Source organism: Mchenga conophoros, linkage group LG15 (assembly GCF_057382185.1).
Source record: "Mchenga conophoros isolate Kocher_MC1m ecotype Shallow Benthic linkage group LG15, M_conophoros_male_GT1.1, whole genome shotgun sequence".
Taxonomy (NCBI): Eukaryota; Metazoa; Chordata; class Actinopteri; order Cichliformes; family Cichlidae; genus Mchenga; species Mchenga conophoros.
Genome location: NC_140540.1, coordinates 32,020,431 through 32,164,609, shown reverse-complemented (window position 1 = coordinate 32,164,609; position 144,179 = coordinate 32,020,431). Strand labels below are relative to the sequence as shown.

Here is a 144,179-nt window from a genome sequence, read left to right as displayed (position 1 = left end):
CAGGTCATTTCCTAAAAAAAGGAAAATGTACTATTAATCATTCTATTTCATGTATTTGATTATTTCAGATGTAATTCATATTTTAGAGTGGTAATAGTAAATTACTTCGTGTAATCAAGATGAGACCACGGCTATAAAAGCGAAGGTGGATTTGGGAAGTCTGTCGCAGCCATGTCCTGTCTGTTTGTACGCGAGCCACCCATTGCGGAAGGTGCAAGATTGATAAGGAGAGTTTTCAGAATTCAGCGTATATTGCGGGATAGACAGGATCCTTTAGCTCAGCGCGACAATGTTCTCATAGAGAGATATCGATTTTCCCGTGAGGGTATTATTTACTTAACCAACTTGTTGGATCCCTATGTTAAGAGTTCCACTCACCGTAGTCGGGCATTAACAACTGCACAAACTGTGTGCTTTGCCTTGCGTTTCTTTGCGAGTGGCACGTTTCTGTACGCTGTTGGAGACGCATAGAACATCGGCAAAAGTGTTGTCTGCCGTTCCATTCGCAAAGTATACCTGGCACTCAAGCATTTCCTGGGTGTGTTTGTGGTTTTTCCAAGCCATTTAAGACCACAGGTTGTCAAACAGGGCTTTTTTTCTATTGCAGGTACATTAAATTCGATAATGAATGTGATGCAATCATGTCTGTAACTATAGCTCGATTGTCCGCAGGCTTCCCTAATGTGATTGGTACCATAGACTGCACACACATTGCGATCAAGGCCCCCCCAGGCCCCAATGAAGGGGATCGAAAGGGGGTTCACAGTATAAATGTGCAGGTGAGTAATACTAATATTTTAGATGGTAATATATAATGAAAAGGAGTGTGTTCACATATAATGAAATCTCTTAGATGGTGTGTGACTCTATGTGCCATATCACAAATGTGGAAGCTAAATGGCCCGGATCAGTGCATGACTCAAGAATTTTCAGAGAATCAGGGTTATGCACATTATTTGAGCATGGTAAGAAAAAGAGACTTGTTTTGATATTTCATACTTATTTTGGGCCTAACATAACAGCATCTCTCCATTACACAGGGGCCTACGATGGGATTCTCCTTGGAGACAGGGGTTATGCATGCATGCAGTACTTCATGACACCGTTCCCTGACCCCAACCCTGGGCCACAAACCCGCTACAATGCAGCTCTAGCCAGGACAAGGGCACGCATTGAAATGAGCTTTGGGCAAATAAAGGGAAGATTTCAGTGTCTGAAAAGTCTGAGGGTTGCACCTGACAGGGCATGTGACATTATTGTTGCATGTGCCGTACTGCATAACATTGCCACCATCAGAAAAGAGAGGACTCCTGTGGTGGAGGTGCAGCCTGATGATGACCTCCAGCCAGTGCACTTGGACCAACCTAGTGGCAGAGCTGCACGGGACAGAATTGTGCAACACAATTTCGAATATAAAAAACATGACAAAACATATTTTTCATTGAAATTTATTTGAGCATCTTTTTCTGTCTCATCAAAAAAAAGCCAGTCATCATTTGCCAGGAAAAAAATCATATATACTGTATCACGCAAGGTCATCAGTAGTGCTCTGTATGAAAGTGTATATTTACTTACTCTGAAGTTCCTTTTGAAGCAACTCGATTTCTAGTTGAACTTTTTGCCTCATTAGAGCTTGAAGTTCGATTTCACCAAGAAGCTTTTGTTTCTTTAGCTCAGTATACTCCATTTTTTGCTGGAGACTTCTCTTATAGAGAAAACGAATGTCACCCTGTTTCAATTGTAGAGACAACATTTAACGGTCAATGCATGTCATATAGGAAGTAAAATTAATTACAAGACTGCCTACCTCTGTATCAGGCCTCTCTGCTGGCCTCTTTGCCTGCAAATCATACTGCAGTCAGAAACACATAGAAGTACACAAGTAGATACAAATTCAGGCCAAATTATACATGCACTTACAGGGACTTCCTCCAAACCACAGTCATCTGACAGGGTTGCTTCACTGTCCTGTGCAATGGAAACAAAATGGTGTTACAAAGGGATGTGGTACAGCCTATTGGTCTAAATAATTAAAAAAAAAAGATTTATATATATATATATATATATATATATATATATATATATCTATCTCCCAACTTATTGTGCATGCTTCAGTCACCCCTTGCATGGGAACAGGTAAAAGTGATGGAGTGTTATGTAAAACTACACACAAAAAAACCCACAATGTCAATAAATGTCAAAGTACAAAAAGCATTTTAATTAAGGCAACAACCAAATATTTTACATTGTACAAATAGAATTATGAGCTCATTTACCAGTTATGAGGGTGCTGCTGCAACTGCACCCCGGCTGCTGGTCTAAGGAAGAGCTGCCCCCAGGGATGCCCTCAACAATGGCTCTGATGGCATTCAACCCTAGGGCCAGCTCCTCTGCCGGGGTGTGACGAGGGGGTGCAGGACCACCACCTGTCTTTTTTTGCTCTGCCCTTTTCTTGGTTGCTGTTATAAACAAACAAACAGATTATTTCAGGGTCTCTTTTCAAGAAACTAAAAGTAATATAATTGATAAATATTACCATTCTGTAGAATATTCTTATATTTCACTTTTACTTGTTCCCATGTTCTAGTGGGTCCTGTTGTGGCTCTAATGTGAAAGAGGATATAATGTAACATAATATAATATAATAAATTACTTACGAGTTTAATTTGCCAGCAACTTTCTGCCAGCCCTCTCCTTGCTTTTGCAGCCTTTGTAGTGTTCCCTTGCGTTTTAATTAAACTCTGAAACTCCTGAAATCCCTCAATCAAGAGTTCTTGCTCTGCTGCCGAAAAATACTGAGCGCGCTCCTTCGACATTTTCCCCGACCAATCAGCGGGTTGCCGATCAATGTTTCTACTATCGATGCATAGCCCCTTTTAAGCCACCCAGTGATCTCACATTACTTCATCCAGCTGTACTAATCGTCAACAACAGGTGTGTTCGGAGAACCGGAATAGCGAGCTCAAAGTTGGCGCGATGATTTGATCTTGGATGTAGTAAGCGAGGTACGAAGAACGGACCCCTGGACCAACATTATTATGATATGATATTATGCAAAAACAAGTCCAACACGGGGATATCAGATACACCGCCAAAAAAGAGGTGGTGTATCTGGGTCTCTGATCCAGCATTTTGTGCTTTATTTTGTATTTTTGAGACCCTTATGTTAAGGTTGTGATGATAAGTTCCTTTGTTATTCTTATTTAGGGTTTAGTTGAGTTTTGATTTATCATTATTATTATCTGTCTCATATGTTTTGGTGTTTTGTTTCTTGTCTAGTTTGTTATGTGTTTCAGGTCCGTGTGTTACCTATTGTCAAGCTTCTGTTGTCATTTCTATGTCTCATGTTTCCTGTTTTATTTTGGAGGAGTCTATTGTGCCGTTGTCATTGTATTTAGTTTCTCTTCCCAGTAGCGTCATTAGGTTCATGTGTATCAGCTGTTTCCTGATGTGTTTTCTCTTCCCCTAATCACCCCTTGTGTGTATTTAGTCTGTGTGTTTCTGTTCACTCCTTGTTAGGTCGCCTGTTATGCTCGTCACAGTTTTCAGAGGCAGATAGTTTTTTCATAGTTTTGTCATATTGTTCATAGTTTTTAATAGTTTGTTCATAGTTTCATGTAACTACCTTCAGCCCAAATAAAGGCTTGCTTTTTGTTGAAACCAGCTATACTTTTCTGCATCTGTGTTGGTGTCTTGTGCCAAACACATTGGTGAATCCTGCTGTGACAGTTTGTTCTGATTTATTCTCAAAAATTGTGCAGAAAAGCACACTTTTTGAGAAATAAAAATGTTATATGGCAAGACACACAGATCATGAATTTAAAAGCTTTCTCGGGATTGTAAATGTTTGCAACGTCTTTTAGATGAGGACTTCTACAGTTAAAAAATTTCTATTCTTCACTAAAATGTGTAGTTGTTAGTCTGAAGGTTGTGAATATTTCTGACACATGCTTTTGGGCAATGGTCACTGATGTCTGCAGGGAAGACTGTAGTAGTAGTAAATTATTAGTTTTAAAATGAGATCTATTAAGGTGGATTTAAAAGCAATGTGTTTGTGTGGTCTAACAGGGCTAGAAATCAATTAATGTAAGTTAAGCTCTAAGATCTGTCAGTGTGGCCGAGCTTTTAGAAATCTAATTTAGCCTCAACCAACCAACCTCAAAACTAACAGATGAGGAAATTAATATAGCATTTGTTTCCAGTGCATCACAATTTGCAGGAGGAGGATGATAAATTGCAATTACAGTAAAGTGATCATTACCTCCAGGACTGACATCAATAACAATAATATTCAAATTTTTTTGGTAGACATGCTGCAGTGACTAAAGAAGCCTGAAATTAATCTTTATTATAGATCAGCACTCCACATGCACAAGGTGCAATAATAATATGCAATAATATCAATGTGCAATAAACATACACTTATTCTTCTTTTTATTACTTAAGTTACTCTGTTGTGTTGTGTTGTACATAGTGCCGATGTGAGACAGTTTTTCAGTTTCATTGTACTATTGTACTGTGTATGACTGTGCAATGACAATAAAGAGTTATCTTCTGAGATGTGAATCTAATAATCCAAGACTTTGTTTTTGAAATTGTGTAGAGAGGTCATTTCAGTAGGAATGATTGCAGTGAAGGTATCAGTTGTCTCAGGAGGCTGTGTATTAATCTCTACTGGATTATCTGAAATGGAATCATTTGGTCTATAATATGATCGAGGCAGACAAGCAAATGGCCTGTTATTGGCAGTGAGTTTATCTGTATATTTTACATGTGTATATGTGTGTGTTCTATGCTGAACACTATTAAGAAAACCTATATTAGAGAGAGTAAATATAGAAATAGTGAATTTCTTGGAGAGGTGGCACCAGTCTTAGTTGGAGCAGTATTGTTGTGTGATGTAAAGTATCAATGCCTGTAGAGGTCATCTGGGTAAGTGTAACCAAATCAGGCAAATCTGGAGAAGAAAAGAGGGTAGTGATTAGTGTAGTGACATGGCAAGAGGAGGACAAAAGTAATGTGAGTTAAGAGAATTGGAGAGCTTACTTGTCACAAGTTTGTTTAAAGGCTCGGGCGGGGGTGTGAGTAGCTGGTGGCTGTGGTGAGATAAGTGCGGGTTGGGTGCAATGCGGGCGGACGGGGAGACGGATGTCCAGAGGGAGACGAACTCTGAGAGGTGAACTAGCAGCCAAGGAAGGGAGGCAAGCTGGAGAAAGGAAGAAAGGCCAGAAAAGATTTTCATCAATACTTTGTTGGTTGTAGAATCTGACACAATGAAGATGCAGATGTTAAGATAACTAGGGTGCAGCTGAGTGAGTGGGTGAGTCAGTGGGGTGAATTCATGGTCATCATGGAGGTTTTTTTTTAAGCTGGATTCACAGTTGATGTTAATAGTGACAATATCACCTCCCATTGTGCTTCCTTTTACCTACTACAGTCCAATTATCAGTAGGCCCAATGTAGGATGTAGAACTGGCTGTGGCCTTAAGTTTTGTTCCTCGTACAATCCAAGGATCTTCAGCTAGACCTGGGCAGCCTCTGAAATTTCAGTGGTAATTGAACTTTCTTTGTACTATTTTCCAATTAAATCTGGGCTTTGAGTGATTTGCAAATCACTATTTACAGTTTTTATTTCCATTTTTCACACTGACCTGACATTTTTGGAAACGAATGGGTACTATCCTATATTGCTTATCACTTTCTGCATTCGCACTGGACATAGCTCTAAATACGTCTTAAGTAACCCCGACTACACCACATCTTTGTTGCCCAAGCCTGAGCTACACGAGCTGCTTGTTTATCTAGTCATAAGACTGAGGATGACCCCTTTAGCTTTATCTGCCATACTTTATGTGCAAGCACATTCAGGAAGCTAGTTTACATTCAATATACCACATCAAGGTCATTAGGAGACATGTAGACTATATATCATAGCTGTTTGCTGTGTGCACTTACTCTGAGGTAGAGGGAAGTAGTCACAGACTCCTCCTTTTAAGAAGGAAACTTCTCAGCTGCCATACTATATCAAGATTTACTATATTAATTCACCTTTGTGAAACAAGGGCTCAGTAGCTCACCCTTTCTTGAAGTGCTAGGAGTAATATAACCCTCATTAGGAAGCCTTATTGGGTCTAGCTTGGAGACAATGATCCTATGGGCCCTTAGTCTAATGCCACCCCTCTCCATCAAACTCCATCCTCTATATGTGCATTCTTTTTCTACTCATGTATTATAGTCAGAGGTGGCAAAAGTACAGACTTTTTTTTTAAATTTATTTAATTAGAAGTACAGATACTCATGTTAACTTTTTTACTCAAGTAAAAGTGAAAAAGTACAGAAGAATAAAATAAAGAGGAAAAATAAGAAAGTAAGAAGTAGCTTGTTGAAGGACAATTGTGCTAACCATTTTTTCAGGTAAGTGAACCTTTGTATTATGTACCATTTCTAATGAATGTGGGACACAAGCAGCGAAAGAGAATTTGAGAAGTTTTGTTGTCCACATTGTACAGGGTGACTTTGCCTCCATGCCTAAATTGTCACAGTCTGGCTGAGGCAGACTGTATGTGTTTGCAAGAGAGGACTCAAACGCAAACCAAAAACTGAACGTGATGTGGATTTAACAAAAAACAAGCCGTTTGAGGCTAGGAAACAAGGTACAAACAAAGGGCATAGGTGAAACTAAACAATAACCTAAACTGGGTGAACTAAAACTAAACATGAAAAAACCTTAAACATGGTGAACTGACATGGATACCTGAAGTCGTGTCGTGGATGAGCAGACAACCTGACAAAGAATGACTGAAGACACACGGACTAAATACACACAGGAGGATAATGAGGGAAACGGAAACACATGGGGAAACAGCTGACACACATGAACATAACGACGTCACAAGAGGAGAGTAAATGGCCTGTATTTGTATAGCGCTTTACTAGTCCCTAAGGACCCCAAAGCGCTTTACACAACCAGTCATCCAACCATTCACACACACATTCACACACCGGTGATGGCAAGCTACATTGTAGCCACAGCCACACTGGAGCACACTGACAGAGGCGAGGCTGCCGGACACTGGCGCCACCGGGCCTTCTGACCACCACCAGTAGGCAACGGGTGAAGTGTCTTGCCCAAGGACACAACGACCGAGACTGTCCGAGCCGGGGCTCAAACCAGCAACCGTCCCATTACAAGGCAAACTCCCAACTCTTGAGCCACGATTGCCCCATGTAGTAAAACTAAAAACATTGAACATAGGAACACAGGACCCCTTCAAAATAAAACAGGAAACATAATGACAACATTATGACATGACAACATGAACTTGACAACATGAGACTCACAGACATGAAACACATGAAGGGCAAGGGAGATTTCACAGGGGTTGAAAACACAAGGGGGAACTAATAAGCAAATGAACACACCTAATGAGCTTAAACATACTATAAACATCAAAATGAGCTAAAACTCAAAACACTGGGTCATAAGACCCAGGATCGTGACATGAATAGTAAAATGAGTACAATCAAAGGTTACATTGGGATTCAGCAGGTGAGGGAACCCTAAGATCTGTGTAGTGTTTCAGCATGGAAAAAAACCACAACGCAATAATTTCTATTGAGAGCTCCAATAGATTTTCTTATGTGTACATGCTGTGACCAGCTGACTTACTGCTCTTTGTGTATTTACATAACTGAATTTAACTAGATGTCAACAGATGTTTCACAGCTATCCTGGCTGATTTCCATTTGCTACACTGATAATATACTGTGTATTGTCTTTATACAACACAGTATACAATTGGTATAAAGGTGAAATTTAGTGAATGAATCTAACAATCAGCATCTTAGATGTAAATTAGTCTACTGCAGTTAATGTAAACAAACACTGACCATGGGCACAGCCATTGTGCACCAGTCCAACACGGTGCCTTACAATAAATTTACCACAGTACAGCAAGCTAATCTCTTTATCCCATATAAACTACTGAGTATTTTCATGCTGCATATGAATAACACAAAGTTAATATAGCTGATTGTGTTTTACAGGAATTCCTGATATGTTACAAAATTATGACTTTACATGTAAACTTTAAACTTGCAGTCCTTACTTTTAAATGTCTGTGAAGGTTCTCAGTCATCCAGGTCATCGTAGTCTAAGGAGCTTGATTGATTGATTGATTGATTGAATCTTTATTTTGAACATGTTGAAAAAGTATAAAAAAAAAATAGAATTAAAAGAGACAAATGAACAAGGCAAACAAAAGGAAAACGAGCAACCACAACTCCAAATAACGTCCATGTTCAAAAAGGAGCAGGAAGAAGCATAAGCTTATTTAATCCCACCCCTTTCCCACTATCTAGTATCAATAGACTACAGAAATACCTCCTTGTAATTACATTATATGTTATGTGTAATTTTTTTTTTTTTTTTTTTTAATATATACACATATATGTTTCTATCTATCCATACCTACGTATATACACACATACGCACATATACACATTTTCAATAACCCTATTAACACCTGAAGGATACACAACCTACAATTTTATATATTTTTTATATATATATATATATATATATATATATATATATATATATATATACACACATACACATATATATATATACACATACATATACACATACATATATACCCATACCAACAAACCCGTGCATGCGCACACACATGAAAATATTAGACAAGAACACCCTATCAAATCTCTACCTTTTCTCTGTACCCTGTAAAAACCATATCCTTAAACCGCTTTTTAAACTGCGCCATGCTTGGACATTGCTTCATATCTTTACTTAGTCTGTTCCACAGCTTCACTCCACACACAGAGATGCAAAAACTTTTTAATGTTGTACGGATACGAGGATGTCTTAAATTTAATTCCCCCCTCAAATTGTATCCCCGTTCCCTTTTAGAAAACATTTTTAGAATATTGTCAGGAAGCAGGTTATTTATTGCTTTATATATAATTTGTGCTGTGAGAAAATGAACCAGATCTGTGAATTTTAGAATTTTTGATTTTAAGAATAGTGGATTTGTATGATCTCTGTAACCAGTTTTGTGGATTATCCTTATGGCCCTTTTTTGTAATATAAAGATTGATGATAGCGAACATTTGTAAGTATTGCCCCAAACCTCTGCACAGTAATTCAAATACGGTGCAATCAGGGAACAATAGAGAATGTGGAGTGATTTGTGGTCCAGAATGTGTTTTACTTTACTCAAGATTGAGACACTTCTTGAAATTTTGTTATGTATATGATTTATATGAGACTTCCAGTTTAATTTATCATCTATAATCACACCAAGAAACTTATGTTCAAGTACTCTTTCAATTTCCACACCATCTACATGAATCTGCACTTGTGCATTTCTAAGGGAATTCCCAAATAAGATAATTTTAGTTTTACTTAGATTTAGCGATAGTTTGCTCCTGTTAAACCATTTTTTAATTTTGCACATTTCTGAAGTAATTGTATCCAGCAGCTCCTTTAGATTCCCCCCAGAACAAAAAATATTTGTGTCATCTGCAAATAATACTAATTTTAATATATCAGATGCCTTACAAATATCATTTATATAAATAATAAATAATTTTGGACCCAGTACAGAGCCTTGTGGAACACCACAAGCAATGTCCAAGCATGATGAGGAATGGACACCCAGCTTCACAAATTGTTTCCTGTCACTTAAATAATTTTTCACCCATTGCAGTACAACCCCCCTAATCCCGTACCGTTCCAGTTTATTAATTAATATGTCATGATTGATTGTGTCGAATGCTTTCTTGAGATCCAGAAATACTCCAGCTGCATACTGTTTCTGATCTATAGCATTCGTAATCTCCTCAATTGATTCAATTAATGCCAGAGATGTTGATCTTTTTGATCTGAATCCATATTGACTGTCAGAGAGTAATTTATATTTATCTAAGAATCTGTCTAATCGTTTATTAAACAGGTTTTCTAGGATTTTGGAGAATTGTGGTAGTAAAGAAACAGGCCTGTAATTTGTGAAGTGGCGTCTATCCCCGGTTTTATACAGCGGCACAACTTTAGCTATTTTAATTTTGTTTGGCACTTTTCCCGTCTGAAATGATAAGTTGCAAATATATGTTAGAGGTCCTACAATTCCTTCAATGACAGATTTTCATGTCAATATCATTAAAATCAGTAGATGTTTTATATTTACACATGTGTACAATGTCAATTATTTCTTTTTCCTCCACTGATGTGAGGAACATTGAGTTAGGGTTCCTATCAATCAGGTTTTCACTACAGTCTACTGATGGCAGTGACTCAGGAATTTGTTCTGCCAGTTTTGGTCCAATATTTACAAAATAATGATTAAAGCTGTTGACCTTATCAGCAGTGTTTTCCATAATATTGCCATTGTCGATAAAGTATTGAGGATAACTTTGTTGTCCAGAATTATTTTTAATGATACCATTTAAAACATCCCATATTCAAATTCAAAAGGTTGCTTGAAGACGTTTCAGCTCTCATCCGAGAAGCTTCTTCAGTTCTAGGGTCAAATGGTGGAGAGTCCCAGATTTAAACCCCGTGGGAGTATCCCCCCAAAGAGGGACAAAAGGACCCCGATGATCCTCTACCTAATCGCATGAGCCAAGGTATGAAAGCGGGTGTGGGTCACAATCAGCCAGGGTTTCGGGTGAGCTTACTTTTAAATCTAACATCTTTTTTCCTCTCCTGTCTTTTATTACATCTTTCTCCATCTAAAGTTAGCTCTCTTTCTTTTCTCTCCCTGTGAAATAAGCAGCTGGACCTTTAGCTAGCAACACACTGCAACAAACTGCACACAAACAGGTTGTGTGTTTGCCGAGATGACAGAAATTTTGCCACTTAAAAAAACTGAAGTACCGTGAACACAGCTTAGGGACATCTGCACTAGTACCAGCCCACTTTACCTCCCAAGTATAAAACCTATAAATAACACAACCATTTTTTAAAATGTTTTTTCTAATAACAAAGCTAAAGTGTTGTCTATAGTGCATACTCAGCCAGAGGATTGGCTGAAAACGTAAATTTTAGTTTTACATTTAAAGATTTTAAATTCTCTATCTGCTCTTAAATCCTCCAACAGACTGGCCAAGAGTGCTGGGAATTTCCAGTTCACAGTAACATTCTTTAGGGTGGCGCTGTCACTTGGTGTTCACTCTCTCTGGGGTAGAATATCACTTCCTGTTCCTGTTCCAATGTAACGCTTCCAGCTCTTCATAAATCGCAGACACTCAGAAAGGTTGGCTTTTCACAGTTTATTCCTGCAGAAGACGTAAAACACACTCAACAGGTATCTTCTGATGGTACCAGCAATTGTAGCTCCCTCACAGTGCAAACGCGCGCTGTCTTGACAGACTTACAATTAATTTTTTTATAAAGAAAAGATGGAAAATAATATTTTTTCCCATTTTACAGTCTGTCACACTGAACTTGTATACAAAAGTAAATTTTATGACTAAATACATTTCACAATCTTATAAAACAAAATAACAGGATAACACACTCAACAGGTGTCTTCTGATGGTACCAGCAATTGTAGCTCCTACAATGTAAAACAACATCACAAAAAGCACAGAAAAACAGTAAATCCAAACACATTTCCTGCTATGCACAGCAACCACTAGGGGGCTGGCAAAAGCTTACTGCCAAAGAGCATAAATACGGCCGAAACACTGGTTAACAGCAACCAGCCTTTGTTTCGGTTACACAGAAACTTTCTAACATCAATATGAACCTATATACATCGACATGTACAACTTATGTAACAACATTCGCACCAGAAACCATAAAAATGCCAGAGCCTTTCATTACAGAACTTACCATCACAGTGCAAACGCGCGCTGTGATGAGCGGAAGCCTTAGCAGCTTCTAAACGCTAGAGTGAGATCCGGTTTCTGGGTTTTCAAAATAAAATACAATAAAAAAAATGATAAAATTCACACTTAAAATAATAATTCAGAACAGGTAAGTGCACCACTAATCTTCCTTTCCGATCCAATGCCAAGTAAAATTCAGGGTGGTATCGATGATACTGATCCGATACCGATAATTTGTACAAAAACGTATTGTTTTATTGTATTTCAAATTACAGCTTCATAATGATTACAGGACAATACAATACAATACAATTTTATTTATATAACACATTTAAAAAAACACAGGTATAGTGCCAAAGTGCTTCACAGAACAAGTTAGAGCAATAATAAATACAAATACAAAACACAAAATACAAATAAAATATACTAACAGGCGGGTGACATAACTAACCAGGCATAGTAGGCACAACCCGAAAGGCTGAAGGTTAAAACATTATAAACATTAATAAAGCGAAAAACATAACTTACAGTACACCAAAAATGCGGGCTCTAGGAGGCGGGGAAAGCAAGGCTAAACAAATACGTTTTTAATCGAGATTTAAAAGATTGAATTGAATCAGACGCCCAATAGCTAGAGGGAGGTTATTCCAGAGGTAGGGTGTGACAGCGGCGAATGTGCGGTCACCTCTGGTCTTGAGCCAAGATCTAGGTTGCACCAGGAGGATTTGGCCTGCTGATCTAAGTGCTCTCCCAGGGGTATAAAAGCTGAGGAGATCCGTAAGATAGCTGGGCGCGGTGTTATTTATGATTTTAAAAGTGAGCAATAAGATTTTAAAATCAATACAAAATTTAATAGGGAGCCAGTGCAGAACTGGAGTAATAGACTCAAACCTGCCAGTTCCAGTTAAAAGACGCGCAACCGCATTTTGAACGAGCTGCAGTTTGTGAACAAGGGCAGAATGGAGACCAGTATAAAGGGAATTACAGTAACCTAATCTTGATGTAACAAAGGCATGGATAAGTTTCTCCAGGTCCTTATGTGGTAAGTAGGGCCTGGAGAAAGAGATTAGACGTAATTGATTGAAACTCGATTTAACTACAAAGGACACATGTTTGTCCAACTTGAAGGAACTGTCCAAGACAACACCCAGGTTCCTCACAGTGTCAGAAAGGGAGTCAGCAAAGGGCCCAAAAATACCAATTAGTTCAGCCCGAGAGAAGAGAGTATCAAAGATTACAATTTCAGTCTTCTTATCATTTAGAATGAGGGAATTGCTCAGTAGCCAGATTTTAACTTCGTTCATACAATTGGAGAAGTGCTGCAACGACGACGTGACATCCTCAGCTAGTTCAAAATAGATTTGAATGTTATCCGCATAAAAGTGGAAAGAAATATTGTATTTATCAAAGATTAAGCCCAAGGGTAACAAGTATAAAGAGAACAGCATGGGACCCAGCACAGACCCCTGGGGGACACCAGCGGTAACAGGGGCAATGGAGGAGGCGTAGGTACCCATGGTGACAGAAAAGGACCTTTCTGAGAGATAGGATTTAAACCAGCTAAGGGCACTGCCCGTGATGCCCACCAGATGCTCAAGCCTCATTAAAAGGACATTATGGTCCACCAAATCAAAAGCAGAGGACAAATCAAGCAAAATTAACACCACAGGGCGCCCTGAGTCAGCAATTGAGAGAAGATCATTAAAGACTCAGTAATGTAGTTTCCGTGCTATGGCGTGGCTTAAACCCGACTGAATTTTTTCCACAATATTATTTGCATCCAAATAAGTTTGAAGTTGGGAATGAACAATCTTCTCTAGGATTTTAGACAGAAACGGGAGTTTGGAAATGGGTCGAAAGCTAACGAGGTCATTCTGATCAAGGGAACTCTTTAAGTATAGGTTGCACTACAGCTTGTTTAAAAGCAGCCGAAACACAACCCGATAACAGTGACAGGTTAATTAATGATAAAATACAGGGCCCAATAATGTTAAACCCATATTTAATAATGCGAGATGGAAGGATGTCATGAGCAGCGTTTGAGTTTTTTAGGTGATCAATTATACCCTTACGAGTAGGGAGCGAATCTGGATCAAACTGATTGAGGTTAGTAGAGCATCGTAATGCTGGGGCCTGACTCATCACAGGGGGGTGTGAGACTCTTAGAGATAAGATTCTGCCTGTAAAAATTTCACAAAGGGCTAAGGAAGCCAATCTAGGCGTTTCAGGACAAGGATTGATCAATGAGTTAAAAGTCTTAAATAAAATATGTGGGTTGTGACTATTATCCGCAATGACACCTGACAGAAAAGCCGCTTTAGCCAACTTAGCAGATTTCTGAAATTGCAGGCGGGTCCTGCGAAGGATATCAAAAGACACCTGGCGCCTATCTTTTTTCCACTGTCTCTCAGCTTGGCGGCAAACGCGTTGTAAAGCACGTAAAGAGTCATTTAGCCATGGCTGAGAGCAGCTTCTTTCATAGGGGCCACAACGTCCAGTAAAGTGGAGCAGGTAGAGAGAAAGGAGTTAGCAAAATCATCAACTGAAGAGGGTGTAGAACGATCAAAGTCAGGGAGAACAGATTTAGAGAAAGCAGACAAAAATTCAGCCACAGTCCCAGGATTGATTATGCGCACAAGACGTCAAGGACCCTAAAAGTTCTGGTCCAATTTGCATAACTCAGCATCAAAGATGACTGGGAAATGATCGGAGATTCCAATGTTGCTGATGTCCCTGATACTAATGTCCAGTCCATAAGAAAAAAATCTAATTAAGGGTATGTCCTTTAAGGTGGGTAGGTGCATTAACCCACTGGATAAGATTAAAAGAGTCAACTAAGGCTAGAAAATCCTTGGCAAACACATCATCTTTACAACAAATGTGAATGTTAAAATCGCCAGTGATAAGAACACAATCATAATTTAGGTAAAAGTCACCAAAGTCGTTAATGAAAGTCTTATTATATTTCGGGGGACGGTAAATCACAACACAGAGAGTCAAAGGGGGACCAGCAAGTTCCAGCAGCTGAGCTTCAAAGCTGGGGAACATAGGGGTAGGCAGGTGCCGTACTCGGAATTTATTCCTAAAGACCACTGCCAGTCCTCCACCCCTGCCCGAAGGTCTCAGTGAGTTAAAAAAGGCACAATTCAGAGGAAGGAGCTCTGATAAAGGGAAAGACTCACCGGGACGAATCTAAGTTTCCGTCATGAATAGTAAATCCAGTCCTGTAGCAGTAAAAAAATCGCTCACAATAAAAGTCCTATTCGTCAGCAACCTAACATTTAATAGCGCCATCCGAGTAGAAGACACCGAGTCGCAGTTGGAAGCACATCTCGGGCGGCATAGGTTGCCATAGCACACGCCGCCTTTAGGGGGCTTAATCCAACATCGAGCCGGCGAGTAAACCACTGTGGCGGCAGGGCGGGCCTGCAACTCAGCATGGCGAATCCATCGATGCCTAAACAATCTAAAGTGCTCCCAGAAAGTTGGGGGAAGGCAGAGAGCATCCACATTGATGTCGAAGCCAGCCACATACCGTGCCTTTAGGTAAGTCTTAATGTGGACAAGGACACCACTCCGTTTACCCCTTTTCCTGTAGCGTCTCCTGTGCAAAGGAAGCGGAGGAAGCGGAGATCGGCGGTACGTTCCTGAGAGGTGATCCGTCCGCGGCAGAGTGGTATCTCCTAAATTCCACCACGGGTTCGATCCATGGAAGTATGACCCCTAAGTATAGGGTGGCCGGAGACTTAGAAGAGTAAGCCAGTCATAAGTTAGCAATGCAGAGCCACCTGAATAGCATATTAGCAGAAAGGTAAGAAACAGCAGAGAACAGTGGAGACGGCCTGCCGAACACACTGGCGCCATCTTTTGAAAACAGGGCTATCTGGACATCAGACTATTTGTTCTTATTGTTTAATTATAAAGAATTATCATCTAGAAATTTAAAAAAAACCTGAAGTTGTTTAATTGATGCTATTTGAACACGTACATCTTGTCATTTTGTCATTTAATATATACATACTTGCCTGGACATTTCAACAAAAACATTTAACATTCACATTTTTCCTCATTCACAGTAGTACTACAAATTTTGGTATCGATCCAATACCAAGTAAATACAGGGCCAGTATTGCCGAAGTTATTCAGGCAGTTAATTGGGGGAGAGTAGTGTGCAATGACTTATGAGATGAATTCGCAATTTGCAAATTCTGAACACATTTTAATCACTACTATATCATTGACTGTTACTTTCCACAATAAGTAATTAACACAATAAAACACACATTTCAGCTTTTCATATGTTTTGAACCTGGGTTTTTGTAGACCTGGAATGTAAATGTTTCTTTCTCTAAAGCACAAAAAAGATTCAGACATTTTTCATAGCGTATGTCTGAGATTTGATTTTTTGCACTCTATAAATAAAATTGAAATTGACTTGAATCGGAACCTGAAAAGCTACATGCCAGTTGGTAATCAGTGTTTTAACAAAATTGATTAAGCTGTAGCTGACAGTTCTTTTACAGTTTTTACTTGCTGTTAGGGCTACTGCATTTTCATGGAGGACAAGGGTCTTCAAAGCCCAGGGAACATAATACTCTCTAATTGCATTGTTGCTGAAATCCTGTTACAAACATGTGAATCCATGCTTAGAATATACACACAATATATTTCTTTAGCTCTTCTGTTGTGTTAAAACTGAACGTAAATTATATACATAAAGACTAAAGACAACATCTATACATAGGCCCATTGCACTAAGAACTACACATTCAAACTAATCCAAAATTACTGAAAAACAAATAGAGTCACCAAAAAACACAACCAAGCTTTTAACAAAAACTATATCTTAAAAATTAAATATATATCTGTAAATCTTAATCTTGTTTCTTCTGTGTACTTAATGCTCCTAAATAGAGTAAGGTGAAATAAATGCTGAGGCCATTTTTTCTAAAGCCTAACTAATGTAGGCCTGTTAGTGTAGGCCAGGGTTTTGGGTGAGCTCATTGTGAAACCTGGCCCCACCTTATCATGCGAATTCCTGAGGTCAGATGGCCCAGGATGTGAGTGGCTGGTTGGGACCCACACCCAGTTTCACACCTTGGCTCAGGCGATTAGAGGATAATCAGGGGTCCTTTTGTCCCTCTGTGGGGGGATACTCCCACTAGGTTTATATCTGGGACTCCCCACCATTTGACCTTAGAACTGAAGAAGCTTCTCGGATGAGAGGTGAAACGTCTTCAAGCAACTAAAGAAGTCCAGACGCTTTTCTTTGCAAGCTCCTTTGACTTTAAGGTCTCTCCTGTTTCTCCATGTAAAATAAACAGCTTTTGTTTTAATTGGCATTTGTGTTCCTCTGCCTTTTTTTGTCATGACTGTGTGGTCTGCTTTGTGACATCTAAATCTGCATTGGTTGTTTGTTTGTTTTTGTTTTTTTCTGTGTCCAGGGCCCTGTTTCAGGAAGCCGGTTTAGTGGAAAAACTGAGTAAGTATACCCTGAGTTAACGAAAACTCTGGGTTTTCGGTTTCACAAAGCGAGTTCAGATGAAGCCTCAGTGAGTCACTATGACGACACACTCCGTGAAGCTAACCTGCCCCCTAGCAGGTTTACTACAACTAACCCTGACTGTCTCCGCCCCTTTGTCGGAAACCTGACAGTAGGAAGTGTCGGACATGGCGTGCCCCTTCCTTGAAGAGCCAGTAGATCGTGAAGCCCAAATTCTCCGCAGAGCTCACCGCCGGGAGAGAGTGATTAGAGCGCGTTTGGACATTTTATCATTTCCTGATGATTTTCTGTGTGAACGTTACCGTTTCTCAGCACAATCTATAAGTTATTTGGATAACATCCTCAGGCCATATATTACGCATGTGACACATCGTGGACATTCTCTCAGTTCTGTACATATTATTTGTATTGCACTTCGGTTTTTTGCAAACGGGAGCTTTCTGTATAATATTGGTGACGCTGAGCACGTTTCCAAGGCTACCGTCTGTCGGGCAGTCAGGAATGTTACAGTTGCACTGAAACGTCTCCTGTACTGGTTTGTGGTGTTCCCCGGTCATAGACCCACAAGATTTATCAAAGAGGGATGCCACAAAATTGCAGGTATCAGGATGAACAAAACTTAATTTATGATGTGGTGATACTTGGACTACTACTTAAATTTTACATTTATTTTCACGGTTCCCAGGCGTGATTGGCTGTACAGATGGCACTCACATTCCAATCATTGCTCCTTCAGTAAATGAAGGAGACTATGTGAACAGGAAGTCTTTCCACAGCATTAATGTGCAGGTACATAGTTCCCTGTAGCATTTCAAACTAACAAATTATTTCATTATAGTAATGGATGCTAATTTGTGTTCTCTGCACTGTGAAGATCATATGTGATGCTGCCAACATTATCACAAATGTGGAAGCCAAGTGGCCAGGCTCTGTCCATGACTCACAAATATTCCGTGAATGTACACTGAGCACAAAATTTGGACATGGTGAGTTGAGAATACTGTAAAATATATAAAGACCAATTGCTTCAGGGACATTTGAACTGAAGTGTATCCTTCTGTCTTAGGAGAGTTCACTGGCTACTTGCTTGGTGATAGGGGGTATCCATGTTTACCCTATTTGCTTACCCCTAACCCTGACCCTGAACCGGGCCCACAGCAGCGATATAATCTGGCTAATTGCAGGACAAGAGCCAGAATTGAAATGACTATCGGAATGCTTAAGGCCCGGTTCCAGTGCCTGCAAAGACTCAGGGTCACCCCAGAAAGGGCATGTGACATTATTGTGGCATGTGTGATTCTTCACAACATTGCCACAATTAGAGGAGAACACTGTCCTTCTGAACCAAACATCAGCAGTGATCCAAACCATGAACATCCTGACCCTCCCACGGACATACAAGATGGAAGCGCAGTCAGAGACACCATATGTCACAATCATTTCCTTTGACCCATCACCTCAACATGTTGAAAGAAGAATAAACAGATTTTTTGTTCAACTGGCTTTATTGGTCGCCTGTGTTTCCTGTACACAAAGTATTAAAAGATGTAAACCTCATAAAGTGTCTCTGTTGCTTCCTCCTCTGTAACAGCTGTCAATGTTTCTTCATTATTTTCCTGTAGTAAAGAAATAAACAACATTGCTGTTCTACTGTAAACTCATATAATCTGTGGAGTATTACTCACAACTGCATGTTGGTCTGGCTCAACAGGAGGCTGCACCAGATGCAGTACACCACCACCATCAACTGATAGAATATGAGGTTTATACAGGTCACTTATAACTTACAAGGGACCAAATGGCAATTAACAAACATACCAATCAGCTTACACTTCATTGTCATTATGCTCTCAAAGACAACCAAGACTGAGGGAAGGCAAAATCAGTAGGAAAATAACTTCACTACAAAATAATCCATTATGGTAAAGAGTTTATCAAATGAATGAGTAGCACTGCAAAGGTGACTGTGAAGAAAGGATGTATGCACATCATGTATTATTTTGAATTTACCCCCTATGTAGGCACTTGTGTCTTGCGGGGTTATTGACTCAGAGGATGTCCCCGCAGAGATGCCTTCGGCCACAGGGCGCCCACTGTTTTGGCTGAGGGCCAACTGCTCAGCCTCTGTGAGTGGTGGAGGACCCCCACCTGTTTTTCGAGCCTCCGCTTTTTTTCTGTTGGCTATAACGGGCCACATTTGAGCATACAGAGTAAGCAAATATGTACTTGTAATGTGCTCAGATAATTTCAATAAGTGCTTACAGAAAGAAAATTAATGTAGCCTCTAACTGCAATTGATTTACATGGGACAAACAGACCAAGCACTATGGCTCATAATACAATTACACCTTACCTGTTTGGACTATATTTTTATATTTAATTTTTACTTGCTGCCAGGAACGTTTGGGGCCTGTTGGGTTGCACCTGCGCTCACATCACATCACAAAATAAAATGTATAAAATAACAAATAAAATAACATATGATAAAATAACGTGTTAAATGGGTGGAAATCCCTAGATCAATGTTTATATTAACACTCACGCATTGACTCTGTCGGCTATGTTTTGCCATGCATGCTCCCTTTGTTTTGCAGCTGAGGCTGTGTTACTTTTTTTCTGAGAAATTTGCATGTTATCGGCATATGCTGCCATCAGAATTTCGGCCTCAAGCGCTGTGAAATACATTGACCGCGCCTTCTTTCCCTCCGTCTCCATGGTGACTCGCTTAATCTGTGCTCCGCTTATCAGGGCTTTATGTATCCTCGTCCGCGCGCTTAACTTGGGGTTAAAGCAACTCCGCGTTGATTGAACTAATTGTTATCAGCCTTTCTGAAACCGAATATTCCGAGTTGGACAGTTCGGGGTTACTCAACCCTGCGTATCATTTTTAACTCTGAGTTTTCTAAACCGGCTTCCTGAAATAGGGCCCAGTTGTTGCCAGGGTATTAGGCTTTCTGAGAGGAATACAATGTGGAATATTTTTGCTGTAATCTGTGTCCAGGTTACAATTGTATTTTTGGATTTGTTTTGGTTAATGTAACAGAAAGGACTTGATGCACACAGTGTTGCCAGACAAGAAAATGTTTATTTGCAGTGTTTCTTTGATCTCTCTGCTTTTTTAGCTTTTGAGATCCCTTATTTCAGTGAGGTCCTCGGCATCCCACCCAGATAGGGGAGGCATGATTATATGATGAAGATTGATTGATTGATTGATTGATTGATATAGTGCCTCAAGGCACTTATATTGTAAGGTAGACCATACAATAATACAGCAGAGAAAACCCAACAATCATATGACCCCCCTATGAGCAAGCACTTTAGTGACAGTGGGAAGGAAAAACTCCCTTTTACCCAGAAGAAACCCTTCTACAGAACCAGGCTCGAGAGGGGTGGCCAAGTTTTAAGCCTTATCTTACAAGTATAGATAGTGTCTGTCTCCTGAATCCAAACTGGAAACTGGTTTTCACAGAAGAGGGGCCTGAAAACTGAAGGCTCTGCCTCCCATTCTACTTTTAAATACTCTAGGAACAACAAGGAAGCCTGGAGTGTAAGAGCGAAGTGCTTTAATGGGGTGATATGGTACTATAAGGCTATTAAGATAATATGCGGCCTGGTTATTTAAGACTTGTATGTGAGGAACAAGATTTTGAATTCTGGATTTAACAGGGAGCCAATGAAGGGAAGCCAATACAGGAGAAATCTGCTCTCTCTTTCTAGTCCCTGTCAGTACTCTTGCAGCAGTATTTTGGATTAACTGAAGTCTTTTCTGGTAGTTTTTAGGACATCCTGATAGTGGTCCAGCCTTGAAGTAATAAAAGCATGAAGTTTTTCAGCATCACTCTGAGACAGCATATTTCTAATTTTAGAGATATTGCGCAAATGGAAAAAAAAGCAATCCTACATATTTGTTTAATATGTGCATTGAAGGACATATCCTGGTCAAAAATGACTCCAAGGTTCCTCACAGTGTTACTGGAGGCCAAGGTACTGCCATCCAGAGTAAGAATCTGGTTAGTCAAAGGAGCTTGCAAAGAAAAGCGTCTGGACTTCTTTAAGTTACTTGAAGACGTTTCACCTCTCATCCGAGAAGCTTCTTCAGTTCTAAGGTCAAATGGTGGAGAGTCCCAGATATAAACCTAGTGGGAGTATCCCCCCCTCCTCCTGGAAGTTTTCAGTCTTTTGAATATGTGGCTTTACAGCTGAAGGCCCCATCCAAAGTTGTGTTTCTTAATGTTTACAGGCCTCCCAAATACTGCACAGACTTTTTTAATGACCTCAGTGAACTGCTGTCTGTGATCTGTGTTGATTTTGACTGTGTAATTATTGCTGGGGATTTTAACATTCATGTGGACAACCCTCAGGACAAAGGGACTAAAGACCTGAGTAACACTCTGGGCAACTTTGGGCTGACTCAGCATGTAACAGAGGCCACACATAATAGAGGACACACTCTTGACCTACTGATCTCCAAAGGCCTGAGCATTTCAAAGGTTACTGTGTCTGATGTGGGCCTGTCTGATCATTACTGTGTTTTCTTTGAAAGTAAAATCTCAGCCCACACAAATATATCAACAACAGTGATCACAAAACGGTGTATAACTGAACACAGTAGTGAGATCTTTAACCAGGTCTTCCCATTAACACCTGACCTGTCCAGAGGGTCAGTCAATGAGCTCGTCAATAGCTTCAATGCTAACATGTTAAATGTAATGGACACTATTGCTCCCATTAAGGTGAAGGTTATCTCTGGAAGGAAAAAGTCTCCATGGAGAAACTCCACACTGGTGAAAAATGAAAAAAGAGAGTGTAGGAAAGCTGAGCGCAGATGGAGAAAAACAAACCTCCAGGTTCATTATGACATTTATAAAGAGAAACTTCACAATTATAATTTACAACTGAGGAATGCAAGGAGGTCCTACTTCTCTGACATCATCACTAAAAACAGCCATAATGCTCGGGTCTTATTTTCTACAGTTGACAGGCTAACAAACCCCCCTGTGTCAGTGGCAGCTGAACTTCATTCGACCATGGCCTGCAATGACTTTGCCAAATTCTTCACTGAAAAAATCCAAAAAATTAGACAAGCAATTGGTACATCAACAGCAGATCCAGGATATGTACTGTGTCCACCAAAAAACTGTTTAAACACCATGAAACAGTTTCAACCTATTAACAGCAAAGACCTGGAGGACATCTTAGGTCAACTGAACTCCTCCTCCTGCTGTTTAGATGTCCTGCCAACAAGTTTTTTCAAAAAGGTCTCAAAGACTTTAGAGTCAGACCTGTTACAGATCGTCAACTTTTCTTTATTATCAGGTGTGTTTCCAGAATCACTAAAAACTGCTGTAATCAAACCTATACTGAAAAAGGACAATCTTGACAAGACACAAATGAACAACTACAGGCCGATCTCAAATCTCCCGTTTTTAAGTAAGATCATTGAAAAAGCAGTTTCTCAACAGCTCAGTTACTTCTTAAAACAGAATAATTGCTACGATGCCTTCCAGTCAGGTTTTAGACAGAACCACAGCACTGAAACCGCTCTGACCAAAGTGTTTAATGACATATGTCTGAATACAGACAGTGGAAAAATGTCAGTCCTAGTTTTACTGGATCTCAGTGCAGCATTTGATACAGTTGACCACAACATATTACTCAAACGACTGGAGAACTGGACAGGTCTTTCAGGAACTGTACTAAACTGGTTCAAAACATACGTAGAAAACAGGAAATACTTTGTATCAATAGGTAACTTCACATCTGAGCAGACAAGTATCACATGTGGAGTTCCCCAAGGTTCCATCTTGGGACCCCTTCTGTTTAACATCTACATGCTCCCACTGGCACAGATTATAAACAACAACAAAATAAACTATCACAGCTATGCAGATGACACACAAATATATATCACAATGTCACCAGGAGACCGAGGCCCTGTACAGGCTCTTGGTAAATGCATTGAGGAAATCAATGACTGGTTGTGCCACAATTTTCTCCAGCTAAACAAAAACAAAACTGAGGTAATAGTCTTTGGCGCCAAAGAAAAACGATTACAGGTCACCAGAGAACTTCAATCTATACATCTAAAAACCACAAACCAGGCGAGAAATTTGGGTGTAGTGATGGATGCAGACCTAAACTTAGAAAAACACATTAAGACAATAACAAAGTCAGCTTACTATCACCTCAAGAATATATCAAGGATAAAAGATCTGATGTCTCAACAGGACCTGGAAAAACTAGTCCATGCATTCATCTTTAGTAGGCTTGATTACTGTAACAGCATCTTTACAGGTCTACCTAAAAAATCAGTCAGACAACTACAGCTCATTCAGAACTCTGCTGCTCGAGTCCTCACTAAGACCAAAAAAGTGGACCACATCAGTCCAGCTCTGAGGTCTTTACACTGGCTGCCTGTCCGTCAGAGGATAGACTTTAAAGTTCTGATGCTGGCCTATAAAGCTCTGAATGGTTTAGGACCAAAATACATCAATGACCTCCTGACCCAGTATGAACCATCCAGATCCCTCAGGTCATCTGGATCCGGTCTTTTATCAGTTCCCAGAGTCAGAACCAGACACGGAGAAGCTGCATTCAGCTTTTATGCTCCTTATATCTGGAACAAACTCCCAGAAAGCCTCAGATCAGCTGAAACACTCAGTTTATTTAAATCCAGGTTGAAGACTCACCTGTTCTCAGCTGCATTTGAATAAAGCACCAAATCCACACTTTAAGCTTAAATTTCAAAACTTACATTTAACTACTGATTTTATCTACTGTTCTGATTTTATCTGTTTTGATTTTATATACTGTTGTTTGTTTGTTTGTTTGTTAATTAGTTAGTTAGTTTATTTGCTTGTTTTAATCAATTTTAAATCATGCTTTTTATTTGTTCTTGTTTCTAATGTCTCTGTAAAGCACTTTGAATCACCTTGTTGTTGAATTGTGCTATACAAATAAACTTGCCTTGCCTTGCCTTGCCTTGCCCCCACAGAGGGACAAAAGGACCCCCTGATGATCCTCTAATCGCCTGAGCTAAGATGTGAAACTGGGTGTGGGTCCCAATCAGCCAGAGTTTCGGGTGAGTTCATTGTGAAACCTGGCCCCACTTTATCATGCGAATTCCTGAGGTCAGATGGCCCAGGATGTGAGTGGGCGTTAAGGCGTCTGGGGAGGGAACTCAAAACTGGATTATAGATGGCAGACAGTTGGTGTCGTAAACCACCGCCTCTGTTCAAAGATGGTCGCTCACAGTGGACATAGATGGCTTCTTTCACTCCTCTTTCAAACCATCTGTCCTCTCTGTCCAAAATGTGAACATTGGCATCCTCGAAAGAGTGTCCTTTATCCTTAAGATGCAGATGGACAGCTGAGTCTTGTCCTGTGGAGGTGGCTCTTCTATGTTGTGCCATGCGCTTGTGAAGTGGCTGTTTGGTCTCTCCAATGTGCATTCCTCGCTGGTCCAGACCAAAAAGGCTAGGCAGCACCTGTATCACCTACGACAACTGAGGAAGTTCAGGGTCTCTCCAAAGATCCTCAGGATTTTCTATACAGGCGCTGTGGAGAGCATCCTCACACAGAACATGACATCGTGGTTCGGGAACAGCTGTGTGAAGGACCAAAAAGCTCTCCAGAGAGTGATCCGTACAGCAGAACGCTGCTGCAGGATTGCTCTCCCCCCGCTTCAGGACACCTACACCAGGAGATGCCGGACTAGAGCAGCGCAGATACTGAAGGACCCGTCCCATCCTGGCAACAAACTGTTCCAACTTCTGCAATCTGGTAGAAGGTTCCGCATCTTCCGGGCAAGGACAGAGAGACTCAAGAGGAGCTTCTATCCCCAAGCCATCCGTGCCCTAAACACACACACCCGCCCTCTCACATCATCTATAATTGACTGAGACAGGACTCTTCCAGACACTAAACCAAGGCACAATGTACATTTCAATTCCTTTAATTTTAAATATGTTTATATTGTCTATCCTGTAAAATAGTCAGATGTCTATTCATATTAATGTACAGAATTCACCTGCTTGCTGCTACTACTGCACATTCACCCAGTTTATATACTATATATATATATATATATATATATATATATATATATATATATATATATATATATGTTCTTCCTCTACACCCCCCCCCAATTTTTGCACATGTCGAGGAGCGTGTCAGGCTACATTTCACTGTGTGTTATACTTGTATAACTATGCATGTGACAAATAATAAAGAACCTAGAACCTGCAGTGGAGAGAGTGGACAGCTTCAAATACCTCGGAGTTCACATCACGCAGGACCTGTCATGGTCCTGTCACATCAACACCGTGGTGAAAAAGGCCCGACAGCGTCTCTACCACCTCAGACGCTTGAGAGACTTCCAACTGCCCTCCAAGGTGCTCAGGAACTTTTACTCGTGCACCATAGAGAGCATCCTGGCGGGAAACATCTTAACCTGGTTCGGGAACAGCACCATGCAGGACAGACGAGCTCTACAGAGGGTTGTGCGGTCAGCTGAGCGCACCATCCGCTCCGAGCTCCCTGACCTGCACTCAATCTACAGCAGGCGGTGCTGGAGTAAGGCCAGGAAGATCGTGAAGGACCTCAGCCATCCCAACAACAGACTGTTCTCTCTGTTGAGGTCAGGAAAGCGATTCCGCTCCCTGAAGACCAACACAGAGAGACTGAGGAGGAGCTTCTTCCCGCAGGCGATACGGTCTCTCAATCACACCACCACACAGTACTGACCCACACATATGGTTCTTACACACACACTGGACTTTCTGGACATTGTTTTTCCACAACACTGGTCACTATATTCTTCATTTCCAGTTAATTCTTGTACAGCTGCTGTTATTGTGTATATATTTATTTATATTTAGATTTCTTCATACATTCTTATATAGTTCTATATTGTGTATTGTGTATTTTGTTGTACAGTTATTTTATTTTCAACTTTAATTTATATATTTTATCTTATTCTTCCCAGTTAAATTTACCCTTCATTCTAATTTGTGTTGTACAGTTATTTCATTTTTAACCTTAATTTATATTTTATTCCTTCCTAGTTAAATTTACCCTTTTTAATTTTTCATATTTATTTCCTATCTTATTCATAGCCTTTCCTTTTTTTGTTTTCTTTAGGTCACGAGCAGTTGTCCAAGCATTTCACTACATATCGTACTGTGTATGACTGTGTACGTGACAAATAAAATTTGAATTTGAATTTGCACTGTACAGCATACACCACATTGTTAAGTCTGTGTTTTGGAGTTTTGTCTTTCGGGTGAACCAGTTTTTGTCTGAGCGTGTTGCTGGGTCTGAAATGCACCGGGATGTCATGCTTGGAGAAAACCCTCCTGAGTTTTTCTGATACACCGGCTACATAGGGGATGACAATGTTGTTGCGTCTGTCCTTCTTATCCTCCCTCGCTGGTGTCTGATCTTCTTTTCTGTGCCTCTTTGCTGACTTTAAGAATGCCCATTTAGGATAATCTGGTTAGATACCATATTACTAAGATTTTCTGGGCTGAGTACTATAACCTCAGTTTTATCTGAATTTAGAAACAGAAAATTAGAGGTCATCCAGGTCTTCCACCCTGCAGTTTAAGTAATTGGTGTGTGTTATCTGGCGTCATGGATAGATAAAGTTGTGTGTCATCTGTATATCTGTGAAAATTGATGCTATGCCTTCTGACGGTACTGGAAGTATAATGTAAACAGAATTGGTCCTAGCACAGAACCCTGTTAACTCCATAATTAACCTTAGTGTGTGAAGAGGACTCTCCATTTGTCCTCATTTTTGTGCAATTAGCACTAGACATTAGGCCTTCAGTGTTACAACCGAGAGGGCCAGGCTGTGGGTGTGGACTCAAATGCAGACACAGCTTTATTTACAGTGCCTAGTTAACTTACAAAGCAGGAAACTATGAATGCTATGAACGGAGAATGCTATGAACCGTGGAAGCTATGAACTGAGAACTATGAGGTCAAACTATGAACATGAAACTCTGAGTGCTATGACTAGGTGATAGATTTCACGGGTGGATCCTGGGAATGGAAAAAGGTGCAGCGGCTTGGATGGAGGTACGCAGTCACTATAATGAGAGGAGAAGAGTAGTCAGTGGCAGTCTAGTGAATCACAGCTGAAGGATTAGACTATGGTAGTTAGGGCTTACGTGTTGCAGGTTAAAGAGTCATGCGAGGAGGGGGTGTCCAAGGGGTTCCGGGTGAGGAGTGTCCAGAGAGGGTCCAGAATATACTTGGAGTGAGGGACTTGGCAGGGAGGCAGGCAGGTGTAGTCCAATGATGGAAAGGAAGCAACCAGATGACAGAACCAGCGTCCAGGTTCTGGATGTGAGTAGTTTAGCTTGGGAAGTGCGACTGCCAGGTGGGTCCTATGACAAAGAAAACACGGTGAGGAGAAAAGCAGTAGTTAAGGGCTCTCACAAGGGCTTGGCGGCCTAGCACTAACATGAGTTAGCAGAAGCTCTGGCAGAGGTCTGTTGTGAATGCTTTTCTTATATGCTGGTGACTTGATTGGAACCAGGTGTGGAAGCTGATTGGAGTCTCTGCCTGAAGGTGGAGCCCAGCGGAGTGGAAAAACCCCGTACTCACCCGGACCATGACATTCAGACCACCATCATGAAGTCTTTTTCTGATTGAGATGGACCACTTGTACAGAATCTGTAGGGTACAGGTCTTGTCTCTGACTATCAGTTGTAACGCTGGTCATAGCCAAATCAAAAGACACGAGGGAAAAAGATGTCAGTGGCCTCTGTCCACATTTGCAATCTGTTCACTTTGCACTGTAATATGCCCTAAAATGTCCTGTTAACTGGGCCTCTCCTACTGTCTCAAGATGGTTTGAACTTATAATCACATTTGCATAGTTTACACAGAGCCCTGGGAGTCTACTGATTTATAAAGCTGTACTTAATGATAGTGCCATCCATTCATCCATCCATCTTCATCCGCTTTATCCGAGGCCGGGTCGCGGGGGCAGCAGCCTAAGCAAAGAGGCCCAGACCTCCCTCTCCCCAGCCACCTCCTCCAGCTTATCCGGGGGAATACCAAGGCCTTCCCAGGCCAGCCGAGAGATAGAATCTCTCCAGCGTGTCCTGGGTCTGCCCCGGGGCCTCCTCCTGGTGGGACATGCCTGGAACACCTCACCCAGGAGGCGCCCAGGGGGCATCCTTGTCAGATGCCCGAACCACCTCAGCTGGCTCCTTTCGATGTGGAGCAGCAGCTGCTCTACTCTGAGCCCCTCCCGGATGGCCGAACTTCTCACCCTATCTCTAAGGGAGAGGCCAGCCACCCTTCGGAGGAAGCTCATTTCTGCCGCTTGTATCCGCGATCTCGTTCTTTCGGTCACTACCCACAGCTCATGGCCATAGGTGAGGGTAGAGACGTAGATCGACCGGTAAATTGAGAGATTCGCTTTTACACTCAGCTCCCTCTTCACCACGACGGACCGGTGCAGCGTCTGCATTACTGCAGCTGCAGCCCCAATCCGTCTGTCGATCTCCGACTCCCTTCTCCCATCACTCGCGAACAAGACCCCGAGATACTTGAACTCCTCCACTTGGGGCAGGAACTCATCCCCGACCCGGAGTGGGTACTCCACCCTTTTCCGGCTGAAAACCATGGCCTCAGATTTGGAGGTGCTGATCCTCATTTCCGCTGCTTCACACTCGGCTGCAAACCGTTCCAGTGCGAGCTGGAGGCCCTCACCCGATGAAGCCAACAGAACCACATCATCCGCAAAAATCAGAGATGAGATTCTGAGGCCACCAAAGCGAAAGCCCTCCGCCACTTGGCTGCGCCTAGAAATCCTGTCTATAAAAATTATGAACAGAACCGGAGACAAAGGACAGCCCCGGCGGAGCCCATCACCCACCGGGAACGAGTCCGACTTATTGCCGGCAATGCGAACCAAGCTCTTGCAACGGTTGTATAGGGATCGAATGGCCCGTAGCAATGGGCCAGACACCCCATACTCCCACAACACCTCCCACAGGACACCCCGAGGGACACGGTCGAATGCCTTCTCCAAGTCCACAAAACACATGTAGACTGGTTGGGCAGACCAGTCTACATGATAGTGCCAGTGTTGTCATATTATGTTTACCTGGGAATGATAACCGTAGTCATTGGACTAAGTAAGAATACTTGCATACTAATTCATGTAATGGTTGATAAAGTACTTTTCATTTATCGGTCAAAGAACCAGTAATGGCTTAAAACTAATGGTCCAACTCCAGTTTTTCAGATATGGCCTGCATTTCTATAGCGCTTTACTCAGTCCCTAAGAACCCCAAAGCGCTTTACACTACATTCAGTCATTCACCCATTCACACACACATTCACACACTGGTGACGGCAAGCTACATTGTAGCCACAGCTGCCCTGGGGCGCACTGACAGAGGCAAGGCTGCCGGACACTGGCGCCAGCGGGCCCTCTGGCCACCACCAGTAGGCAAACACGGGGTTAGTATCTTGCCCAAGGATATTTGGCATGCAGCCAGGAGGCAGCCTGGGATCGAACCACTGACCTTCTGGTTAGTGGCTGACCTGCTCTGCCACCTGAGCTACAGCCACCCTAGTGAATATGGTTGAAACATACTTAGTTCATTTGTAAATTGCCACTAAGAATGGAGCCTTTAGGGTTTTAAGGCTCTGAACAGCTAAAATGGACAATGTAGAATGAGTCATTTTTCCAGGCATAAAAAAAAAAAAAAGATATTAGATAATTATTCACCTACAGGAGTGTTGGAATATTTTAACAATACCTTCTCAGGGATTATTTGACCAGGTCTCAGGTGTTCACTTATTACTTTTTTCTTGCGTTTCTGTGTATTCCATTCAGCCTGGCCTATTTCTCATGACAGTGCCGGTGCCAGTGTGTTAGGATGTGAAGAGGTTTTTTCCAAAACCCATTCATCCCCACTTTAAGTTAAAATCAAACCACACACCGAGCACTCTTAATTATACTGAATATATCAACACAATAACTATTTAGTTTTTCTAACTGTCAGTGTCTTACTGCCATCCCGTAATCTGTGGAACTTTTCCAAATATTGCTCCATGGTACTACAAAAGTCAATTAGTCATTAAATCAGATCATTAATACAGACTGCTGCCATGCAAGCTGTTGGAAAAGAACAAAGATGAAAGCAGTCGACAAGGACTGGTGTATATGCTGACAATACATCTAGACTTAATGTTCAATTGGTCTCACTGCTAATTTGCACTAATGTCTTTGCCTTTAGAGGCCCTCAATATTGTTATTTTGTGGTGCTATTCCTCTGCTAAAACACTTTTGCTTTATTTCATGTGACTCCTTTTAGTGTTGCTTGAGTGGCCTCCAACAAAAAGAAACTTTGGTTTCCACAGAAGAAATTAAAGTTTCCTTTGTTTTCTTTTTGTTTTGTTTTTTAAGAATGAGCCTTTATGAATCTGGAAACAGAGTAGCTCTTTTGTAATTGTTGTAGTGGTGGCCTCTTATGACTAAGGGTTGAGATGAGGTTTTGAGCAGGAAATCAAGCTCACTGCTGCTCTCAGCAAACAGTGAGCAAATGGCAGTAGCACCATCACTCATTCTGCTCCACTGTGTCTTTGAAGAAACCATTGTATCTGCCAAATCCATCAACCTTTCCCACAAAGGCATTTGCCAGCCTGTGAAACTGATCATCTACCTAGGGGATTGCGGCCCACAGCTGGGGGAGCCATATTTTACTGCCTCCCTACTTAATGCAGGAAGGTGCCATAGGCCTGATTATAAAAAAAGAACTCCATGAATCCACAGGGCTAGGCCACTCTCAATCAGCCAAAAGTGTCTTGAGACACTCTCAATGCAGACATTTGATTAATCTGACTCCAAATGCAACACTTAATCAGGATCAGGATTTCTTTGGGTGTTTTTCTTTTTCATTTTTTTTCAGTAGAAAAGTTGGGTACAAACTTAGTTTTCTTTAAGGTAAGAAGCTCAGAGTTGCAGTAGAAACACATTAACATTTGACTTGAGAGAAACAAATGTCATCAACTTGTCAACAACTTGTGAAATTTACTCATGGGAAACAATTGTGTTACTGTAGATGGATACACATAGACTTTATTTACATGATCATTATCATGACTTACATGTATTCACCAATCAATTCTTTACCAAATTCAAAAAGAGAAAAAAAGTTTCCCTGCAACTGAAATAGTTTAAGATAAATTAATGAAGACATTTTAAAAGTATACCTGGTCCTTAAACAAGAAACTTGCTGTATGTTGTTCTTATTTGTAATAGCAGTGCCAGAGGTTGTGTGTGGAGGCGTGGAAGAGATGACCCAAATGCAGGACTCACAGTGCAGAAATGAAGAGGATTTATTGGAGCGGGTGAATGAACAAAGCAGGAACGATGAAGTGGCTGGCTGGCTGAAAGACTGGATGAATGGCTGACTAACTGAACATACAGACGGAGAGACGACATTAACATCAATGACACGACCAAGAACTGGTGAAACCGAGGAACTTAAATACACAGGTTGAATGATGACAATGATTGGAAACAGGTGAGTACAGGGCTGAACATAATCTGACTAATGACACGAGAGACAAGCTGACACGGGGAAAAAACAGGAAGTGAAACATTAATGTGGCGAACTAAACTGAACATGAACAAACTGAAATCACTGGGTCAACGACCCAGGAACCCTGACAAAGGCCGGCACCTGATGGCCGAAAGAAAGGAAAACCAGACCAGACCAGGGCGGGCGGAGGGGGCCCAGGACGGAGGGACTGAGTTCAAACAGAGACAGTTCAGGTGGGCGGCCAGGCGGCCAGTGGCTGAGCCCAAACAGTTCAGGTGGGCGGCCAAGTGGCCGGCAGTGACGCTGAAGTCGATCCGGTGGGCAGCCGTGAGGAAGACGGCGGCGGACGCTGAGCCGATCCGGTGGGCAGCCACGAGGAAGACGGCGGCGGCCGCTCAGCCGGTCCGGTGGTCAACCACGCCGGCGACGAGGAGAAGGCGGCTGAGGAGCAGCTGCAGGAGGCGGCGCGGGAACCTGCGGAGACTGAGGAGCAGCTGTAGGACGAGGCGAAGCAGAAGCCGAAGCTGAGTCTGAGGCCGGACCAGGCGAAGCAGAAGCCGAAGCTGAGTCTGAGGCCGGACCAGGCGAAGCAGAAGCCGAAGCTGAGTCTGAGGCCGAACCAGGCGAAGCAGAAGCCGAAGCTGAGTCTGAGGCCAGACCAGGCGAAGCAGAAGCTGAAGCGGAGGCTGGACCAGGCGAAGCAGAAGCTGAGGCTGGACCAGGCGAAGCAGAGGCTGAGGCTGGACCAGGCGAACTGAGGCTGAGGCTGCGGCTGGACCAGGCGAAGCTGAGGCTGAGTCTGATGCTGGACCAGGCGAGGCAGAGGCTGAGTCTGATGCTCGACCAGGCGACGGCAGGGGAGCCGGGGGTGACGGAGCCACAGCTGTAGGGCCAGTAGGCGCGGAAGCCTCTGGCTGGAGAGAGGCAGGGCCAGTAGGCGCGGAAACCCCTGGCTGAGGAGCGGCCGGGCCAGTGGAAGCAGAAACCCCTGGCTGAGGAGCGGCCGGGCCAGCGGGTGCGGAAACCCCTGGCTGAGGAGCGGGAGAGCTCGCAGCCGGCCCTGGATGCTGTGGCTGCAGGTCCGGGAACTGAACAGGAGATTTGGCAACGGGCGACTGGACTACAGGGCACTGGACGACAGACTGGACTATGGGCAGGCTGGAGGACGGCGACTGGGGGACAGGAGCAGGCTGGAAAGGAGCAGGCTGGACAGGAGCAGGCTGGACAGGAGCAGGCTGGACAGGAGCAGGCTGGACAGGAGCAGGCTGGACTGACTGGACAGGGGACTGAGCTACAGGAGACTGGAGGACAGTAGGAGACTGAACTACAGGTGACTGAAGTGACGGGGCTGGAAGCTGAACAGCAGGCGTGTGAGCTGACGGTGCTGTAAGCTGAACAGCAGGTGAGTGAACTGACTGGACTGAGGAGACTAATGGATAAGCAGAGGTCGGTGAGGCTAATGGCTGAGCTAAAGACTGAGCTAGTGAAGGGGACAAAACTGCAGCCTGGGCTAATAAAGCTGGTGCCTGAGCAGGGGACACCTCAGCTAGCTTTACCAGTGATAGTGCGAGGGCGTGAAAAACTGGATCAGGAGGTAGATGAAGGGGTGAAGTAGCAGATGGACCGGTTAGCTCCCAAGCCTCTAGGGAGGTCAGGCTGGGTTCTGGCTGCCCTCAGCCTGGGCGCTGGGACAGGCACGGAAGGTGGCTGTCAGTCACCCCCACCCGAGAAACAGGAGCGGATGTGGAGGTAGACTGGGTCGCAGCTGCCCTCCTCCTGGGAGCTGGCACTGGTGTGGGTGTAGGCTGGGCCCTAGTCATCTGAGGAGGTGAAACGGCTGAAGAGGAAGGCCGAATCTGGGCCGCTGCGCTGGTAGGAAAAGGCTGAGTGATGGGTGTGGAAATGGTGACTGGGTGTGTGATACTGGAAGGTTTCTCTGGGATTATTCTGGTCCTCCTGCCACCACTATTTACAGTCTTTAATTGAACGGTCTTCGAGGGTGTTGAAGTGCGGATATTGTCCTTAATAAATCCCAGCTCAGAGGGAGCAGAGCTGAAAAGTTCTTCCCAGTCCACATCCTCCTCCAGGAGGGAAACACCCCACGGATCAGAGATAAGTTTGTTATTTGTTTTAAGTGAAGAGTCGAATGTGGAGGGTGGAAGACAGTCACTGGAACTCACCACCTGAAAATAGTCCATGTTATGGTGGCGTGTGCGCCGCTTTCTCCGGGAAGAGACAGCGGGCGGGGTACACAGCCGAGCCTCTGGCACGGGAGCCTCCATTGAGCCGAGGTGGGAGGCGGAGCCGCTGGGCCATGGCGAGGTTGAAGGTCCGGTGAGTAAAACGGCTGGCGGGCGAGCGAGGAGCGGAGCAGCGGGAGAGCGAGTGGCCGAAGCTTGGCCTGTGACGCCCACTCTCTGCGGCGAATGCTCCGATGCAGGTGAGGCAGCAAGTGGAGGACCGCGGCGTCTCCGAGGCCCGCCCAGAGCCAGACGGGTCCCCTCAAAGACGTGCTCCCTCTCTGAGAAGAGCCGCTGTTTCCACCTGAGCTTCTCCACCCAAATGGAGAGCGCTGCATCCTGCCGCTCGAAAAGGTCCGAGTCCGCTGGGTCAAAAGCGTGTCTTCTTGGCACGGGTCGTGTCATTCTGTCAGAGGTTGTGTGTGGAGGCGTGGAAGAGATGACCCAAACGCAGGACTCACGGTGCAGAAATGAAGAGGATTTATTGGAGCGGGTGAATGAACAAAGCAGGAACGATGGAGTGGCTGGCTGAAAGACTGGATGAATGGCTGACTAACTGAACATACAGACGGAGAGACGACATTAACATCAATGACACGACCAAGAACTGGTGAAACCGAGGAACTTAAATACTCAGGTTGAATGATGACAATGACTGGAAACATGACACGAGAGACAAGCTGACACGGGGAAAAAACAGGAAGTGAAACATTAATGTGGCGAACTAAACTGAACATGAACAAACTGAAATCACTGGGTCAACGACCCAGGAACCCTGACAAGCAGCATAGTCAGGGCTGGACTGGGACAAAAAATCGGCCCGGGCATTTTGACTAGAGACTGGCCCACCAGGTATTATAGGAAAAAAACATAAAGCCTTTGAATGAAAACAAACACTGTTGTGACAGTGATGTACACTGTCTTGTTGGTATATGAATGATTTCTATACATTTTACATCAGATAAAAATTTTGGTTGTAAGATTCAGATAATTATTTAATAAAAGCTAGACATTTTAAATGAGAATAAGAAAGAAAAGTATTTCTTTGTGCCCCCCTTTCCCTGTTAATGCCCTACCTGGCCCCCTGGCAAAACTTTGCTAGACCCGCCCCTGCACAGTTACCAGCTGTCAGCTACATAGAAAAGGATCCTGGTGTTATTTGTCTCTCAGAAACAGTTCATAACTTCCCTTCAACTCATTCATGTCACTTAAAATGTAAACCTGTTTCTCCATCACCTGTTCAGCTTTGATGATTCAGTAAGGGCATCTCCTGGTTTCATCTTCATGTTTCCCTCTCACCACATATCCAAACCGGCATCATGACCAGCAGCTTTACAGCTGTGGCTCCAGCAAACACCAGCTGATACTAGAAATTAATAATAAATAAATTCTAACAACAGCTGATCAAGCTTAAACGTGCTGCTGTTGTTTAGCGTGACATTCACTGGTTTCCTCTTTCTGGTGCAAAGTGGGCAATAAAAAAACGAGAAAAGCCGATTAGCTGATCATTGATCAGTTTCATGATTGAATGAGAGAAGAAGAGGCAGCTGACAGTGTAAAGACACAGAATAAATCCACCTTTGTGTCTTTTTTTCCATTCTAGCTGAAGTACGGGACAAACTGTGCTCCTTTTCACCTCAATACGATTCCATTTTTTAGGGGATGGTTGGCATCTCTACTAACTAACCTTATGAATAAAATAAAGTTCACTATCAGTAACATCATAACAACCGAACAGCTGTATAGAAACTCCGTCATGCTAGCTAGTACGCAGTACGAGTTATTGTAACTGACGGTAAAAAGTCAGCACAACGAAAATAAACTGCACCTAAACTTGGTTTATATCTGACCCAGATAGACTGCAGGTCATAACTTCTTACCTGAAGTTCAGTTCACCTGACACTCGGACCGGTGGCTGCCTCGGGTCTCTGATCCTCCTGCCTCCCCTTTCCCTCATCCACCTTGTGGCAGCTCTGCCAAAGCCACCACCAAACAACTGAGTTATTTTTACACATGGGCCAGCATCTGGCCAATCCACCACCTTTCATTGTTTATACTGTTAATAAAAAACAATCATCTGCCCATAAAAACGAAAAATCACCATCGGCCCACCGGGCAAATGCCCGGTATGCCCGATGGCCAGTCCAGCTATGAGCATAGTCGAAAAGGCATTATACTCAAGCCATGGGTTTAGTTAGTAAAAGGTAAGTCTTACCACACCTATCTGATTATCAGTCTAATCTAATCTAATCTAATTCCACGTAAAAATAAGAATAAATAAATAAAATAATTGGAAAATCTCAAAATACAGGTACTTTTTACCATATGATCTGTATAGTATTGGTTGTCCAGACAATAAAATATAGCAATTTTCTATTTATTAGAAATAATTTCATAGCTTATGTGGTAACTGATAACTTCTTTTTGCAAGACTGTATTTGATGATGTGTCTCCAATGCTCATTATTCACTCAGTTTTTCTTAATTTCAATTAAATTTATTTATACAGCGCCAAATCACAACAACAGTCACCTCAAGGTGCTTTATATAGTAAGGTAGACCCTACAATAATAAAAGCAGTTGCTGCTCAGGTGGTCTTCAAGCTGTTACTCAGGCTGGTTAGTCACCTCCAAAATAAATGTTTATCCCAATTTGTTGATCAGGAGCAGTTTCAGAGAGATACTCCTCAAAGTTTCAGAGAAATGTACTTTTTGATGAAACTGTTTACCCTTTAAATCAGGGTTCTCAAACTTAAATGAGCTGTGGGCCACTGCAAACACTGTCATCTCATTGGAGGGCCACTTTAGTGTTCAAGTAATACAAAACCAGAAAGAAGATTCAAATGAGACAGTATGTTTGCTTGTCAGACTATTTTTTGACATCTGATACTGAGTACTTGAGTAGCTCTTTATTCAGTATCACTTATACTGCCATTAAAAAGTATTCCTGATTTCTTAGTTTATCGCATATTTGTCACACAGATCATCAAACAATATATTATTTTAATATTTAATATTAGGCAACGGTAACCCAAGTAAATGCAAAATGCATTTTTAAATAATGATTTAATTTATTAAGGGAAAAAAGTTAACCAAAGCATCCTGGCCATGTGACAAAAAAAAGGTAATTACCCTGTAAGGTGTATAGCTTTTTTTTTTTTTTTTTTTTTTTTTTGCCTGTCCCGTTTGGCACTTTTGCCATCAGAATTATTGTCTAAAGGCAAAGAAAGATGCCCAACAGATTTACTTTACCAAATTGACCATCCCAGCCTTGCCGTAATGGTCCATTTGATTCACCTTTTATTGTTTATTTTATTTTCACTTGCTGAATACGGGACAGACTTGACTGGAGGAAAGAAGGGGAGAAAGAAAGAGGGAAAGAGAAACAGCTGAGAAGAGGGACGGGGGAGAAGGGCAAAAAACAAAAACCAACAGAATGGGCAGGAAAAAAAAATGCATCTATCGATCACCTGGGGCCTGTTCTTCGTACCTCGCTAAGTAAGTTAGCTGGATTAGATTGTTGACGATTTTGCGTGATCCTGGATCGTTCGGTTCCCCGAAGCTCATCCGGGACTTGCTGTCATAGCAACAGAGCCGTAAGCGTAAACCTGCTCGGGAGCAGGTTTACTTTATGTAAACAGGATTAGATCGCGGCCACGCAGGTATGTCCGCTTCATTTATACGAAAGCAACAGCGATATTCCACCACTGTTTCACCATAAATAAATAACATCAATGTAACTAAAGATAATGCAGCACTTGATCCTTTTATTGATTTCACACAGATACATACAGGTCTTTTCCTAAAAAAGGGAAATGTACTATTAACATTCTATTACATGTATGTGATTATTACAGATGTAATTCATATTTCAGAGTAGTAATTGTAAATTACTTCGTGTAATCAAGATGGGAGACCACGGCTATAAAAGCGAAGGTGGATTTGGGAAGCCTGTCGCAGCCATGTCCTGTCCGTATACGCGACCAACCCATTGCGGAAGGTGCAAGATTGATAAGGAGAGTCCTCAGAATTCAGCGTATATTGCGGGATAGACAGGATCCTTTAGCTCAGCGCGACAGTGTGCTCATTGAGAGATATCGATATTCCCGTGAGGGTATTATTTACTTAACCAACTTGTTGACGAGGGGGTGCAGGACCACCACCTGTCTTTTTTTCCTCTGCCCTTTTCTTGGTTGCTGTTATGAACAAACTAACAGAGTATTACAGGCCAGTATTACCTTGCCAAGAGACGAAAAGCAATCTAAGAGATAAATATTACCATTCTGTAGAATACTCCTGTATTCCACTTTTACTTGTTCCCATGTTCTTGTGGGTCCTGTTGTGGCTCTAATGTGAAAGGGGATATAATATAACATATTATAATATAATATAATGCCATATGATATTGGACAATATAGTGTCATATGATAGATCTACCCTACCGCCTACTGGTGTTGGCCAGAGGGGCCGATGGCGCGATATGGCAGCCTGGCTACAACCGTAGCTGCCTCCACCAGTGTGTGAATGTGGGAGTGAATGAATAGTGGTATCGTACAGCGCTTTGGGTGCCTTGGAAAGCGCTATATAAACCCAATCCATTATTATTATTATTATTAAATTACCTACGAGTTTGATTTGTCAGCAACTTTCTGCCAGCCCCTCTCTCCTTGCTTTTGCAGCCTTTGCAGTGTTCTCTTGCGTTTTAATTAAACTCTGAAACTCCTGAAATCCCTCAATCAAGAGTTCTTGCTCTGCTGCCGGAAAATACCGTGCACGCCCCTTCGACATTTTCGCCGACCAATCAGCGGGTTGCCGATCAATGTTTCTACTATCGATGCGTAGCCCCTTTTACGACACCCAGTGATGTCACATTACTGCGTCCAGCTGTACTAATCGTCAACAGCAGGTGTGTTCGGGGAACCGGATTAGCGAGCTCACGGTTAGCGCGATAGTTTGGTCTTGGATGTGTCATTTGATCTTGGATGTAGTAAGCGACGTACGAAGAACAGGCCCCTGGATCACCTGTTGAGAAAGAAAAAAGAAAACAAGCAGAAGAGAACAAGAATTATAGAATAAACAACATCACAATGATATATGGGAATATGACAGTAAATACTAAATATTAAACATTATTGTGCAGCACATAAGATCAACAGAACACAGTGTGCTTTGAGGTAGGAGCCAAAAAGGATGTAGTTTGTGGGTGTGATCACCCGTGTGTACACCTGTGAGCAAGGACGCGCTTGTTTTTTTTTTTTTTTTTAAAGGTTCCTTCATGTAATGATCTGCTAGAGGGTGTGGGGGGGCCACAGCCCCGTCCTCCAGGGCATGAAGCAGGTATGGAGGAGATCAAAACTCCAGACATCCAGAGGCCCCCAGAACACAAGAGACCAAGGAAGGTGTATAGCTGACCGTGCCAAAATCATTGTCCAGCTGCAAAACTCAAATGTGCTTGAGTCTCAAGCACATTTGAGTTTCATATTGTTTTGATTTGTTCTTTTTTTATATTTTACTATGTGCACGACATGATGTTGTGCTATACTATGATACCGTGACAAGTCTGATTTCTCTATATAGATTTGCTCTTAGAGTTGTATGGTTCAGATGGTGAGGATGCATTTTTCTTATCTGAAAAGTATTTCCAATGTGGTCTGATCAGCAAAATCACTTTCTACATAATACAAATGAACATAATGAGAATGGAGTGATCTTTTCCTAGTGCTAAGGTCATGAATAAACTTTGATGAAGTACTCACTTTTTTAGGAAACAGGGCACCTTTCCCAGAAATTACCTCAATTTTTCTTCAAGAAAAGAGCAGAAAATTAGGCATGAGAAGTCTATGTTGTTGCATCTGTAAATACCACATAATATTTCCCTAAAGGCTATACCTAAACTGTGAAAAGCAAAGCTTATGTTTTGCAAATGGTTTGTGATGTATTATCCTTGTGGAGTCCAGCAGGTAAACCATAAGGCAGGCCTGCACTTTCATCCTCTAATCAATTTATACAGTTTAAGACCATTCATCACCATATCCACGTTTGACTTCTATATTAGATGCAAAATGTCAGATACTGTAATAATGATGAAGCTGAGCTCAGGAATATTGCAGAATTGCCAAATACAAAACATTTCTTACGGTCTTATCTTTCTCTGGCTGTCTGCCAGTTTCCTCCATTTCTTTATGGCAGTATGTCAGTGTATTGAGAAATGTAGATAAAGACATTTTGTAGTCTGAAATATAAAGATTCAATATATCATGCATTATAGGGGTGACTATGATCTGAGTGGACCTCATCCCTCCCCCCATAAAGCACCAGGTTTAGCACAGCAGTGGCATTGGGAGTGTTGGTGACACAATAGCTCACCACCCTACACCAATGTCACAGTCACCATGAGCATATGGTTTCTTTGGTTAGTGCTATTCTTCAATTCTCATTTTTTTTGGTTATTTGAATCTGTTTCTCATTGTACATTATTTTATGTCATTGATAACTTACAAGACAGATCCAAATTGGCTTCACCCAAGCTGTAGCTTGTCAGCCATTAAACTGTCCCTGAAAGTTTTAGACAGTGGAAAAAAATGAGAAGAGTGGGACTACTGACCAAAGTGACTCCCATTTGATCACAGATGATGAATACGTCTTTTATCCACTAAAGTATTCGTCTTTAGATTTTCTTCTCTCCACATTTCTAAAAATGACCTAAACACTGAAGCTGAATAACATTCATGGGAACTGAAAAATAGCCACACACAAAAAACACCAAGAGGCATGCTAAAATCATATGAAATCCAGACTTGTACCTCACAGACACAGGCGAGCAGGCTTGGAGACAGCATGGTGAGCCACTACTGGACTTAACAAAATAAATACTAGAACTGCTGAAGATGTGATCAGAAGAAAGCCATTCAATCTCCTTTAAAGAACTAGAATTTATGGAAGATTATGATACAAAAAAGGAATGTTTTCAGCAATGTTTGGAGAATTTTGCCTGTCTTATCATGTATGCATATACAAACGAGTGTCTACACTGTTTCTCAACCTATCTTACACACACAAATCAAAGTGGTTGATAAGTATGAACAGATTTGCTGTTTCTGACTTTTTGGACCAATAACAAGTATTTCTGTCTTGCCTCTGTTCATTTCTAAAATGTTTTGAGAGATCCAGCAGTTAATGTTATCAATACAGTTTATGATATAATCCGAGGAAAGAGATAAGTATGCCTGTGTACCATCTGCACAAGTATGCTAAGTTATATTATGATTCTTTATGACAGTATGTGGGAGCATGTTGATGTTATACAGGGAGTGCAGAATTATTAGGCAAATGAGTATTTTGTCCACATCATCCTCTTCATTCATGTTGTCTTACTCCAAGCTGTATAGGCTTGAAAGCCTACTACCAATTAAGCATATTAGGTGATGTGCATCTCTGTAATGAGAAGGGGTGGGGTCTAATGACATCAACACCCTATATCAGGTGTGCATAATTATTAGGCAACGTCCTTTCCTTTGGCAAAATGGGTCAAAATAAGGACTTGACAGGCTCAGAAAAGTCAAAAATAGTGAGATATCTTGCAGAGGGATGCAGCAGTCTCAAAATTGCAAAGCTTCTGAAGCGTGATCATCGAACAATCAAGCGTTTCATTCAAAATAGTCAACAGGGTCGCAAGAAGCGTGTGGAAAAACCAAGGCGCAAAATAACTGCCCATGAACTGAGAAAAGTCAAGCGTGCAGCTGCCAAGATGCCACTTGCCACCAGTTTGGCCATATTTCAGAGCTGCAACATCACTGGAGTGCCCAAAAGCACAAGGTGTGCAATACTCAGAGACATGGCCAAGGTAAGAAAGGCTGAAAGACGACCACCACTGAACAAGACACACAAGCTGAAACGTCAAGACTGGGCCAAGAAATATCTCAAGACTGATTTTCTAAGGTTTTATGGACTGATGAAATGAGAGTGAGTCTTGATGGGCCAGATGGATGGGCCCGTGGCTGGATTGGTAAAGGGCAGAGAGCTCCAGTCCGACTCAGACGCCAGCAAGGTGGAGGTGGAGTACTGGTTTGGGCTGGTATCATCAAAGATGAGCTTGTGGGGCCTTTTTGGGTTGAGGATGGAGTCAAGCTCAACTCCCAGTCCTACTGCCAGTTTCTGGAAGACACCTTCTTCAAGCAGTGGTACAGGAAGAAGTCTGCATCCTTCAAGAAAAACATGATTTTCATGCAGGACAATGCTCCATCACACGCGTCCAAGTACTCCACAGCGTGGCTGGCAAGAAAGGGTATAAAAGAAGAAAAACTAATGACATGGCCACCTTGTTCACCTGATCTGAACCCCATTGAGAACCTGTGGTCCATCATCAAATGTGAGATTTACAAGGAGGGAAAACAGTACACCTCTCTGAACAGTGTCTGGGAGGCTGTGGTTGCTGCTGCACGCAATGTTGATGGTGAACAGATCAAAACACTGACAGAATCCATGGATGGCAGGCTTTTGAGTGTCCTTGCAAAGAAAGGTGGCTATATTGGTCACTGATTTGTTTTTGTTTTGTTTTTGAATGTCAGAAACGTATATTTGTGAATGTGGAGATGTTATATTGGTTTCACTGGTAAAAATAAATAATTGAAATGGGTATATATTTGTTTTTTGTTAAGTTGCCTAATAATTATGCACAGTAATAGTCACCTGCACACACAGATATCCCCCTAAAATAGCTAAAACTAAAAACAAACTAAAAAGTACTTCCAAAAACATTCAGCTTTGATATTAATGAGTTTTTTGGGTTCATTGAGAACATGTCACGGCGAGTGAGATGAGCCGTATAAAAATAATAAATGAGGATCCAATTGCAGGCAGTAGTGGAGGAGTGAAGGTGGTTTATTGGACACGAAATAAATATAGACAAACAGCAAATGGAGCACGAACTAAACTAGACTGGAGACAACTAAACTACTGAATACAAACCGGAACTCAAACATGAAGCAAGGTGGACGACGGTACAAGATGGTGACGGCAGGGAAACACACAGATGACGCAGGGTGGAAACACAGACGGACCAGCAACAACAATGACGGAAGACATGACTTAAATACACAGAGAACCACAGGGGAATTACACACAGGTGGTGGACACAGCTGGGAATAATCAACAAGACGAGACAAAGGTAAAACTGAACACACTCACATGAGACGCAGACCTTCACAATAAAACAGGAAACAAAACACACTTTACTAAGACACAGACTAGACAGAGACAGACTTGAAATGACATATGAAACTAAACCCACATCTTAAACCCAGATAAACAGAAACATGGAACTCTAATAATAGACATAAACATTACCATAACACGACAAGAGAACAAGAACACAATCCCTGATGCAAACTTAAATCAAAACACAATAAACTCAAAATACTGGGTCCAACGGACCCAGAACCGTGACAGAACATGGTTGTTGTTCAATAATAAAATTATTCCTCAAAAATACAACTTGCCTAATAATTCTGCACTCCCTGTACAGTAATAGACCAAGGATTGACCCTTGAGGAACCCCGATTACATTTTTATTTGTGCAGATCTAAAACTGCTAATTGAAACATTCAAACTTCTACCCCTTAGATACAATGACAGCCGGTCAAGAATCTAACCTGTTGAACCAACTGTGTCACAAAGCCTTTGTATTAGAATGTCATGGTCAACAGTGTTAAAATCAGCAGTGAGGTCAAGCACTGAAACTCAAACTCTCTGTGGCTCACTGTTGGATGACTTTAGTAAGAGCTGTTTCTGTGCTATGGTTGGTTTTGAACCCTGACTGGTGTATATATATATCAGTGATTTATTAGTGATTTCTAAAACAAAGAGATACAGTTTAAATAGTTTGGTGGGGATCAGGGTTACAAGACTTTAACTGATAAATAACGTCTTCCAGATATTTTGAAATTACAGGTGAGAATATGGACATTGTAATTTGATCATTATGTGAGGTTATGTGCTAGATCGATTTCTAGTAGACTACTTAAGCTAAGATATTACATCCAATATTAGAAACTTTGCTCTTTTTGAAAGATGCTCATTCATTACACTTAGTTGCTCAGACTGAAATTCAAATTTTATGGTTTTGGAGAGATTAAATACTTTGTGAATGGATAAAAACAAAAAAAGTTGAATTAGACTGGTTATTGTTGATCAGTTGGGAGATGTCTGGATGATTGCATTTTTGGACCAGTAAATGTACATGTTTATACATTTCAAAATGAATTTGTAGTTTATTTTTGTAGTGTCTTTTTGCCACCTTTACCATATTGCTGTTTCTCCAGAGTGCTTTTGGTGGACGGCGTACATTAATAGTTTTAACAGGAGCAATGTGATCAATAATTTCATCACATGATGACAATAATGGTAGTGTACACGTTGAAAACTTTATATTTTATCTTTATATTTTTATCTTCATGACTTTATAATGATAGTGGGGATCAATTAGGTCAAGGACCCAGGTGATGTCAGTAGTAGCTGAACTGATTTCACCTGCTGCAATGAGAGTAGCAGAATGGAAAATGGCATAGGAAATGTTTGTGGAAAGAAGTTTTGTTCCAAGTTCATTTGGATCTGATTAGTTGACTGTGTTCCCAATAGAATGAAATTGATGATGAAGGAGACACTGTGGGCAGAAGGGGAGGGATGGGACCAGACACGGAAATGTGACCCACAGGTCTATTTAGTGAGCAGAATAAGTGTTCAAAGTCTCTTTTGAGTTGCTCTGATTGGTGTTTCTGGACATCTTGAGCTCTTTTGTGATGTCTGGCTACTTACCAAGAAGTCCAGGATAATTTTCTTCCCCATCTCCTCTCCCCTTGGACAACAATCGAGGGTTTGGCAGGAGCTAGCAGGGAGCAGGCTTGTACTTTAGGCTTGGCTTTGAGCCTGGGCTTCAGAGGCTGGGTCCTCATCGTGGATCGAGGCTACCATGGCTGGCTGCGGGTGTAAGTTTGCCTTAGATCCAAGTCACAGGAGGCACAACCTCTGCTGGACTTTCTTCTAGACAGAATCTACATGTGAGCACCACTTGAAATCCTGTGAAAAGGTGGATCCCAGGAATCTAAAGTGATCTAGAGTAGGTACTGTATTGTTGAGGATAGTGGGAGGGGGATAGTGGGAGGGCATCTCCACAATCTTAAGCGGGTTATGCTCCAGGTGATTCTTACTGCACCAGTGGACAAGTTGGTCAACCTCCTGTCTGTATGCAAACTCGTCATTGTTCTGTATCAGACTGTGGTGTCATCCGTGAACTTCAGAGATTTCATAGATGATTCTCCTGAGGTGCAGTCATTAGTGTAGAGGGAGGGGAGCAGCAAGGAGAACACAGATGTCAGAGTGACAGGCCTGTAATCATTTAATCCTGTGATGGGGGGCAGTTGGTCAGCACAGACTTTCAGGCAGGAGGGACACAGAATATAAATTTCTGAATTTACCTCTGCTTTTTAAATAGGGGACTATTATTAGACTAATAAATTAATCAAGTAATATTATGACTCCCAGTCTTGGAGTGGCTGTAGCTCAGGAGAAAGACTAGTCATCTACTAATCAGAAGGTTGGTGGTTTGGTCTGCATACCAAATATCCTTGGGCAAGACACTAGGGTTGCCAACTCCCTGAAAAATAAATAAGGGACACCTCGTGGCCAGGGCCGGGCAACCCAGTTGTCTTCACCCTTCCCAGTGTGGTGGATTTTCTAGCTCTTTTTTTGTGTGTGAAATTATTTTTTTTAACCATTTGACTTGAAGTTGATTTAAGCAGATGCATATTCTATTCTTTGTGATATGAACACATGTGAAACAAGTGATCATTTAGCCATTTATTTTTAGCTCAAAATGACAACATTAACACATAAAACAGGTCTCTTTCTTAAACAGAAGCCTGTCATGCTTAACTTTTGAGAATATAAGTAAATCTTTCTTTAAAAGAACTTTGTCCTGCTTAACTTAAAATAATAGAAAATAATAGAAAGAAAAACATTCTTGTAACAGTGCACATTTAGTGCATTTAGTACAATTGGCTTCAGCTGAGGTATTATTTCAGCTTTTCTAATGCTAATCAGCTGCTCCTGTTTGTAAACCCGCTTGTTCCCATGATTACGCATCTTAACTCATCATCATTATTCATCTATGTATTACTTTTATGTATTAGTCATCTATTTGTTGTAATCATCTATCCTTGCAGTTGTTTATTACACAAAATAAATTATATTATCACACTTCTGGCCACATAGCACTGATATTCACTGCACATGCCCATATTAACTTTTTCCAGCCAGGTGTTTTCCTTTTCCCATTCTTCCCTTTCTCTGAGGGGAACAAACATTGCTGCTCTAATGCTGGGCTTACACTGTGCGATTTTTGGCCCATTTTGAGACGATTTTTGAGTCGTGCGACCGTTTTGGTGATCGGACTGATTTTGGCCTTCATCGTGCGTCGTGTAGTATACGTGGGGTAACGAGAAGTGATTAACACCTCACGACCAGCTCCCGATCATCAATCGCTCGTGAGGATCTCACCACAGCCGCTCACACTGCTCACGCGCAAACACGTAAACGTCGGTGAAAAAGACGGCGCAGCTCGGCAGTGCAGCGTGTGATCTGGACACAAGCGATGGAGGCACAACTTGTAGAACTTTGGAAAGCTCATCCGAGCCTTTTCGATGTGGCATCACAAAATGATCACGACCACAACAACCGTGAAAATAGTTGGATTTACACTGCTGCTCAATCACAGCTGCCTGATCAATGTTTTTCATTAGCAATTTAGCAAAGTTGATGGTGGTGGTGGTGTGTCTGTGTGAGTGAAAGACAGAGAGAGAGAGCGACAGATTTTCTGTTATAACCTTCATTTTATGGACGCACAGGGTGAGCTCTCAGGTCGCATCAGAGCATCGGGCGGTATAGTGTGAGACCTGCATCGTGACCTATGAACTTCTAACCCCTGCGAGTCAATCGTGCAGTTTGAGCAGGAGCTGAATATCGCGACTGAAAAAATCGCACAGTGTCTGCCCAGCTTTAGGTGTACTGTCGTCCGAGACTTGCACCGCAGTGTCGGCGTTTGTTTCCCTGTTGGCCATGCTTCTTGTTGTGGTCACCTGTTGTCTTCCGGTATTTTCTCCGCAAGCGACCTTTCCTCGACCAATGAGATGAGCGGTAATCTGAATTGTCATACTCGAATTGTCATAAGTGTGCTGTCAGCTCATTGGTCACAAAGCAGGAGAGAGGCTGGGAATTATGTTTTCAAACAAAGCGTTAATTCCATTAACATTTATAGACTACTTTTGATTCTCACTGTACTACGGGACAAAGTGCGTCCCTTATTAGCTCAATACGGGACGTGTACTTTTTTTTCTAAATACGGGACGATTCCGTATTTTAAGGGACGGTTGGCAACCCTACAAGACACTAACCCCAAGTTGCTCTCCAATGTATCTATTAGAGAGTGAATGTAGATAGAAAGCACTTACCTAGAGAAAGTACAGAAAAAGGGCACAGAGTGTGAATGGATGACTTAGGCAAGTTTTATAAAGCACTCTGAGTGCTCAAAGTAGAAAAGCGCTTTGTAAGAACCAGTCCATTCACCATTTACTTGGAGACACCAGGTACTCTGCATGTTGATAGCTATCTAGTAGGGGTGCAACGATATTTGTATCGATATTGAACCGTTCGATACAGTGCTTTCGGTTCGGTACGCATATGTATCGAACAATACAACATTTGTAATTTATTTTATCAACTTTCCTTCTGACGATGCTGTCTGTGTTGAGCGCTCAGTGAATCTGCGTTCGACTACTCCGCCTAGGCTGCACTGTGGAGCGCAGATCCACTGAGCGCTCAACACAGACAGCATAGTCAGAAGGAAGAGCGCAGGGCAAGCTAGCAAGACAGAAGTTAAGCTCTCCTTGCAACATGGACCTCCCCCACTCTCATTCAGATCTGGCGTTTGGAATTATTTTGGTTTTCATGTGACGTATGACCCTGAAGGTAAGCGAGTCATGGACTAAAGTAAAACAGTATGTTGGATGTGCCATGCAATGCTCAATTACATAGGTGGGAACTAGTGTGTTAGCGCAGTTAGCTCGTTAACGTGTTGGCTGTCTAGCCCCATGCACAGGGCAATCGGCGGTAGCTCGTTAACGGAGATTTGCCATGTTGTGGCGTTAAGGTCATTTCAACGAGATTAACCTGAAAGCACTAGTGGGAACACAACGAATATGACTGCACATTTACATCATCCTAGTGCAAAGACAAAAACAACAAGCATGCTACTAACTTTAGCCGAGTCATTTAGACAGCTGTTAGCACATGATTCTCCTTATGCTGCTGAGAATATAGCCCAGAAGAAGCGGATAGTATAGCTTTTATTTTGGAAAGAGGCATTTCTCTGTAATAAACTCTCTTTTCCAAAGATGAGTGATTCCTCAATCAGATACAGGGCTCGCAAAATCGCTAGCCCGACGTCCTGGGGCTAGCGATTTTTTTCAGACGGGCTACCCTGCCCGTCGGGCTATTGTAGGAAGGAAAAATATATGTCAATGCTTTTGCATTCTTTCGGAAATGTAGCTGGGTAATTATGTCATTGGCATCGGTGAGCCACTGCCAATATGTGACATATTGAAATCGCGTTTGAATTTGCGCTTGTTTTTTTGCTTTCACTTTGCAATCGCGCGAACTGTGTATAGAGAGCGACAGTACTGATTGGTGAGTGATGATAATTTGCGCACCAATTCCTCTGACGTTGTCTTATCAATCGTTAGCTTACTATGCAAACATGACAAGTGAAATCTCCCGCAGCAAGCTTAAACATGTGAGAGGTTGATCGTGCAGAGAATCGCTGAGCATTATGTGAGTGCGTGTGTAAAAGCAGCAGGATATATATTGTAGCGGATCAGGGCTGTTCGGGGTTCTGTTTGTACAGTTATGTTTTGTTTATGTTGCCATAGTGACGGGTGACGCCCTCTCGCTGCGACGGTGTGTCCTTCCGGGGTCAGAGGGCGCCCTGTGTGGTGTTGTTGTTGTTGCTGTGCTGTTGCCGCGCTGAGCAGTTAGCTAGCGGCAGTGTTCTTCTGCAGATGTCAATAAACGGCTGTGCTCCCTGGCTAGCTCACGGGAAGCAAGACCAAACGATACCTCCGTCTCCTCCTTGTCTGAGCTCGCCACATTGGTGTCAGAAGTGGGATGATGGTGGCACCCCATGTTCTGACCCGAGTGACTTTTACCCCGCCGGTCGTGACCGGCCGGTGCGCCAAAAGAAGGCACCTGGACATTTGCAGGACTTTGTGTGGGGTAATGGGGTCGTCGGGGACGACTGACCCCTTAGGTGGGGGCTATGTAGCGGGTCAGGGCTGTTCGGGGTTCTGTTTGTACAGTTATGTTTTGTTTATGTTGCCATAGTGACGGGTGACGCCCTCTCGCTGCGACGGTGTGTCCTTCCGGGGTCAGAGGGCGCCCTGTGTGGTGGTGTTGTTGTTGTTGTTGTTGCTGTGCTGTTGCCGCGCTGAGCAGTTAGCTAGCGGCAGTGTTCTTCTGCAGATGTCAATAAACGGCTGTGCTCCCTGGCTAGCTCACGGGAAGCAAGACCAAACGATACCTCCGTCTCCTCCTTGTCTGAGCTCGCCACAATATTTTAGTTCTGCTGAGCCAAATAAGACAGGTCAGGGTGAAGAAGTGACAGCCAAAGAAAAACTTACCACAAAACGGAAAAGTTATGACAAATCAGACTATAAGGCAAAAAGAAAGTGCAGCTTTATGGTTTCATGGACAAAAGAATTTCTGTGGCTGCAATATGACAAGCGAAATAACCAGGGCTGCACATAAGTGGTCCGCAGGTGCGCATTCGCTGTCAAAATAAAAAACGGGCACAAGATATGAAGTTGCAACGCGTGTTTGCATACATAAGATTTTCAGGAGGAGGACAGACATTTATTTAGAACTCTTAAAGATGTCGAAGAAGCAAGCTCCTTTAAGCAATTACTGTGATGTTCCTCCACCTCCAAAGAAATGTCAGAAGGAGTCCGAACCACAAAAGAAGCACGTATTCTCGGAAAAGTAGTTGCAGGAGGTGAGCTGGCTTCAAACAAATGATGAACGCACAGAGATGTGGTGCGGACCCAGATAGCAAGGAGACATTGAACAGATGTTGATTTTCCATCTGAACCATCAGAATCGTCTGTTATTCTTGGTGAGGGATTAGTTCTTAGGTTTTGGGTTCTCATGTGTATTGCAGTTCTGTTCAGTGTCTAGTCTGTCTCTCAGTTTCATGTCTGCATCTTGTTTAGTAATTCTTGTTTCCTGTCTTATTGTGAAAGTCTTTGTCTTATGTTAGTGTGTGCAGCTTAGCTCCCCTGTCTCGTCAGTTCTGATTTCCCCCAGCTGTGCTCTCCTTCTGTGTCTCATTCCCCTCGTTACTTCCCAGTGTATTTAAACTCTGTGTTTCTCTGAGTCAGTGTCGTGTCATCCCTCATGCTGTGTGGATCTCCCTGTGAGTTTTAGTTTGTTGTTTCCCTAGTTTAGTTTGTATGTTTTTTCCCTGCCAGCAAATAAAGCCGTGATTTTGAGTTCACCCCCTGAGTCTGTGAGTCCTGCATTTTGGGTCCAACTCCTGCCTGCCGCACAACGATCCATGACACTAGGTCTTTCTTTAATTGACAAGCTAGAGAGTAAGATTGCAGGAACTCCTTGGCATGTGCTTCGAGTATTCTGATAGAGGGTGTTGATTCATTTAAAGTAATATATTCATCCTCCTCTAACCAGGCGAGGCAAACTAAACCATAATGCTGATCAGTTGTTAAGTTTGCAGATGACACTACAGTGCTCGGACTTATTTCCAACAATGATGAGACAAACTATAGGACAGAGGTGCAACAACTAGAGTCATGGTGCCACGACAATAACTTGGTCTTAAACACCAAAAAGACCAAGGAGATCATTGTAGATTTCCGGAAGAGGGGTCATAACAACCATCTGCCTCTCTTCATTGGCAGTGAGGCGGTGGAGAGGGTGAGCAGTTTTAAATTCTTGGGGGTAACTGTGACCGAGGACCTGTCCTGGGGCAACCATATCACCTCAGTTGTACGGAAGGCCCAACAGCGCCTCTACTACCTGAGGAGACTGCGGAGCGCACACATTCCCAGATCTCTGATGTTGAACTTCTACAACTGTGCCATCAGCAGCGTTCTGACGTATGGATTTCTAGTGTGGTTCCCCAGCTGCACCAAGGCCGATCAGCAAGCACTCCAGCGGGTGGTGAAAGAAGCTGGCAGAATTATTGGAATAAGTCTGCCAGAGATCAGTAATATCTTCCCCACTCGCTGTCTGAGGAGGGTGCACAGTATCCTGCGGGACCAACATCACCCTGCGCGCCACCTTTTCCATCTGCTGCCCTCAGGGAGAAGGTACAGGTCTATACAGGCCAGAACATCCAGACTGGCCAACAGCCTGTATCCACAGGCTGTCAGGCTCCTGAACTCTCTGCCCCCCTCTCACGGACAATAACCATATCCAACTTCTTAATAGCAATGAACTGGTCTGCATTGGTGCATCATATCTTTATTCTCTTCCCCCTCCTGCCCCCCGCCCCCCCCTCTTTCTTAAATAGATAACTATCATATCTGATATCATATCTCACAGTACAATAATATTGAATGGGTTGCATTGTTGTATTTTGTCATGTTTCTCAGGTCTTTGTCTGTATTTCTACGAACATTATTGCTAAGGATTGTCTTATTGCATTGGAGTCACACTGGGTTAAATATGTACACTTGGGTTTTAAGGGGTATTTATTATTTTCTTCTTTTTTTGGGGTTGTATGGAAGCCCCAAACGCAATTTCATTGTTCTTGACAATGACAATAAATAAATAAATAAATACTAAATACAGTTATTAAACTTGTTACTGAGACAGACCGACCTATTGTCCCAAATTTAACTGATTTGCTTGTATGTGCAGTTGAGAGTGTTATATTATGCTTTCTTTGTGAGTTTTTATAATTAAACCGTGTTTTATAGATTTTTATTTTTTATTTTATTTTTTTTATTTGGTTGTTGGTGGCATGGGAGCAGAAAGACTCTGGAAGGATGGAATTTTGGATGATCATCTGTAACCATGGTTTATATGCAACTACCACAAACTTTTTCAGGAAGCCGGTTTAGTGCAAACTCTGAGTAAGTATACCCTGAGTTAATGAAAACTCTGGGTTTTCGGTTTCACAAAGCGAGTTTAGATTAATTCTGAGTGAGTTACTATGGCGACACACTCCGTGAAGCTAACCTGCCCCCTAGCAGGTTTACTTCAACTAACCCTGACGTTCTCCGCCTCTTTGTCAGAAACCTGACAGTAGGAAGTGTCAGACATGGCGTGTCCCTTCCTTGAAGAGCCAGTAGATGTTGAAGCCCAAATTCTCCGCAGCGCTCTCCGCCGGGAGAGAGTGATTAGAGCGCGTTTGGACATTTTATCATTTCCTGATGATTTCCTGTGTGAACGTTACCGTTTTTCAGCACAATCTATAATTTATTTGAAGAACATCCTCAGGCCTAATATTGCTCATGTGACACATCGCGGACATCCTCTCAGTTCTGTACATATTATTTGTATCGCACTTCGCTTTTTTGCAAACGGGAGCTTTCTGTATAATATTGGTGACGCTGAGCACGTTTCCAAGGCTACCGTCTGTCGGGCAGTCAGGAATGTTACAGTTGCACTGAAACGTCTCCTGTACTCGTCTGTGGTGTTCCCCGGTCATAGACCCACAAGATTTATCAAAGAGGGATGCCACAAAATTGCAGGTAGCAGGATGAACGAAACTTAATTCATGATGTGGTGATATTTGAACTACTACTTAAATTTTACATTTATTCTCACGGCGTGATTGGCTGTATAGATGGCACTCACATTCCAATCATTGCTCCTTCAGTAAATGAAGGAGACTATGTGAACAGGAAGTCTTTCCACAGCATTAATGTACAGGTACATAGTTCCCTGTAGCATTTCAAACTAACAAATTATTTCATTATTAGTAATGGATGCTAATTTGTGTTCTCTGCACTGTGAAGATCATATGTGATGCTGCCAACATTATCACAAATGTGGAAGCCAAGTGGCCAGGCTCTGTGAGTGGTGGTGGTGGAGGACCCCCACCTGTTTTTCGGGCCTCCGCTTTTTTTCTAGTGGCCATAACGGGTCACATTTGAGCATACAGAGTAAGCAAATATGTACTTGTATGTGCTCAGATAATTTCAATAAGTGCTTACAGAAAGAAAATTAATGTAGCCTCTAACTGCAATTGATTTACATCGGACAAACAGACCAAGCACTATGGCTCATAATACAATTACACCTTACCTGTTTGGACTATATTTTTATATTTCATTTTTACTTGCTGCCAGGAACGTTTGGGGCCTGTTGGGTTGCACCTGCGCTCACATCACATCACAAAATAAAATGTATGAAATAAAATAAAATATAATAAAATAACGTGTTAAATGGGTGGAAATCCCTAGATCAATGTTTAAATTAACACTCACGCATTGACTCTGTCGGCTATGTTTTGCCATGCATGCTCCCTTTCTTTTGCAGCTGAGGCTGTGTTACTTTTTTTTCTGCAAAATTTGCATGTTATCGGCATATGCTGCCATCAGAATTTCGGCCTCAAGCGCTGTAAAATACATTGACCGCGCCTTCTTTCCCTCCGTCTCCATGGTGACTCGCTTAATCTGTGCTCCACTAATCAGGGCTTTATGTATCCTCGTGCGTGCGCTTAACTTGGGGTTAAAGCAACTCCGCGTTGATTGAACTAATTGTTATCAGCCTTTCTGAAACCGAATATTCCGAGTTGGACAGTTCGGGGTTACTCAACCCTGAGTATCGTTTTTCACTCTGAGTTTTCTAAACCGGCTTCCTGAAATAGGGCCCTGGTGTTTCCAATCAAATAAAGACTCAACAGAGAACACCCATATGGAAAAGAAATAGTAAAAACTTATGTGATTACTCATGAAAGTGGCCACTTTCTCATTACTTTCATACATTGTTTTAGTAAGTATCCAAAACATACAAGTTTTATTATATAATTTTTCAAGGGATCTTATATCTGTTTTCACTCTTATATGCTTTTCATACAAGTTTCACAAAAGACAGATACAAAATTTATAAGATTTATATATATCTTTTCCATATGGGCAATGATGTTGAATACCTGTGTCCACAACTAAAAATGGCAAAAAAAACATAACACAGGATAGGATAAACGGCGTATAAAGAAAAAAAAAAAACACTGCAAAGGAGACTTGAAAATTATATAGATTGTATTATATTTCCAAAAATATATGTACAGTCTATTACAAAGGTTACAAAGCAAAAAGAATTGTCTATGTAACAAGAAACTGTCTAATTAAATGATCTTACAGTTCTGCTTTTGGGGAAAATACTTTTGACCAGTGAATATTCTCAGTACTCTGATCACAGAAAAATAAATAATGAATCAACATTTATATTACTGTACAATAAACTAGAAGGCAAAATCAAAACAGTCAAAGGAAAGATGGGAATCCTATTAGCTGTCTTTGGTCCTAAATGAACAAAATATGTACAACTGAAATCTTGTGGGTGACAATAGTTCATCTGTGAAATAGAAAAATATAGTGCATTTTCAATGTATCCAGAGCTCTCTACTGAGTAATATGTGTAAAAAGTAAAAAAAAAAAAAAAAAAACCCCAAAGAAAATCAATATAAATAAAATGTACAAGTTTTACAATTAGACCATATACAAAGATGTCCTCAAACCCCAGCTCTTTCTCAAACAGTTGACAGTGCTGCACTCTTTGGAAGCATCCACCACCTTGCCAAAGTGGAGAAACAAATTTCCAACTGCTGAACCACAAGATTTAAAAAATATGTTTGTATTCTATCTGCTACTCCTAAATTTCAGCCAGCACTCTATACCCTGCAGGTTCCTTTTATTTTATTTTATTTTTTGCCTTTTTTCATTTAAACTTTTTTTTTCTCCATGAAACAGAGTCACAACTAAACTTTTTTTCTCCTGTTTTTTCCAGAGTTGAGCAACCTGAAGTTCAGCATGATTCAAGTTGAAACATTGTATTGATTGCATCCTGGCCTTAATCTCAGTTTGGCTCAAACTGCTGTCTTCCCAGAACAGAAAGAAAAGAGGGACAGAGGCATCCTACAGTAGGTGTGAGGGGCCTTCTCCAGGGGTCTGCTTTGAAAATCAGAGCAGGGTGTAGGGAGTTGATGGTGAGAGACAGAGCGCTGCCTGTGAACTGGGGAGTTTTGTGCTGACTGAATGACTTTATGCCAGTATTCAATTCAAAGGCCCAATTGCTGAGGTCTGCTGTATGGATAAAGGGAGGTTGTGTATGACATAATGGGCTGGTCAGGGCTAATTTTGGGCGTCTCATCCCAAGATGAATCCCACTGTGAAAATGGATTTAAACAGTGCATCCACACTAAGCCAGATGATGTTGTTCATTTTAGGACAAAACTGCATGTTTTTCAAACTGAGAAGGAATTTTTCATCCACACAAGCATGGTTTAAATATGTCAAACTAACAGGTGGCAATACAGCAAACGGTTGAGAAAGTACAGAAAAAATGTGACTTTGAAATGACTTAATTGATTACAGAAGCTGAAGTTCTAAACCCTGTGTGTTGTCCATTGTCAAGACTATATCTTAGCCTTTTTTGGTGAGGCTCAGGATTCAATAATGTCTGTGGAGGCCTTTTTTGTTGTCTTTTCTAGATTTTTGAACCAATTTCAGTCACAGGCTTAGGGTGGACAAAAGGTAAAAAAAGAACCCTTTTTTAGTGCTTGTGGCCCAATGTGGACATTTCAAAGATGACAGAGGAAAAAATGAAGAAAGCTTCAGTTGGTTTTACTGGCTGTTAGCGAGCTCCAGGTTGATTCCTGATTTGGTTGTACTTTTTTCTATGGTGAGAAAATAAGTAAAGCTTTGAAAACACAGAGTTATGTTTAAGGTCGCAGCAGCAGTGAGAGAAGAACACCACTTCCCTTTATGTGACAGCTGAATACCTACATTTTCGTATCAAAGGACAGTGCAGTAAAACAAATTCAACATTGAAACTTTTCCTTTTTTTGGGAGTCTTTTTTGTTTGTTTGTTTGTTTTTGAAGTGGAGACAGATGGCACCAAATAGGTTGATTGGCTTTTAGCACATCCTCTGCACAGCCCCCTGTTCTCTGTTCTCCATAGAAAGCCATATGGAAGAAAAGAAGAGGAATCTTAAGAAACACTTTAATGCATGTTCTGTCACATCTGCTCCTGTGAGTGATGAGCTGCAAAGACGCATGAATAAACAAGGAGGCTGCATGGCTGCCTGCAGAGCCGGGACGGAGGGATTTAACAACACAGTCCGTGTCTGAGAGGAGCTCCATGGTTTGGTCTGGCATTTTCATACCTAGACCCTGAAGGGGCTTGTTGATTTTTTTTTTTTTTTTGTTAGAAAATGATGTCAGCATGGCTAATTGGCACCATTTAAGTGTTTTATCTCTGCAGTCACTCAATTCAACATTTTCATGCCACGTTAGAGTCTCATCACATGTTTAACATATCATAGCGGCAAAATACAACATGATTATTTCATTTGATGAGTTGGCATGGTATTTTTTCCAAACCATTTCAGGTCAAAGAGGTACATTTGTTTCCTTTTGCAGCAGTGACTGAATCTTTCCAAAGGTTTTGTCTCAGAATAGCACACCCATGCTTTCTATGTCATCTAGCACCTTAAAAAGTCCCAGTCGAGGACAATTTCTACCTGGTAATTATTGCTCTTTTTAGTCCAACTCTTTCTCACTGACTGTGTCACTTGTGGCATAAAACAGAGTCTGTGCACACAAGTTCAAGATAAAAAGACATCATGCTAAAAACAAACACACAAAAAAAGGAAGTAGTACAACACTGAAATGAGCCACAGAAAGCAATGCCATTGAAGTGCCTAAAATAGTGGCAATACTTAAACACATTTTAAGGCAGTATTACGTCTCGTCAATTCTTGAACGCACTCGCAGCTAAACAATTCTTCAAAACAACCACTATGTAAAACATTTTAGGCAAAATGATGGCAAAGCACAGCTGCAACTCCAATACAATCTTTCAAACGTGCTGACACATTCTACTCAACAACCAAGTGTATCCCATAGTGAACACTAAGGGAAGGATAGATGAAGGATATTGCTACTCTGATAGAAAAAAATTCTGGTGATTTAAAGAACAGTTTGCTTCCTGCATCTCCATCTGTGCTGCACTCATCAGAAAATTGTTTGCTAAAAAATGCTGAAAATTTGAAACCAGGTCAAGAACCCACTCCAACAGGCTGCAAAACAAGCGTGTGAGGATAATATTTTCACTTCAACAGCACATGAAGGAAAACAAAAGTCATTGCAAACAGTCCAGTACAAAAAGTACTTTGAAATCTGCACCTAAAAAGTTCTGTCTCTGTTTGGATAAAAGAGTTACCCTGTTGTCACATCCAAAGAGGAGAGGAAAAAGAACTTTTATATGTGCCAAAACGTGTCATCGTGGCAGACACAAAGAAAAACGAAAAAAAACAAACAACTAAAACCGCTTCAAGGTGTTGTAGTTCGTATAAAGGAAATCCTTAGACAACGTGTGCACATAAAGAGAAATATAAGCGGCAAACTCCTTTCCAATGCGCTGTTTGATATGTGGTTTAGTTTGTACGCGCTTCTACAAAAAGAAGGGAAAAATACATTTGTCTCATCCAGGTAGTTTCTTTTTTGTTGCCGTTTTTTGCCCTTTTCCTCTCTTTAGTGCCCTTTAAAGAGGCGGACCACAATCATTCACTGAGAAACAAAGGAATGATTTCACTCCAGGCACAGCCAGAAGAGTCAGACATCATACGTCTGTTTGCTTTGACAATTATTCCATTTATGTCCCAAGTCAAGTTTTGTTCTCGCCCTCTCCGAAGGCAGCCTGTCAGAGATCGTCACACCTGGACACCTGTGCCGTGGAGGTGCAGCATCTGGGCTCTCATAGTCTGTATGCTGCTCATGATCTTTTTCTGATGGCCCACCAGAGTGATCCCCAAGCTCATCACATCCCTGGAAAAGAGGACAACATTATGAGTCAGTGCACCATCACAGCCTCAGCTTTTCCATTATTGTGAGTATACAGCTAAACACAGCAGGCTTGTTTATGAATCTTAATAATGAATTTTCACAAGGTGAGATAGCAAAACCCATAATCTAAAGTAGTCTTTTTTTTCCCCCTTTGGGAAGTTTGGAGCTCTTTTTATCGAAATATACTTGGTAATGAGTTTATCAAGATCACAGGTAAACAATATGGAAACAAAAAAATAGGCTTATTCCCAAGACAATGTGGTTCAGAAAAAGAACTGTTTTTTCTTGGTGAAATAAAAGCTAGTATTAGCCACTTTATGGTGGGTTACAGAAACTCAAAACACATTCTAGCAACAATTCTACTTCTGAATACAGCTGAAGCTTTTACTCAAGGACAAGTAATAAAGTGTAGAGGAGAGCACAGTTTAAGCATAGTTGGTTTTAATGTTCCCTACTAATGCTTAAACCCCTTCGGGTTTCCTATCTACTCACTCGATTGACATCCTGGCCACAGATTCCAAGGAACTGTAGCCAGCTGCTGTGAAGTTGTCTCTGTATCGCTCCATCTTGATGGCTTCCAGCCACTCTCCCACTGAGCGGAAAGAAGTGAAGTCTGGTGTGCTCTGATCTAACAGGGGACTAATTGGTCTGTGGGATGAGCACAGAAAAATGGTTAAGTCTTATGCAAAAAGGAAACGTTAGGCTGAAAACACAATCAAACAAGAGATGAGACAGAGCGGTGACCAAAGGCATCCAGCAGTGCGGTAAATTATAAGCAGGGGAAAAACTTGCTGATTGGAGGCTTTGGTCGATAAGAATATCACAAATAGATGTTGCATTCCATGCTCTGCTTCTGAAAAATGTTTTTGTCAATATCCTTTCGATTTGAATACATTCCCAGGAACATACCCCGTACAGTCTCTGTACAGAAAATGCTTTTTAACCAGTTATAACCTCTGAGCCTCATCTCACAGTGGAAAGCATGTTTTGACTGCGAGAAGAATTCATTTGACAAACGTCAGAGTGAGCTCCGGAGTTCCCACTGCACTCCAAAGTACTAGAAACTCATTATAGAGATTGATTTAAAAGCCCTGCTATTGACCATAAAGGCATGAAAGCTGCTTTGGGCTATCGATCCCCTTGGATTTATCTTTCATCTTTGAACTTGAGAGGCTAAATCATCCACTGGACACTCTAGATCATCTACCAGTGTGATAAGTTGAAGTTCTATAGCTTATGAAGCCTACATTTTATAATAAATCATTAGGGGTCTTATTTCCATACCTTGTACACGTTCCCACTGGGGTTTTCAGTGTGTTAGGGTTACGTATCATCTTATCAAGGATGCCAACTATTTGATCAAATTTGGGGCGTTCGGCTCGGTCTTTCTGCCAGCAGTCCAGCATTAGCTGATGTAAACCCGGCGGACAGTCCATGGGGGCTGGAAGACGGTATCCTTCCTCTATTGCCTTAATGACCTGTAAAATTTAAAACAGACGAAGAAAGTAGCATCAGCCTTTGGTATCATCCTAAATCCAAACAAAAAACAAAAAACCTCTAACCCATACCTCAAACCCTTCAGTCTTAGCCTAGCTTTTTGCCATTTAACACCAGCTTTTAGCATCAACCTAATCCCAACCTCCTGCCCTGTACTCTCACTAACAGCGTTGACTATCATTTGAAACCCTTCAGAGTCCAGTTTTAGTTTCACGTTAACTCTAAACCCTAACCCACAACCCTTTAGCATTAGTCTATAGTATAATATTACCACAAGCCAAGCTCACTAAGCTCTTGGTATATAGCAGTATTGTACCTTAATTATGTCATGGTTACCTAAAACACTTAGACCTGAGAAAAAATTGTCTATCATGTGCCAGCTTTGTTACAGTCAATGGGATCATGAGGATTTAATGCAGAACTATTTAGAGTAGCTATAAGCAGCATCATTCTGCTATATAACCTCTTTCTGGAATGGTTAATGATCTCAAATTCTATCTGTGGCCAAGTGTTTTCAATTTATGTGCAGAAGATTGTCACCCAGCTTGAGAGCTAAGATACCGTAAACTTAAAGCAAAGATTTTTAAAGCAATGGGCATCTTGTAGATAGACTTGACCTTTACCAAATTTGCTACATAATTAGTATGTGTATTACTAAGAGATATTTGCATGTAACTTTTTGTAGGACCTGGGATATCTTGGCCTTTAAAGCATCAATGAAGATTATCTTTATTTCAGTCTGTCTCCCCCTCGACTTTATGGAAGTGTAATACTAAACTCACTAATTACCCACTGAATAAAGTTGGCCTTATCTTGGTCACATTTTTCACCAGTTTGAACTGAAATCTATGGACACAATGGCACCCATACTAAACAACTATTTAATGTATAATTCAAGCACACACACAGATTGGGTTTAGATTAGGGTGGGTGGGGAGTGCTGGATAATTTTATTCAACTCATGAGTACTATTCCTCATATGTCTAAACAAAGACCTCTTGTACAGTATATACCAATAAACAGAAAAGAACTTCTGCAACGTTTTTTGACCTAATTTACACATATCGTTTTATGCAGAGTTAATAAAAATTCAAGGTTTTTAAAAATTGTAGGTGCAACAGGAACATTATGCAACAAGCTCTCCTTCCTTTAATGTGTTGAGATGTTTATATCTCTGCATATATTCATCAGCTATTCTTGTCAGGACTGCTTAGACAAGAATGAGTCATGGAGGGAACCAGTGTCAAAACACTGAAACCGTTGGGAAAAATGCAAATAATGTTCTTCCTGTATCCCTGGAGGATGTTTGCTGACATCTTGACAAAGTGAAAAAATTTCTGACATTGATGTCTGTCAAGCAGCAGACGGTCAAAACACCACATGTCCCACTTTCACGCCCAACCATCTTGTTTAGCATTTCTAACATCTGATTGTTCAATCAGCAGGCCTCTGCTTTGGAACGCAGGAGAATATTAATCATATTTAGCTACGATGCTGTGGGTGCTAAAACAGGAAGCCATATAGGAATCTTAAAGCCAGAACTCACTCGCCTTTCACTATCAATCAAAATGTGTCAAGTGTCTGAGAATAAGGAACAGCTTCAAATGGTCTGGCACTGTTGGATTATCTCAGTGGGAGTTGGCAGGAAAGAAGGCAACAGCACTCAGAGAGCTGCGGGTGAGTCAGTCATTATAGCAATTTGTGACATTTGTAAAGTGAAGAGCGGGATTGAAAAAAACCCCACATTTGTTCATAAAGGTAGAAAAATGTGGGTAATGTCCAGAGTCAGGAAGATGACTTTGAATTTACTTGATGGTGAGGCTGCAAGATGGGTAAAAGAATGAATCATGATTACAAGTCTGTGGTTCATGAGTCAAGTAAGTGGTATTCCTCTGCACTTTAAAAACACATGTGTTAGGAGTACCCTACAGAGCTTTGCGATCTTTAGCTCTGAGACACTGAGTTGAATTACATTAGCCTTTGTTTTAGACTGCAGTTCTTGTGGCTTCAGCACAGGGAAATCTTTTTACTCTACTTCCTCTTTTACTTTGGGATGCTTACAAATGTGTTTATGTTCACATTTATTTGATTTAAAAAAAGGTACAGTGATCATTTAGTAATTAATGAGGACACTAGTGCATCATATAAATGTGCTTTGATTTAACCTTATAGGTTAATTTTCATCAGTTTTTCCTGGTTGCTCCATAACATTTGAAACATTCAAAGGAAACTTAGATGGGAAAGTATTTCTGCTTGGATTAAAAAACTTAAACAAATAAGGGTCAAAAATAATTACATAACATAACATAACAATTACAAACAAACATTAACTACATTACAAAGTTCAGAAGAACAGTCAAAACCACATTATTAGAATACGAAGTGATTGATAAACAGGCACTACTTCAGGTTATGAAAGCACACTTGACTGTCCAGCAGCAGCTGTTTTACGCATTTGATGTTGCTGTTCCTTAGTTCCTTTTGTCACCGTGTTCTAGGCATACACTGATCTACGAAGCTTGGAAAGAAAAGCGTCCGGACTTCTTTAGGTTTCTTGAAGACGTTTGATGTTTCATCTGAGAACAGTCTTCAGTTCTAAGAGCAAATGGTGGAGAGTCCCAGATTTTAAGCCCTATGGGAGTGTCCGCCAAGAAGGTCACGGACCCCCCCCCCCCCCCCCCCCCCTCCCGTCTTCAAGAAACTTAAAGAAGTCCAGACGCTTTTCTTTCCAAGCTCCTTAGACTACGATGACCTGGATGACTGAGAACCTTCATAGACATAGGCATGCACTGCTTGATGAGAAAAGGCCGGCTTAGTGGTTGTTATATTCCATTGCATTAACTTTTTATCTAAAAATCATGGCGTCAATAGATAAATTGATCCTTAATTGATCTTGTGTAAGTGTATTCACAAGTTTTAAAACTTGTGTAGTATTGACTGCCAGAGTCACAGACACTCAATGTCTGGGGTGACAAGGTACTAAACCCTGAGTTGCTCATGACTGGAGTGTGAGCAGGTGATAGATGTAGAAAGACCATGCTTACTTGAATGAGACATGTTATATAAAGCACATTGAGTGCTTAAGTCGAGTAGAAAAGTGCTATATAAGAATCAGTGTGTGTTGTGAATTTATTATTATGCCATTATTTTTCTATTCACTCACTAATAAGTCATCATCTTACTACAAAAACTAACTTACAGAGTTTGCAGTATAATATAACCAGGGGACTTAGGAAAGCTAGACAGATAACTGATTGTATAACTTCCACCAGGTCACCAGCAAACCACTTAGTTGGTTGGTTCTATTTTAGCCACACACTTCTCAAGTACAGAAGATATTACATTTCAGCTCAGCTCTCTTACTTGAAATTACTTGTTGACACCTACAAGGCACAAACTACCCGAGTATTGCTGCAAAGAGAATACAACAGTTTTCACAGTAGTTGCAATACTGCTGAGATGCATAGGCATTAGGGGTGCAACGATACACAAAATTCACAGTTCGGTTCGATACTTTGGTGTCACGGTTCGATATTTTTTCGATACAAAAAAATGTTCATGCCTTTTTAATTTGTCATTTATTAAAATTATAAATATATATTTTAACTCAAAAGTACAGTTTTTAAATTTAACCCTAACCCTTGTGCGTGTTTTTTATTTTGACAGCGAATGCGCACCTGCGGACCACTTATGTGCAGCCCTGGTTATTTAGCTCGTCATATTGCAGCCACAGAAATTCTTTTGTCCATGAAACCATAAAGCTGCACTTTCTTTTTGCCTTATAGTCTGATTTGTCATAACTTCTCCGTTTTGTGGTAAGCTTTTCTTTGGCTGTCACTTCTTCACCCTGACCTGTCTTATTTGGCTCAGCAGAACTAAAATATATATCGTGCTGCTTTTACACACACACTCACATAAGCTCAGCAATTCTCTGCACGATCAACCTCTCACATGTTTAAGCTTGCTGCGGGAGATTTCACTTGTCATGTTTGCATAGTAAGCTAACGATTAATAAGACGATGTCAGAGGAATTGGTGCACAAATTATCATCACTCACAGATCAGTGCTGTCGCTCTCTATACACAGTTAGCACGATTGCAAAGTGAAAGCAAAAAAACAAGCGCAAATTCAAACTGATTTCAATATGTCACATATTGACAGTGGCTCACCAATGCCAATGACATAATTACCCAGCTACATTTCCGAAAGAATGCAAAAGCATTGACATATATTTTTCCTTCCTACAATAGCCCGACGGGCAGGGAAGAGATAGATTTTGGTAGCCCGACTGAAAAAATCGCTAGCCCCGGGACGTCGGGCTAGCGATATTGCAAGCCCTGTATCTGATTGAGGAATCACTCATCTTTGGAAAAGAGAGTTTATTACAGAGAAATGTCTCTTTCCAAAATAAAAGCTATACTATCCGCTTCTTCTGGGCTATATTCTCAGCAGCATATTAAACATATCAGGTCCCCATAAGGAGAATCATGTGCTAACAGCTGTCTAAATGACTCGGCTAAAGTTAGTAGCATGCTTGCTTTTTTTTGTCTGCTTCCACTTGTCTTTGCACTAGGATGATGTCGGCGTAAATGTGCAGTCATATTCGTTGTGTTCCCACTAGTGCTTTCAGGTTGATCTCGTTGAAATGACCTTAACGCCACAACACGGCAAATCTCCGTTAACGAGCTACCGCCGATCGCCCCGTGCATGGGGCTAGACGGCCTACACGTTAACGAGCTAACTGCGCTAACACACTAGTTCCCACCCATGTAATTGAGCATTGCATGGCACATCCAACATACTGTTTTACTTTAGTTCATGACTCGCTTACCTTCAGGGTCATACCTCACATGAAAACCAAAATAATTCCAAACGCCAGATCTGAATGTTGCAAGGAGAGCTTAACTTCTGTCTTGCTAGCTTGCCCTGCGCTCTTCCTTCTGACTATGCTGTCTGTGTTGAGCGCTCAGTGGATCTGCGCTCGACAGTGCAGCCTAGGCGGAGTAGTCGAACGCAGATTCACTGAGCGCTCAACACAGACAGCATCGTCAGAAGGAAAGTTGATAAAATAAATTACAAATGTTGTATTGTTCGATACATATGCGTACCGAACCGAAAGCACTGTATCGAACGGTTCAATATCGATACGAATATCGTTGCACCCCTAATAGGCATTTATGTTTTTGCAGGAGTTCTTTAAAATTTAAGCAAAGCAAATGTCTTTGCTCTCATTGCTGACTTGTTTGCAGTGTAATTGGTTCAACACTGCTAGTCACATTGGTTCCCATTACCATAAGTCATTATAAACTTTTAAAGACGTTTGAATCAAAAGCATTCTGCATGACAAGTGTTTTCCACTCCTGTTATTTATATTAATAACACTACCAAATCCATGCTCTCAGGGCTTCATTTCAATGCATGTCCCACTTCAGGCTTGTTTCTCCTTCAAATGGATTCAAGCAGCATGATTATAGCAAGACTTCTTGAACTAATTAAGCCCAAGGTTACTGTCATCGCAGAGCTGCTCTCATGAGGATCTTGTAAGAAACCTCAAAAAAGAATTGCGAACCAGAATTTCTGTCTGTGATTTTTTTCAATGTTTTAATGGGAGGACTTTATTAGTCATAATTAAGGGTGAACTTCTGGGGAAATTGTCATACTCTGACAACTCGTGTCTGGCTTCAGATAATATTTTGTGAAATAGTTTTCATTCAAGAATCTGATTGGAAGTAATGCACAGACTTCAGTGCACTGAGACCCTTAACACTGGTTTATAATTTGGGTCACTTACATTAATAAGATCTAATTGTGACTATCATTATTATTGTTATTACAAGTGTTGAAACCAGTGAATGTGTTTTCCTGTCAGTCATGTTATGAACGTACATCCAGAAGTAACTTACATCTTGGTTGGACATGTCCCAGTAAGGCCGTTCTCCATACGACATAACCTCCCACATGACAACACCGTAACTCCACACGTCACTTGCAGAGGTGAATTTACGGTACTGAATAGCTTCTGGTGCAGTCCACCGGACAGGGATTTTTCCACCCTGTTCAGTAAAACAGTATCAAACGATTTTTATGCATTTTTCAGTTATATGCAAAAATACACATAAGACACAAAACAGCTTTAGCAGACTTTTACCGACTTTTAGTTATTAGCTATAAGATTTAATAGCTACTAAATCCTTTATCAATGTCATAAAGCTTAGTGTAAATAGTTGGCTGGTCTTGCTCTTTTGCTTCTGAGAACCTTGACGAAAGTGCATCCATTCTTCTTTTTACAATGTAAAAAAATGTAATACAAACTTAATGTTTTACCATTTTTACTGTTTTGCTGCTCACAAAACCGATATCAGCTGAAAGACTACACACTTGAAGTACTGGCTTGGTATTTTGTGGAGTTGCAATTGAATGTCCATCATATATTCGAACCACCCTAAATATTACATTACACATTTTTATCTTTTTCTTGAGGACATTTCCAGTCCTTCCCTTCACCATAATGCTAATGAGTAAAATCCATTTTTAGTGTTGCCATTTTACAATTTTACAAATTAATCTGATTCACTTTAAGGGTCTCTTGATTATTGAAGAATTCAGGTTGTTCCCTGTTGTGAATTCGCCAGATGGCCACTAATAACAGCATTTAAAATTCCAGACATTTTAATGATTTTCGTTTATATAACAATTATAATTGAACTCTAAAGCATTATTAAATATTCGATTTTAATGACTTACACCTTTAAAGCATTCCAAAAGACCGTCCTGTTAGGAAGTTGTGGTAAAATACACAGTTTCACATACTAAAAATGGTGTAGAGTAGGCTGGTGCTCACTCTAACATTCACAAGCAGTGACTTGATTAGAGAATTCAGACAGGGCTCTTGGTGGGGAGAGCAAGTGCTTTAATTGACTCACGGTTGTTGTGTAGACAGCCTCGGGATCGTCGTCTATCACCCTCGACAGGCCGAAGTCAGACACTTTACACACGAGATTGCAGTTGACCAGGATATTCCGTGCAGCCAGATCACGATGGACATATCCCATATCGGAAAGGTATCTCATTCCCGCTGCTATACCCCGCAACATTCCCACCAGCTGGATGACTGTGAACTGGCCATCGTGTTTCTGCATGGCACAGTAAAACACAGACAGGTCAGCCATTTTCACTGACCATGATGGAAATGTAGGTCACAGCACTGCAGCAGCTTCAGCACAAGATTTATGATATTTATGCACTGCACAAATTCTGCTGCAGACTCCCCACTCTCTGAGACACTTTCCAGCAAACTGCAGGGAAAAGTTACAAAAGATGCCGCTCAGAGCCTCCTGCACATCGAAGGTTATACTTACCCTGAGGAAAGCATCTAATGAGCCGTTCTCCATGTACTCGATGACAATCATGACTGGTTTTCCTGGAGAAATAAAAAAGAAAGGGGATTATTAATTAACACCTACATTTTATTTGCTCACAAAGTACTCCCTAATAAAAAGCAGTTATTTTTAACCATACATTTCATTGCATTTAATTAAAGCTCACCATCTGCTCCTTTTATTACTGCATCTAAATGAGGAAATGCGACTAATTTCATGTGGTACGTCAGTCGAACTTTGCCAGCTAAATCTATTCTGATAATGCAGGTCTTACAGAATGTTTGAACTCCTTCATTTAGAGTTTTAAACATTGTGTTTACCTCTCGTCACGACTCCCTCCAGATGAACGACATTAGGATGGTCAAATTGTCCCATAATGCTGGCTTCACACAGGAAGTCACGCCTCTGCTTCTCAGTGTATCCCACTTTGAGTGTCTTGATGGCAACTGACACATCCCGTTTTCCAGGCAGCTTCAGTCGGCCACTGCACACCTCTCCAAACTCTCCTGCGTGAGGTGAAACTTCATGAGTGAGGTGGAGAGTGGGTACAAAAAAACGAAGAAGCAGCACTTCAAGATGACAAATTTATTAGTGTATTTTGAGACAAAGCAGCTGTGCAGAGCAGGAATACAAATTGGAGTGTGACACCTTGTTATACTCAGGGGAATGCAGCCCACACCTATAATAAGACATGCTAGAGATGCATAGATACTGTCATTGACCGCCTCTGTAAAACCCATGTGGCAGCAATTTTTCAGCTGTGGGTAGCGCTGTGATTGCCTCTACCAAATGTAGCCCACACATTAATTGCAATGAACTTTTTTCCCCTCTTTGCAATTGCTCCATCAATACACGATGCATAAAGCTGTGTCCCCATTCAAGGTGTAAATATTTGGTTGTCAGTGTGATATACGAGAGCACCGACTGACTAAACACAAAGAGCTGAGAGACATGGGATGGGCTCACCTGCTCCAATAACCCGCTCGATTTTAATGCAAGAGGCATCCAGCTCCTTGGCAAATTGATGGACAGCCCTGTTCGGGTCCTCGTAGGTTTCGGGGTCAATGTAGGTTTTGGTGCCTGGAAATTTAACTGTAGAAAGGTAAGAGGATTACTGTTAATGATTAAATATGCACACTGCGCACCAGCGGGTGCTTGACAGGCAAACGATTGGTAAGGCCAGTGAGTCAGAGGGAATTGCTGAGCAGTCAGCGGCTGGTGTCAAAAAAGGGAAGCTAAGATTTGAGTAACCTGTGCGTTGTGCTTTTTATGAGGTTGTTGGTTACATTTCACCTCTTTGCAGAGACCGGCTGTATTCAACTCGGTGCTTTTCTATCCATGATATCATTCTATGGATAGCGGGGTATTTTTATGTGTGATTGAGTGGGTGCGGGGCTATCCCACTCTTAAATCTCCCATCAGTTTGCTCATAACAATAAGCTTTATAGCCAACAGTGAGCACGTTTTGTTTTGGGGGGTTTTGCATGTATTTGAATTTTTTGACCCATTTTTGAAGTTCTGCAGTTGCTAAATGACATTGGTTTTCAGGGTTCAGGAATTTATCAAAGAAATTTAAGTGTCTTTATTTTGGACTGTATAATTTTCAGACTGATAAGCAAAGGTGTTTATTTATGTATTTATTTTATTTATAAGGAACCCCATTAGCTTCCACAATAGTGGTCTTTCTGGGGCCCAAGCGATGAAGTATGATCTAATACAGCATTACACAGTAAAAAAGTAGCTTAAAAAAATATCCACATCATTTGGCTCTTACAGCCACAGTGAGGTTTTGTAATTGTAAAAATATATGTTACAATGTTATTGATATTAGGCACAATACACAAGAATAAAAAACAGGTCACAACACTGGCCTCTTACAATATTTACAATAATTTTATTTTTTTACATTAGGAATAGTAGCTTGTTCTCTAATTGCATAAGCCAGTTTATTCCACGTAAAAGATGCTCTAAATATCACAGTTTTTCAAAACGTTACTTTTGGCTTGACGAATTACTATATTGCGCTTTTGTTAAAAATCATATATTTCATCTGGATACTGCAGCTGAGCAGAGAAAAAATGTGGTGTGTTTAACAGTGTTGCTTTCTTTATAAATAAAAGTAAGCCGTAGTGTAATTTAGCTTGTACTGGAAGCAAAAAAAGTTTATTATGCATTTGATCCAATACTGGTATAGCATGAACATCCTAACACTAATCTGGCTGCCTTACTCTGGACTAACTGAAGTCTGTTAAAGTCGGTCTTATTAGCTGCTGACACTTCTGTTTAGACCTATCACAGTCCTAATGCTGATATCCATGTTAAAACGTTTAATCTTTAATTATGATGGATCTCAATTTTGTAAATTTTTGAACGACATCTTATTGACTTTACCCACGACCAAATGGATTTAAGACTGAGGTCTAGATTTAGCACTACATATCTCTATTATAGCCCTAATCCCTAAACACCCTTAAAGGCCAAAAACTGCATATTCTAACACAAGTTAAGGATTTGGGATTAGGGCCATCATTGATAATTAGAGTAACAGTAAACTTACCAAACCATATGTTAGAAATGTAAAGGATGTTTTGTAAACAAATGTAAATAAATTTGTTTTTGTGGTAAATTTATTAAACAATTTTTTAGAGAAGTACTTCGGTTTAGAGGTACGTCAGGTGATTAAGGAACTTGGATGATATCCCAAATCTAAACCCTTACCACCAGGATTTAAAGAATATACTTAGGTAAGTTACTGAAACTGGACCACTTGAAATAAATATCTGGGTCTTCAAGTAGGTCAAATCAAACTACATATAATGTGTTGTTTCAAACTAGCTTGCTATGAGCTGCCTAATTTCATATAAAGTTCCCATTTCAAATGCAACTATACCATATAAAGGTCACCCAAACCAAAAATAGACATACAAAGACGTATTAATATTCTGGAATGAGTCTGCCCACCTGTAGAGATCTTCTAACAGTATGAAAATTGTTGAAATATATATATTTTTAAAATGCTCATCACCTTTTGCTTACATAGTCTCTCCCTATAACAGTCTTAATGAATTTTTGCTGCTACCCTGACAACTTGTCTCTAGGCTGGAAAATCAGTCGATCAATTTTTTTTTGATTTGACAATGCACAATGACATGCTTTGAAAAAGACAATAGAAAAGAACATCAAGGAAAGATGAGATGGTAAAGAACTGATGCAAATGAAACATTTTCCATCATAAGAAATGAATGAAGCTAAATGAGATTTTGAGACAGGTTTGCTACTTTTGTTAGACTCTGGCACCCTAGGCATTTGGGAACGTCTTAAAATTAACTCTGTGCAATTCCCAACATCAGTGATAAGGGAACGGTTCATGAATATCCATTACGTAAGACCAAAAACAGTTTGTTGGAAATAAATCAAACAAAACAAGGTTAGGGAGAGGACGGGGGCAGGGAGGGGGTTACTATTTCAAACAGCTCTCCAAATTAACAGTAAATTACAATATTATGCACTATTAGGTTAACAGACCACTTTTGGGGGTTGTTACAGTGTGTATTTGAAATTTATGCTGATAACAACATAACCTGTCAACTTAAAAAATTTAATGAGACACTACAGCTATAAGACTCTGGTCAAAAACAACACAACAGCACAACGAGCACATTCAATCGGAGAGACAATTATTCTCTGAAAAGCAGTCTATTCAATGCACCAGTGTAAATACAGCTAAAGCATTGTGCTCCGGCAAGGGGACACCAGCAGCTGAGATTTCCCTCGACTTGCTCGGATAATTGCTTCGTCCATCCAAGACGTCTGGGATCTGATAGGAGATGTCTTATCATGACTTCCTCGCCTCTTCATGGCAGACAAATTGGGTCTACATGTTGGATTTATGTGCTATCTAGCTTCTCTGTCACCCTGGAAGTCTCCCATCATTTGATATTGCACAGATCTTGTCCATTAAGCCCAAATCTAGCATTGTTTGTATTTTCTCCCAGTGCTTTTTCCCCTGGCAGGTTGGGTTGAGCTGTGATCTGTTCAGGTGGATCTATCAGATACTTAGCAGTAGCCAACCTAGAACTGCTTCTGCTCTAGCAATGCACTTAGTGACACCCCTGACCCTTTGTTTCCAAATCAGCAGTTTGCCTACAGCGCAGATCATTATGGTTCCACTTGGGAAAGCTGTCTGCAGCTGGAGCTCCAGGGTTATTATTAGGGGTGGTGTATCAGTTTTAAAAAAAATACCTAAATGATAAAAGCAGCAGCTACAACTGTGTGCACACCAAAAACCCTGTCAACCACTAAAACCACCTGCCTTATGGTTACATTTTTAAAGGACTCCCTTTTGTATGCTTGTCAGTCCTTTTATCCCTGCCTGGCAGCTGTCAGATTCATGTGTTTTTGGCCCCTGACTTCTTTACCTCAACAGGCTGAGTCTAGCAAATCAGCAACAGATTTTGCTTGATAGATGAGTTGGGATGAAACAGACATGCCTCGAAGTGCTAAAAGATTTTAAGGCCTAGACATCGATGCAATATTTGTACGTGCGTGTGTGTATACCATCTACATACAGGTGCTGTAAGTGTGTTTGCGGATAAGGAATGCAGGCACTCACACTGGAAGTAGAGCTCCTCATCTCCCTCCTGATCAGCTTTGCTGTACCCGCAGTGCCTGTACAAGCGGAAGACGAAGAGAGCAGCAGAATCAACTGATTGTGCAGAGGAAATAAATGCCCTAATTTACAAGAATTTTAATGCAAGACAAATCCCTCAAGAAACCCAGCTGAGCAGCAGGAGCTGTGAACCCAACAGCCTCAACTAGGAAAAGTAGCTCAAGCATCTAATCATGTAAGATATCCAATAATACATGCACTGTAAAGTACTTTTCAACACGTCTTGCAATATTAACGTGTTGAAGGTTCCCTTAAGCAAGTGATTTGCTGGACAAGGCTGGTCTTTGTGAAAAAAGGTGAATGACATAGGAAGATTAAATAAGCCACAAATGATGGACATGCACTTACTGTGGATGAAAATGCTCACGTATGTAGCAAAGCATGTCTCCTTTGTTTCTACTACATGTTTTAAGATTCGAGAATTTTTTTCTGTCTAAAGTGAAGTATTTTGGTTCGTCCGTCTCCAAATTCAAGGAAGACTTCTGATCTTTTTGACATGCTTTATCCAGAAATGGAGTATGCTACTCAGAAATGGTGTTAGATGGTCTTATTCACGTTATGTATGTTGTGAGTAGGTTTAAGTGGAAATTATTTGTCACACATACATAGTAGGACATATGTTGATGGGATATTCTGAGCCTTAGCAGTCTCATAAAGCTTGTATTGTTTGTTGCTTTTTTGAGACAAGAGATATTGAAGGAGCTTACACAGAACATCCCAAAGTAAAAGTACCAATTTATGTTGTGCACATGCCATGTTCAGCAGAATCCTGTGGAGACTTCACTACTTAACATTCCACATCCACATCATGTCTTTTATCCTGCCTTCCTTCTCTCTCCCTAACTGGGCACGGCAGATAGCTGCCCCTCTCTGAGCCTGGTTCTGCCGGAGGTTTCTTCCTGTTAAAAGGGAGTTTTTCCTTCCCACTGCCGCCAAAGGGCTTGCTCATTGGGGGTCATATGATCGCTTGAGGCGACTGTTGTTGTGATTTGGCGCTGTATAAATAAAATTGAATTGAATTGAACTGAATTAGCATTTAACAGCAAACCTCTTAGGCCTAGCGGTCAGGCTGCATTTCAGGCAACTACTAAAAAAATCAACACAATTTCCAAAACAACAGTTACAGCTCCAACACATAAACATTGGTACCTTTTAAATCAAGTTTCAGAGACTTGGAGGTAGGGACCTATGTTACTATCTGCTCCTCAAATAGTTCAAAATTTAAATAATTCATTAATTGCAACAACTCTATAATGATATTTTAGGTAGCATGTGGCAAAGACACAACTCTGAAGATGGTGTTTTATACAGTGACCTGAAGCAACGATTATTTATGTATTTATTTTATTTTTTATGCTTTTTCTTATACAAGCAAAAGGAAAAAATAATTATGCTCTGTATCTTGTAAAACACATATTTCTAACAATGTGACTTACTCATCGGTATGTTTTCATATATTGTATATAGTTAAAATAATGACATATGACTCGACTGAAGATGTATGAACTAACTAACTTCATTAGTACTTAATAGTATGACCAACAAAGTTATAATAATTAAAAAAATATTTTAAAAAGAAACCTTTAGTTTTGCAAGCAATGGGGGATGCTCTCATGAATATCATTTAACGGTTTAATTCATTTGCATCACTAATGTGATGCACACAGAAAGGGTGATGTTACCACAGTCAGAGCTCACTTTATTAATGTCATGTAAAATCATGCTGATTCTACCTGTGAGCGCTGAGGCACTTTTTTTTTGACACAAAAAGCCCACCTTGGATTAGAATGCTCCGATTCTGATGAATCCATCATGAATCATGGATGAAATTCCACTTGTATAGATGAAAACAGATAAAATGTGTGAGGGAATGGTGATAATGACAGTGGACTGGGTGCTTTGTGATGGTGGAAAAAAACATCAGCACCATACTTCATTTTGCCCTCAGGATTTTTTCATACACTCACACACAGGAATGCAGAGCCAAAGCTTTCTCATTGTTGAGTGCTTGTTTCATAATGGTACTGCAAAAAATAGCTTAAATTTTGTTTAGAGTGGAAAAAAAAGAAAAATGATGCCTCATAGCCCATTAGCACAGCATGCCACAAGATGACGGGTGGATGTGTGTGTATGCGTGTGCACTGTGTGTGCGTGCGTGAGTGAGTGACGACTCCACTGGCGTGGAGGTCTTGTGAGTGACAGAAAAGCTAATTGACAAGCGCAGACTCACAGGAGCGGAGAGTCAATGGGGCCCGCGAGAGCGTACCTTCTCCCGATGATGAAGCCAAACACCATGAACACCAGTATGATGGTCCCCGCCACGGCCACCACTGCAATGATGATGACGGGGTTCTGCTCACTAGAGACGATTGCAGCTGATGAAATGGACACACACACCAAAGAAAAACGGAAACACTTTGAGTGAACTTCAGCACATCAGACTACAATCTGCAGGACATTTGGTAATTGAGCCCATTGAGTAGCATGGAGATTGATAACGTGCCCCACCCCCCACCCTTTTCCTAACCTCTGAGAGAGTGGAAGAGGGACGTTTCTATTTTTGAGCTGTCCTTATACACACGGCTCTACTGTTTCAGAAAGTGGGCTTAATAGTCCCAGACGGCGACAGCGATGCCCTTCATCTCAAACAAAGACACATTCAGGTTGAATTGTTTCCCATGCACAGCTCTCACTGTGCTCAGACAGTTTGCACTGACAAACTGGTGAGTGCAATCGTAAAAAGAGGATACTTGTGCATTTCAGATCAAGTGGGTCCGCACTGTGTAAATACTGAGAAATGCAGTATCAGGAAAAAAGTGGAAGCTATAAAAAAAATCTGTCATGTGCCTTTTGTCCAATCAAAAATCAATATTAGCAATCATCTATTTGGAGAAGAATTTTACTGTCATATTACACACTTGCAGGTTTTCCTCTGGAAGCTGTGGTTCACTGTCTCAGTCAAGGACATTATCACAACCATGCCTAGACTGCAAACTTCTAACCTTGATACAGGACACACTCGGCATGTGGTTATGAGTAATTAACGTGTCCTTTTATGCAGAAATGTTGGATGTAAAATGGGCAAGGGTGTAATTTTGGGTGAACAGGCTGGATGGTAGATCTCAAAACTAAAGAGAAATTAATGCAAACAGAGGATTAAATGCAGAAAAAACTGAAACTTTGTTTTTGGGTACTTTTTAAAAAAAAGAAAACAAAAAGGAAAAAAAGAAGAAACAATTCAAGCTTTATTAATGCTAAAAAAAATAAAATAAATATTTACATACTCCAACATTTTGGGTTGCCAAGAAAATCCCTTTGGCAGTTACAGAAAGAGCAGTGTGCCTGCTTAATTTCGGAAAACACGTTAAAGATCCAATATCCATTTATTGTGTTATTCCGTAACAACTCCTTCATTAAAGATTTATTCAAATTCATAACCGCTAATAACTTCCAAACTATTGCTGCTGCTGTTTAAAAAGCATATCATTTGTTCTTTAATATTATAGCAAATTTATAAATATCACAAAAAAAAAAAAAGGGCATTAACAGTAACCCGGCAATGTTTCTATGTCAACAGAAGGGATTGCGACCTTACCTCGTGTATGTCTTTCACAAAATTGTATAACGCCAGACTTTCAATAACACACTTTAAAACTCAGGGCTGAGCTAATGTAATGTGTTTATCCTCTCGACACTACAGCAGTTTGTCCTTGTGCTTAGCGATTTTTCCCACGATGTGTTGTCAGCATAAAGTCAAAGCAATTTGTGTTTGCATTGCTTGAAAGCAACTAATTTCCCTGGGCTATTACTACAGTAGAAGGAAATATTAACAAGTTGTGCCTAAATATTTGAGTGGGGAAAACTGTGTTACAGCCACAGAGTCCCATCTTATAAAGCTCACGCTGAATATTTTCGTCATTAGGTGTTTTGAAATAGGTTTGTTCGACACACCCAAAACATCTTTTTTGACTCTAATAGGGATCTCAGACTTAATCAGAGAAAATCATAAACTCACCATGAAACTAGAGATTAAAGGGTGCTGGGGGTCATTTTTACTATAGAATTCCATACAATCTGTATAACATTACCAAAACAAAAAGACAGGAGCTGCCCCCTGCTGGCCGTTAGAGAGAATGCAGGTTTCACACACTTCCGTAGCGCCTTCACTTCAGACTGAAAATCTATCTTTTGTTTACAGTTAGTGCACTGCTGTGGCCCAGCATCAGTTAAACTGGAGTCATACTGCTGCGCCTAACTAAACCACATACTGCTTCCGCCCACATGGATCGATGCTTAACCACAATTAAGTGTAAATTTATTAATTAATTATTTTTAATATTTGATTTTTTTTTACCTTTGTTATACAGGAAAGGAGGGCTGACAGAGAAAGAATGTGGGTGACTGACACATGCTTAAACCCAGGCCTCTGCAGTAATTGTTGGTATGTAGGTCACCTAATCAACCAGGTGAGCTACTGTGGCACCCTATGTGGTTCATTTTGATCTAAAATAAAGTAATAAATTGTGCAAACCTAATTGCCATTCATCACATTCTTATATCACCCTATAAATGTTGCTAAAGTAACACAGAGAAGATGAGAGTCCTCATTGGTGAGGGCCCTAAAGCTAAATCTATGCTATCAGAATATGTAGTTTTTGTGTTTTTTATTGTATAATTGCTCTTCCAACTCTTGGCAATCAGGGAAAAATAGCCAGTGATACAAACATCACCAACTATTTAAATCAGGGGTGTCAAACTCAAATACACAGTGGGCCAAAATTCAAAACTGGAACAAAGTCGCAGGCTAACATTAATATTTATTGAAATATATTTATTCCTCCAGATATAAGAATGAATCTTTTCTTATGGACTCAAACACGTTTTGCTGAAAAACTGAATATGGAACAAGCAAAGCTTAATATATATATTAGCTGTATAATACCAGTAGGCCAGCTCTAATAGTAATTTGGTATGGCTTCATGGGCCAAATGTAATTAGTCTGTGGGCCAAATTTGGCCCGCGGGCCAGAGTTTGACACCTATGATTTAAATTGTTTCCAAAAGGAAAAAAGTCATGTTTACTTGTCTCCAAAATATTGGTGTAGTCTTATAGTGAGGATTTATCCTTCAGGGTGAAAACTTCACCATAGCTTTATCATAATCGCAAACTCTACCACAACTTAACGTGATGTGCACCCCCCGATTAATGTACTAACTAACTAACTACGACATAAACAATCATAAACAAAGATTGGGGACCCAGGCAGGAAAAAAGTCCAAGCATTATATTTGTTTCAGTACATAAAATACCAGGACAAGACCATGACTAGGCCGCTTACATAAATTAGGTCATAGACTCTATAAAGATTCACTGCCTTGGAGTGTTAGTCCTTGTGATGACTTGATTAAGCAATGGGCAGTCTTACCAACTAGAAAAAAAAGTTATCAACTGCCAGAAAGTTTTATTCTAAGTTTTAAAGTCAGGTACTCTAAATTGCTACACTTGAGTATCGCAAAAAGTGAAATATGGTCAGCATTAATACTTCAGGAATATGGTGAAATCTAAGGAAGTTATAGAGGACAGGCTTTATTTCTACTTGCAGTGATTATTACAACAATGCATAAAACTGTAAAGCATGGTGACAGAAACACTAAGCCCTACCTGTGGCCTCTTCCTTGGTGGTTATCTCTAGTCTAGGCCCAAAGGTGCCATATCCTGCTTCTGTGAAAGCCCTAATCTGGAACACATAGGCTGTGCTGGGCTTTAGGTTGTTCACCGTAGCTGATGTGGACTTTGACCTCACAGTAGAGTAAATCCGGTCCTTCTGATCCTGCACAGGAAAAAAAAAGGTAATTTTACCCATTTTATATAGTATAAGTTGTCTTTATTAGCATTTTGAAATGCTTTCACATTACTGCTGATGACATTTACATTCAAATTTACGTGAGTCACAACTTTTTAAAATGACAAAGTTAAGGCAAATGAAGCTTATTAATAAGAATAATCAGTGACTGAGTTATATCACTGTAGTTTTAGCCTGGCCTTTGTTACGACTTTCAGAATTTATGTCACGAAAATGGTGAACATCACATTTTTCTGATTGTAGATTCTAGAAGACAAAAAGTTCTAACTGAAATCATTATCTACCATTAGGCAGCATGCCTCGAGGAGAACATAAAGGCATCTGAAAATATCTTTTCCATCAAGGAATACATTTGGATTCACAGGCTGCACGCGCTGTGTGCTTTGCTGTTGATCTGTAAATGTTTTGCTCAGCAAAAGCCCAAATGGAATGCCAGGCTCTGTTACGGGTGCGGTCATTTCTTCCAACTTTCCACTTTTACAGCTGGGCAGACCACAGCCATAGTACGTGACACAGAAGACTGATTCGTCAGTGTACACAAGAGACTGCGGCCAGCAGGACTGACATCAGCGCTCTGCTACTCTGCCTTTGATTTGCTGGGTTAAATTCGCTTCGTTAAACCTCGCAGCAAAAAGCTGATGCGCTCAGACTTGAAACACAGTGAAACAGTAGCATAATCTATGCAGAACGGGAAAGGAGATAACAGTAACAGATTACTAATTCTAGCAGAGCAGCAGCCATGGATTGCACGTGTGCTAACATGTGTGTGGGGGTGGCTGTGAAGGACTATAGCCTGATTAAAATCTTATGAGCATCTCATTCATTATTGCAATTATGAGACAAAGAAGGTACTTGCAGAATCTTGTGCATTCCACTCACAGCCACGTGCAAACAGAATGCAAAATGAGTTGGAGTGGGCAAAAAAAAGAAATGGTGCTTCGGGAAGAGACACAGACAAACAAATGTAGCGCAAACTTACTTTTTCATAATATTTGATCTCATATTCTGTGATGACACCGTTGGGTTGCTGGGGCTCCTGCCAGGAGAGGTGGACGCTGTGCTGCTGCACTCTCTCTTTGATGACCTCGCTGACCTGGGACGGAGCTGTTTAGAGAATAACATGTCAATAAGTGCAGGGCAAACCCTCTCAGCATGCACAGGCATAAGGCCAGCCGCAAATGAGCCGCACCAGCTCCTCCACCAACACTCGCAGGCCCTCTGTACATGATGAATATTCACATGGACGCTTCTAAATGTTTACACCTCATGATCAAAATTTCAATTACACCACCAACAGCAGAAGGTGGCATTATTCCAGCCAGGAGAAAACCACGATTTGTAGCTTGTGAATGACAGTTTAGTTCAATTACTCCCAACATTTCTAGTGGAACAAGCAGACACTTACTATCCCTCATGACAGAGCTGTTCAGAAAGCCTCTCAGAGGGAGAGGGGTGTACCTGTAACCTCCTGACACCAGTCATATGCACACCAATTATCTCGGGCTCTTTGCATGACTTATTTTAAGTGTCTGGCTGTCACTTACTGCTGCTACATTTAGTTTTGCTAAACAGTGCACAGAGATTTTTTCAGTTGTTCATGCCAGTAACAAAGGATAAATGATACACACATATGTAGACAGATTTTAAGCTAACTTTTGGGCCGTGTATTTGCTGTACTCCTGCTCTTTCTATATAGTAATGCTGTGGCCTCATCTACAGCTATTGTCCTTCAGGTTTAAAATTCATAAAACCATAGCTCAAACCAGTCAGCTGAAATGTAGCATAAAAAACCGAAAGGGTTTGGGTCAGGTTTTGGAACCGTCATTTCATTAGATCTGTTGATGGGTAAAATATGCTGTGCAAGATGTATCAACACACGCTGACCACTTCACCTTTTCCTTGTCTGGTATTAAACTGCAGTAGAATCAGCTTTTGAACAAAGTTTTCTGTAACGCCGAACGTCTTCTAGCTCAGCAGCTGTTTGCAGCTTCTCCTACAGCTTCCATTACCTTTACAGTACATCATTATCATCATTTTGATTATAATCACCGTAATTTTACAGCACTTTTCATAAAGACCCCAGTGAGGAAAAAAGAGGGCAAGCTTTTTGGATTAGCAAGCTTCACCCGGAGGAGATGATGCTTTCAAAAAATATGCTTTCTGCAAATCTGCACTCTAAACAGCCCCAAAATCCTTTCTGTAAACATACGGTAAAATCTTGATGACTCACACTCCTCTAGGGGCAAAACATATTAATTAACACATCTTTTCAAGTTTGAGAAAGCTGCCCTGGGGAAGATTTGAACTGTAAGGTAAAAGCCACCTGTCAAAAGCTGTGGTTGGATTTCTTTGCCTGGTCTTTAGATCAGCAACAAGCTTTGAAATGAAGGAAAAGTGTATGAATGAAGAACAAAGATACAAACTGAAATGTACTTATTGACTTAATTTTTTATTTATGTACAAATGTAACGAAAAACAACAACTGCCTTGCCTTTTGGCTGTTTGTAATATGTAAAAAATGCGTCAACCCAGTAGAGACAGTCTCTTCCTGTGAACAAACAGAAGCTGCTAAGTGTCTCTGTCATGCTCAGTGACCCCATGGGAGTTGAACCTCTCTACCTTTAATACAGTCTGACCTTAGATTGTTTTAAGATGACCTGCCACTAATGACTCTTGGTGGATTAAAACCTCATTAGGCCTCATCAGCGCTCCTAACAGTAATGCACAAGACAGCAAACACCCGAGACCTTGCTGTTGTGACATGTTCCCTCATAATCCACCCAAAACAGAGAAACAATGTGTCTTTTCTCAGCACAGTTAGCCAGTCAAAGGGATGACTGAGCTCTCTCTTACAAGTCACAACAAGCAGTTACTGCTGCCTTGGCTGCTTTCTCTCCCCCCATTCCAATTCTGGTTCAGGTGTATAGGTCTAAAACTATGTTTCTTGCCTGTTTGATTCATCCCCAAGTGTTTTAAGTCTTTATTTTTGACATATTTCAAGTGCCTCTAATAGCGCTTATTTCTTTCTATGATATTTTGAAATGTAACACTATCTGTGACTTTTGTTTTACTTTTATGTTTAAATGCAATCAATAACAAAGAAAAAATGCAATTTGGAGAAATAAACTGGAAAATGAGCAATGATCCATGACTGTATTGCAGGTGGCATGCTGCTGTATGGCTTCCAAATATAGAGAAAACTTTTTGTTGGATGATAATACATCCATCACTCTACAGTGATAAAAATTGGAGAGGCAAAAGAATGTTATTCTTTTGAAAAGAATGTTAAAAGGTTGTTATTCCCTAAACCTCTGTCCAAAGACGTCAGACCTAATAACTCCCATGATACACTAGTTACACCACAGAGACCGGGTGTCTTAAATGTTTAAACTCTGTGCTTTGAATATCCTGAGATATCCTTTTGAGGTAAACTAAAAATAAATTGGAATCCCTTAATTCCCAGTGTTTATTACACAACTTCACTTGAAAGGGCAAAACAGATGTGCTATTGCAGAGTTTCTTCACTCGTATTCTACAAGTTGGTTGGACTTATGAAATGTCAAAAGGTCAGGAAAGGTCAGGAAAATGGTGACAAGCTGGATCTAATTGGTTGCCTGCAAAGGATATCACCTATAAAGAGTCACATGTGACTCGGGTTAGGGTTAACCACAAATGACCTTATTAATACATACACTCTGCGCATTAATTCCTGTCCTAGTTACATCCATCATCAACACCCATTTGTGTGGTTCTTTTTCGTCCATCGTTTGGTAGGAGGAGCTAAAATGGCTCTTTTGATGTTGAAGGTTGTCGACCCCTGGGATAGTTCAACCGTGTGCAAAACTCAGATTTGTTCCAAGGATAGACTGGGCCTCTCTTAATATCAGATGTTATTTACTTTCCCTCTTCTAAAGGGATATTCTCTAAAATGCACTTTTCCTTATGCAGCTTTATAATAGTTTTGGTTATGCAAACCAGGCTCTTGTCCGAGGGTACAAAATATGTAATATGTAACCAAAATATCAAACATGTGCTTAAGTTTTTAAAATATACAGTTCTTGCTGAGAGACAAAGCATTCTTCTCTTCTTCAACTGTGTACTTGTATGAGAGCTGTTATTCTCATGCAAAGGCAGTAATACTGCCTGATCTACAAAGTTAACATAAAGCATGATGAGCTACTTTCCCTCACAGCTTCTTCTCCCTCCAGTATGTGATGTGAGCTCAGGCACTAGATCTGCCCCATTTAGCCCTGTTGGCCTGTGGATGTATTAGCAATTGCTCAGGTCAAGCCCACCTCCTCCTTTACCCTTTCATGGGTGACAGAGAGCTGGGGCCTTATGTTTCCTGAGAGATCATGAGATCAGTGAACAGTATTAGCAAATGTGATGTTCCATGGGCTAAAGGTAATCATTCCACCAGGGTGATTTTCTGAATGATAAAAGAAGTCATTCTGCATTTCTCAGGGATATGAATCCAGACCACAGTTGAACGTTAATTCTAAAGGAAAAAAACATGTTCCTCGGGCTCTGTCTGCCTCCCCCGCGAATCAGTCAGGCGGCACTGTGTGACAGCCATTAATGACTGACTTGATGTCATGGAGACTCAAACCAGCCAGCCACTCTCACACTTTTAGCCTACCTGTGCTGCTTAGCACAGTGGAAAATTGTATAATTGTCATGCCAGTCTTAAAGAGACCATTTTGAAAAGCATTTGTGCATTTATTTTGCAATATTAGAAAATGTGTTAGTGACCCTGAACACCTTCTGAGAAGGTAACTGAACCAGAAGCCAGTCACCACCATGCTCTGAATTTGAATCATCTTATGAATACATTAGACATTGCATTTCTAATATCCTCTTCTTTCATTCCACTATCTAACTTTGAATCTGATGCAAAGAGCAGAGTGGAGGTAGTTCATTACATAAGCGTCTTTATCTGCCTCTATGCTTGCCTCATGGACCATAGCAATCCTAAAAACTCATATATTAATTACTGCCATTTTCAAGATGTGCTTGTGTATCTTAACGCCTACGGCACCATCTGTGTTGAAATGCAAGAGATTGTTGGTGTTTAGCAGTGTTTAAAAGTTTACAGCAGGTTTTTCTTTTTTTTTAACTGGATATTCTAATGTTGTCTGAAGGGAAAAAGTATTTTCCTGATTCCACAGAAGACAGGGCAGCACGGTGGCACGGTGGTTAGCACTGTTGCCTCACAGCAAGAAGGTCCTGAGTTCAATTCCGCCATCAGGCCGGGGTCTTTCTGTGTGGAGTTTGCATGTTCTCCCTGTGTTTGCGTGGGTTCCCTCCGGGTACTCCGGCTTCCTCCCACCGTCCAAAGACATGAGCTTGTGGGGATAGGTTAATTGGAAAATCCAAATTGTCACTAGGTGTGAATGTGAGTGTGAATGGTTGTCTGTCTCTATGTGTTAGCCCTGCGACAGACTGGCGACCTGTCCAGGGTGTACCCCGCCTTTTGCCCTATGACAGCTGGGATAGGCTCCAGCGCCCCCTGCGACCCTGAAAAGGATAAGCGGATGGATGGACTTTTTTTTTTTTTTACTTTGTGCACCAACTAATGCTAAATAAAAGCATTTACACATGGGTAAAGTTATTTTTTCATCCTTGAAATCTTAAGAATCAATGTGACATATACTTTAAAGTACAGTTCAGCTGACTCTATTCTCCAGCATGTCAAGTGTTTCACACATTGGCAGTAACTGATGCCTTTAACACAATATGTGGGTCTATTCAGTCTCCCTTTTCATCACTGCAGAAACAAATATTTACAGGGCTTTTTAACACTTCATCGTCAGCAGCCTGGGAACAAATAACCAGACACAGTTTGGTTCGACACTAACGAGGTATGACATAATCAAGATTAACTCTACTTTATGTTGTGACTCCCGTAACAGAGATAAAAGCGAGTGCCGTTACACATTAGCAGATAAAGAGAAACCAGCTTTTAAGAGCTGATGTTTGCAAATTATCAGAAATATGTCGATTACTTGTTATTGATACAAATCATTAATCTGAAATCGGATTACTGCACATTAAGATAAATGTTGGCTCTAGCTATTGCTTTACTGTGGCCAAAGTCATCACAATGCTGAGCTCAAATCACACATTTATTGAATATTGTTTGTAGGCTGTGTCAGAGAATAGTGATATATAATCTGAGGTGTGATTGGCTGGAGGGGATGCATTCTCTTTTCATTTATATGTCCCTTCCCTGAGTCGAATTCTTTTTTATCAGCAGTAGGGACAACATTGATCTCCACTGATTTTTTTTAATGCAGCAACTTGAAAAAGTTAAGTTGGACTTAAAGTCCAAAGAGTAAGCTCATCAGAAACAGCCTGTCAGTGCTAAGCTCAGCTGAAGGAATGTTATTCTGATGTTAGTATGACATTCTTATTTTTACAAACTTACAACCAAAGCCAATTTATATGGACTCTCCATCAGTCTATTCTCAGTCTATTCTTAATTTGGACTTTTTAGACAAATCTTAAGTATTTGATTGGTTGACTTGTCTGACTTTTTCCCCTCTGTACTTAACTAACAGTCTTCAACATATCACTCAGTACAACTCATAGGTCTTCATGTGTTATTTTGTCTGTTTGTAACTAAACAAACTAAGATCAATCTGATCCCTATAAACAGTTAGCTGTTTATGAATATCTGTGGGTAAGTTAGTTTTTACCAGATGTCAACATACTAGTTAGAATGAGATAGGAGCCTTTTTTAAAAATATAGTGGAATTCTCCTTGAAGGTCAGAGCTAAACCTTCTGGTCAAGTTGTCTTCTTGGTTAAATCTGGCATCTGGCTGCACAAAAAATGGTTGCATCGATTGAGAATAGTACGCGGGTCACTGAAAGAGGGCCCCAATTTCTGCCGATCTGTTTTTCCATCAGCCTTCTGCCACTTGCTCCTGGCTGTGTCCTCTCCTGGTGGACAATGTCTGCCTCTCCCTGAGAAAAGTTCACAATTTGAATTTTGCCTAATTTCATGCGACCCCAGCTGATGACATCGTCAGCTGCCCAATGTTGTAATGTTGCAACTGCCTACAGACTTGCCCTGCTGTAGTACTTTCTACAGCGCCTCCATCTTACAACAAAACTCACTGCAGACGCAGTCCCTGGTGTGGCGTGGACAGCACCACCTCTGGTCCACCATAGGAGTCAGTTTCACCAGCTGCTGCCAAGTCACTTCTCCATAGACTAACTTATCAGATGATTTTCCTGTTTCTGTTTTTTGCAACTGCTTAGCATACACAAGACCACAGATAAACCACATAGTGGTGGAGATAGAATACTCTACAGATTTAGGGGAGAATAATATGGTTTAGAGGTAGTGCCAACAATAACTTCAGAAACTCAAGTTGAATGAATGGTATGCCAAAAAAGCCCACAAAAAACAAATGAAATCATCAGCATCTAAATCAAATCACACTGCTGAGCACCTTATTGATGTTTAAAGGTTAAATGGTAACTGGAATCTTTTATTCCATCTCATTATCCTAATTTCGGCTCCCTATCATCGATCATCTGGATTTTGGTCTGACATAATTAAAGTTGCAGCATGGTTACTCATCACTGGCTAACCATAATATTTCGGGAACATGTTGATGGTCCAATCATTCCTATTCACTGCAGATGGTAAGGTGTAAAAATGTACCCTTCAATCGAATGCGTTTGAAAGCACTTTTAAAGAGGACGGAGTGTTCCCTGCATAACAATGCTGGCTGAAGTAGGGACACCTTTTAGTGACCATGCTGGGAGGTCAAAGGATGCTCCGTTTGAAAGCAGTTAGTTTGGCCTGATGTGAAAGAGACCTAGGCTCTGACAGCTCTGACAGAGAGGGATTATTAGCAATGGGAACATCAGATGAATTCCCTGCTGATAGTCCCAGTAACCATCGTGATATTGACCTGCACAATTATTTCCCAGTTCAAGGAGCCACTATCATATTCACAGCTATGTTTTTTCTTAAAAGTAACAGACAGAGCTGATGTGAAATGATGTTGGGTGTGTTTGACCATCAAGTGAGCACTTTTGTTTTAAATGAGAAGTTATTCACTTAATAGAATCCCTCCTTGAATTCTCTCTGCACTCAGGCATTTTTCTTTCTTTTTTTTTTTTAAGTGTGTGAGTCACTGAGTGCATCACACACCCTTAACAGCTTAAGTATAGCCCTATGTGCTGCTGTGAAGCCAAGAATCGGAATTGCAGTGGAAGGTCAGTGGGGGAAATTGCATTCATGCTACACTGACATGCACACACAAGGCACACTGTGCATGATTACCCCTCCAGTGCCTCCTGACAGGGAGTTCATTTTTACCCACAGTGGAGTTTCATGCTGCTCACTCTCATATAATATCAAAATGCCATTCAGTAGTGTAACAGATGCAGAAATCATTGGTCAGCTTTGTTACATAATTGTTAAACCAGCAGGGACCCCGCTTATTGAAGAAGCACTCAGCTTCCCTGTGTCAGTGTCCAAATTAGGGAGCAAGGCTGGCAGCCTATCATCAGCAGCTCACAGCACTTGATGATTTCTTCAAGTCAGCTAGAATCCGGTTTGCAAGAGCCATATTTATTTTTGCTCATGCAAGGCAAAAATAGTGTCATTTTCACTCCAGTGTGTTGTGTATGGAATTTGCATGAGCATACATTTGCAATGGTGAAATGGCAAACTTAGCCACATGGTGTGATCCTTTTACAAGCCCACATACACACTGGGCTTAAATCGTACTGTAAATAAGACTAGATAAGATCATTGTTTTAAAAGAATATTTTGCATTACAGCCAGAACCCAATCAATATTTAAGTCTAAAAAAAACTTAGCTACTAATAATGAGACTGTTATTTAATATGATGCATGGGCCTGATAATTACAGCTAAAAAACGACAAGTCCTGCCATCCTCAGTGGTTTGACTACATTTTGGTGGTAAAAGTCAATACATAATGGAATCTGCACTGTTCACAATACACACACACACACACACACACACACACACACACACACACACACACACACACACACACACACACACACACACACACAGGGAGTGCAGAATTATTAGGCAAGTTGTATTTTTGAGGAATAATTTTATTATCGAACAACAACCATGTTCTCAATGAACCCAAAAAACTCATTAATATCAAAGCTGAATGTTTTTGGAAGTAGTTTTTAGTTTGTTTTTAGTTTTAGCTATTTTAGGGGGATATCTGTGTGTGCAGGTGACTATTACTGTGCATAATTATTAGGCAACTTAACAAAAAACAAATATATACCCATTTCAATTATTTATTTTTACCAGTGAAACAATATAACATCTCCACATTCACAAATATACATTTCTGACATTCAAAAACAAAACAAAAACAAATCAGCGACCAATATAGCCACCTTTCTTTGCAAGGACACTCAAAAGCCTGCCATCCATGGATTCTGTCAGTGTTTTGATCTGTTCACCATCAACATTGCGTGCAGCAGCAACCACAGCCTCCCAGACACTGTTCAGAGAGGTGTACTGTTTTCCCTCCTTGTAAATCTCACATTTGATGATGGACCACAGGTTCTCAATGGGGTTCAGATCAGCTGAACAAGGTGGCCATGTCATTAGTTTTTCTTCTTTTATACCCTTTCTTGCCAGCCACGCTGTGGAGTACTTGGACGCGTGTGATGGAGCATTGTCCTGCATGAAAATCATGTTTCTTGAAGGATGCAGACTTCTTCCTGTACCACTGCTTGAAGAAGGTGTCTTCCAGAAACTGGCAGTAGGACTGGGAGTTGAGCTTGACTCCATCCTCAACCCGAAAAGGCCTCACAAGCTCATCTTTGATGATACCAGCCCAAACCAGTACTCCACCTCCACCTTGCTGGCGTCTGAGTCGGACTGGAGCTCTCTGCCCTTTACCAATCCAGCCACGGGCCCATCCATCTGGCCCATCAAGACTCACTCTCATTTCATCAGTCCATAAAACCTTAGAAAATCAGTCTTGAGATATTTCTTGGCCCAGTCTTGACGTTTCAGCTTGTGTGTCTTGTTCAGTGGTGGTCGTCTTTCAGCCTTTCTTACCTTGGCCATGTCTCTGTGTATTGCACACCTTGTGCTTTTGGGCACTCCAGTGATGTTGCAGCTCTGAAATATGGCCAAACTGGTGGCAAGTGGCATCTTGGCAGCTGCACGCTTGACTTTTCTCAGTTCATGGGCAGTTATTTTGCGCCTTGGTTTTTCCACACGCTTCTTGCGACCCTGTTGACTATTTTGAATGAAACGCTTGATTGTTCGCTGATCACGCTTCAGAAGCTTTGCAATTTTGAGACTGCTGCATCCCTCTGCAAGATATCTCACTATTTTTGACTTTTCTGAGCCTGTCAAGTCCTTCTTTTGACCCATTTTGCCAAAGGAAAGGACGTTGCCTAATAATTATGCACATCTGATATAGGGTGTTGATGTCATTAGACCACACCCCTTCTCATTACAGAGATGCACATCACCTAATATGCTTAATTGGTAGTAGGCTTTCGAGCCTATACAGCTTGGAGTAAGACAACATGCATGAAGAGGATGATGTGGACAAAATACTCATTTGCCTAACAATTCTGCACTCCCTGTATGTATGTATGTATGTATGTATGTATATATATATATATATATATATATATATATATATGTATATATATGTATAATATAATAATATAATTAATATAGCTATTAAACAGCTAACTATAAACAGAGCTTTAAACTCTGTAAAGATGACAGGTTTTGATTGTCAAAGTGGAAGTAGCCTCAGCTTGTTTCTGGTGTTTACATGAGGGTCAAGAAAACTTCAAACGGTACTTCGAGTGGCAGTGGCAGAAAATAAAGTTCAAAGTGAAAAACAAACCAGTGAGTCAGAAACCTCTCCTCTCATGCCTCATAGCTGTAATCTCACTGGACTAATTCAGATTCAAAGGCTGAGGCCAAATTCTCAGGGACACATATGACCAGATTTAGCAAAGCCAAAGCAATCCTCTCTGCAACTACAAGTGTGCATTTCCTTTCTTTTTCCCCATAAGTTCCTATATAAAGTATAGGCAGTGAAGCAGATATGATCGCATGCAATCAAATCAAGACTTGTTTTAATAATGCCAGGTGTGAACAGTAATTTCCTCCTCTGCCTCACAGAAATCAGGTCATGTTTAGAAAGCCATAACGATTAGCTGGAAAGAAAGAAAACGGCAGTGTGACTCAGAGAACACTGACATGGAACATAAACTAAATGTGTACTGCAGCTTGATTGTGCCAAAACCATGTATTTACCACAGGCATAAAACTGTGCTGCTTGATTTCAAATCCTTAGCCGCTCACATGAGAATCACAGGGACCGGTCGTTTGTAATAACTGTCCCCGGCTGCCAAATACGAATGTTTGTTGACTTATTTTGGCAATTGCAATTATCGTGACATTACACAACAGGCTCGCATGTGTGTGCTGGATGTAATGTGACGTAACGTGAGGTGGCGAGGAGTGTTAGGATGCAAACGAACACTCAAGATACGCAGGCTTGTTTCTCGGAGGATGCTGGAAAGACACGACACGGTCAAAAACAGAAGGAAACGCTCAGAGTTTTGTTTCCATCTGAAACCACTTAATCAGTACAAATCCCCAGGAACTGCCTGGCTGCGTGATGTAGAGCCTGATATTCTCATTCTTAATTGTTGAATTTCCTGAGATCAGCAGAATTCATTGCCCAGACAGCCTGATGAAGTCATGAAAATATGCCACGCTTGTCTAAATCCCTTTTTGCTGGTAAGCTGTGTTATAATGATGCTATCTAACTCCAGCCCAGTACATGGACTGTCAGTGAGAATATACGGTAAAACAAACAGGCACAGGCCAGATGAGAAATGAAAGCACTGGTACTCGTTATAATGTACAAGCTTGGCTTTGCTTTTCCGCTGCCTCGCTGACCTTTCTGCTACAAGCGGCTGGAAGGCATGTCTTTTCAAATACATGACCAGGCTAAACAGAAATCCACGTTAGCATACGCAGTATTTTTATAATTTATCTTAATGAAACAAAGGCTGCTGAGGGAAAAAGACAGCGTGGTGAATCTGGATGCTTACTGGAGCTGCTAAGCAGCCAAACGGCCTTCCACCTCTTTGCCTTGCTTAAATGTCAAAGCACAGCCTGAGGGCCCTGCGCTCCAATCTGAAAGCCTGATTGGACATCTGAGCTCCACAGGAATTGATAAGTGAGATAAATTACAAAAAAAAGTGGTGCTGTGGACTGATGGCACTCACCGGGTCAGAATCCTGAGGCTGTGCTATTATTTTGAGGTTGCAACCCCTATAGTCACACTTATCAGTGGTTTCACACAGAGGCAGCTGCTCCTAACGCTGCTTTCATTTCCTTATCATCTACAAATAAACCAAATGTTTGGCATCCAGAATGAGAAATATTAAAATTTCAAATTAGACCCACAGCTGCTGTTTTGCAAAATGGGGGGGACATATGATCGCTCAGGGCTGGCACCATAAACATCCATCTATTATAGAAATACATCTGTCATTAGGAAAATGATCATATTAATCAGTGCTCATGTGCTCTTTAATCACAGTCTTGGACAGGCACCATCTGAGGGAAATCACATCCAAGGCCCCTCCAGCCACCTCTGTAATTTTTATATGGCGCTCTCTCACCCTACACACTGCTGATTGCCAGTGGAGCTAGTCCAGGTCTGCAGTTCCTCAAGACACCACACAATTAAATTAGCATGCAGCGCAATAGAAGTGAAAATGATCCTGCTCCCCTGTTATGGACAGCGATGGAGGGTGTATGTGTGCTCCCCTGGTGCAAGAACCTTAAGTTCAGCACTCCACGAGATGAAGTGACAGATGCATAGTTTATGACTGGGTATTTCAGCACTGGACTTCTGTTTGGATATTTCATTTTGCAAGAGTACAGAAAAACAATGTGCCACACAGCAAGTGGAACAAATCTACATGAGTGCTAATGCATGTCATTCAAAGGGGATCACCTTCATTGTGAGAAAAAAACCCAAAAAACAACCAGGACAAATAGAAAAAATAGGCAAATCCTAAATTCTTTAACTCCACCAACGCCTCAGCTCAAGCTCTGTAATCAAGCTTATACAAATGTCTCATATTTTCTTTGAATATCTCAATGATACCATATATTACAGTGTGGATATAAAGGGAATGTGTCTGCACATTTCCATTTAATTGAATGTTTTTTTGTTGTCAACCAAGTAACTATGACATATCTAGCTTTGAGACTTATCTTTCTAAATTATTAAGTGTTGTTCAGTAAACATGAAATATTGATGCTTTTAGTTTACATTTTCAGGCTTTTTGCTCTTAATTTAAAAGGCAGGAGCACGACAGGCATCAAGTCCTCATCTGGGATCAGCTGCTCATCCCACACTGTCCCAAATGTGACTATGCGCACCCCTCCCAAAAATCTAACCACTGGTTCCAGCTTTGAAAAAGATGAAACTGCCATTGCTCACCCAATCCACAAAGCAGAGAGAGAGAGGTGAAGCAATACGAGGAGAAACAGTAATGCAAAGCCAAGCTGGACTGCCCATAGATGTTTTGTTAAAGACAGTGTTAAAGGGTATCAAAGTACAGTAACTGCCAAGTCGCCAATGATGGTGCGAAGTGAAGTACGACAAGCACTGCTGTTGTCAGGTCTTGCTGATAAGCTAAGGTTTGTATTGCAAGGAGAGAAAATAATAATAGTAGTAGTAATAATAATAGTAAATGGTTGAATATTTCAGTACAGATTGGAAAAACACAAAAACAGAGCTTTAGGTTCTTAAAACAACACAAACTATGTAAAAGCTGCGGAGCTCTGCAGCTTATTTCTCAGTTCTTTTTTCATGTGAAGGTGAAAATAGGGCTTAGATTATTTGATAGATACTGATGTATACATATATGATCAATATGTTGGAGATGATCTGAATTTCCGGTTCTTATGTATATATGACTCCCAGGTCTACAAGCTGTTCCTTCTCGTTTTTGGGCTCCACCCTCCCTCCCTTTTTGCAATTCTTACACTTCTTCCCTTTTCATTACTACATGGGGATCTGCCAGGCCCAGGACCCGGCGCCAATCCCCTCCGAGGCCTTCCCCAAACCGCAGCTCAATTCATGCTTAAGGCATTCGCCTTTATCTGTCAAACCTAAAACGAGGATGTGAGCCCAGCTAGTGAGTACACATATACATATTGATCCATATATGCAACCCTCCAAAGTATGTATTCCATTTCACACACTGTGCTCACAAGGATATGGAATATATTTGAATTAGCCAGTCAATGTGGAGCAGAATTATTGAAAAGCCTTGAGGGTAAAAAAAAAAAAAGTAGATCCTAAATGATAACAAATTAGTAGAAACTGACATTTCTAACGATGCAGTGACTCCTGATGCCCGTGTCACTGACGTCTCTATTTTAGAACTACCTTGTGTCTGAAGTTATTTCTGCATAGATGCCACATTTAATATGCCAGTAGGTGCATTTAATGTTAACGTAATCCAGTCTACATCTGCCGTGTCTGTGTAGCGCCATCTAATTCTGTGTGAGCAACCAGACACTGGATGCTGGCAACAACCTTACGTGGAAAATGCAGAACTTATTTGCCTGCACACGCAGTTTCAGTCAAGCAAGTGCATCTAAAGGAAACCAAGTGGTGCAAAGCCTGCATAAATGCACCTGGTGATAAAGGGATAAGACTGGAACACCCAACCGAGTCAGCAGCAGCCCTGTAATCAAGGGGACGGCCTGATGCTGGCAGCTACACTCATGATGAGTAACCCCCGGGCCAGACACTCTACACAGGCCTCCAGCCAGACAGCATGTGGGAGAAAGAAAAAAATAAGATTGCACAAAGGCCTACTTAGCAGTTGACTACAGTTTTAGGGACTGGCTTTTTGTGTCTGTCATCGGGATGAGCTGTTCTATCACTCAACTGTCTGCTATGAGCTCACTTGATGTCTTCTTTATGCTCAGACAAAAACCAAATGACAGGATGTTAAGGGAACCAGACGGCAGCGCACGAATCCTTACAGCTGGGCGTGTCACTTTGTGCTCAACAAAAATGCATGCCAAGTATATTTGTCCAGAAAGAGTCATTTCTGAACCAATTGCTCATGTGCAACAGCGCACAGAACGAGCTGATCTTTTCAATGGCTGACCTCCTGAGCAACTTTTCTTTTACATTTTATGTTATCTTATGAAAACGGCCAATTCATTATGATTGATGACTTCTAAGAACAGAGACAGACACTATATGTGGGTGTGTTTTCATGCTTTTAAAGCAATTTAAAAGTTTGTTTTAATCAAATTTATAACTGTGATTTATCATCAAGTGTCATGTTAAAGCCATTCATGCTACTAAAAGGTTGCAAAGTCTAAGAAGAGCTGAATATTCCCAGACTGCCCTCTACACTGAACATTCGAACAGCTTTCAACCAAAACTGCGCTGAGTGATCGGCTGCTTGTGGAAACAAAGCCAGCTCTCAGGTTGCCCAGCTGAACTGGGCACAGATCTGCCCCCAGCTTCTCTGTCTTTGCCTTTCAAAGGCATGGACACTGTCCTTTGTCCCATCTACATCAGCCTTATGTGCAGGAGAGACTGCTTATGCAAAGGGGCCCCAGCTATTTTGATAAATTGCAAGCCATACTATATCAAAATCCTTACAGGCAAATTTTGTGATACTGTAGTCCTTTTGATGAGACCATGCACCTTTATAAAAACTGAGAAAGACCCTAACCAATGAATGTATAACCAGTCAAGTGTGTTTTAAAGATGTGTTTTATTTGTTTTCTTTACCAAGGATAAAATTTAAAAAGCTTTTTTAATCCCATAGGATTATTGCTACTACATATGAGCAATGTTTCACAACACTAACAAGCTCGCATTAAGTAGCTGCATATCGCGCTTGCTCTAGTCCCACAAACTGTGACAGATCAACATCATGACCTTGGGGTGGGAGGGGAAACCGAGGAGACTTCACGCTTATTAGAGCAGCACAACTGATCAAATTTTAATCGCAATCATGATTTTGGCTTCTCATAATAAACGAACACGATCAACCAATACTGAAAACGTGTGCTTCGCCAATGGAATGAAAAGCAAAAGTAAATCAAGTGCTCCCTAAATCACTGCCTTGCATCCCTCAGTGTGAAGTTTACTTAATGTAGTCTGAACCACACAAAGATTATTTATATGAATTGTCCACCATCAATTCAGACATCCATAAAAGTAATCCTGTACAGGACACAGATATGTCTGATAACGACGGTGAACAGAAGTGGGAAGTCCAAATAGTTTGTTACTGTACCTAAGTGGAATTTTCAGCTATCTGTACTTGAGTATGTACTAGTGCTGTCAGCGTTAATCTCGTTAAAATGACGTTAATACCATAACCTTATTAACACGGCAAATCTCCGTTAGCGAGTTAACGCGGAACGCCTGTGCAAGGGGCTGCACAGCGCTAACGCATTAATGAGCTCATATCTATATATATATACACAAATACACAAATATATATATATATATATAACATTACATTACAAACTGGCAATGAGACTGTAAACAAAAAAGCAAACCGTTTACTTAGAAAAATTTCTTGTTTCATGTCAAGTTTCATAAATGTGGATCTAGAAGTCATGTCCAACTCTAATACAGTTTATGGTCAGTGAATATGGGGGTTAAGGGGGGACATATTAGAACAAATTCCATTTCCCCATTTATTTCTTTTCAGGACACTTCAAGTGGCTTGTCTCTAGGAAAATTTGTGTTCCGGTAGTTCCATGGCTTATTTTCTTATTCAAACAGAATACAGTGGTCTAGTATGCACCTTACCAAATAACTGTTTCACTATTCCGCAATGGAATAGGCAGTGGATGCCAGTCTCCCCAGCCACAAAAGAATACAAGAATCTTTCAGTCACTTTTCAGTTGCGGTCGTGACTCTTACGTTGTCTTGACTTTCTTTCCACCTGTGCACAAAACCTGCAGCTGACAACAAAAAAGTTCTCACAAGCTCTCAGTGAGCTGTCAAAAAGTCTGGGAAGTGAAGTTAACTACTAGTCTGAGCCATGTCCAAAAAACCAAAAAGTGGTGAATATTTTCTAATGTCAAAATTTAGAAATCAGTTTTTTTTTCAGTCATTATCTGTTTAATGATATGGTTTCAGCAGACTAAAACTCTTGTGCATGGAAGTATGAGTAAGTATTGTGCGAGCAAAGCTCCATTCTTCAACAGCCTGAGCCCTGGCTTCCCATCATTTTAATGATGTCATTATTGCAAGATAATTAGCCTTGAAAATGTATCTTGGGAAACAATCTCATAGTTTGTACTTTCTCCTTCAAGCAAAGTCTCCCTGTTTGCTGCCAACTGTATATTGGACTTGATAATGACTCTCTTCTTCTTTGGATGGTTACAGAAATTTAATTCACAATTTCCACCACAATTTCTCAGTGAGGGTAATACAAATAACAGACAATCTAATGGGATGTCAGAGATCATCAGTGAAGCTGGGAAGAAAATAACAGTGATATTGAAAAGGACTTCAAAACACTACGATGAGCTAAGCAACATAATGCTCCCAGTGCACTCAAGGTGGCACCTCATGGCATTAAGCAATCCAGCGAGGTAGTTTTTCCAACAGCTCTATTAGCTGTATAATGTTTTCTCAATTTGGCTGTTCCGTGGCTTTGTGGTAAGCTCAGCTGCTTAAGACGATAGAAGCAGGGAATGGCCACATAAAAACTGAGAGCAGACAAATTGCTCTCCCTACTGGGTGGAGAAGTCTGCGTGGAAAGCACTGTACCTCCTTGAAGTCGGCGCACTGATTAAGGTTTGAAGATTGGCCAGACACAAAGAAAAAAAAGAGCTCAGTCTGCACCCTAACTGCTTTCTTTCTTTTGCTGGTAATCTTATTTCTGTTTTAGTTGAAAGGGAGAAAAGAAACAGGTACAGGGTAAAGAGATGCTGTCAGAGCAGATCTATGCACAAAAGAAAAAGAAAGGTATTTCTTAATCTGTCCCCGCAGTAAAAAAAAAAAAAAAGTGCGCCGGTCACATAAATATCTCAGCCTCCACATGGAAATAATCAGCAGTCAATTCCATGAACGCACTGTGTTGTCTCTCAAAATGCCTGGCTTAATACAACTCCTATTAGTCACACAGAGACAATTAAAGAAGCTGGCCCAGCTTTGTAATCTGCCTGAATTGCCTTAATCCTTCACTATTAAACTCAAGAATAAATGGTGAGCTCATTTATACCTATATGGGGCAGCTGAGCCGTGCCGTAGCTTAGTGGAGACGTGTGGATTCAAACTCAGAAAGCAGCAGCAGGGGGCGGTGGGGGTGGTGGGAGTGGGGGTGCGGCATGCTTGCTGTTTGTGATGCAGATTCCCTGCTAGAGAAGGACCACCGGCAGTGTAGAGCGCAAACACGCAGACAACACGCCACAGCTCATACAGTATGCCGTTTTATCCCGTGGCCTTGTACTATAAGTCGTACATCAGCCAGCCGATGTGATGGAAGGAGGTTTAGTGTTTTAGCGAACTGCAGAGATGCCAATCTGCCTCAGCCTGCATTAACAAAGTTATGAGAGGGCTGAGTGAATCTTGCTGTAAATTTAGATGGGCCATCGGTGCTCAGAATGGAATCTGTACAAAATGAATCTATCATTTCCTGGTCAAATTCATAAGCCTCCATTCTTTCTTTGACCAACTGAAATAATACGTTTAACAATTTTGGACAGTTTAACTGAGACAACGTCTGACATGTGACACGTACTGCACATCTTGATAAATGATAAGTCGTTTAAATTAGACCCAATCCTCTGTTTTTGGTCCATTCAAGGCCATTATCACTTAAAACCCATCAGCTGCCAAGCCTGTATGATTTAGAGAGAAACCAAAAACCTTTTTATGGAAAAACTGTCAATACTTTTTTGATGTCAGTTTAGTTGCTTATTGTATGCATGTATAAAAGTTCTATTTAAACTATATTTTCACCCTAAAATGTTATGAATTTCATTACACTAAACCTCACTCACCCTATACCCTAATCCTTAATATACCTTAACCTAGGACCTGGCGTCCACATATGTGGACATCACATTTTGGGTTATTTAGACGAAAACACTCAATTTTGCTCTACAAGGGCCTGATAGTCACTTACGAGGATATTATAGAAACTAAAATTAGGTTAAAAAAAAACCCCTCCTAATTCTTTGTTTTTACATTTATCAGGCCCCAATCAGCCCAAATATCAAAAAGAAATTAAAAATGCATGCTGTGGAAGAGTTCGGGCCTTAGGAGGTTAAAATACTTTCCCCAAAGTATTTAACATTAAGCCCAATAATAATAATACTAATAATAATACTTGGCAGCAAACTTAGGAACAAAAGTGTCAAGAGAAGTTTTTAACATGACACTTACACAATCAGAGTTAATAGCTGTGAATACACAAAGCCATACTGTCTTTAGGGCAGTTTCTCTCTTAACAAAGCCCAGAGAAGATAATAGGTCCATGTGAAATTGGGCCAAAGCAGCTTAAAGTCACACAGGAAAGCAAGTGGCAGAGGCCCTGCAAATTGAGAGATGAAGCCTGACATGTTGATTAAGGCCAGCAAGGTGTCACATCATTGTCAGCTTTTGTGTATCGGCTGCTGGATTTGCCATTACTGTAATTGGTGATTTCTGTGTGATAGGGAGGCCAGGGAGATGAGGCTTAAGACTTAGTGGGAGGGTCTGGTAAGAGTTTGCTTTTCAGGGTGCCGAGCTTCTCCCAGACCCCCAACCCAATTACTCCTGGGACAATGCGAGACTGCAAAGGCTTTTGCCTCTTTGTCTCAGACATCCGGCATGTTTACTTAGGGATCCTCCACCCACGCTGTCCACAGTTAATTGGAGAGTTAATGAGTTATTCCAAAATAGATGCCATCGCGTTCATACAATTAAAAGCGAGCCACCTTTAGCTAGCTTAAGGTGGCCAAAAAAAACTGTGTTAGCAGTGTTGGGAATAAGTCTTCCCCTACAGCAGCACACAATGCGTGTACTCGCTCAGTACGTGGGGTGCTTGCACTTGTCTACAGTGGCTGTCAGATGCTGTACACTTTCAGAGCTTCCAGACTGAATTCATCTCATGTCATCAACAGCGATTTCATTTCAGCTAGAAAGCAGAGGATGTTATCTGTAATATGTCAGATTAACAACCCCATACAGCTGAAATACATCAACTCAATGCATTAAATCAGTGGATCTCACAAGCTCGATGTAATTTAATTTTGCAAAGCAGGCTAAATCAAATAATGCCATGACATTAATAAGCGAGTATCTCTCTTCTTAAGGAGTCGTTTTATAAAAGCCAAACCTGCTGAAAAAACAGGGGTCTCTGCAGGCCGTTAATTTCATCTCTCATCTAAATATCTTCTGCCAGTATACTGGTCTTAACACATTGTGACACGCTTTTTGGCAGCATCGAGTTACCAGCGTGATAGGGAGATGATTTGGGAGGAATTTACAAATTTAATTAGCTCAGTCTCTGAGGATACAGGCTCTTCGAACTTTCATTTAGATGTAATCTTTCTTCTGAGAATACACTTCAGCACACAGTTGTCACAGAAGAAGAGCTCTTCTCTGTCTTTACTACCCGATGACAAGAAATAGAACGTGGCTTCTCACTTCCTGAGAGTGTAAATGCAACATAAAGAAAGCTTTCTGCCAGGCGGGCTGTCGAGGCATGTGTGCATTGTTGAAAGGGTGTATTTTAACCCAATGCATCTTCAAAACCCCTAAACAAGTGGATGTTGGAGTGTGAATGTAACTTAAATAAGATAAAACAATAAAAAGGAAATGTTACAGAATACGTTTCGTGATGATATTCAACATTTATGGTTTGTGGAGAGCGTGCTAACAGAATGGGCAACACTCTTCATTTTTCACAGACAGTTGTTGTTTCACCAAAAACTTCAGTTAATTGGCAAAAAAAAGACAAGAAAAAAAACAGAGTGTTGCATGATTAAAACACATGGCTTTCTAATATACATTTATCAGTGATTTTCTTTATTTTGCTCTTCTGTACAACAAAAAAGCCAAATACATTCAGTTTACTATGAAATCAAAAGAAAATAGCAGATGATTGCATTTTGCAGATTTAGAGAAAAGGACTTGACGACAATGAATCCATTTTTCAATTTATTGCCTAATTATTTTCTGTCGATTGACTAATCTGTTCATTAACTAATAACTGCAGCTCTACTGTGTTCTACAAGTGCTAAGAAATTGGCCTAATTAGAGTGTATTGGGCTCACTTGACAGTAATTATTTGCTTCAGAGGGTGTAGTGAACCAAGAAAAAGTCTGCCACACTGAATGTCTTGCACTGACGAATGCTTACACCGTTCCACCCCTAAATAAATCTTCATTAAAAGATAAATATACTTCTGAAGGTTTAACATGGTTAAAAACAGGCCTGGCTGCCCTCGTCCCTTTTTATTTAGTGCTCTATTTTTCTTATCCTTAAAAATAAATAACCAACCATACAATTACACAAGAAAATGCTTCAGTAATCTCAAACATAAACCCTAAAAACCAAATTATGATCAACAAAAGGTGCGCGGGGGGTTTCTAGACTCGTCGTTCAATTTTATGGGAAGAAATCCAAGAACAGCAGAAACTAGAATCTATTTCTACACTCATTATAGCCTTAATAGATCATTAAACTACACACCAAATTAAGTGTGGTGGGAAGATAGGAATACATTAAATGAGGTAAAAGTAAAAAAGCAGGTTAAAGAAAAGAGCCAATAAGTATTACAAATGGCAAAGATGTAGCCCTGGGAAAATGTCCAAATGTATTATAAGCAAATATTCTGCCTAAACACCTGCCCGTGTGCTGTTTCTCTGAAGGTGACTGATCTGTTTCAATCTCTGAAATCACAAGGTTGAATGAGCAATTATTTTCTCCCAGCACTATGACTTCTGTCTCAGGCAGAGCCAAAGACTTCTCACAAAGTCTTTGTCTCAGCTGTCCAAGGAAGTAGGAAATCATCTGAGTCAAAGGCACTGGGAAGCTCTTGGACACAACATCCCTCTTGCCCTCGCTTACTTCCCATAGCCCAGATGTGAAGCCCAAGCATCCTTTCAAATCCTCAGCTGCCATAATCTTTTTTCCTGTTGTTTTATATAAATAATTAAAAGCAGCCTGCCAGATGGCTGTCACACACTTCCTCTGCTTTGATAACAAAAAGGTTTTGGTACAGCTCTGGTTTAAAGGCGTACGACCGCAGACAAGGAAGCTAGCAGGTGTGCAGGTCCACAACTTTTTTGGTCGGGGCCTGAAAGAATTCGAGACGACAGCTTCGGAGGGTTGAAAGGTTGCCTGTAATTGCCGGCAGCTTGTTTGAGCGAAGGCAAATGGACTTTTCGGAATTTTCCCCCTCTTCCTTTCTAAAAGGCAAAGTGGTCTGACACAAACTCATTATGATTTCCAAGTGTGATGATCTGAATAAAAGGGGAGGGGGGTGAAGCAGGGGTTGAAGACATAATTAGTTTTCCTCACTGCAGGAGACAGTATGCTGATGAGACAATGAAAGACGGAAAAAAGCCGAGCTGTCAGTCTCCCACCATTCTTTTTTATCTCACAAAGCACCAGTGAGCAATGCTCACAGACCCCCCAAAAAAGTCCTCACACACCCACCCTGCAACCACAATGCACGACTGTGTTACACAATGCCGACCTCTGCCAGCACTGCAACCGCAAACTATTTCATAGACTTTATGAAAGAAGGAAAAACAAGCATGTTGAAGGGAGTCAACACAAATATAAATGCATCTCAAAATAATATCAACTGATTCTACAAAGGTTATGTTTATTCATTCCTACTTACAGACCCAAACGAGTGCTCCACTATTTATTCCTATCCTATTGTCTCTTTCATTGTTTCAGTGACATATTATTCTTCAGCTATTCACATAACATTTATTTTTAACATATTCCAAAATGTTTCCGAATGCTCTATAGCTGGATTATTACTGTAACGCCATACTTTGAAAATAAATGTAAAAATATGCTCAAGTGGATTCTCTATTATTGTTATGGAACCCAAAACACTGACATTTACAGAGGTTCTTGTTTCTCTGCCACAGCTGTGATGCCTACAGGTGATAAATAACTCTGTTCAAAGTAAGCCAGACAAACGACAAACTGCATGCTTTGTTCAGCAACACATCTTGGTAATAAATATATCACTCTTCAGGTGTTAAATGTGCCATCTTCTTCTGCCAGCCTTTATAGTAGGGGGATAATGTACAGTAGAGAATCAAAAGAATGAGATAAAAGGTTGTAAACACTCAAAAAATCTAAAAAAACCTAAAAAAAACAAAAACCCACACACAACCCCCCCCCCCCTTATGATCAAAGTTTAGCTGTTGATGAAAGATTCCTGCTGTGTGTTTGTCCAGTAAGGAGAATTCTCTGCTATGGGCACCTACGGCATGCAATCCCACTTGGCTTTTATTACCCTTGGAAGTCCTTTTAACTCCTTCGGCAGGAAATGAAACACTCAAATGGCTCTATCGCAAAGTGCCGAAGCCATTTGCAGCCAGGGCTGTGACATTCCTGAGCATGTGTTCCATATAAAGAGAGGCTCGAGGAGTCACAGGTGCACGCTGACTGGGTGTGTGTGATAGGTTTGTGCACTTCAGCAAGAATACATATGAGAGAACAGACAGAGTGCAAGCAAGTGAGTAGATAAAGAAAGACAAAGAGGGAAAGTTGGGAAGTTACCGAGGCATTACGGCAACCCACGGGCACTAAACAGAGGGCAGCTGCATTCCACAGTCAAAGCAGGCTGCCTTCACTGGCTGATCAGCACTCGAAAACACAGACGCTTTAAATATAGAAACTCCAGTTCACATTTTTAAAACTGGTTGGCTGCACCATTGCCAGTAACCAATCAAATTCTTTCCTGATTACTTGATGAACTGTTTAGTCTATAAAGCCTCAATCATAGGTTGATTCAGCCTAGAGTGAGCTACAAATTGATTGCTGCATGCGGCCGTGGGGTAAACACTGAAGATATGCTTCACTATAAAATCAAAGAGAAGGAAAGCAGTGAATCAACACGTCTTCCAGAACTAGGCTTTGCTCAAATGTTTAATATGTTATCAGAATTAATTTAAAATATTGTTAGAACTGTAATGTTAGAACTTGCAGTATCTGTAACTTTCTATAAAAAATAATGCACACAGCAACCGGCCAGCGCTGCAACCGCAGCCAGCATTGTCTGAAAGTGAATTTCCATGAATTTCCCATCTCTTTTCTTTAATTCCGATGTGTCAGCATCTCAGATTTGAAACCACATTAAAGCAGCTAAATCTCATCACAATAAAGGAAATAACAGTAACACGTGGTAGCAATACAACTCTTTAATAAGAGAGGAAAAACAATAATGGTCGTAAAAAATGAAAACATCTAACAAAGACCGACGTTTTAAGACAGATTATGAATATCAGGTGTGTTGCTCCACCACAGGAAAAGGCTTTTTTTGTCAGCCTGAACACTGTGCTCTGGGTGCTTCATAGCTCTGCTAAATATGTATAGTCTCATCACAGCTCTTTTGTTCTCAGGTCACACTGTTATTTGTCCCACGCCTCATCTGCTGCACCAGACTGACTGCCTTAATTAGTAGCACTCACTGAGAGACATTAATAAGTGTCCAACAAACCTGTGATGGAATATATTAGAGTTCCATTTTTGTCGACAGTGACATTTCTCATCAGCTGCCCCTCAGGTCTGTAATTTCACAGAGAGAATACTCTGCTCGTGATCTGTCACCACAGAGGTGGAGGTGGCACAGACAGGGCCGAGGTGACTTAATCTGGAAAATTCAGGCTGAAACATATTTCTGTTGCTCTTATATAAGCTTAAAGAAGCCTTATTTAGATAAGGCTTCTTTAAGCTTGTTTAAATGAATTACTTACTTTACACTTTAATGAAGCATTATATTAAAAATCAGTTTTCTTATGCATCCCCAAAAAAGGTGAACTGGATATTGTCATCCTCACAGCCTTAACAGTAACATAGTCCCCCATAAATTCAGAGTTTTCTAAGGCTACTTCCAGTGATGGTACGACCGGTCTGTACAATCTCTCAGTATGGCTGCTATCACTCCCATGTACCATGTACTTTCATTTGATAAAAATGCCCGGCAAACACTGAATTCAACAAGAAATCATAGCTTCCATGTCATATGCCAAATCTGCCTCTTCCCTGGAATAAATATATATAAACAGATAGTTTTCCCACAAATAAGGTAATATTATCAACTTCCTTTATCAACTAATTGTTTGCAATTAAAATACCAAAAACGTCGCATCTCACATGCAAAAACAAAGCCAAAGAATCTTTCTTTTCCCATGAGAAGATTAGATTTGCTTGACATAAAGACAGAGCTACTGACACAGCGACCATAACAATCTGAGCCTTGCTGACACTTTGAATACTTTGCCTCAATTATCCACAGCAAGAGAGCAGATTAACCGTTAAAGACACTTCAAGAGAATATTCTGCGACTTGGATTCACAACCTTTAACTTTGGGGCCTGTCATTTGGCCAGCCCGTCGCCAGAATATAAATGTGCAGCCGAGTCTAGTCAAACACGTCCACGTCCAAACTTCCTGCTTTATGCAGCCAGATAAATCTTTGTTTGCACAAGAGTTTAAGATATCATAGACTACAGAAGCAAAAACGTAATGCTCCCTAAATATTGATAAGTGCGAGTGTACAGAAAGTTGTTTAGTGGCCAAGAAAGACCTGTCAAATGTTTCAGCGGATAAATGAGAGCAGCCGCCATCTGTGAGAAGAAAAGAAGTGATTCCAGAAAGGTGAGGGTCTAACTGAAAGTCGTGGAAGGTAAACGCAGATAGACTGCCAAAAAATAAACACAAAAACATTGCCTCAATCTCTTTCTGGTGCCTTGCATAGCCCTGAATAATTTAACGTGTTTCTGTGTCTGCTCCAGGGGAAAGGACCCTATAGGATGAAAATGAATGTGAATCAGCACTCCAGCTAAACCTAAAACATCAGAATTTTCAGGATGAAGTCATTGCTCTCCCTGCAAATGTACCAAATTAATAATGCTGCATTCAAAAGTAGACAGAAAAGCAGACAGAGCATGTATGGAAACAAAATCGATAGAAAGTAATAACATTTCAAAGAAAAACATACTGAAATTTCCTTTCTGTATAGAAAGGAAATTTCAGTATGTTTTTCTTTGAAATGTTATTATAACAGAGAATGTAGAAAATGATAGGACATTAGCCAGGAATAGAAGCGGACACCTAAGGCTGCGGACACCTAGAACTTATATTTAAGTTCTAGTCACTCCCCAAAATTCAGCGTTTCTCTAAAATTCACTAATGTTCCCCAAGGAATAAAGCCTCTCTATTTCAGACTCTCTGTGACCTTTCCTCTAATGATGCTGTCAAACCAAAACATCCACTTTAACTGGGAAGACTTTTTCTAACTCGGGGTAAAGTTTTGAGAAAAAAGCATTAAAAGACAACCACTGCATGCCAGGCCTCACCTCCAATAATCTGAGACCCATGAGCCAGCTTTTATAGAGAGATTTCTATATATTCAGCTGATTCCTTGTTTTAGCCTTGCTCTCAATGCATTACATTTCCTGAGTCCACCATTGCTTTAAATGCCTGGGTACCACCAATAGAAGAAAAACATTGCAGGAACTACTTTTGGCTGCGCAAGAATCTATATTTGGTGATTAAGTGGATACTTAAAGCTGTGTGAGACATAGTCCATATCGAGTGCAATTTGTGCATTCGAGGTAATGTAGAAAGATGCTGCCATGATTTGGTTTTATTCGTTTTAGACAAAAGTGAAATTCTGTCACACACAGAAGGAAGATTTAGGAGACTTGTTAAAAGGGTATATTCATTGTTGGGAGTTTTCACGCAATTTGTTGACGGATCCTGAATACCAACATAAAATTGAATCGGCTCACTAAATCCGTTGTGACTGTGGCCAGTTCTTTCCTGCAGCCCTGCATGGATGTGTCTGTTTGTGTCCTTTCCAAGGTGGCGAAACAGCCAGTTGCTCTGACAGGCCGCCTGCTCCGAAAGAAAGAACTGTCCAATGCTTCCGATAGGGACCAAGTGAAGGGGAAAGAGGCGACGCCAGCTTCTGTGAGGGAGGGCTCATTCAAGCACAGCAGATTCGGGGGGGATTTAGGGAGCTCGTCTGCCAGCAATAAAAGGCTGAAACAGGATACTCGGTGAGATTAATTACCTAGATAGGCCACGATAATGCCATTTAAAATGGGAAAGTAATTAAAGTGCACCTTCCATGAAAATTATTCATTGCTGACGGATTGGGTGACAGACAAATCAGGAGGCATTTACAGAAAAGCTACAGGTTAAGTGCTCTGAGCTGCTGCATTGAGACCACCGCAGTTTTATTGCAGCTGTTGAATCTTAGTGCTTTGCCTGGCTCTCATCAAATTACTGCAAGCATGTTGGATGCTGGGGGGCGGGGGCAGGGGCCGTGTTTAAAAAGAATGGGTTCCCAGGTAACGTAAAACCGGGGACAAATGCTACAAAGGGGGATCCGCTTAACTAGAAAATTACACTGGCTGGCACTGGTCAGTGGGGACTCCTCAGAATCAATCAATCCTTCTGTTTAAGGCCACCACGGCAGATTAGAACACAAAAAGGGATAAATCAATGCTCTTATTGTTCCCCAAGTGTTACTTTCACAAATGCGCTGAACAATATCCTTTTAGTGATGATTGAATGCATATAAAATGGACATATAGGTTACCATTGAGTATCGATTCCTTGCACACGAAGCATTATGGTGTGGTCTGCTGGGGCGGCAGCATCTCTGCTGGGGACAGGAAGAGACTGAACAGGGTGATCCGAAGGGCCAGCTCTGTTCTAGGATGCCCTCTGGACCCAGTGGAGGTGGTGAGTGACAGGAGAATGGCGGCTAAGCTGTCATCCCTGTTGGACAACGTCTCCCACCCCATGCAGCAGACTGTGACAGCACTGAGCAGCTCCTTCAGTGGGAGACTGCGGCACCCACGGTGTGGGACGGAGAGATTTCGCAGGTCTTTCCTCCCCACTGCTGTCAGACTCCACAACAAAGACTTTAACTGAACAAACACACACATCCACACATGTGCAATAACACTAAGTGCAATAATCTTTTCTGGCATCGTTGTATTTTTACTCAGTTGTATATAGCATTCGTATTCTATTTTTATCTTATTGTATATTTTTATTCTATTTTATTCTACTGTATATAGTATATTATTTTATTCTATTCTGTACAGCTGTGTACTGTATTTATTCTTATTGTATTCTAATTTTTGCGTCATAACTTTTGCACTGTCCACTTCCTGCTGTGACAAAACAAATTTCCCACGTGTGGGACTAATAAAGGTTATCTTATCTTATCTTATCTTATCTTATCCCTCGTAGCTGTAAACAATTATCAAACCATGTATAAAACAACGCTATCGTCCTTTCTAAACTGCTGGAGGACAGTGAATCAGAAAACGGCCAAACTAAATGGGAATATTTGCTTCTCACGCAGTGCAAAGGCACAAAGCCTTTTCAGATCAAAGTAAAATGCTCTGCTTACATTCTTATGTGCCTCTTTGCAATTCTTCTTCTTTTTCCTTTTGTGCTGAGAGACTGTACTAAAGGGAATAGCCTGTTGTTCTCTCTGAATGTTTAAGTAGGTTTGTACATGAGGGGGACTATAACATTATCCTACATTCACACAGTGTTGCACAACAAATGAACCGAAGAATGGCTAAAAATAAACAGAAGATAACCCAGCTTCTCGTGTAATGAGAAAAGTGTGATTGTTGTAAAAGTTAAGAGTCAGTCTCATCCGATGTCTTGCAATGATGATCATAATATTCTAGGGATTTAAAGTCAATCTCAAAGTTCCTTTAAGGCATTCAAGCAACAACAACAGCAATAATAATAATAATAATAATTATTATTATTATTATTATTATTGATTACAAAACAGAAAAATAAGCACAGTTAAAACAAATTAAAAACAATGAGTCAAGCATGGCGAGCGGAAAGTCAAAATCCTCAGTGTCACAAAGCCTTCAGTCCCTTCACCCTGCTATATCACTGTGGCAACCCATGCTTAATGCACAGCCGAACCAGGCCAGGCTCCGAGCCACAGCCCCAAAAAGTGTCATCCACCCATCAATTCTTCCACTTACTGGAGCAAATCCCATGCATTGTGCCCAGCTGCAAAGCTATAACAGTGCAAATTGTGCACTGCACAGTCACTAGAATTCACATTTAGTTTGTATTTAGTTCGTAATGCAGAAAACACCCAGATGTTTTCATGCTTCGTCCCAATGCTGCCAGAACTACAGTCACTAGAGCACAGAGCAGAAATCCCATCACCTGCACCTCATTACAGGCCATTTTTGACATGGAATTAGTAGCATTGCTTAGTACACCAATTCGTAAGTATCGGTTTTTATTCATTGAGAAAACATAAAGTCTGATAATCAATGTGAAACATTCTGAGTGGTCTTCTTTTATCTTTATCTGGACAGTTGGCAGAAAGAGTAATCGGGACCCCAAGGGATGCCTCGTTTTGTTGAACTCTTTCAGTTAAAGTTGTATGCAACATAAGATTTCAAGCATCCAGTTCAATTTGATTTAAACTGAATTTTAATATCTTTTATAAAATGCTAATTCTTAGCAGTTGCTTCCAGAGGTGTGTACTACAAAGCAGGACTTTGGTTTATTCAGGTAAATACAAAGTTAAAGTTAACCCTAATAAAAATTAAGTGCTATTATTTACAAGCCTGTGCTTGCTTTTCCCATCTAAAGATGAGGACAAAATTATGAATCCCCATATGAAATATTAAGTGTTTTTTTTTTTAACATAGCTTTTTGAAACACACATTTTTCAGAAGGCATACACACAATAGCAGAATTTTTTCCGAAAGAAAATATTATTAGCCCCCCTAATAAGCTGACCTTTGTACTGAGCTGTAGAACAAAACACTGCTGTATAATGATGTGATTCAACTTTAGCGGTTTACCTTGAAGGGACTGCATCCGAGCTGACTGACCTGGAGCAGCATATAGCTGTGTCTGAAGTAAAATAGGATTATCTTACTACTTCCATCTCATTCTGTATACAATACTGGCGCACATTTTTTGAATTACAAGCACACTTGTTGCCAAATGCAGTAATCTGATTGGTTATATCTGTTAATTCTACTGTCCAGTAAAATTACGAAGTTGGTGTAAATGGCTGCATTAAGAGCAGGGGAGTCCGAAAAAAATATTTTCAATTTTCTGTAAAGGCCTTAACAGTCAGGCTTTAAAAACTGTCCAGGTCTTTGGCTGACTGATAAGCTAGAGTAAAAGATTGCAGCCACTCCTCATCCTCAACCTGTGATTCAGGGATTTTGACAGAATGACTTGAAGGTGTTGATTCATTTAAACTAATGCATTAATACTGCTGGGACCTGGTTTCTGTAAGCATTGGGCCCCGTATATAGAAAAGGTAAACTGTTACTTTGCTTTCTGTGCAGTTTACTTCAAAGTAAAGACATTCTGTTGTTAAGGAGGTATGCTAAAAACAAAACCCTTCTAAATCTGCATTAATACCAAATACTTATGTCTAAATAAAATGTTATCAAGCATCAAAATAACATGTCTTAATCATTATGTTTGTCTGTATCTGCACCAGATATTTGAAATGTCTCTTATTAGATGGCATTAAAGGATTTCTAGGTAAACTCATGGCAGTCAAGATTACAGCATTAAGTAGCATTCCCTGTTCCCTGCTATGAATAAACCTGTGAATAGTTTAGAGCACTATTGTAACAGCTTCTGTATGAGGGTAACAGGCTTTGTGCTGCTGGCAAGCATTCGACATTAAAATCAATTTCCACGGGCTCTTCCTTCCACTCCATAGTGTTTATACAAGTAACTGATTGCACCTAAACCCCATTACACTGGTCTTGTGCTGAACAGGTGTACACATCATGTACACACAAACGCAGGTCCTGCAGCCGTTCCCATAACCAATTTTCGATCCTATTTCTGTGCCCCTCTCTACTGTGGATTTTTCTAGCTCAGACATGCGAACACCTCGCTTGAATAAATATTAATGGTAATTCTATGAACAGGGCCAACTTACAAGTGGCTGGTAGAACAAAAGGCCTTGTTTATAAGTGTGCTCGAGGAAAGCTAAGGCACGAAGGACCTCTGCGGGCCTCTGAGGTTGGCTGTGCAGCACAGTCAGCTCACAATGGAGTGCTGATTGAATCACACTCTTAACTTTCAGCATAAAGCAGGCAGCAACGATAGCAAAAATCCTCAACTTGAAGAATTTCTATTGAAACTACAAAGACGGAGCTGAAGAAATCAAGCTTACTAACTTACAGCCTCTACTTAAACTCATTTAAGACAAATCTGAGAGGCAATTAGGTTTCTGGGAACAATAAGCAGTCAGAATCTTATGTAGCTCCAGCCTTGCTCCAGACACTTCCTTTGGTATAATTACGGGAGGTGTGAATTCCTCATCAGATGGATCACCATCTGTATTCACAGACTCGTTCATTTCCCCAGTCCCTAGCTACGAGTCTATGTGCTTGCTGATTATCATTTAGCAGAAGGCAATGGGAGGGATGGAGAGAGGGCCGTTTCCTTTTCAAGGTTCTTTCACTGATATGGTCCTTCTCTAAAGTTTAGTCGACTCTGAATGATGATTCAGACTCTAATGACTCTAATATCGCAGTGATTCTCTAATAAGTGGCCATGTCTGCTTGCCAGTTATTTTAAGAAGTTCTGAAATCTTAAGCATTCCCCAATAGTCCAGAGAGCAGTGGAACTGCGAGTCTGGCAAAAAGGAGCTAACATCTGCTGAAGAGTGTAAATGAGAACGTTCACATCTATATAAGGCCTCCCAGTTAAAGCAAGTGCTGACAGGATGGGCTTAAACTAATGCAAGTTTTGACCCTCTTTCTATTAAACCAAGCAAAAATAGAGCTTCCATTAAACATCCCAGAGACAATAAATCTCATAGAGGATCTAATTTCTACATGAACTTTACTCATGTCCTTAATTAATACTGATTAAGAGAATAAATACTATTTTCTTACCCCAATCTTCACAAAATGGCCAGACAAGAGTTAAATAGTTGGGTTTCAATGGTAAAATGAAGTCACGTGACACAAACAAACTTCAGTCTCAGTCATTCTATCACTCTGGCACACTTGTTGAAAAAAAAAGTCATCTGGGGTTAGATAAATGTTGGACAAATACTGACTTCTTATTAAATACATCACTCAGTTATGCTGTGAATGAAAAAAAAAAACATATTAAACCAGTGCTGATTTTTCCTCTGCACACTTAATTTATTCTTTTCAGTGCAGTCTTCTGTAATTCCAGCCTTCATATTAAAGGTATTATTCTGTCCTGCTGTCCTACCATTGAACAGATGGAGAGGGTCGTCTTGCCATGAAGAACTGCTAACCCTGAATGAATTTGATTAGTCTGGGTTTCAAAGAAGACTTTTAGTATTGCGTCATGGCTGAAATAAAATTTCAGAGACTTTTCCAAACCCAAGCCATAAAACAAAGGCAAAAAAAGCATTTAATATTGAAACATCAAGGAATTAACCAACAAAAGTCGATTCATATAGCCCAAATGCTGTGTTTATAGAGTTAAGGCATGTTAAATGCTGCTACTTACTCAAAATTATGAACATGACAACATCTTGGCAAAGAACACTGCTCTTTTTCACAATAGCTAATGGCCTAATATTCCACCAGGTTAACTGAGTAATTGTGTGTTGTCAACATGCCACGTATAATTACGGGCAAGTCCAAAGGAGCATGTGATTATCCTCCTCCTGGTGTCCTTGTGTCCTTGGCCATTCAACACCCTGGCACATTCTAGCTTAGGTCTCTTTGACAAACCTGGGCACATGCGTTCAGCTGATCACCTCTGTCACTAGAGCTTGTATACGAGAAAATATTCTGCTTTTGATAGCAGACAACAGCAGGCAGGCATTTACAAAGAGAGAAGTGATAAATATGCAGCATTCCTAACGACTAAAATGATGGTGATTTAAAAGCAGCAGGTGTAGTTATCCAGAGAAAGACGTTATATTGGCAGCTAAAGCATCAACACTGTCTTTGCAGTCTTATTTTTTTATTACTACAGTCTTTTGGGCCAACTGTGTTTCACGGATGCTCGAGCATGAAAGAGGAATCTTGTTGAGTGGATCCATAAAAATAATGAATAAAAAAGGCTTAAGAGTTTGTCACTACAAAACACAGCATTTTAATTACGGCTGATTCCCTTGAGAATGAGCTGCAAAGACACGACTAGCTCTTTAGGTACCGCTGGGAGACAGCATCCTTGCTAAGCTAATAGCGTTTGCCACTGTAGTGCTGATATACACATTAAATTAATCTTGGTAATATGCATACTGAAAAATATTATGGATTATATCAGACTGGGACCATTAATGTTAATGGGGAATCATTAACGTAGTTAGCATTTGAGAGGTTTTCAGAATTAATACTGTCAATCGTCACGGTACTAATGTCAAATGCACTCTTAGTAGGAGCAAAGGCTGAGCTCCGTGCTAGTGGAAGACAAACACTTTTAACTTGAGTTTAAAAGAAATTGTTTCCACATTTTGGGAAAATAATCAGACCATTTGTAAAACAAAGATTTTTCAGAGTTTCTACTTGTTATTGTGTGTGTCAACAGACTATAAACAAACAGGATACAATATTTAAGCGTTAGGTGCTTGATGAGTGTATCTTTAAATAAAGGAAACACTACAAATTTTTTTCCACAGCATTTCCATAAAATTTTAACCAATTAAAACTCACAGTTCAAAGTTGTTTAAATGCAAGACAGCATTATTAAAAATAAATAATAAAATTCTTTACCTGCTTGGCCAGTAGCAATGCTAACTGCAGCAAACAGCCTCTGCGTGCGGCTGAGGTCAGACACCCCGTTGACAGCCTCCACCTCAAAAGTGTAGTTGGCGTGAGCGAGCAGATCCACAGCGGTCACGTAAGTGTCCACTAATCCTGACTGCGCGGGAGAGTATCCCACATTTAGCCCACACGGAACACACTCCTCGGGTTCCCAGCTGCAGCGGCGACATATAACCCTGTAGGTGACGTCGTTGCGACCGCCGGTGTCAGCCGGTGGGCTCCACTCCAGGCTAACTGTGGTCTGGTTGATGTTGTAGACCAGGTTCTGTGGTGCAGAGGGAGGTCCTGTCAGAGGTGGACGCCAAGAAAGCAAGTGAGTGCCAAGGAAAGTGACAGTCAAGCATTTTTACTCGCTGGATATGTACTTTAATTGTTCTCTGAAAAAATAGCTAATAGAGGACGGCCAGCTCCAGCCCCAGATCCAAACACTGACACTCAATTATAATAAGACTCAGATCTAGAAAAAGTCATTCAGGTATAATGAAAGGAAGTGAAGGTCAGGTCAGTGAGAATCCAAGCAGCAGACGATCGTTTGACAGATTTCTATGTCTTCCTTTTTTCCTTACTACACCGGCAGCAGCGCACACCTACTTCACTTTTATTTCATTATTTCATTAGCATTGTTGACTCTGTGAAGTGGCAAGTCCAATCCTGATCAATCCAAATAGATCAGGATATATTACAGCACTGGGTTTTTCTTGGGTTTGTTTGCTTGTTGTTTATTTTGTGGGATTGTGAGGGGGTTTCAAGTCTCCTCTTCCTTTTGTGTTCTCCAGCAATCAAATAAAAATGGCAATATCAGAAGTTCAAACTATCAGTGTTTTATCTCAGAATATTCAGGAGAATATGCATTTTAAGTGCCAACGATTTTGTGACTGCGCTTTAACCAGTTCTGTTTAAATAACTGCTAGTAAATCGGATTATAATTAATCAAGGTATTCACCACTTTCCATTGTTAAAAGCTACAAACATTCTGAAGTTGCCAATGTGTTCACAATGAACAAATTGTCCTATTTTAAATTTGAATCAACCTAAAGTCGTATAGCTGCATTAGCTGTATTAGCTGTAAAACACACATTCATAGCTGGTGATTTGTCCCTGTTAATGCTTTGATTACACAATGATTGTTGGTGACAGCATAAACCTGCTGCTGACATGATTGATGATTGATGCATGGTTTACTCCTCAGACTCAGCAGCAAATCAGAAGCCGTGGAGCCAATATCCCAGCCGCAGACAGTGGCTTTCCAGGGTTTCCTTTGAAAAACTATATCACATAGACAGCAGCACAATAAAACGTAGTGGCTTTCAAGAAGCCTGACTCACCCACAACGTTTATTAACGAGATTTAAACCTGGATTATTACCACCCTGTAACTGTCGCATACCAATCAAATTGATATACTAGAATAACGACTACCTCTGCAGCACTCACAGACCATTTCCCCATAAATATTAACATAACAAGCGAAAAGATTAGCTCATCTTGTAAAACAATGAATAACAAACGGCTGCTTTCATCCTCTCACATTCCAGACTATTGGGTTTTATGGCCCAGGTGCTGACATAAATAAATCCCCCCTGACATAGTAAAGATGATATAACTTGTATTCTTTGTTTATGAATGTTTTAGTGAACATCTTCATTCTGTGCTGTTTTCTTAGGTGACGCTTCGATTCATTCAATTTGTGACATTACCTAACAAAATGGATACGTTCAGTGCAAAACCTATGGACCATCACAAGATTCAAGCTTATTAAATCGGCACTGGGTTGTTTTTCTTTTTTCTACCCATTAGAATCAACAGCTCGACTGAGACGTCTATATTCATGATTACCAGGTGAGATAAGAACCAGGCTATGGGCTGGGAAGATGAAAGAGCCACCTGTGGCAGGTGAAGTGGAGAGGAGTGACTGCCAATAGTGCCACTCGACTTCAGCCTTGGCGCTGACACTCGACCCACACTCTCAATCTTCCTTGTGCACAAAAGGAGGGGGTGTGACTCACGCACGCACACCCCCTCACATGTGCATGCAAACACACTTCCCCAACCTTCCTCCAGACCAGTCCTCAGGGATCTTTTATTCTACCATGATAACATCTCATTTTGCTCGTGCCACTCTCTTTCAGGTCTCAGGTGAAAGTGATGATTTTTTCAGCAACAACAAGCAAAAGGAAATTAGATCAGACTCGCCCTGGATGTGTGTGACCTTTCTGTTTTGTCGTCTTGTTCAGATGCACACTACACTAAGAGCTTTGTCGTTCCCTTATAAACACCTTGCTATATTTCAAATCGAGTAGCAGTGACTAAAACTGTCCTTTCAATGGCTACATTCTGTAAATCTTTTGTAACAGCCAGCCTGTGCGGAGCTACGGAACCAAGCATGCCTTCTATGGGGAGACCCAGTGATAACTTCCTTTGGCTGGCCTGGAAACAGCTCTACTTCATCTGCCCTGCCGTCTCTTTGTTTCTCTGAGTGTACTCTGTCTGCACTCAGAAATACCAAACTCTTCTGGCCTCAGCTTCACCTGCAGCACAGAGCCCACCACTGTCAGCCTGTCTGCTCATCCTTACAGCTAAGGGGTTTGTCACTCTCCCTCTTCTTTTTACTCTTTTTTTCTGTCTCTCACTCCCCCACTCTGTCTTATCTTTTCATGTTCTCTCCTCTCACCCCTCCTCCCAGTCAAGTTTCATTTCACGGATTAGCCTGCCACAGCCCCCACAGCCTGAAATGTCTCAATCACTTGCTAGCTGCCCTCCAACTCTGACCAAGCAGCGGTGAGAGTGTTTGTGTAAGTGCGTGCATGTGTCTTGTTCTGTTGCTGGTTTTTTTTCTGTTTTGGGAGGGTGGGGAGGGGGGTTCTACATAAATATGTACAAGCACACTTTAAATTTCCTCCTACAACATTTGCATGTCAACATGGCACAGATTTTAAAGCAGAAGTTGACATTTTATAGGATAAACAAAAGCCGCTCACTCTAAAAAGCTGTAAGAGGAAAAAGGCTTCGGTTGTGCAAATGCGTCTACAACAGCTATTAAACTACCATATAGAAAGCACAGGATAGTATTAGATGAAGTTAGGTCATGTTTCATCTCCACTCGGAGAGAGTTGTAAGACCCAAGTAAATCTGGGCTTAGGAGAGAAGAATCTTCCGCTTATCAGCCTTGAGAGGTGCTCTGGGCTAACTTAACCCTCAACAGCTAATAGCACAGCCTATTACCTGGCTGTGCTCTAATTGGGGAGCTGAGGAGAGAGGAACGGCAGGGGTGAGTGGTATTCAAATCACCCATGAGGTATTCGTCACTCTACAAATGTGCGCTATGACCTTCTGACCTTCCATCTAATGATGCGGCTGCAGTAGAACCTGTTTGAGGGAAGACATGCTAAAGAGGAAAAGAGAAGAGGGTTTTTTGGGGCCTCCGACTTCCACTGCCAAGATTTCAATATTGGATTTGCTCCTTTTTGGCTCAAGTATCTGGAGAGTGTATGATGGCATGTCAACATGAATGACAAATGACTAAGTCTACGTTATAACAATTTATGTTTTGGTGTGTCTCAGATGTACAAATGCAGGGCTCGTGGATTTCACTGTTCAGTTGCTAAAAAGCTTGAACATTTTGTGAGACTACAATGATGACAAACCTTTCTCTTAGATGTCCTTACACGTGGTAGCGTTTGAGAATATTATTTTATGGAAACAGGCTGTATTTACATAGCCTCCTCTAATTACAGCATGGACCCAAACACATACAGAGATTTACATTGAATTTACATGTGCAGGGCCAGGATGAGAAAAGTGAATAATGGCACGGAATTTAGACGTGCGTCTCGGTCCGAGTTATCGGTTCAGTGAAGTAGATCCAACTCCAATCCTACACATTTTTTTTAAAATCATCCTCTCTGTTCTAACGGCATTAAATGAAAAGTGTAGTTCATTATCTCTCACCTTTTGTTCTTTGAGTAATGACAAAATTGCACACATGACAATGAAGGGCATTTTACCAAAGCCCCATGCCACTAAATGCCTTTATGCCAGGTTTATATCAGGTAACAGCTCTTTCTCTGTCCCCTAGCAACTCTATTTAGAATGGATCCTCAGATGGAATCAACTTGTTGAGGTGTCACATTTAAGAGGAGTGGGTGGGGGGTAAGGGTGGGAGAAGGAAACGAGTCACAAATGCTCCTTTCAGTCCCTGCTTGCACCAGCACCGCTCACAGCTGTTGCATGATTGATGCCCAGTACTCTGACCTGTCAACAACTCCACTGTGTGCTATGCCTCTGGAGAAAAAGGCTCCTGATGGTCTTCCACACACACACACACACACACACACACACACACACACACACACACACGCACACATATATGTATGTATGTATATAAATATATATATATATATAATGTATACACACACACATATATGTATGTATATATATATATATAATGTATATATATATATACACACACGTATATGTATATTTGCATATGAATAGCGTGGACAAATATTCAACAAACAAAAGCATGTCTTTATACCACCCCCCTCTTAGCAAATACCACATGGGAAACAGTGTTTTTGAAGCTGTGTTTTTGGAACTTGTTCCCTCATCTTTATTCAACATGGATTTGGCTTTTCATGTCCCCATATTACATCTTTATCTCATTTCCTCTCAAATCCTCATAGACACATCCTTAATCTCTGTGTGCCAGAGATCCATCTCACTGTTTTACCAAGGCCTACAATACGATAGCTTATTATAAGCAAACTCTTATTATAAAAAAAAAAAAATCTGTCAATCAAGCTATTTATTCAGGCAGTGCAAATTCATTTTCAATTACTATTCACTCGTGGTCTGGATAAGGCTTAAAAAAAGAAAATCATAGTGACTATTGGTCACAGTGACTTAATCCAACAATGAATGAGGAAATGCACGTACAAAGCTGTAAAAAAATTGTGCTGCGTAAATGAGGAGGAGGAAGTCAAAAATACATATTTACATATAATGGTATGGGGTCACTAAGTGTAGACCCAAAGTTAATGAAAATGAATAATGGAAAGTGTGCAATAGGCAACTTCAGTAATTACTTCGGTACTTGGCCAAGGTGATTGCCCAAATGGGAACAGCCAGAGGACACTCAAAAAAAGTAGGAACTTTCCCCTGTTCTGTGTGTCCTGCTCTCGATTGGTTCAGTCGGGGATGTTAGAGTGAAACATTAACGTCCGATTAGGATGGTTGGAGAATAGAGTAATGGACCTGTCTTTTAGAACAAGATCTATATGGTTGCCTCCGTGCTACATGGAAAGATTGGTGGTTTGTGGTCTGGAGTTAAGTCCTTGTCTTTACAGTGCATTTACAGTGACATGCCTAGTTTAGTTTAGTTCTCAAGCTCCACCAACACCATACTTCAGATTTGGCCATTATTAGGTTAATATTGTGCAGTCTTAACCTTACATTTTAATTGACAGCAGGTAGGTAGGTCAGCAGCAGATTTTAGGTGCATTTTGCCTCATATTCTGTAGCAGTTAGCCTCTTGTATCCAATTCTTTTTGAGAATCAAGCTGTGATTGTTATTTCCCTTTTTGAACAAATAGGAAATGACAATTCCCATTTTTACACGGGAATAAGGGAAAAATTTGCTTGTGGCTCTTATTAACCTCGTGTTCCCACCACCCCTGTAGTTGGATTTGGATGTGTGTACTCAAAAACAAATTTGCTATTCATTGTTTGACATCCAAGACACTGAGAGCGGGGATTTATGGGGGGTCTCTAGGAGTTCTGGGGTCCTGAGGCAATTGCAGTAAATCATCCTTGGAAATGACATGAGCCACATACTAATAAAACCAGCAACTTTAAAAGCAGCCATTTATAATTTAAGTGCGTCAAATACTTTTATCAATGACTCAGTATCATTTGTTGTTGATGTTGTAGCTTGTGTCACACCAATTTAGTGTGCAAGAGTAAGAGTGGTATGCAGCAGCTGTAGCCAGTAATATCTAACATATGATTTTTTTGAGTATTCTAGCTTTTGAAAGTGCACTTAATTACCACTATATTACTATATGGACTGCATACTCAGACACACCCTCTTGGCAATGTAAATACAGTACTGTATGTTGAAATAGATGGAAAGGCTTTCGCGGCAGGCAGAGACAGAGGCTCTGCTCAATGAGCCTGAGCTTTTAAAGACGCCCATAAATAACAAAGAATCCTTTTGTCATATGGAATTTGCAACATTAAATCTTAACTCCAATCCCTTAAATCCCTGTTTTGATTCTCTGATTTAATGCGTAGAGAAGCCAATGCAATGGTATAAAATTCTTTGTATTTGCATAATAACTATCTCTCTCTCTCTCTCTCTCTCTCTCTCTCTCTCTCTCACACACACACACACAGACACACACACACACTTAGATATTAGATATTCTGACTTGGCCTACTTTAGGTGCGCAGCAAAAATGCAATGCTGTTCAGGATGTTGACTGGGCATGCAAATTGTCCAACACATGCACAAAGCATTTTAAAATGTTAACTTATCAGGTCTCCTTAATAGAAACAGCAAAGGAAGAACAGCACAAGTGTAAATCTAACAGCCAGAAGACTGTGAACCTGTGCAGTGATACATTATCAGCAGAAAGAAGGCACACAGATAAGGTGCACAGATTATGTTTAGGGATCCAGTTTACCTCCAGAGATAAAGCACAGTGCTAACATGGCCTTCTCCCATGCACAGTAGCTCAAAGCAAAGGAGAAAAAATAAGAAAATAAATACACATCCAGTAGTAGCACTTTGAAAAAAAAACATGTTTGAGAACAGCTCTGGAAGCAAATGAGCCCCACCCATTCAAACTGCATCCCCCAGCCTGTGTAAATAAGCCATCGATGGCTGTCACAGAGCTGTTACACTGGCCAGGACAAATGAAGATGCAGGTTGCTGCATGGGCTGCCACTGCCGACCGTAATTGCAATCTTTCAGACGGGAAATGGCAAATTGCTCCTGTCATCATTAGCAACCAGCTAAGACACAAAACAGACACGCAAGCTTGCAAACATAATTTGCAGAGGAACTGCTATGGAACACATCTGGGGCTTTCATGAGGCCACTGCAGGCTGACTGAACAGGACTAAATCAGGCTCTGGAGTGTGTTGTTTTTCCACTTGCATTAGTAGCTGTTTAAATGCATGTGATCTGTGCTGCGTTTATACAGCAGCATGGCAGACTTACTTGTGCACGCCACAGACGGAGGGTCAGAGAGTGCTCGGTAGTAGCCGTCCTCACAGTCACAGCGCCAGGAGCCTTCGCGGTCATTGAAGCTATGCACCGGACAGCGAGAGCACTGAAGGTCCTGCGAGGAAGACTTGTAGAAACCCCGACCACATGCTGTGCGGAAGGAAGCGAAAAAAACACTGAATCAAAAACACAGTGTGAAGTGTAGAAGTCTGGCGATCTGCAGGTTATTTTCTTCATAAACTAATGAATGCATTTCCTGTACAGAATGTCAGGAAACGCTCAGAAAGGTCTTAATAATGCTCTGCTGCCCAGGGCAACAGCTGCAGTGCTTTAGGTGTTTTATTTTGTCCAACCAGCAGTAAAAACAGAGAACAGACCGTATTGTTATCACATCACATTTAAATAGATAGCAAATATGTGGCTTTAAAAATAACGAGTAATCTAAACAGCTGACAGTTAATAATGTTTAACTCTTTCAAACAAACTAAAACAGGTGACTGGATGGAGACTGACTCATCAGTAAGATTAGAAAAGTGTTATATAAATGCAAGTACAGCCTGTGCCTATCTGTTTGTGCCTGTGCTTTGCACATGCAAGCAGATGATGTAAGAAAATGTAACAATAAACAATTTATAATCCATTTCCTTCGGAACTAATTGAGATTAAACCAGAGATTTTTAGGTTTGGGAGGGGTAGTGATAATTGCACCTGAGATGTCTCACACAAATCCCACGCATGCAATGTTTCCTACCTTTGCTTTGAATGCACAGACTAGTTTGTAATAAGTATGTTTTGTGAACAGTATAAGTATACTGCATCTTTGCTCACTTGGCTACAAAAATCAGCCCTTTTTCATAATCTTTTCAGTCTTTGTCATTGGATTGGAAGAGCTCTCTCACTCTCTCTCTATACATCTCTGCTGTGTGAGCAAACAGTAAAGCTTCAGAGTGTGACAGAGTGGACAGTGGGAGAAGAAAAAGTGAAATGTTTTCTGCTGCTTCTAACTTTTTTCTCTGAATGATCATTTTACATAGAAACACCCTTCCCCTCCTCTTCGTCCTTCCTCACTTGCAGGTTTGATTATTCGTTGTAGATTACTATTGAAGCTCCAAAGCCTATAAAATTGTATTTCAAGGCAGTACTAGATATATGATATCTAATATCCAAGACTGGAAAGCAAAGGTAGCTACACATTAATGTAAAAGACTGGGCTTTGCTCTCTGATCTCCTCAGCGGACTGATTTCCAACTATATTTGCAGTTCAAAAACTTCCATATGAATCACAGATACCAGTTTAGAGTTATGTGGGATTAGGTGATTGATTTTTACCCGTCATCACCAAGGTTGTGTGATCAGTTGTAATATCAGATATAGAATAATTATTCAAACTTGACAGTACTGAGCTATATTACCACCAGACAAGACATTAAAATGACCATCTGCGACAAGTAACTATAATTCTGCATTGTGCTAATATAGACAGGCAGACAGGCAGACAGGCAGACAGATAGATAGATAGATAGATAGATAGATAGATAGATAGATAGATAGATAGATAGATAGATAGATAGATAGATAGATAGATAGATAGATAGATAGATAGATAGATAGATAGATAGATAGATAGATAGATAGATAGATAGATACTACTTTTTATACAGCACTATATACATATTAAGGTTAGGGGGACTTAGGCCTCTGAGAGTTAACATAATCAATTATATGTCTGACAATGCAAACAACTCCTGAGTAACATACTGCATAATCCATTAAAGACAAGGTATGAGATATAACCTGTCACCATCCCCAACCATAAAGTCGACAGCTCTCTGAAATTCTCAGAATTTGATTTGCTATGTCCCAGCTGAGCCAGGTTCACACAGGATCATATTCACTGATGATCTCAGCAGTCATTACAAATCACTGAATGTCTTGAGGTGATATTAGTCCTGTGCAAACAGAGCCTCAAAGAGTCTTAGCTTCATAGCTGAATTCCCATCATGGAGGGGGCATGACAGAACAAACCACTGCGTTCACATCTCGATGCAGCCAGAATTTGAGCGAGCCTGCCCCCTCGGGCTTCATCAAGCAGGCTTAGCTGTGAAACGGCACTGCAAATCTCAAGTTGAAGCTTTTGCCCAGAGATGAACTCCTACCTGAGAGGGAAATAACAAGACCATTTTTATTCCGATGAATCCACAGGTCAGCGAAGGGGTTTCACTTGTTTACAACAGCTCATATTTGTAAGAGGAAATATTCTTCAGTAGACAGATAAGAACATGTACTGTATCAAGCTCGAGCAAATTGATCATTTCAGTGCTTCACCTCTGACCGAGCAGGTAAGCAAAGAAGGCTGCTGATATGACTGATCGCTATTTGTGTTGTGGGGTATTAAGAATGATGCGCCTAACCCTAACTAATTCACACATACAAAATGATTTTCTGGTTCCAAGTAATGCCACCAGTTATAGTGACTCATACCAACCCAGTGAGAAACACACAGTAAATGTTTAAGGACTAGCAAAGAGTCAAATCTCTATTCAGGGAAATGCAATTTTAGCCTGGAACTCAGCTAATCCACACTGGCTGGCTGTGCATGTGCAAAACGCAGCAAAAGCATGGTGAACAAACTGCAACCTGGGCCACATGACTTCACAAACAATCTGAAAGAAATCTATACAGCTCTGCATACAAACTATCAAATTATACTAAAAATGCATTTTTCATGAGCCACGGGGGGAAATGAGCGATGATTTTCATGCTTGCTGCCCCTATTCCAAATCTTGATTCTGTTCCGCTAGCTTTTTCTTTCTTTCTTTCTTTCTTTTAATTTCCTTTGGCCAACGTCTCTTGAGACAGATTTGTAATAAGGAAGACAGATAAATCAGAGTTTTCTGGTTTTAACACTTCCAATGCAGCATGAAAAAGAGGCCAAGGCTCAGGGTATCCCCATTTCAGCTACATGAAAGCCCTGTCATTCTCTATTTATCAAGGTGCCACAGTTTTGTGAAACAAAGGGTTTTTTTTGTTGTTTTCCCAAGATGAAAAACAACATGATTTTATCTTTAATCTTTTTTTCTTTACCTTTTTTGGCCAGTAATTGAAAACAGAACCATGAAAAGGCTGGCAGCAGTGGGCCTTTAATGCTGACCAGGCAAAACATATCAATGGAAGTGTTTAATCTTCATATGTAAGTTCTTCATTGTTGTTGATGTTGTTTTAATGTACTGTTCTCATGACAACACTTGACTTACAGCAGAATAAACCGTGTCTAGTACCTGATCCTCAGTGTAAACACTCCCCATAAATGCTGATAATGATGCTTTCTACAGCAGATTCAAAACTGCTAGATCTCAGCGCCTTTGCTCAGCATGCTGGGATTTTTAACATTCTGATAAGCCAGCGTGTCTGTTTGCCTTTGGTTTCTGAGAGCTCAACTGCTGGGTGGCCTGTGTGCAGAGGGGGAAACACCCAGCTTGGACTGAGACCCCCACAGCCACCTCCCTCCCCTCCAGAGTACAGAATAACAATGCGGGCCTTCAAAGAGGACAGTTTTCAAAATTAAACACTGGATAACTCGTTTATTGTAACGTGACTCACATGTTAATGTTACAGTGTTTCTTATCAGTTAGAATTTATTACTGATTCTAGTTCCCAAATTCAAGGTGTTGGTAGTTGAACATGTTCTGAGGTTATAACAGTATTTTTACACATTTTCTGACATATATATTTATATACTGACAGAGTAATACGTAATGCCCATTGTAAAAGTAATCCCTGACTCTTCAGTCTGTGTGATTTCATAGAGAGGCGCTATTGTAAATATAGTCATGTGAAGCGCAGAGCTCTGTCTGTGAGCGCAGCAGTCTCACTCAGCTGCTGTAACTGTTAGAGGCAAACAAGCACAAAAAGGTGAGAGGAGCTCAAATGTGAGCAAAAATCATAATGTGTTCCCTCTATACTTACATCTAAACATTTAACTATATTTAACCTCATTATGAGATTTTATATAAACTTACTAACCACTTAACCTGTTTGGGTTTCTTCCAAAACTCACAGCAAAATGCCTCACAATACACTCCAAACATTTTCCTGAACCACCGTATAAAAATGTCAGCCCATGTTTATAATCCATCAAAGCTGAAAGTTTTGTTTTAAAAGTCTGTTTCTTAATATTCTTTGAATGGTTTATTAATGTTTTATCAAGGCCTCTAAGTAAATGCCATGGTCAACACACTGGCACTTTTCCAACTGTATCATAGAAATTCCCATAGAGACTGACCTGAGCGCTTGTGCCTCCAGTCCATCTGCACTGCGTATGCCAGGTTACAAAAAACTGTGAGGTGCATCACAAGGCAAAACAATACCAAGGGACACTGCACCACACTGCACTGATGACAACAGCAAGCATAAACTGCCTGTTAAGCTAGATCTAGACTTCTGGAGGAAATCTATGGCGTAACTGGAAACACCTTTTTAACCCTATGCTGCAGCTACACTGTACGCCATTCAAGTCATTGCGGGCAGCATCGACCTGACAAGTGGTTACATTTTTCAAGAGGTGCATGTCAGGTTATGTGGAAGGCTATGGCATAGGGTTAAAAGGACTTCCCGGGTACAATTTAAGTCGTAATGTAGACACCGACAGATGTCCAAATCATGCATCAATGTATCTCTAAATTCTCTGGATTTAATTTTTATTTCTTTTTGCTTCATGTTGAAGTCCATTGCAATAACCCCCTCCCTTTAGTAGCACTGTGTACAATGCAGCATTGCCCAACTTGACCTTAACAGAAACTAGAAAATAGAGACTTAATGCTCAAGAAAAAGTTTCTCTTCTCCCTTACTCGTTGGGAGTATATTTCTACCCGTACCTAATGGACTACCTAACCAAGGAAGCAAATCAAGACTCTAAAAATAGCAACTACAGGATGTGAAGAGGACATTAACATTTTAGGTGGACACTACGGTCCTAATGTGGGCTTTTACCAGTCTTCAACAAGTAATTCTGTAGCGCTATCCTCCACATGAAAAAGTAACAGTAAAAGGGTTTAAGTATGTCAAATGTGGACAGAGGAGATCCTGATCAAACTACAAAAATAATTCCCAATTTTTTTCTTTTTTGTAATAACCTCAACTTGCATTTTGTGCTCGGGACTTGGTTCGGTTTCTCTGCTTTTGTTTCTTTTCAGTGACAACCCGTGTGTTTACCAGTGTGCCTGATCAGGTTTTGTCATGGTCCGCGGCCCGGCGTCCGGGGTGCTGCTGGGATGTCCACGCCCACGAGCGTGGCTGCTAACCCCACACCTGCATCCCATCCCAGGCGATCACCAGGTGGACTATTTAATCCTGCCCTACCTGCTGCTCCACGCCAGTCCGTAGTCGCCTCTCAGCGGTAACGTACGCCTGCGGAAAAGAACTCGTATGACAAACTCTCCATCGGACCTAACACTGTTTTTTTCCCTGTGTACCCAGATCACAACTCGGTGTGTTTTTGTTTTCGAGCCACCTGCCTGTCCACCTGTCCGTCTGAGATTTGGTTCACATTCAGCTTCGCCGTCTCGACCCCTTTTGGAGCTCCACCCCCCTCTGGTTCACTCGGCCCGGCTATCACCGTGAGACCCACACTCCACCTTCCCTCGTATGCTGCCTTTTTTCCGCACCCCAGTAATCTGTCTCTCTTTTTGTTTTACAGCCTCTCACAGCCCCGCTCTCGGCGTTCCCTGTGCGGTCCCTCGGTTTCTTCTGGTTTCATACGTTGTTTTTCTGGCTACCCTCACGGGACACCTTTAGTTGCAATAAAAATTACTTTCTTTATTCGCTCCTACCCTAGTGTGTGTGTTCTGCTACTGGGTCCTGCCTGCGCTCGGAACTTCGGTTCATGACAGGTTTGGCACCCATAAGCATTTACAGAAGCAACAAGGCAGCAAATGAGGCCTCAAAATCGAATGCCTGTATGACATGGCCAACTAAGTGGTTCTGCAGCTCTTCCCATCACTAGCAGCGAGATGAGTGACAAGTACAAACACAGCCATCCTATCCCAACTTTCCTGTCCCAGCAGCAGCACGGTGACTCATTGCTGGCAAGTTCCCTTTTTCCTGGCACCAGATGCCAAAGAGAGACATTCTTATTTGGGAAGATAGTGAGTGAGACATTCTTTCTCCACTGACCCTCCAGCAACACTTTCTTTGGAAGGATATAGCTGTGAAGCAATTATACTGAGTCTGTTCACCAAGTAGCTTTCTTAACTGACAATGTGACTGACACCTTAGTGGCAAACACTGACACCCAAACATGTAAAAACACTGCACAAACTCTGGACTCTGTTCACTTTACAACTTGCAGTGACTTTGACAAGGCGACTCGCAGTCCGTCGTGTAATTACATTTGTAGGGATGAAGTGTTTTAGAGAGACTCTTTGGGGAAGGGCCCATTTATGTAAGTCTGATTTTCTTCTTGCGCAGATAAAGGCTGAGTGCCAGCTTGACACAGGGCCCGTTAAAGAAGCTGAGCAGCAGACACAACAGCAAGCCTATTTACGACTCTAAGAAATTAGCTAGTCCTTAGAGAACTGGGCTGAGGTTTAGCACAAAGAAAGAGCGAGAGAGAGAAAAGTCTTACATTCCAGTCGGTTCCTCGGGTGTATACAGAGCCAGCATCTGTAATTTCCTATCCAGTGGTCAAGAAGTTTCATTCAGTGATGTGATTTGGGGGGGGGGCAAGCTGCAGTCAACAATTTTACACAGAGCAAGGAAGAGGGGCATGACAAAGGAAAGGTCCTCGGAGAGGTGGGGTGTAGATAATCAAACACTCTTGTGACTTTAGCGTCTCTATCAGGGCAGACACTGGCCCAGAGCGTAAACCAAAGTCTCCTTATCTTATTCAGACACACATATACAAGAGAAGACAGGGGAACAGATTTCTGTATTTTTCCAATTTCTTAGTTTATTCCTTTTCCCTTTAAGTTGAGCTTCTTAACATTCCTGAATTACATCCAATTTTTCTCAGGCTTCAGCAGTGTCATGACACTCTGGGTGACAGACGGGGGTGTGGGGGTGGTAGTGGCTCCTTATTCGGCAGCCTGACATATCCCTCTTTGGCCAAAATAGAAAATGGTTATTTTTCTCTCCACTTAATCTTCTGACTTTGATGACAAACTGAAATTGAAATTCGGCCCTTTAGTGCTTTTCCTGGGTTTGTTTTTTGTGCTGTGTTTGCATTGGCTGACTGGTAAAGTGCCAACTGAAATGAGTCTCTGAGATCAATAATTAAAAAGAGCAAAGTATCAACAGCTGGTCAAAATCTGACAGAGTTTTGTTTGAGGTAACTTTGGAAGTGCAGCATTATATACATGTTGTGTTACTATGCAGGCACTCGGAGTTTCATTTAGGATGAAGTACAAAAACCCATGTGATTGTTTAATTATTGATGCACAAAAAATATTCCGAGCAAAACAGATCTGAAATGAGGATTTATACAAGAAGACAGAGAGGCAGAGTGTGGTGCAAGAGTTCAAACACTGTTGCATATGATGGTTTGGGTGTGCCCTTAAACTGGACCAGACACCATGACAGGCCTAGACAGAGGCAGATCTTTAGTGCTGTATGTCCTTCTAAGGAATGAGGTAGGTGGCTCTGTGTGTTTGCCCAGATAAATGAGCTATAAATGTCATATTTTGTTTCTGATCCATGTATATATAGTATTTAGGACTTACTGTAAAGGTATTGATGACAACTAGTGTGGATATGGATAGAGGAAAAATGATAATTATACAGATTCGTGTGACAAAGCAGATCAATGTGAATAGATGGGATCTTTACATATAAGGTATGTATACCATACAATAATATGTGATATTTGATTGCTTTCAAAAATATCTTATATTTCCGCCAGTATTAGAAAAATCTGATAGTCTGTCTTAAAAGAATTGGAAACTGATCTTCATACTTGCTTACAACCCACAAATCCAATTAAGGTTACAATCCTTGTTCCTACTGAGCAAAGAGGGGACAACTTGGTCCAAACAGGGCAGCTGGGATATTGAGTTTCCCCCCCATCTGTCTCAATATTCCTGCAGACAGGTCTAAAAGTGAGCTGGAGTGTGGGAATGTGGGAGACTCTGTCTGTTTTTTGCACACTGCCAGAGCCAAAGTGAGAATGACTAGTGCGGGCCTTTCTGTCTCCACAGTCTTCGCATGATGAGTCCTGTCAGGGCCAGGCCTTCCCCCTTTCTTCTTCGACTGCCCTCCCGTCCGGCCTGATTATGTGTTAAATCCGCCCGTGTGTCAGGATGGATGTGGAAAGAATGTATGCTGAAGTGAGCCGAGCTGGGCTGCAGAGACCCGGAGAGAGCAGCCTGGAGATAGCACCCCATTAGAGTGATAAAAGACCCAGAGGGAGGAAAGCAGCCGACAGGACCAACATGCACAGCCACTGATGAATGCCAGGTGGAACGGGTCAAGTGTGATAAGGGAAACTGTTTATTTTCTTATTTAAAAAAAAAAACCCACTGTTTTCTGTGGCCGAAGCCACAGCGATAGGGAAATGTCTTTATAAATATCAACTCTAAACACAGGCACGGTATGGTACCATATGTGGCGCCTTTCACCTCTGGTTTATGACTCTGTTTCCTCCGAGTGTCTTTTCCATTGTCTGCATGATTCTGACATTCACTGTCAGTTGGCACACAAGGCTGTGTATTGCTGGAAGTTTGATTTATATTCTGCAGCTGATTACAGAGTTTGGGGGATAATTGTAAACCTAACCCTAACCCTAAATAGGTGGTCTGTTCACACCTTCTTTCTTAAGGATATGGCTTGAAATCTGTTTTCAAGGCCCTTATTTCATAAGAGTTGTGGATATAAGATTTGTACTCCTAAATGGGTGTGCTAAAATATTTAAGGACAGAAACACCAGACAGTTTTCCCAGATAGTGTGAGGAACTGGCTTTAATATAGGACTGACTGCTCATTTTTTTCTCCATGGCAGTTTAATCTACCCATGCTTACATGTTAAATGTTCCCTAAACACAATATATTTGCTGATGAAAAACTACCAACTCTACAAGTAATGTAATAAAAATTTTTAAGTAAAAGACATTTTTCCGGCATTGAATCCCCTGACTAACCTTGTCCTACCGCCATATTTTGGGTGGTGCAATGCCAAGAGCCACCTGTAAAACAAATTCTTCTTCTCTCTCTCTCTCTCTCGATCGCTTCTGTTACGCTGCACTACTGTTGCTAACATTAATACTGTCAGAAACATGGTCTGTCAGCTATTTCAGCTGCATATTCAGGGAACCATAAAATGCTATTTAAAAACCCAAATCCAACTACACGTTTTTAAGTTTTACTTTCGAGGCATGCAATTAGGATGATGACATGTTCGGAAAACCGAGCGGGCCGATGACGTCCTTCTCTGAGCTTATTTCTTATGCATTGATATAGCTCAGGGTCTACGTGCATTGTTGTGATTAGATGTGACTTATGTTCCTTGCCTCAATAAATAGTAGGCCTCGACGTGGAATTCATCAGGCTCTGTTTTTCATCAGGCGCTTTATGCATGCTGAACTATGGCTGCATCTCTTTTATGGACTAAAGCCTGTGGTGTTTTCCGCCGCAATGTAAGAGGCAGTATATCTTTAGAGTAATCTGAGAGCTACGCAGACATGCAGACCTGGAAAAATCCAAGCCAAGTATATTTCGTCTACTTTAAAAGCTAAAGGACAGTTCAATTGAGCTCATTGCAGAGGTGATGTGTGGATTTTTTTAGCTGCAAAGATTTTGGAAAAATCGAGTGCACCTTCAAGGATGACATACGTTATTTATTAGGTATGAGGTATCCAAAGTCCTCTAATAAAACACTGTCAATTTTATTTTATTGTATTTTTCCCAGTTCAAACATGATTTTGGTTTTGAGTGTGATCACAGGAATAACAAGCAGAGCAGCAAGCATTTCTTGAATTTTTTCTTCTTTCCTCTGAGTCCAGTGCACCACTCTACACCTCAGTGATTTATAAGTTAAAAAGAGACGCTCAGCAGCTGGGTTTTGCCCACAGACATGTTAATCTCACACCTATGAGAGGCAAGGCAGTTGCCCAGCCTGGGGAAACAGTGGCAGAAATACACAGAAAAGGATGAGAAAGTCTTTTGTAAAAAAAAAAAAAAAATCTCTTCATGGGGCAGAGATAGAGTTTCAATGTCAAACCCTTTTCAAACAAGCTCATTTTGAACAGTGACACCTCCCAAAGGCTTTGGAAGAAGCAGGGAAGCAAGGGCATTCAACAATCGGAGCCAAAAAAGAATGAATAGGAGCCACATAAAAACACATACAAAATGGTTAAAGAATATGATGTCATGTTATGATGGTTCTCCCCCACCAACCCTTCCCACCCCAACATACTTGGAATGATTATGTCTGGCTGCTGCTGCTCTCAACACATCTGCACAACCAGCCCATTCATCGGAGGTACCTGTGCTTAGTGGGAGATAAGTAGCTTTCCACGAGAAACAAAAAGAAGATTAGCTCTGCCGTACGCTGTGTTGGAGGGCATGCAGCTTTGCCCTCCAAAAGCAGAGAAAACCTGAAGAAAGTGCCTGCTTTGGTTGTTCACATCAAAGATCAAAGCCAGATGCTGATTAAGTCACAAAAATCAAAGTTAAAAAGTGCAGGAGACATCTAAGCCAATTCTCCTACAGTGGCAATTAAAGGAATGCTTTTACAAAGTTTAAACTCATTAATATTTGTTTTAGATCACTCTCAGTAAAATTCCCCCTTTGAGCAGCTGAGCACGAGAAATAACATTCATTTGTTGTCATATTATAGGACAGGGCACGTCTATTTTTTATCCCCAAAATAGAAAGCATGTAGTTGGTTTTGTCTTGCTGAAAAGGAAACATAGAATTACATTTTCAGATTAACTCTAAGCTGAACCTCACAGAGGAATTGACTTCATCAGAGCCCTCACCGACAGCTATACAAATGGCAAACAACAAACTCAATCACCTGTTTTCTCCTTCATTGCAACTGCTAATTTATTTCGTGGTCTTGGTAGAAAAAAAAGTATTTGAAGATTAAACGCATTACATCAGTGAATGGTCTCTCAAACTGCCTGGCCTGCATCGTGAGTCTGCACACAGACCTCCTAAGAGGCCTCTGCTTCTTTAAGTTATCATGCGGAGTGAGCTTTTGAAATGGATTCTCAGTGACATGGAAAATGTCCCTGCCTAATCGTCTTTTGTTTAGTTCATTTAACTCACATGGAAACAAGAGAGTGGGTCCTTAAGCCCAGCCGTGCAGGCTACCTTTACGAAGGAGGCGGCCACCTCTAAAAAGGAGCCTTGCTAAAAGACACTGCAGATGAGACCAAGACTTTGCATTCTCAGGATGAATACATGGGGTCCAGAGGTCTGACCGATCGAAAGCCCCCCAGGAGCCCAAGCGAAATCAGCCCTGAAAATGTCCCCAGTCAGCAACTGAGCATTATCTACCGTTCTAACCTGCCCCCACCCACCCCTCTCCAATTCCAGAGCTATGACAGAAAGGAATGAAACACTAGTCTGTGGCCAAAGCGTTCCCTTGAAACAAAGGGAGTAGCTTGGCCTCAGATGAGTGCTTGTACAGATCTGCTCCTACAGGGCTGGTTCACTTTTGTATCAACAGTTGGAAAATGAATCACGACTATTTTCTGACTCTTTTTGTAAACCGCACAATTAATCAGGTAATCTGAGTAATTATCAGATAATTTAATAATGAACATAATTAGCAGTTGCATTCCTAAACATGTCAACTCCTGTTTCACAGAGAATGGTTTATTTTCAGACAACGATCCAAAAGAAACAGCTGAATTTCTTGAAACAGAGCCATCCTCAGCACATCTTAAGTTCTTCTTCCTCTGGGTGTAAGTGGGGGAAAAAGTGAGAAGTTATGTAATAAGTTATTGATTTTCCTCTTAAAGGGAGACTGAACCAAAGAGCCAGTGGTCTGAAGCCTCCCAGAGGAGCAGCCCCACTGATAACACTACCCTCCCTGCTGCCTCTTAAGATGGCAAGACCCCAGGCCTCGTCACATATCACTTTCCCCCTCATGCCACGGGGACACAACAGAGAACAACAAAGACAATGTCTTCTGACATGGACTTCTCCTGTCTGACCACATCCCTCTCTAGCAGTCAGCACCAAGCAATTACAAAAAAAAAGACATCTGTGCCACAGTTTGGGTAGATAAGCAGGACAACAGCATGGAAGAGCGAGAAAAGATGAAGGCCGCTGCACTGCGAGGGGGGCTCTTTTGCCATGCAGGGGGGAGGGAAGCCAGAGAGGTGACTCTGCTGGTGAGCAGAGGTCAACTGTGCAAACATCCATCTTCTTCTTGACAGGATCCTGTCAGCCTGGGTGCTCACGTTACTAAACACAACAGGCAGGCCTCCATTGTGGTGCTGTGCTGGTCTGCAGCCATGTGTAAATGAAGTTAATATTCCCTGACCTCACGCATGGCCAAATGTGGACCCCAGTGTCACCTTGGAAATAACGCTATCTGTCGCAAAATCACAAAGCGTTCCCTTTCTGGTGGTTACAAAGTCTTTAACTGACCATATGCTTTTGTTTGTGTGAGAATGAGGAATGTTTACTCGGATTCTATTCATGCAGTGCAACGCAGGGTCTCAAATTTGAACTGGCAGGTCAGATTTTTTTTTTTCCCATGCTGACATGAAATAGCCGGTTGGTCCAATTTGCACTTATAATCACACATGTCTTCCATTCAGAATGGTGAGCCAGTAAAACTAGAAATCCATCTTGTTTGCATCAAAGCTAGAGGTAAATACAAAAAAGAAGTATCAAAAGGGATCCAGCTGCATCCATTTTAAATGAAACAATGTGATCTAATTAATTAATTAATTAATTCCTTGTTCTTGTGTCAATCTATCACTTTCCCACAGTTGTTTGCCTGCCAAGTGTTGATAACCTTTACATGTTCTAGGATGAGCAGTTCATGAAAAATGTCTGAATTTCTGTGGTAGAGTACAACTGGCATTCCATCTGGTCCTGTGTCTACAGAGACTAAATTAGGCTAAAAATGTATGGCATGTCTAGCTAAGACAAGCCGTGAAAATGGCATGAACCTGAGCTGAGAATAATGGAAACGAAACAAAAACTGCCCAGGGCATCTACAGGGAGTGCAGAATTATTAGGCAAATGAGTATTTTGTCCACATCATCCTCTTCATGCATGTTGTCTTACTCCAAGCTGTATAGGCTCGAAAGCCTACTACCAATTAAGCATATTAGGTGATGTGCATCTCTGTAATGAGAAGGGGTGTGGTCTAATGACATCAACACCCTATATCAGGTGTGCATAATTATTAGGCAACATCCTTTCCTTTGGCAAAATGGGTCAAAAGAAGGACTTGACAGGCTCAGAAAAGTCAAAAATAGTGAGATATCTTGCAGAGGGATGCAGCAGTCTCAAAATTGCAAAGCTTCTGAAGCGTGATCATCGAACAATCAAGCGTTTCATTCAAAATAGTCAACAGGGTCGCAAGAAGCGTGTGGAAAAACCAAGGCGCAAAATAACTGCCCATGAACTGAGAAAAGTCAAGCGTGCAGCTGCCAAGATGCCACTTGCCACCAGTTTGGCCATATTTCAGAGCTGCAACATCATTGGAGTGCCCAAAAGCACAAGGTGTGCAATACTCAGAGACATGGCCAAGGTAAGAAAGGCTGAAAGACGACCACCACTGAACAAGACACACAAGCTGAAACGTCAAGACTGGGCCAAGAAATATCTCAAGACTGATTTTTCTAAGGTTTTATGGACTGATGAAATGAGAGTGAGTCTTGATGGGCCAGATGGATGGGCCCGTGGCTGGATTGGTAAAGGGCAGAGAGCTCCAGTCCGACTCAGACGCCAGCAAGGTGGAGGTGGAGTACTGGTTTGGGCTGGTATCATCAAAGATGAGCTTGTGGGGCCTTTTCGGGTTGAGGATGGAGTCAAGCTCAACTCCCAGTCCTACTGCCAGTTTCTGGAAGACACCTTCTTCAAGCAGTGGTACAGGAAGAAGTCTGCATCCTTCAAGAAAAACATGATTTTCATGCAGGACAATGCTCCATCACACGCGTCCAAGTACTCCACAGCGTGGCTGGCAAGAAAGGGTATAAAAGAAGAAAAACTAATGACATGGCCTCCTTGTTCACCTGATCTGAACCCCATTGAGAACCTGTGGTCCATCATCAAATGTGAGATTTACAAGGAGGGAAAACAGTACACCTCTCTGAACAGTGTCTGGGAGGCTGTGGTTGCTGCTGCACGCAATGTTGATGGTGAACAGATCAAAACACTGACAGAATCCATGGATGGCAGGCTTTTGAGTGTCCTTGCAAAGAAAGGTGGCTATATTGGTCGCTGATTTGTTTTTGTTTTGTTTTTGAATGTCAGAAATGTATATTTGTGAATGTGGAGATGTTATATTGGTTTCACTGGTAAAAATAAATAATTGAAATGGGTATATATTTGTTTTTGTTAAGTTGCCTAATAATTATGCACAGTAATAGTCACCTGCACACACAGATATCCCCCTAAAATAGCTAAAACTAAAAACAAACTAAAAACTACTTCCAAAAACATTCAGCTTTGATATTAATGAGTTTTTTGGGTTCATTGAGAACATGGTTGTTGTTCAATAATAAAATTATTCCTCAAAAATACAACTTGCCTAATAATTCTGTACTCCCTGTATAAAGCTTAAATATCTTCATGAAACTTGTTTTTAATGCTGCTCAAAGAGTCTAATGCATGCACTCAGTTTTCAGGATGTGTGAATAAGTTAAGTAATCGGAATATTAATGTTCAAACTAATATTTACTAACCCAGGCTCTCACTTCTCATGCTGTAGTGGATATTTAAAAATGAGGCTCTGGATATGAACGTTATACAAGTACCATTTATTCCAGCTTGGCAAATCACGATTTTCAAACATAGTTTCCTTACTCATGCCTTAACTGTGGTTTAGTCTCTACTAATGAGCAGGAATTAAAGCAGAACATCTGGATAGGAATTGTCAGGAAGTAAATTCTACATCTGTTTTCAGCAGTGTAACTTTAGCTGAAATGTAGCACAATATTGCCCTTTTTATTGACCTAAAGCACTGTTTTCTTTTCTACGGAACCTGCAATTCCTATTTGTATAATTTTCTCCACCTATATAAAGCACAGAGAAGCAGAGTTTGGAGGTAATACTGAAGAGCCTCAAAATGCTAGAAAATAGAAATGAGGAGTAGAGTGTTCATGCAAAAAAAAAAAAAAAAAAATTTGGTTAAAGTAAGAAGCACAACACCTCCAGACATGGTCTAATTTAATTATTAGATCATTTTTCAAAATTACCTTGCATTAAAAAAAAATATTTTCTTTTTCAATCAAAAGTTCAGAAATGGCTCCATCTGCGATTGTATGAAATCAGCTATTCTATCGATGTCTAGCTTTTTACTTGATAAATGACTTTAATTATTACGTTATTATTGGGCACAGCGCTGAATGCTTTTGTTTTTGTCTCGGGGTCCTTCCCTAAGTGATCACTTTTAAGGTAGTGCCAACAGGATTGGTGGAAACATTGTGAGCAGAAAATAATACATCTTATCTCAGACTGCTACCTGCCAGGCCAAAACAACAAGTAGGAAAAAGCCCGAGGCTGAGAAAGAATGCTACTATTCACAGGAAACAGGCACTGGCAGTGACAGCATGCAATCCCATCCATCACCAATTTATTTCAATCTTGAGTGATTTGGGTCCATTTGGGTCTCTTGTGATATTCGACACATACCTATCATTTGCATAATTAAGCTCCAGAGCAGTGGCAAAAGACAGCCATTTGGTGTATTAAATTCACACCTTATCAATCAAGGGAGCATCAAGATGTATGAGGACCTCCTGACTTCTTGGCCTCATTTGAAATGCTAAATACAGCCTTTTCTTCAAGCCTGGAGCTAGACCTGGCTGCCTGGTGGCTTCCATACACGTAAGCTGTCGCGGTCAGATCCCAGCCCTTTCCCTCAGGGGGTTTAATCATCAATCAGTCTCCTACTAACTTCTGTCTAACTCCCTGACAGTCAAGATGGATGGTGCCAGCATTTACAGGATGCTGTATCCTCTCATTAGTTCTCTAGTTAGCATGCACCGATAGCAGTGAGATATGGCCCGTTTTATCTGTTTTCCACCAGACAGCAGTCTCTCCCTTTTCTGGGACAGGGTCAACAGTTAATCATTTCTCAGGCACTGGTTACTTAGTACCACAATGATGCGATGTGTCAAAATTGGACAACATACATTCCCGGGATTGAGTGAAACAAAGACACCAGTGTCCTCCCACAAGAGCCCTCTTTCTGTTTAAACGACTCAGTGGCTCCATTGCCACCAGTGGCCAGCGCTAAACAGAACCAGCAGATGAATGGGCGCTTTTTTCCCAACACGCACTTCTTTGCAAAATGAAGCCTTCGCAGGCTGCGGGGACACTTCAACTGGCCTTTTTCAACAGCCATTACGCTGAGATCACTGAACGAACACGGCGCAGATTGCCACAAAAGAGTTAACAACGGACCGAGGGGGGGGGGGGATTTTGTGTGTGTATGTGTGTGGGTGAGGGTGGGGTGGGATGGGGGTGGGGGCAGAGATGATGAATGAGTGGATCACAACAACTTTTGGAGAAGGCCTTTGCATCCACACAGAGGCTCCTCAAATTACATGAGTGACAGCTCAACTCGCTTACTCCACCCCCACCCTCCCAGTGCCCGCTTTATAATCATAGCACAGTTGCTCATTCTAAAACAGGCCAGTTAAGAAGTGTGTTAAGGAGTCAGTTTTCTTTACAATAAGTGCTTGTCAGATAACTACAAACCAAAGTCACCTTTTGGTTGTCATTATTCAAGGCAACACATGCTCAGCAAAGATTGAATGTAATGGAAATTATTTTCACGTGTTTACAAGACCACTGTAATCCTGGCTAAATCCTTAAGTGGCTTTAACCTGTTAGGAACAACTAGAATGTCAACAACCCATTAACGGTTAGGTGTAGTGTCAGTCACTTTTTATGCAATCTGTCCCTATCTAACATACCCAAATGAAAAGATTATAGCAGAATAAAAGGAAAGCCAAAATACATGTATGAGACTTTAATTGAAGGATAACATTATTTCAAACATGTATCCTTTTCACAAATAGGGCTTTATCTCAGCCAAAAACAATAACTAGAAAGATCTTCAGAGATCACAGGGTTCGGGATTAGGACTGGTTGACCTTGACAGGCAAAGTGTATTTCACTAAACAGCAGAATCATTTAGATTTGCAAAAATCATTAAAACTTTCCAAACCACTAAAATGAACGAGCACTCAGATGTTTGCTCTGTCAGGAGTTGGGAAAGCAAAAACTGAACCTATTAGTAGTACAACACAGAAAATACTAAACTTCCCTGTGCTTTGCCCCTCTGTATAATAAATTTTTCCAATGTACCAAATGTATAAACAGACATATGTTGGCAATGCTTCATTTTAACTCTTCACATTAAAAGCCCAGGAGTTAACATATCAACAGAAAAAGATAAAGTCACAAGATAAAGTAGGCTACTTTTACGGCACTAAGACAAACTGGTTCAAGGATCTCACTTATTCTTCCTACGGTCACAGATACTTGGACTTATTGCTCTGCTGTTCAGCTGATAGAAATACTTTGAATAGCTTTTAGATTGTTCTATGTGGAAACTACTGAATGGACAATTTGATGTCAGTGGAGCAACTGGAAGAAGTGCTGATGGTGCACTGTGATTCTCATTTTATTTAGATTAACTACCCCTTAATACAAAAGCATCTCATGCCTCAGTAGAGATAAAGCTCATAAAGGTGCAGTGTCAAGACTGGAATCTTGATCGGCACACGCATTAAGGTGCCTCCATCCCTCGGGTTTTTAACGACTAAAGGATAGACTCATTGTGCTGTTGCCCACATCTGCAGGTTATTTGTTGTAGTTGACACTTTAACAGATTAATTAATAGAGACATGCAACCATCTTTTGTTGTGAGGACTCTGTACCAAGATGTAATAAAAGGTAGTTAAAATGACTCTGACAACCCAGAGCAGTTGGTTGTTCTGCTGCACCACACTCCCCATGGAAATAAATTGTGTGCTTTCTTTCAACCTGAGTGCACAATCGGATCTTATGTGTGCGTATAAGAACAAAAGAACAATAAGAAGGGGTTTTGTGGGGTCGGATAAGCGATAGCCTCCTAACATTAGCACAACTTGAGGCAGGCTGTGTTGCTCTAAATTACATGGTCTAATATATTTCATTAGCACACCTCCCTCAGAGGGGTCCCTAATGGATGACAGCATGGCATAAAAGCTTGTCTGCCAGGGACACTAATTTGTTCTTAGACGCATTCCGTTCAATTATTACTGGATGCTGCTCCTTATAAGCTGCTTAGATTGAGGTTGCTCGCTTTGCAAAAAAGAAAAAGTTTGGCTAATAAGGGGCGCTGCTTAGGTTCCGTGACCCAAGTACCTAAGTCGCCCTTCTTTTAATCTGCAGTGATTTCTATCGCTCAAGTCAGGTGTCTACTGGAAGTAATCCTCTGGGAGTTCAGAGTGACAGAAAGCACATTATCGGTAATTGTAGTGGAACACTCGGCACCACAACAATCCAAAAACCAGCCTCCCTTCATAAATATCCCGAGGCCGAAATGCCACAGGACAGCGGCAATTTGTTTTCCCACTCTGTCTGGGTCATTTGGCCGGGTCACAGAGAATACTGAGTGACTGGATGGACTTCCTCTAGACCTGTATATTCTGCTAGTGATTGTCTTGGCTTCCAGCCAGTAACACAGAGGGAAGTGTTGGGAACTGCGGAGCTAAACTCAAGATATTATTTAATCCCAGTGTCAACAGAGTCATGTCAATAAATTAAAACCCTCATAATCAAATTATTAGACTTTATGCAAGTTTATTCCTGTCAAACCAGCTCATGTAATCCTATTATCACACACAACTATACGTCCACTGGTGCCTAAATTGTCATTCACCTGTTTTGCATAATCTAATCACAAATACTATTAAGTTCATTACCTTTTTTCCTTATTTTTTTCATTTATAAAATGAACTGCATTATTTATAAAATGTTGTTAAATAAAAAAAAGTCTGAGAATTTCTCCCAAAAATTACATAAAAAATAAATCAATAAATGAGTGAAAGTGACTCACGTTCACATGCGTCTCCCTTCTGATGAAATCCAGCTTTGCATATACATTTCCCAATGGGCACTAGCCATTCCCCCTCAGCACTGCAGTGCATCTTAGGAGAGTTATCGGCTTCCTCCTCGGCATCGCTCACGCACATACCCTCGACCTCCACCAGTGAGGAGAACTCTGATCCCGTCACGGTGTCTGGGAACGTGGCCAGGTTCTCGATGATAGACCAACACTTCTTGTAATAAACTTTTACAGAGACCAGGGCGATGCACGCTCCTACATCCTGGAAGGCCAGGTAGAAGCCCCGCCTGGACAGGGGGCCAATTATGCGCACTTCGGTGTTCAGCTTCATCTTCCTCTCGCCTAGGTCACCCTGAGTGAAGCTTTCATCTGCTGCAATTGTGTCTATTTTCACGTACTGGTTCTCCCGTAAGCTTCGTCCTACCTCTGAATCTGTTTCCTGGTAATACAAGTTGAATGTCTCCTTGCAAGTGCCCACCACACCAGGTAGGCTGTTACAATCCCTCAAGGTGAATTTCAGCTCCACAAAAATTCTCTGGGCATTGCCCTTCTCTATCCAGTTAGTCCGAAGCCAGTTATTCTGATTGGGTTCCATGACTTGGCAAACCTGGTATGTTCGGATGGGTGTATAGTTCTCATCCAAGCCGCTTATCTCTTCCCACTGAAAGAACACAACACAGATTTGTACATGAATGCATCCACACAGAAACAAACTTGAATGTGAAAGCAATAACAGAGATAGGTGTCTAATGAAGAAACTTAAACTGCAGGTGATTACACTGTAACGAATACGACAAAGGTTTATGAAATATAGTCATTTCAGACAGCTTTATATACAAAAAACTGCAGAGAAGGTAGATTATCCGTTTATCGCACAAGCACATCTTTAAAGAATGATGGTGCTCAGTTTATCTGCTGGTGCTCACATTATTTATTTAAAAAGTCTCCCCCCCCACACACACACTTTAATCAGCAAGTTAGAAGTGGTTTGCTTGAGGCCTTTGTGCTCTGAATGCCAAAAGCCGGCAGAGTTTAGCTGCAGAAAACAGCCTCTTGCATGCTCCATCTTTCCTCAGGACAGACCTCTCTTGAGCAGAGGACTATAGCACATACATATTATTATTCCTATCACATATGTGAGACATCACAGATAGCAGGGGAAAAAATCCAGATATATGGAGCACATCCGCATGCACTCGATGCGGTTCTGCAGACTTACCCCATTGGGAGGATAGGAGATCCACTCCAGTTCTGTCTGCTGTGCCTTGGAGTCCAGTAGAATCACTAGTGACAGGAAACCAAGAAGCAGGTGGTTAAATCTCACCAGGGCATCGGGCCTTGGAATTACTGATAGGCCACACGTCTATACAGCACAAACCCGCGACCTAATTTCTGCCAGCAGAAAAATAGAAACGCAGAAAGGAAGGTATACACTGCAGCAGACAGGTCCTCATGCTTGGAACTTTCTAGCTCACTATGAAAAACACTAACGAAACATATGTAATATGAATCACTACAAAAAAAATAAGCATTTGTATCTAATTTATATATTTTCCTTTTTAAAATTAAAAGTAATTTTAGCATGAAAGTTGTCGCCTTACGAAGAAAGTAGCTCTTATTACCCTGGACTTACAAGTGCAAAAAGATGAAGGCTATTTTGAGCTCCAGACGGCCACAAAACTACAGCGAAACAATGTGTGACATGCGGCGTCTCCGCAATTTTAAAGGACGGCGGCGACGAAGAGGGCAGTGGGGACGCGTGCGAGAGCGCAGAGCGGCACCGCGGCGGCTTCCCGAAAAATGGAGGAAGTTGTTTCAATTGTATTTAATATTAGCAGACATTTACATCACGACGGGGAAGGGAAGCGGCCACGGTGCACCGCCGGGGGAAAAGTCAATCAATAAAATGAATATTTACTTATTTGTTTATTTTTTGCATATTTAAAAAAATAAATCACGTCTGATGGAGGTCTACGAAATCCCGCATTCACCTGTGATTTACAATTCCTCACACCATTCCAGCATCTACGGTTATTACACTGTACTTTCCGCTATGAACACCAGTTCCTGCGGCTGACTTTATGCTTTTACTAACACGATCGTAAAATGTCATTTAACTCAATTCTGGCTAAATGAAGGCGCCAATTATTAGCTGTTATCGTGTATCTGAATTCCCTTCCATTTTAGTCTTCGATTGCCTTGACTCTAGACGACTTGAAAGTCTAAGGCAGATCATGTCTCCGCATCGTTCCACTGGATTTTCCTTCCAGGAAACAAGAACAGACACGACTGTCAAAAGCCGAGGACACTTTGGAGGAAATAACGCTCCGAAACTGCGTCCTGATAGAAGGCTTACTCACTTCCAGCGAGGCGAGACTGCTGCTGAGATATAAACCCACTTACGCCTGACAGACCGTTAATCTATAACAAGCAGGTTATTTGTACCGATTACCCACTGATGCTGGAACAAAAAAAAAAAAAAACAAAAAACTAGAGCCTCTGCGCCTATTCTACAGCGTTTAGTTGCCGTGCGTAAAAACACCAAGAGACCGCTTACACCAAAGCCTGGTAGCAGACAATTCTGTTATGCCTGCTCAGTTATCACCTGACATTAAAATTCCGAGTAACTAAAAGCAAAAAGAGATATTTTTCTTTCAATGTCAGGACGCGATGTGCTGATTTTTGACATATTTATGTTAATGTCGTCTCCAACTGCAGTGGGGTGGAAGAGAGGAAAACTTTAGGAACTTACCTTCCTTCGCATTCTGTGCTTCACCGCTGTCTACATAAAAGCATAAATGAAGGCAAAACGTAATCCACAGACACGGGAGAGACCTGGAGAGCATGGTGCAGCTGTGGATTTCAATCTAGACCGTAACTAGCTTTGCCACCGTCTCGCGTGCTTCCCATTGACGACACTGAATCTGCTCTATGTACAACAATCCACTGGTCTCCACTCAAATATCGTCTGCTGCCGCTGGGAGGAGACTAAAGCTCCACTCGTGTCAGTTAGACGGACGGACAGAGGCATTATCCAACAGCAGCGCGAAGAAGGGAACGCAACAGACATGGAGAGCCAATACGAAGATGGAGGTGGAGTTTAAGGGGGATGAGCAAACTGGAGGTCCACGGCTGTGGAAATGTTGTCAGGAAAAGGGCAAGGGATTTTTTAGTATAGTGGATGTCTCAGCTGAACTCTACACGCACTCACACAATACAGCTCTAGTGAAAAACACAGACTTCCGCGGCGTTTGGTGATTTAAACTTTTATTAATTTTTCGGATGATGTCACGGTTGATTTTGTTTTTAATTAAAGGTCCTCTGGAAATCAGTTCAGACACTGTGGAGAGGAGACAGTCAAACATCTAATCTGTAAACTCGTAATAAATCTTCACCTTCAGTTAAAAACTGTTATTTTGTGTTGTTGTTTTTTTAGCTTCTGTGAAGCACTTGTCATTTTTATCTGGAACGGTGCTATAAAAACAAAATTTACTTACTTACTTTATTTCAATTATAAACAATAATATGCTTAATTTCATCACTCCCCCTGGGTCTGAAGCAACCTCACCACAAAGAAATATCTGAAGCAACCACAGCCTCTGAACAAGTGCTGACACATAATGTGTTAAAGTACTAGTAATCCTTCATCATGATGTTATTCAAGTGAAGAAAAGATAAGTGGGCGAAGTCAAGAGTATTTATAATGTAGTTTAATTGTTATGTTACTGATTTTCAACAGATTGCCTTTCCCAGTGTGCTTTCATTTCCAGCTGTGTATATTGATTAGCCCTTATATCCGAGTGCATGACTGTATGCCTTTTCCATGAGATAATGCAGTTAGAGTGTGTGTCTCTTTAAAGTTGGTTTTCCTGGTTTTTCCTAGTGTGTGACTTATATGTGATTGCAATGTTTTGTTTCAGCTCAGCTTCATTCAGTTAGAATTTTATTAGAGTCTAAAAGCACCACATTTGTGTTCAAACAAGATTTTGTCTGGCTATGTGGATGCTGGATGTATCACAAGCAACACAAAAAGGCTTCAGCATTGTGTGTGTGTGATTTGGCCAAATTTACATGTTAAACCAACAGCACTGTATATAGTGTCTGTTGTATATTACTGTGTTTTGTTAAATGCACCTCTGGCTGAATCACTATTTTATTTTTTGGCCATTTACTGTTTCGTACTGCTAAACTCAAAGAGGACGTCTGCTTCTTAACTCCAGATTTCTCATTATTGGACTTATCCAGACAAGCTTTGCATGATCCACAGTTCAAAATAGACCCTCTATGACTGTCTTATAGTAGGTCTGGGCACAGCTCCATCAGTTAACCCTCTGCCCCAAACATTTAGTTTTAATTCCATCTTCCACGTGTGACTAAGATGACCACCCATATGGAAAAGAAATAGAAAAAACTTATAAAAGACTTGCATCAGATTTGCTTTATATAGTGAATCATATAAGGCTTACATGATTTACTCATGAAAGTGGCCACTTTCTCATTACTTTCATATATTGTTTTAGTAAGTATCCAAAACATACAAGTTTCATTCATATGATTCTTCAAGGGATCTTATATCCGTTTTCACTCTTGTATGCTTTTCATACAAGTTTCACACAAGACAGATACAAACTTTATAAGATTTATATATATCTTTTCCATATCTTTTCTCTGTGACATCATACACAGCCAAAAGTAGAAAAACGCTGTCTGAGCATTTCTGAACTTTTAGTTCATGTGTTTCCTTGTTCATGCTTTGAGCCCATTATTTTAAACATTGGATAAGATTACTGAGAACATCCACAATTGTAATATAAATAAAAGAACAGAGGGAGGGTGGCTTTTCCAGGCTTTGATAAATGTGCTATGTACAGATGTGGAGAAGGAAAACAGAATGACTAGATTAAAAGAAAATCAAAGTATAATTAAAAAGTTGCGTTTCAGGCTGAGTGGAAGTGGGTTTCCATTGCTTCCTGGGTTCTTATAGGTAAAGGAGTCTTTAATGTTTGAGCCAAATATAGCATTTGATGGAGAGACATTAAATGGCGTTTTTAATCTGTGGAAGGTCACCTTAAGAAAGTCCCACAGAGACAGGCCACTCACACAACAGGACCTGTTTCATTACTGCTCCCGTGCTTCAGAGACTTTCAGCTTAAAGATGGACCCACCGGGGGTCTTTAAGTAACAAACAACCATAAACAAAGAATAAAACACAATTAAAAAGTCTAAAGTTAATTTCCCGCTTTCTCAGATGACTTGGCATATCACTTAAAAATTAAAGCATAAAGCGGCGCTCATTATCCCTTTATACATACAGCATTTGTTGCAGGTCACTTAATCTCCATTACCTCCCAACAAGCAAAACAACTGTAATTATGCCCCACAAATATTGATTAATAAACTGTGTACATAAAAATGGACGGAAGCAGACAAGGACTCACTTCAAGGTTTATTTACTTTTGCTTTTTTTGTACGTTTGTTTTGTTTGTTTATTATGCAAATTGCACCTAATCCATTTTGTCCTTGATACACAATGGAGTCCTGCATGTATGTATTTCATAGAAGATTGTTTGAATTCATCTGGATTAATGTTACCTTTTTTTATACACACACACACACACACACACACACACACACACACACACACACACACACACACACACACAGAGTTACATATATTAGCGGCTGATGTGCCCATCTATTCATTCACAGCAGTTTTCAAAATAATCTTGACTGATGTTCAAGGAATGCAATCCCAATCAGGCATCTACCAGCCATAAGATGGATAACATGGACAGCATCACCACAGCCCTGCAAACAGCTCATTTCACAACAAGGTTCCTGAACCTTAGATGGGCAAGGATGAAAATCAAACCAGTCAGGCCTGTCAGTTAGGAAAGGGATCAGGACTGATAACATCTCC

General features: G+C 41.0%; 1 protein-coding gene and 1 long non-coding RNA gene across 4 annotated transcripts; one reads left to right on the top strand and one right to left on the bottom strand.

Annotated features, from left to right (window-relative positions):
- Nucleotides 1–54,488: 54,488 nt before the first annotated feature.
- Nucleotides 54,489–141,201, bottom strand: epha7 (eph receptor A7). Of its 2 annotated transcripts, none has more exons than XM_085247427.1 (17): nucleotides 141,012–141,201; nucleotides 139,479–139,543; nucleotides 138,251–138,920; nucleotides 119,011–119,166; nucleotides 111,739–112,074; nucleotides 78,701–78,825; nucleotides 77,520–77,688; nucleotides 74,089–74,233; nucleotides 71,802–71,857; nucleotides 68,156–68,281; nucleotides 67,510–67,695; nucleotides 67,169–67,230; nucleotides 66,734–66,943; nucleotides 65,714–65,863; nucleotides 59,598–59,791; nucleotides 58,806–58,961; nucleotides 54,489–58,295 (listed from the first exon to the last, which is right to left on the bottom strand). In XM_085247427.1, exons 1-17 carry the CDS (start codon nucleotides 141,103–141,105, stop codon nucleotides 58,181–58,183), a joined length of 3,015 nt encoding a protein of 1,004 aa, XP_085103553.1. In that variant the 5' UTR covers nucleotides 141,106–141,201; the 3' UTR covers nucleotides 54,489–58,180. The 2 variants fall into 2 exon arrangements, with proteins under 2 accessions (XP_085103553.1, XP_085103554.1); XM_085247428.1 differs by having other exon boundaries at nucleotides 74,125–74,233.
- On the top strand, nucleotides 121,043–125,710 carry LOC146558663 (uncharacterized). Of its 2 annotated transcripts, XR_014888633.1 has the most exons (4): nucleotides 121,043–121,355; nucleotides 124,231–124,411; nucleotides 124,492–124,631; nucleotides 124,712–125,710. It is a non-coding gene; the product is annotated as an uncharacterized LOC146558663 (long non-coding RNA). The 2 variants fall into 2 exon arrangements; XR_014888632.1 differs by having other exon boundaries at nucleotides 121,043–124,411.
- Nucleotides 141,202–144,179: the final 2,978 nt, after the last annotated feature.

Bases quoted from the DNA above. Each gene is read 5' to 3' on its own strand.
- epha7 (XM_085247427.1), bottom strand. From the start codon at position 141,105: ATGCTCTCCAGGTCTCTCCCGTGTCTGTGGATTACGTTTTGCCTTCAT. The intron at 138,921-139,478 runs GTAAGTCTGCAG...GTGTTCTTTCAG, and splicing joins TCTCCTATCCTCCCAATGGG to TGGGAAGAGATAAGCGGCTT. The intron at 71,858-74,088 runs GTGAGTCTGCGC...CCGCTTGTACAG, and splicing joins CCCATTGACTCTCCGCTCCT to GCACTGCGGGTACAGCAAAG.